At 46.2% G+C, this 137504-nt stretch overlaps 18 protein-coding genes and 1 pseudogene across 26 annotated transcripts in view; 10 read left to right on the top strand and 9 right to left on the bottom strand.

Annotated features, from left to right (window-relative positions):
• LOC101769233 (zinc finger protein BRUTUS) overlaps window positions 1-3175 on the top strand; it is an 11371-nt gene extending 8196 nt beyond the window's left edge. Inside the window, exons 10-14 of the mRNA XM_004969544.3 lie at window positions 36-173; window positions 1351-1585; window positions 1685-1744; window positions 2595-2666; window positions 2750-3175. Of these exons, the coding sequence (XP_004969601.1) occupies window positions 36-173; window positions 1351-1585; window positions 1685-1744; window positions 2595-2666; window positions 2750-2884 (640 nt within the window). The 3' untranslated portion in view covers window positions 2885-3175. The remainder of the gene's footprint in view (window positions 1-35; window positions 174-1350; window positions 1586-1684; window positions 1745-2594; window positions 2667-2749) is intronic.
• Window positions 3176-7604: 4429 nt separating this feature from the next.
• Window positions 7605-9374, bottom strand: LOC101768815 (formin-like protein 5). Its single transcript, XM_004969543.3, has 2 exons — window positions 8280-9374; window positions 7605-8003 (listed from the first exon to the last, which is right to left on the bottom strand). The coding sequence occupies exons 1-2, from the start codon at window positions 8937-8939 to the stop codon at window positions 7938-7940; spliced, it is 726 nt and encodes a 241-aa protein (XP_004969600.1). The 5' UTR covers window positions 8940-9374; the 3' UTR covers window positions 7605-7937.
• Window positions 9375-23762: 14388 nt separating this feature from the next.
• On the top strand, window positions 23763-25021 carry LOC101768152 (dual specificity protein phosphatase 8). The gene is made up of 3 exons (XM_004969542.3): window positions 23763-24435; window positions 24527-24586; window positions 24694-25021. Exons 1-3 carry the CDS (start codon window positions 23866-23868, stop codon window positions 24697-24699), a joined length of 636 nt encoding a protein of 211 aa, XP_004969599.1. The 5' UTR covers window positions 23763-23865; the 3' UTR covers window positions 24700-25021.
• Window positions 25022-29432: 4411 nt separating this feature from the next.
• On the bottom strand, window positions 29433-34500 carry LOC101764630 (annotated as a pseudogene).
• Window positions 34501-37892: 3392 nt separating this feature from the next.
• Window positions 37893-43262, top strand: LOC101767342 (zinc transporter 5). The gene is made up of 11 exons (XM_004969539.1): window positions 37893-38049; window positions 39518-39710; window positions 39798-39883; window positions 40374-40458; window positions 41094-41172; window positions 41289-41416; window positions 41533-41619; window positions 41714-41826; window positions 42181-42311; window positions 42520-42648; window positions 42892-43262. The coding sequence occupies exons 1-10, from the start codon at window positions 37967-37969 to the stop codon at window positions 42630-42632; spliced, it is 1098 nt and encodes a 365-aa protein (XP_004969596.1). The 5' UTR covers window positions 37893-37966; the 3' UTR covers window positions 42633-42648; window positions 42892-43262.
• A 4474-nt stretch (window positions 43263-47736) lies between these two features.
• Window positions 47737-50415, top strand: LOC101767741 (60S ribosomal protein L13-2). Its single transcript, XM_004969540.4, has 5 exons — window positions 47737-47864; window positions 48592-48725; window positions 49272-49405; window positions 49743-49901; window positions 49999-50415. The coding sequence occupies exons 2-5, from the start codon at window positions 48617-48619 to the stop codon at window positions 50221-50223; spliced, it is 627 nt and encodes a 208-aa protein (XP_004969597.1). The 5' UTR covers window positions 47737-47864; window positions 48592-48616; the 3' UTR covers window positions 50224-50415.
• Window positions 50416-57712: 7297 nt separating this feature from the next.
• Window positions 57713-59615, bottom strand: LOC101764222 (adenylate isopentenyltransferase). Its single transcript, XM_022826595.1, has one exon. It carries the CDS (start codon window positions 59189-59191, stop codon window positions 58091-58093), a length of 1101 nt encoding a protein of 366 aa, XP_022682330.1. The 5' UTR covers window positions 59192-59615; the 3' UTR covers window positions 57713-58090.
• An 11400-nt stretch (window positions 59616-71015) lies between these two features.
• On the top strand, window positions 71016-74615 carry LOC101766943 (caffeoylshikimate esterase). The gene is made up of 8 exons (XM_004969538.3): window positions 71016-71437; window positions 71987-72016; window positions 72395-72524; window positions 72610-72756; window positions 72848-72978; window positions 73510-73647; window positions 73923-74021; window positions 74176-74615. Exons 1-8 carry the CDS (start codon window positions 71183-71185, stop codon window positions 74383-74385), a joined length of 1140 nt encoding a protein of 379 aa, XP_004969595.1. The 5' UTR covers window positions 71016-71182; the 3' UTR covers window positions 74386-74615.
• Window positions 74616-75346: 731 nt separating this feature from the next.
• Window positions 75347-78473, top strand: LOC101766524 (IST1-like protein). Its single transcript, XM_004969537.2, has 6 exons — window positions 75347-75490; window positions 76222-76354; window positions 76434-76537; window positions 76650-76821; window positions 76928-77068; window positions 77799-78473. Exons 1-6 carry the CDS (start codon window positions 75441-75443, stop codon window positions 78153-78155), a joined length of 957 nt encoding a protein of 318 aa, XP_004969594.1. The 5' UTR covers window positions 75347-75440; the 3' UTR covers window positions 78156-78473.
• A 168-nt stretch (window positions 78474-78641) lies between these two features.
• On the top strand, window positions 78642-82089 carry LOC101766114 (probable ATP-dependent RNA helicase DDX46). The gene is made up of 6 exons (XM_004969536.3): window positions 78642-79308; window positions 79415-79466; window positions 80178-80276; window positions 81305-81369; window positions 81476-81646; window positions 81728-82089. The coding sequence occupies exons 1-6, from the start codon at window positions 78730-78732 to the stop codon at window positions 81794-81796; spliced, it is 1035 nt and encodes a 344-aa protein (XP_004969593.1). The 5' UTR covers window positions 78642-78729; the 3' UTR covers window positions 81797-82089.
• A 290-nt stretch (window positions 82090-82379) lies between these two features.
• On the bottom strand, window positions 82380-85321 carry LOC101765699 (60S ribosomal protein L13-2). The gene is made up of 5 exons (XM_004969535.2): window positions 85243-85321; window positions 84118-84251; window positions 83429-83562; window positions 82933-83091; window positions 82380-82835 (listed from the first exon to the last, which is right to left on the bottom strand). The coding sequence occupies exons 2-5, from the start codon at window positions 84224-84226 to the stop codon at window positions 82611-82613; spliced, it is 627 nt and encodes a 208-aa protein (XP_004969592.1). The 5' UTR covers window positions 84227-84251; window positions 85243-85321; the 3' UTR covers window positions 82380-82610.
• A 1085-nt stretch (window positions 85322-86406) lies between these two features.
• LOC101765162 (methionyl-tRNA formyltransferase) lies at window positions 86407-90499 on the bottom strand. The gene is made up of 10 exons (XM_004969534.1): window positions 90338-90499; window positions 90058-90255; window positions 89869-89971; window positions 89105-89175; window positions 88921-89025; window positions 88308-88341; window positions 87958-88058; window positions 87181-87240; window positions 86927-87124; window positions 86407-86808 (listed from the first exon to the last, which is right to left on the bottom strand). Exons 1-10 carry the CDS (start codon window positions 90455-90457, stop codon window positions 86716-86718), a joined length of 1083 nt encoding a protein of 360 aa, XP_004969591.1. The 5' UTR covers window positions 90458-90499; the 3' UTR covers window positions 86407-86715.
• Window positions 90500-91076: 577 nt separating this feature from the next.
• LOC101764757 (acidic endochitinase) lies at window positions 91077-92295 on the top strand. The gene has a single exon (XM_004969533.2). The coding sequence runs from the start codon at window positions 91208-91210 to the stop codon at window positions 92123-92125; it is 918 nt and encodes a 305-aa protein (XP_004969590.1). The 5' UTR covers window positions 91077-91207; the 3' UTR covers window positions 92126-92295.
• Window positions 92296-92758: 463 nt separating this feature from the next.
• On the bottom strand, window positions 92759-98536 carry LOC101762729. 7 transcript variants are annotated; one of them, XM_012846423.3, is made up of 6 exons: window positions 97975-98534; window positions 97833-97882; window positions 94501-95941; window positions 94235-94296; window positions 93676-93850; window positions 92759-93597 (listed from the first exon to the last, which is right to left on the bottom strand). In XM_012846423.3, exons 3-6 carry the CDS (start codon window positions 95882-95884, stop codon window positions 93116-93118), a joined length of 2103 nt encoding a protein of 700 aa, XP_012701877.1. In that variant the 5' UTR covers window positions 95885-95941; window positions 97833-97882; window positions 97975-98534; the 3' UTR covers window positions 92759-93115. The 7 variants fall into 7 exon arrangements, with proteins under 7 accessions (XP_012701877.1, XP_022682631.1, XP_004969584.1 ...); XM_022826896.1 differs by having other exon boundaries at window positions 92759-93850; window positions 97546-97882; XM_004969527.4 differs by having other exon boundaries at window positions 92759-93850; window positions 97730-97882.
• Window positions 98537-105341: 6805 nt separating this feature from the next.
• LOC101762321 (guanine nucleotide-binding protein subunit beta-like protein A) lies at window positions 105342-107433 on the bottom strand. Its single transcript, XM_004969525.3, has 2 exons — window positions 106462-107433; window positions 105342-105707 (listed from the first exon to the last, which is right to left on the bottom strand). The coding sequence occupies exons 1-2, from the start codon at window positions 107350-107352 to the stop codon at window positions 105594-105596; spliced, it is 1005 nt and encodes a 334-aa protein (XP_004969582.1). The 5' UTR covers window positions 107353-107433; the 3' UTR covers window positions 105342-105593.
• A 3637-nt stretch (window positions 107434-111070) lies between these two features.
• LOC101761640 lies at window positions 111071-114211 on the top strand. The gene is made up of 8 exons (XM_004969524.4): window positions 111071-111402; window positions 111631-111975; window positions 112713-112784; window positions 113008-113075; window positions 113182-113317; window positions 113404-113484; window positions 113588-113680; window positions 113758-114211. Exons 2-8 carry the CDS (start codon window positions 111712-111714, stop codon window positions 113845-113847), a joined length of 804 nt encoding a protein of 267 aa, XP_004969581.1. The 5' UTR covers window positions 111071-111402; window positions 111631-111711; the 3' UTR covers window positions 113848-114211.
• Window positions 114212-114323: 112 nt separating this feature from the next.
• Window positions 114324-117369, bottom strand: LOC101763420 (ribosomal RNA small subunit methyltransferase nep-1; the record flags this gene model as incomplete). Its single annotated transcript, XM_022827091.1, is given in 9 exon segments — window positions 114324-114572; window positions 115173-115230; window positions 115323-115403; window positions 115475-115585; window positions 115678-115822; window positions 116142-116194; window positions 116197-116214; window positions 116217-116229; window positions 117091-117369. Coding segments are annotated over 8 exon segments (744 nt in total), but the record flags the coding sequence as incomplete, so codon positions are not given.
• A 479-nt stretch (window positions 117370-117848) lies between these two features.
• LOC101760572 lies at window positions 117849-128059 on the top strand. Of its 3 annotated transcripts, XM_022827090.1 has the most exons (19): window positions 117849-117999; window positions 119157-119285; window positions 119874-120023; window positions 120132-120248; window positions 120319-120403; window positions 121060-121168; window positions 121256-121323; window positions 121445-121570; window positions 121662-122346; window positions 122464-122761; window positions 123202-123405; window positions 123501-123561; window positions 123775-123888; window positions 124106-124219; window positions 124291-124380; window positions 126058-126401; window positions 126600-126669; window positions 126877-126995; window positions 127792-128059. In XM_022827090.1, the coding sequence occupies exons 2-16, from the start codon at window positions 119179-119181 to the stop codon at window positions 126094-126096; spliced, it is 2367 nt and encodes a 788-aa protein (XP_022682825.1). In that variant the 5' UTR covers window positions 117849-117999; window positions 119157-119178; the 3' UTR covers window positions 126097-126401; window positions 126600-126669; window positions 126877-126995; window positions 127792-128059. The 3 variants fall into 3 exon arrangements, with proteins under 3 accessions (XP_022682825.1, XP_022682823.1, XP_022682824.1); XM_022827088.1 differs by having other exon boundaries at window positions 121662-122761; XM_022827089.1 differs by lacking the exon at window positions 126058-126401 and having other exon boundaries at window positions 121662-122761.
• Window positions 128060-129220: 1161 nt separating this feature from the next.
• LOC101760168 (EEF1A lysine methyltransferase 2) lies at window positions 129221-135035 on the bottom strand. Its single transcript, XM_004969519.2, has 7 exons — window positions 134613-135035; window positions 132983-133111; window positions 132431-132619; window positions 131378-131474; window positions 130312-130415; window positions 129884-129935; window positions 129221-129747 (listed from the first exon to the last, which is right to left on the bottom strand). The coding sequence occupies exons 1-7, from the start codon at window positions 134891-134893 to the stop codon at window positions 129538-129540; spliced, it is 1062 nt and encodes a 353-aa protein (XP_004969576.1). The 5' UTR covers window positions 134894-135035; the 3' UTR covers window positions 129221-129537.
• Window positions 135036-137504: the final 2469 nt, after the last annotated feature.

Below are 137504 nucleotides of genomic sequence, written 5' to 3'. Positions count from 1 at the left end.
GAGTATAATAAACCAACACTATTTGATATTTCTAGGAAAGCAACACAGGAGATGATGTGCATGGTATGCCTGAAGATTCAACCTGTTGGTCCAATCTGCCAAACCCCGTCTTGCAATGGGCTATCCATGGCAAAGTATTACTGTAACATCTGCAAATTTTTCGATGATGAAAGGTAATATTCCTTAACATGATTGAAACAAGGCATTGGCACTGACCAACAGATGTTCTACTCGTTTGTTAACAAAAAATTGTACCAGTATGGTTTTCTTATTTGTTTTTGACATGTGTAATCTATATGGATTTGTTGAAATATGATTCGTCAATATAACAAGATGTGTCTTTAGACATATTTGCATCCAATCCAAATCTGGAAAAACAACAATGTTGACCATTGCCAGATCTGGAACCTATCAAGTTTGTTATTGCCATTTTATGTTGGTAATTGGAGCTCTGGAAATTTATTCTATTCGTGATCTGCTGCACGGTAATGTAGTATTTTTACTTAGTAATTAGTTAGTAGCAAATCCTAATGACATCTGACAAATACTGAAGTCACTTCTAATATCTACATGAGATAATGATATAGCATGCTATCATTATATATTACATCTGCATTCAGGAACAATCTGACCATAGTAAAGTTCTTTAGCATCTTAATGTAAGGGCCATATTTAGTACAAACCACTTAAGTTCATTGAAGGAAGTAATAGAAGGAAGATCCCAAGAGTGAGGTGTAGACGTGTAGTCTGTGGAGTGTCCTACACTCCTACTCTACCTAGGTTTGAAAATTCTTAGGGTTAAAATGTTAAATTATTAGTGTTATGAGAAAGAAGATACCAAGGAAGTATGGGATGGATTTGTTGTTACTGTTGTCTTTGCTGTTTTCTTTTTGTTACAAGTCTAAGAAACATTTCTCTGTTAGCCTAGTAGTCTTGGGTGGTCTACCTTTGTGATTCCTTGAGAGGCTTGTCTGATACCCAAACCAAGGTGTGTCACAGCCTTGCAGACCACACCTAACTATTGTCTTGGACAATATTTCCCTCATAATTTTTGTTTATGTTTATTTGGTTCATACAATTAATGGCAAATGAAAATTCTCTTTGGATCATACAACACTACTTCGTCGGTTTTTAAAATGTGTGGATGTTATTTTCTTGTTCTACTTTCTCCAATTTGGGTTCACTATTCATTGTCCAATGCCATCAAACAAGTTGGAACCTGTTAACTTTCTAAGTAGCTGCATTTTTCTTCTCATCCGTTTGTTATCTTCTACCTCATATTTCAAAATAAACATCTGGATTTGGAAATAAGCAGTATGGCTCTATTAATATCTTGATGATGTTTTCCAGGACCGTTTACCACTGCCCGTTTTGTAATTTGTGCCGTCTTGGGAAAGGTCTCGGTGTCGATTTCTTCCATTGCATGAAATGCAATTGCTGTCTTGGAATGAAATTAGCTGAGCACAAATGTCGGGAAAAAGGGCTAGAGACAAATTGTCCAATCTGCTGCGATTTCCTTTTTACTTCAAGTGCTGCAGTCAGGGCCCTCCCTTGTGGCCACTTCATGCATTCAGCTTGCTTTCAGGTATGCCATATGCTACATTTAGTTGGACCATGACTGCAATTTTGTGATGTATTCTCTGGCTGTCAGCAATGATTTTTAACAAATTAATTGTCAATCCAGGCATACACTTGTAGCCACTACACTTGTCCTATCTGCTGCAAATCCTTGGGAGATATGGCGGTAAGCTACATCACTCTTACGATGCTGTAGCTATTTTGTGTTTACCCTTATTGGAGTGTATCTCTCTGTGTTCCATGCTTAGACTTTTTTTGATTTCTTACATTTCTGAAAAGAATTTACTTTTGTGCGTTAGGGGCTTAGGGCATTTTGTTGAACTGTTAAGTGCCTTTTAGTAGTGTCAATATTAGTAGCGAAGGAGCTGTGCCTTTTATTTATTGGTAATACAATCAAATGCCCCTTCATTTATGCTGTATGAGCATTTTCTACTGATCCTCCTATTCCTGACTCCTGTGGGTGATATTACTTATGCTCTCAATGTTATGCTTGTTACAAGGTTGCCAGTGTCTATTTTCAGGATACGCTATTGAACAGTTTGCTCTTGAATTGCAGACTTCCTCTGACTGAATATATTCTCGTTGGTGTACGAACATTGTATTCCATATTTGGAAGATCTAGTGTTTAATTATGAACAGTGATCTTTATAATAGTTGATATTATATGAGAAAACATACTGAAACCACTAGTTCCTTTCTGTAAAAAAAAACACATCACACCAGTTCATGTTTGACTTGTGTGCGACAAACTTGGCAATTGATTCAAAATCTGCCTCTTGAGTAGCATCAATTATTGTTGTGTTTCTTAGTCTTTTCTTGAACTTAGGAAACCAAGAATGCAGAAGGAATATATCATGGATGTCCTGTTGCATGAATTCCGATATTAAAATCTTTTCACGCAGTCTTTTAATATATCTTAAATATCCTGAGGATAATGGTTGAGTCGATTGTCTAGATTTTGGAATGTGCTAATGATCATACCGAGTTAGCTTCATAATTCAGTTCCTGTGCAACAGGTGTACTTTGGGATGCTTGATGCGTTGTTGGCTGCTGAAGAGCTTCCTGAGGAATACCGTGATCGGTGTCAGGTAGTGCAGTTTTCTTTCCCCTTTGTTTTTCATTGTTTCTACCAGTAGAGTATTTATTTATTTTTCATGCATGTCTTGTCCAGGATATACTTTGTAACGACTGTGAGAAGAAAGGGAGATGTCGATTCCATTGGCTGTACCACAAATGCAGCTCATGTGGTTCGTACAATACCCGCGTTATCAAGACTGACACAGCAGATTGCTCTACACCAAACTAGTGGGAGGGGTTATTTTTTTTCTCTCCTCTTTTGTAAATATTGTCTAGCGAGATGAAAAAGAAGAAAAATCGTGTAGGGACCTACCATATTTTCATTGCGTAGTTATTTCAGTTTTGTAAGTGTAGCTCGCAATTCCCTAGGTCTAGTCGTCTAGAGCGATACAAAAAATGGACGGTTCTGCATAGAGGGAAAGCATAATTTGAGAAAATTGACTCATTCAAAAAAGGGGAGAGAAAAACAGGTGCACCTGGCTAACATGTTATACAACTGATATCCTTTTTTAGATAGGTATAGGATTGCCCTACTGATTTCTGAAATTTATGGTTAGGATTGCTCTTCTGATTCCTGAAATTTATAGTTGAGAACAAAAAGGTGGCCCGGAAACAAAATTCTATGCAAAGAGAAGGAATCTGATCCGTACTGTGAAAAGTCACTCCCTGAGGCCGATCTGCCGGCGGTATCAGGCCTCGGTGTCGCATCACGGGATGCTGAATCCTGACTGGTGATCGCCGTGACTCCGGTATTCGTCAATCGGCTGATGCCAACGAGGATCAGCGTCGCATATAAACGGTCTCAGCAGGCAACGCCTGATCTGGAATATTCTCATTAGCTGGAGTAGACTCATCGATGTTTTTCTTAAGAAAACCTGACTCATCAATGGCTTGCTAGATAGGTAGGATTGCTCTACTGATTCCTGAAATTCATAGTTTAGAACAAAAAGGTGGCCCGGAGACAAAATTCTACGCGAACAGAATAAATCTGATCCGTAGTGTGAAAAATCACTCCTGGAGGCCGATCTGCCGGCGGCATCAGCCCTCGGTGTCGCATCACAGGATGCTGAATCCTGACCGGTGATCGCCGTGACTCCGGTACTCGTCAATCGGCTGAGGCCAACGAGGATCAGCGTCGCATATAAACGATCGCAGCAGGCAACGCCTGATCTGGAATATTCTCATTAGCTGGAGGAGACTCATCAATGTTTTTCTTAAGAAAACCTGACTCATCAATGGCTTGCTACAGCTCCCTGGCCCAAAAACTTACCCACAATAGTTTTTCCATAGGTTAAGATCACTGCACTGTACGCACAAAAAAACATTACCTTTAACCAAAAAAAAAAAACGCGCGCGCTCTACGTGAAGCAAAGCAAGTGTTTGTGGCTGGCTAACGCCTCGCGCTCCCATGCTGTCGGAGCGCGGACATGGTGGATGAGGGATCCCTGTCGTGGCCACAGGGCGGTAGACCTCCGCCACCCGGTGTTCTATTCTGATTGCCTGGACGCGACAGTCGTTGCTTGGCTGCAAATACTTAACCAAGAAATAAACTGGAGGACAAACTTGCAGCAACGCGTAATTAAATTTTGACCCAACCAACCGTGAGTACAATATCTAGAGCTCCGATGCGCGATCCCATCTGTTGATCGATAGGGAAAGGAGGCCTCGCTAACCTCCTTAGGTTAAGTTGACTTGACCAGAGTTCAATTTATTTCTTGCCCTATCAGGCCTTCTTCCCGACTACTTGTGTTCCCTTACTTTGAAACGGTTATTGTCCTATTGACTTGACTCACAAGTATGTCCTTGTGACCTACTCCGTCCCAAATTACTATTTGTTTTGCCTTTTCTAGATACATAGCTTTAGATATACATCTAGAAAAGCTATGTATTTAGAAAAAGCAAAATGAATAGTAATTTGGGACGAATGGAGTTTTATAAAAAAAAAGAGTAATGTCCTTGTGATTCGTACATACTCGAGAGAGGGAAGTGGATGAATGGCAAAACTCAGCCTTCAAATAAACGCCAAGGAAGGAAGAAAGATCGTACTTGCTTGTTCATAGACTATAGTCATCAGCCATGACTTCAATGTGGCGTGGCCGATGTTGTATGTTGCACAGCAAAACTTACAATACTTGCTCAAAACGTTAGCCTTAGTTTTTATACACCGTTCTAAAAAAAGCCTGGTTTGGTTTCGATCACCTGTTATGTCGCGCATGCCAATGGCAGCCATTGTTACCGCCGTTAGGCCCTCTCCAACGCTTGGCTTAGAGATAGCAGAAATAATATTTTAGTTTGTGAATAGTTCACGCTAGCTCTTCTCCTGGCGCCTATCTCGCACGGCCACCATGTCCTGTGCTAAATGGAACGTCACACAGATGCGAACGCGCGTGTCACCGCACGTGCCTTCTTGTCCAAAAAAAGAAAGGTGCCGAGTGACTGCACCGGACCGAGTAACATTTCAAGCAGACATGTGCTAGGGGTCGGGGTGGAGAATGGAGAGTGCAACATAAGCAGGCTCTCTCTATAGCTTCAGGGTATGGCAAAGCAGACATCCTGACCTCTTCAGAGAGCGTCAGCCAGAGATTAAGAGTTGCGCGCCTTTGAATCACACACGGCGGCGTAACAGAGGTAAGGGTTTTGGTTTCATTAACTTTTGGGTATATGCACGTCATCTGCCCAGCTCAAAAGGCAAATCCAATGTGCTTGTGGTGCTTGTGGTTATGTATAGCTGCTAGGTTATCTAATTTGATGGCACCGAGCGAATCAAAGCAAACGTGATGATGTTGATCTTCTTGCTTGGCCGGTTACATATTAGAACGTCAATGAACTTCAACAGATTAAATTCTTAAGTTTCTAATCCTCGGTACATCTTACACGGGCACAAAGGCAACTATGCTATGAACTCATGGGCTCTTAGCACTTCTTTACTAATTTCCTCTGGCGTGCCATGGTGCAGTCAGTTTGTTCTCAGTATCTACAAAAAATGAACGTGGGAAAGGATGCATGGGTGCTTGTTTCCTTTCAACTTACTCTAGCATCCTCTTCTTCCTTGTTATTTTGTGTTCTCCATGTGGTGTTTTAGGAAAGGGCGGGGGCTTAAGCCCCCTCCATCCTACGTTGGATCCGCCATGGATCCATGGTATTCACCAAATGTAAAAAGGTTGGATATGATACCTTAGAGTCCGTCCCCCTTTGAAACCGTTTGATTATTCCCCGAAACGATTTTAATAGCGGTTTAAGCCTACATGAAGCCACATCATCACCTGTCATAGGGCCACGTGGAATCATCAATCTAAGGTTTGGGGGAGCAGACAAGGATGTGAGGGGACATGGAGAGCTTGCTTCTGCTAGGGGGAATGCGAACGTGTGCGAGTAAAAGAGAAACTGCAAAAAGACCCCGGCCCAATGATTAGATAGGTATTAGTTCAGTAGACTAAGGGCTCAAATGACAATAATTTGTAACGGAAGTTGAAGACAGGGGTAGATAAGGCATAGAAGTTGAAGTTGATAGCGATGAAGGAATTAGAACTTAATGGCAAATAGACACCAAACTTCCAATGACATACAAGAAATTTGTTTTCTAAATTGGATCTTGTTGATGGTTGAGGGTGAAATTTAAGTTTTTCTCCAAATATTTCTATCAAAAAATAGCTATACAAATATTCTTTTCGAAGAGAGATTTCAAATACTTTTCATGCTACTCTATACAAATATCAATTAACAAACGAATGACAACCGGGCAGCGGCCTCCGTGCTTGCCAAGATGCCGCTCCTCCGCTCCTTCAATCTCTTCTCCCGTAGCAGCGATTGGCGGCGGTCATCAACAAGGTTGAAGTGTGGTCGTGTGGATCCACCTCGTCGGCGCGGTTGATGGAGAGCTGCGTCGTGGCCAGCGCCCCTCGAGTGGCCGTTGATGCGACGAAGATGTATAGAGATCAAATGGACTTTTCTTTCAAAGAAGAAAAACGAGAAGATTCCATGCTTCCGCAAGGCAATTCGCAAATGCGCGGGAGAGAGTGTCCTTTACATGTGGGCCTCCGTCTCCAAATCCGGCCCCACGAATGTAAGCGAGCGGCGGCCTGCCTGTCGCTGTAGCAGCCAGTACACGCCCCGGTGCTGCTGACGGGTGGGACCGGCCGCGACAACGCCGCGCCGTCGCTTTACGTGCGGCGCAACTGTACAGGCGGAGGCGGGGTCGCCTTTATTAATCGCATTCGTTACAGAAGATCCGGCGAGCGCACGGAACGGTAAAACCAACCGAACCCGAATTACAGTACTGCCCCTGCGTTGGGCTGGCACACCATCTCCGTCTCAATGGCAGCAGGGCGAGCGAGGAACGTCACGCGACGCTGACCAATCATTTTGGCTCGTGCTTCCACGGTGGCTGCCTGTACGTGTACTCTGGTGGTACTCCCCTACGCCATCAACCCGGACAACCCCACACATGCCGCGTCCGCATGAATTCGCTCGAGTTCGGGGCAGTACCAGGTACTTGACTTTATGGGATCTTAAATATAAATTAGCCCAGTATAATATCTACAGCAGCCACAAATCTCAGCATGGTTACTAGTAATAGCATCATCCATGGCCGAGCCGGGACGACGGTTCCGAAGGGATCGATCCATCTACAGTTGGGACGCACGCAACTTTCCACAATGATGATCATGTTCCATGATGGCTGCCCCACGTTAACCCCAACCCCAGCAGGTGGCAGGCCGGATCCAAGAATCCCCGAGCCGGCAGCCCAACCACCCCCCTCTCCCGATGAAAATCACGCCGCACCCCGACGAGAGCACAGCACAGACGTGAGACGCCGCTGCAAAGATCCAGCGCTCCTAAACCGGACAGGGAAAGAAGGCGATGGCAAGCACCATTCGTCCTGCGCAGATCACCAAGAAGCCATGCAAATTGAGAGAACGGACGCAGGCCGGAGAGCCAGAAACGCCGTAGAACCACCGCCTGACGACATCGATGGATAAGGATCTGGGAGTGGGTTACAAGCAAACGACCACGCGCGCGCGCGTACGCCCGTCATGTACACCCGAGAGCGAGAGATGGATCGACACACGCACTGCTTAGATTTTTAAGGGGAAACGGGAAAAAGGTTACAAGGGATGGGACATGGCGAGCGACCACAAGTACCTATCATCAACTCGATGAGACCTCTAGTTACAGAAAGATTATGCTCAATGCTTTTCTACTGACTCATGGCAAGGGTAGAATGGTGAAGACTGAAGAAGAACTAGCCGCCGGCCGGTCGCCGGAGCAGGTGGCGGCGGGTGCTACTCGTCGGGGACCTTGTAGGCGTCGGCGGTGATCTCGGTCAGCCACAGCCCCGGGAACAGCGACTGCACGGGACAATAAGCCAGTGTGAGTATTAGCTGGATGGATCGCCAGTGCTGTGCTCTTCCGCACAAGAATTCATTGTTTATTCAATCGGAAAAGGGAGTATTCTTATCATTGTAGAATAATAATATAGTTTGTGCTCGCTAAGCAGAGGCTAAAAGCAAGCGTATCGAGCGGATAAAATACCAGTTTATTTAACTATTTATTTATTTATATTTGTGCAAGAAAGATGATGAGGTGATTAGGGGAGGAAGGGCAGAACGGGGAATTGGCCTTACATCGAGCTGCCGCTGCACGACGCGCGGCCGCTTCCGGGGACGCCGCCGGGGCCGGGCACCGGTCAGTGCGTACACGTCCTCCTCCACCTCCTCGGCCGTCAGCGCCACCGCGAACGGCGCGCGCTCGTCGGCCGCGGGCCGCCGCGCCTTCTCCACCGCGGGCTCCCACGCGGGCGACGCGTCGAGGGCCGCTGCCGCCCCACGTGCCGTTTGCCGGCGGCACTTCCGGTCGCGCAGGTTCCACGGCCGGGCCGCTGGGGCCGCGGCCTCCTGCTGCTCAAGCGGTGGGAGGGGCGCTGCCGGGGGCTGAGGCTCGGGCTCGGGCTCCGGCGACGGCGACCGGTGCTGCGGCTTCGGTGGCGCCGGCGGCAGACGGAGGCGGTCGGCGGCGTCGCGGAGGTGGCCCATGAGCTTGGCCCGAAGATCTTCCAGCCGGCCGTCGCAGGGCGGCTCCTCCTCCACGGCGCCGGCGCCGACACGTCGGTGCGACGACGAGGAGCGACGCCGATCGCGCGCGCCGCCTCCCTCGGCAACCTCCGGGAGCGAAGGCACGCGGTGGGCGCGAGGCGGCGGCGGCGGAGGCGCCCCCCACGGCTTCATCAGGTGCCGCGACGGCGCCGCGGGCGGCGGCTTGGCCCTCGGATCCGCGGTCGCCGCCATGGTCTTCGCGGCCGTCCGCGCGCGCGGGCCGCGGCAGCCGGGGCAACGGCAAGGGGCCAAGCAGAGGCAGGGGCAGGGGCAGGGGCAGGCGAGGCCACACGGCGGGCGGCTGCGTCGCCGTCCAACGTCGAGGCGGCGGCGGCGGCACGCAACGAGGCGGGCCGAGGGAAGAGAGACGGTGGGGTGGGGTCGTCGTCTCTGCGTCGCAGCGTTTTGTTACGGGAGCAGGGCAGGGCAGGCAAACAAAGGCAGGCGGCACACGGCAGGCGTCGCGAGGGCCGTGAGGTGTGGGGTGGTGCGTGCGGACTGCGGAGGCCGGAGCCGGGGGGCAGTTCGGGCAATTCCGCGGGGCAGGACACGCGCGTCGGAGGCTCGGCCGCTTGGGCCGGGGCGACTCGAAAAGGGCGTGAGACCCGAGCTCCCCCCAGCGACTCCTCCTCCTCCAAGCAGAGCCGATCGACCGGCGGGGCCCCGCCGGCAGCGAGCGAGCGCACGAGAGCCAGTGCGCACGAGTCCGCGTGCCGGAGTAAACAAGCGCGGGGCCGGTGGTGGGTTCGTTCGGAATTTTCTCAGGTGGCGGCGGGCCCGGGATGTCAGCCGCGAAGCACGTGGACCGGGTCTTTCCTTCCGGCGACGCGGTGCGCCGCGCGCCGTGCGGCACACTGCCGGCTCTCACGGGCCCCGCCCGCGCAGCCACGGCGAGGCACACCCCCTCCCCCTGTGGCCTACCGCCCTAGCACAGGCGGGCAGGCTACGGCGCAAGGCTTGTGCGGTGCGCGTCACACGTCGCCACCTCGTGTACTCACCGGCTCGCCGCCGCCGCCGCTGGCAAGCCCTGCACTCAGGAAAGCTCGACTTGAGCTGACAGGTGATACGAATGTTTGTATGGACGTCCACCGCGGCATGTCGATCGAAGGGTAAAGGTGGCCCCGTAATGTCGAATCAAAGCTGGTGATTAGGTTACGATTAGAGGGGGATAAGCAAGTGCGTGCATGCGGAGCGGCGCTGTCACGGTAGTGTAAAGTCTCAACCAACCTAGCGGTACGATTGATACTGTACGTAGGGCACACGCTTTGCTTCATCCCCGGCGATCAACAGTGGATAAGTGGAAGGTAACGCCACAGAAAGCACTTGCGGTAGAGGTTGCCTGTTCTGATGTGTACAGAGCGTTCCCTTGTAAATCTGCTTACTTTAATTTTAGACGATAGCGAATAGATGCCAACTGAGTGACCACAGGTGAGACGAACAGACAAATCTATAAGGACGAGAGAACGAATCCCCCTGTCTCAAAGATCGAAAAGGTACCGGTAAAAGATGCAAAATGTAAATGTCCACTAGAACAGTGCCCGACGTTGGCGCGCACAAATAACTCTCTATCTATTTCTATTTTGCAAAGTGGCAGTTAGTAAATTATCAGTTCGCATCTCTATCATTTTTTATATCTTTATTTATATTACTTGTGGGTTGGACGGCTATTGGTGGACGGCGAGGTGATTTAAGATTTCGTTAAAGGTAGAGGGTTTTCTTAGGAAATTGCGTGAGATAGGTCGGTGGACTGCGGGTTGTATTCCGACAAAGTATGAGATTTTTAAAAAAAATTGTGCGAGAGGCCTTGGATGACGGGTTCGATTCCGACGATGTTCGGGGTTTTTTGAAAGATTACTTGGGCTATCTATATCTAGACTGCAGGTTAGATTTTGACAAAGTTCGGGGTGTTTTTTGAAAAATCAGCATCCTTTATTCGACGATCTGAACCGTCCGCACTCGATCCGAAAATCTTTTATGGCGACGTGGATAGCCTCCCTAGCCTTGAGTGTGACCAGTTTAAATCATTAAAGATGTGTGAAACTCCTAGGCTTCAGCAAACTTGTGATCATAGGACACAGGACTACAGGAGGTAAGGTCCAGGAGGGCGCAGACACGTATTTGGTGAGCCCGGAGCGCTCCAGCCATAGAAGAGCATTCGCAGCGGTAATCTTATCCCTAACATCTTCTTTAGGGGAAAAATGAAAAAAAAAAGTACTCCAACAGTCCCCCAAACCTCCTCTAATTTTTTCGCGACGCGAAAATCTTCCCCCGCGTCGCGCAAATATGCAGGACTTTCCTCCGCCCCCAATCCACCCCCGAGCCTGCTTTCCCGCGCGTGATTCACCATTCCCACCAGCTCCCCTCCACTTCGTGACGCGCAAACCTTCGGCTTTCGGTGGCAGTGGTGGCGGCTTTCCACGGCGGGGGCTTTCGGTCACAGGAGGGAGGGGAGGGGCTTTACCTGATGGCCCCCGTCGCGACGGTGGCAAGGAGCGGTGTGATGGCCACGCCCTGCAGCGCGGGCTTCGGCGGCAGGGGCCATCCTCGCGGAGGCGGAGGCGGAGGCCGGGGGAGGACGCCGCTGCAGGGCGAGGGGCGGTGGCGATGGGGCAAGCGACGGGCGAGGGGCGGCAGCGCCGGCGGGGCGAGCGCCAGTAACCCTAGGAGACGCTGACGCCGTAACTTTCCCAACTTCCCATGGGCGGCGACGCATCTCGCCAGTCGCCATCTTCCCTGCGCCCCTACCTACTGCCCTCCACCGGCCACCGCGACAGCCAGTGCCGCCTGTCGGTAGCGTCGCCCTACGCCTCTACCTCCTGAAGTCCCGGTCTTCCCCGTTGGCGTAGGCACGCAGCAGAGCAGGTGGCGAGGGGCTTCTCTGGCCGGGAAAATAACTGAATAACGGCACCACCGACTGAGGAATCTTGCAACGTTCTCCCTCCGTCCAGAAATGATAGGCGTATTTGAACTAGGGAAAAGTCTTTCATAGTAGATTTTGACTCTTAATTTCTCTTATAATATAATGTCAATTGCTAAAAACTCAATGTCATCTCAAATTAAATTTAAGTACAAATATATTGATGCAAAATTTATATGCTAAATATGCTTATAATTTAACTAATTGTTGGTCAAAGTTTGTAAAGTTTGACTTTTGATTGATCAAAATACGCCTATCGTTTCTGGACGGAGGGCTCAGCTTCTCATTCCTCTTCTACTTGTTATGTTGTTCATGCTAGTACACATGCAGTATGTGAATATTAGCCATTTAGTCTATTTGATCTAGTAGCACTGCTTTCACTCTCGAGTGAAATGGATTTTGTTATCGAACTAGTACATCTTAGAATAACAGAAGGGTAGGAAACTAGGAATGTCATTATGTACTTCTTGCATTTCAATTAGTGCTTCTTTGTCTTGCAGATGCCGGAACCTGATGATTGCATTGAGGCCCAGTCAATGGACACTGAGACTTTGCATGACAATTCAATTGTGCCAATGGAGATTCATGGTACAGAGCCATAACAGTCGCAGAGCCAAGCTGCTCAAGTGGTCATTGATTCATGTTCATATGGTTTTGCTGTCACACTAAGCATCTCTGTCTCTGTGTTTTCTTCGCCTGCCCTGCAGGGTGGCTGGCTGGTTCAAGGTTTGGACTTTGGAGGCTTGTAGTCATGGAGATATTTTTATAAATGGGAGGCAGGAACAAGGATTATTTTTCAGTTGCGGTGTGTAAGTTGCAACTGGTACAGCTGCTGCTAGGTCGCGAGAGGGAGGGAGGTGACCGTGAGGGGGATTTGGGCAGCCTGCCCAATTACGATGATGTGGTCTGTTTTGAAATATTGGGAGCAAGTTATTAGTGATTTGTTGTGGGTTGATAAGTTTTTTGGGGAATTTTTTTAGCATAGTCCCTGGTACCTCAAAAAGAATTTTTTTAGAAACTCTTGGAATTGTGTGAGCCCGACAAATCTTTGCGCGCAGGATATGGTATACCCCTCGCCATCAACCTATCATCGGCGAGCAACTCCCCTACCAGTAGTCCTCGCTCGGATACGGAAGCCGCCTCCTTTTCAGCCGCGCACAGCTCAGAGCGCCCCTTTCTGCAAAGAACCCCATCAACCGATCGACGTCGTCGCGCCTGCATAACCACGATTAAACGCCGCCGCCGTCCCGCCGTCCTAACCTTACCCGCGGAACCGATCCTCTCCTTGCGCGCATATCGTCTCGTCGGGTTGTGCGCACGAGCCGCCCGGGGGAGCCAGAGCTATAGGAATAGGCAACAGGGGCATGAGGCCTCGCGTCGCAGCGTTGCACGGTTACGCCTTACGCGCCAACTGTTGATGTCTACGGCGCATGGCACGGAACACTGATGCGATCATACGAATGTTCGGATGGACGTACGTTTCAGGCCTCCACTTCCGGTCCAGCATCGCAGCGCAGTTCACGTTAGTGTGAAGTCTCAACCAACCGGTGGTGCGGTGCTGTAGCGCGCGGGTTTGCTTGTGCGGCCATCAACAGTGGGGGTCCAGTATGATGGCGCCACTGAAAATACACTTGCGTGACAGGGTCTCTGTCAGTTCCATATCGAGCACTGGCTGCAGGGTGCAGTGGTAGCATTTCATCGTAAACTTGTTTTACTCTTTCGATGGTACTGATGCATGATGCCGGCCAAGCGAGATCCTAGACCTTGTTTATTTCCCAAGTTGGGAGTTGCAAAATTGGCATTTTGCCATAAATACGATACTGTAGCGTTTCGTTTGTATTTGTGAATTATTGTCCAAATATTGACTAATTAGGCTCAAAAGATTCGTCTCGCAAAGTACAACAAAACTGTGCAATTAATTTTTAATTTCGTCTATATTTAGTACTCCATGCATGTACCGCAAGTTTGATGTGATAGGGAATCTTCTTTTTGCATAGTGTCAAAGTTGGGAGTTTGGAGGGAAGTAAACAAGAGCCTAAATTAAGCAGGAAAACAAAAAAGGTAATCGAGGACGAAGTTAACAAGATGGATCGCAGTTTTTGTCAGTCTGCACGGCACAGACCCCGGATATAGTGCGTCATCTCACAGCATTCTAGTATTCCACCCACGTCAACTGCTCGTGCGATGCGGTTTTCGTGGACGGAGACACCTGCGCGCCGTCGCCCGTCGAAGAGCTTGGCACAATTTCGCTGCCGCGATGCCATGCCACCGCCTCATGGGAGAGTCAGGATCCAGGAGCAGTGACCGCGTGTTCGGGTTCACCCACCGGCCACCGCCACCGGGCACGGTCTGCATCGGGAAAGCACGCGCGCGCGCAGCCGCGCACCACAGCTGGATTGCCACGCAGCGGGACACGTGATAGATGGTCGTCCATGGCCCGGAGCTGCCGCGGATCCGTCGGCAAACGTTCGGCTCCTCGGTCACAAGCGGGCCACCCACCCGTTGCCACTACCCTTTGGTGCACAGCGCAGCCGGAACCTTCACTGTAGTTCAGTCACGACATGCTTGACGTGATGAGCAACGCCAAAGGAGACGCCGGCGGCCGGCCACTCGTCGCGGGGAAACTTGCCCGCCCGCGGAGCCCAGGCCAGTTTGCTTCCATCCATATCATAACGCTCTTTGATGTGCACGTGTTCCGGTTTGCTCAGTGAGCAAGGGGGCTCGACATCATATCGTAGTAGGCGTCAGTTGAGTTCGCCAATTTTTGCCGGGCACCAGGAGTGCGACGGTGATTCCCAATTCCCCGGCCCATTTCTTTCAGGTCAGGCGCGCACAACGTTGTTTCAATCTCTATCTGGTAGAGTACAGGTACAGGCTACAACGCTTACTTGTAGTCCAAGGACCCAGAGCCGGCCCTGAGTACAGGCTAGAGCGATTACTTGTCGTCCAAGGACTTAGCTATGCTATTACATGTGTTCATTGATTCGTGTCCCCAAAATATCATATTCGTTGCACGTGCCCTAACTATGATTTAATTCGGTTCACTACCTGCGTTCCAAAGCGTAAATATCCAAATATCTACATGACTATGCACGGAGTAGACGCTACAATTGCTATCCGGAACGTTATCTTGTTGTGTACTGTCGGGTAACGAAAGCTCTCTCTTTTCCTATCCCTCGGCTTGCATTTTCAATTCTCAGCATTAGTTCTCATTGGAGTAGCAGAGAGGGAGCGTTTCTCATTGGAGTAGCAGAGAGGGAGCGTTTGGCAGACTGTATGTAGCGAGCTCTGCATCAGTTAGTGAAACATCTTTGACTTTTACCGTGTTTGTTAGCCTGGGCACCTCTCCCAGCCTGTCCCGCTAGATGCAAAAGAGCGCTCTCTCTCTGCACCGCATGGAACGGAAATTGGGTTCGTTCCACGCGATGCAGTCTCGCTTGGGCGGCATGTCAGAAGCTGGGGTCACCACTTGTGAGCAAGCCCTCTTCCCCAAACCTCTTTTTCCCAAGCTACTGCTTTTTCCTTGCCTGCACGCCGGTCATCACTGGCGACGAAGCTCATCCGCCGCCGCATGTCCATCACCACCAGCGACGAACCTCTATGGCCGCGCGCGCAACTTCAACTTGCTTCTCCTCTCCTTGTTCCCCAAGGCGCCTTCCCTTTCACCGCCGCATTAGTGGTACACCTCTGTCACCAACGTTGGTCATGGCCAAGCTTGCGCCAGCGCTCCTCCTATTTCCTGACGTTGTGGCGGCCTCAGCCCCGACCACATCGTCCACTGGGCTTCTTCTCATCCCGAACCGCCAAACGGAGGGAGCCCCAAGGCACCTTGCCGAGGAGGACTTCGAGCTGGGCTCCGCCTCGCCGGAGTTGCACCGCCGCTAGACACGCTCTCTACGGCTGCGGCTATATCAGCTATGGTGCGCAGGCCAGCCCCTACCACTCCGGCTGCTCCCGGCCTCCCGCATCACCCGCAGCAGCATCAGTAATCCTAGAAAGTTGAAGCCCGGGTTAAGGTTGGCGAAGGTGGCGGGGGTGAAGGTTGTGATGGACTAGAAGGCCGGAGCAGGTTTGGTGGCGGCGGCGTTGACCTGGAGAGCTTCAGAATCAGTTAGCAGAAGAGAAAATTGAATATGATGAGATAGGACACCGGCGGTTGGTTCGTGAAGGGCGGCCTCACAGCTCCCGCTTCCCCAGGCTCCTCCGGCATCGCTAGGCGGCGGCGTAGAGCGGAGCTGGCCTTCACACCGAGCAGAGCGGGCTGAGTGACGATGTGGCGGCGCCGGTGGGGATGCCGCTCATGTTAAGCAACCATCACTTGTGTTCGTCCCGGTAATTTTCACTAAGGCCTGTTTGGTTCGTTTCCATGAACTAAAGTAGTCCAGATTAAAGTGCTGTTTGGTTTATTAAATTAAAATGGACTAAAGTTATTAAATATTGTGGAAGAAAGATCCTTTTACTCTTCTCCCCGTGAGCCTGCTACCCTGTTCATGTTCTGACGTCATCCTGTTTCCTTCTTCCCCGTCATCCCAATCCTTCCAATCCGTCCACGGATCCAAAAATTGAACCTAGAGGAGGACAAATCAAGTAATATGCCCATGAACCTGAGAAGATCAGGTCCCCTGCAGGGCTCTTGCAGCTCGTGCTAGCCGTAATGGCGGGGACCTCCGAACCATTCTCACCTTCTCTTCTCTTCTTCAATCGCCACCGCCGCCGCCACCGGCGACGGCACGCCAACCCGACACTATGACGACTGCGTCCCCACTCCTCCTCCTCGATCCGGCACCTCCTGGCGCGCACGCGAGCCACGACAGCAGTGGCCTGGCGCTGGACTTCCTCACCGCCCACACCAAACAGGACCAATGCATCTAACAAGACAACGGCGGCGGATGCGGAGGCCGCAACGGAGAAGAAGGAGGCGCCGGGCCCATGGATGCGGAGGCCACGACGGAGAAGGAGGCGCCGGCTGAGGGGAAGGAGGAGAAGGGGACGGATGCTCAAGCCGCCACCGCGCCGGCTGAGGAGAGGAGAAGAAGGTGGAGGCGGCGCCGGCCGAGGAGAAGAAGGCAGCAGGAGGGAGATCGACTGCGGGAAGGAGGCCGGCGACAGGAGCGGCGGAGGGGGCCGGGCGGGAGGTGGCGGGAGGAAGGGCATTAAATGAGTGGCACGGGTGTCCCTAACACCTTTTAGTCCATTAGTCCAGTTTTATGGACTAAATAACTTTACAGGGTGTTTGGATACTAGGTGCTAAACTTTAGCAGTGTCACATCGGATGTTCAGATGCTAATTAGGAGGACTAAACATGAGCTAATTATAAAACTAATTGCAGAACCCCTATGCTAATTCACGAGACGAATCTATTAAGCCTAATTAATCCATCATTATCAAATGGTTACTGTAGCACCACATTCAGGTCGTTCGGCAGAGCTAGTTGTGGCTGTCGCTGCTGGCTTCAGCTGCCAGCGGCTGCAGCGCAGCTGCTAGCTGCTGCTTGCGGCTTCAGCTGATTGCAGCGGCCGACGAAGCCACTCCTGCTCCAAACTAGAGTTAGTCACTATTAACTGCAAACAAGCATCTATATTGTTTCCAAAATAATTTATCCACCAAATAATTAAGCAAGTCTCATTTGGCTATTCTTTTTTATAAAATCAAATTATTGTCAGTTGTGGGACTACAAATAATTCAGAAATTATTGAGAATAAAAAATATAAGGTTGTTATGGATAAAGAAAATAAATTGTTTTCCCTACGGATGCGCTGGGCAGTGGTAGCAGCTGCTCCTTAGGAATTTTCGATCTGTTTTCCCTACGGATGCGCTGCTACGTTTCAAAATTAAATTTGTAACGGTAAAAGGATGTACAACATTCAAATTTTGTCGCGCAAACATAACCAACACACTGGAGGGTACGAACGTACACAACAACTACTACAATTGGTTACATACAAATTACAACATTAACATACACATCATACACCCATCATCTACATCAACGAGATTCCTGTCGCAATCCAATCTCGTACACTGGCCATATCAGGAGTAGCATTTGCTGCCACCCATTCGAACACCCCATAGTCTGGAGCTCGCGCCATGTTCGAACCTGCAGTACTTGCATCGGCAAGGTCGAGCAAATAATTATGGAGTGCGAAGCAAGCAATAATAAGCTTCGTTTGCCGCTCTCGAGAATATAGTGGAACTTCCCGCAGAATGTGCCACCTGGATTTCAGCACGTCAAATGCGCGTTCGACCACATTGCGAAGACTGGAATGGTGAAAGTTGAATTTCTCCTCCAATGTGTCCGCCAACCTTCTGCTAAACTCCTGCAAATGGTACCTGGTATTTCGATACGGCCCCAGATACCCTTCTTGAACTGCGTAGCCCGAGTCGACCAAATAATATCGGCCTACAAATAATAAAAAATATTCAACATTAGTGCACCACATTTTGCAATTGCAGTTTCATGTGCGTAATTAGTCAAGTACCATACCTGCAGGTGGATGAGGGTAGTTCGGTGCCGCCATACAATCCCGCAACACCGACCATGTCGTGACAGGATTCTGCCTTCCCGCTCCTACATACATGAAGCGAATGTCCATATAGACTATAGCTAACACATTGAAGCTCGTCCACTCTTTTCTGTTAATAAAATCCAAACGGGACTCACGCCCGACCAGTCCTGGAACGTGTGTACCGTCTAGAGCACCTATGTACCCATCAAAGAATGGTGCATATTGGTTCAGCTTATGATTCACCTTAGAGTAAGCAGGATCCTTTGGAGCGATGACTGTCTGGATAAATGAAAACATTACATTTGCCACATGCGCCATCTTCCTACTAACTGTGTCCAAACTCCAGTCAAACCTTTCTCTAATTTGACGGCAAGCCTGTTGTGTCGCACACGCCCACACGAATATACCTAAAGCCTCAACAAATTCTACCCCATGCGATGTTTTCAATCCATGATTGGTAACCAACATGTCATGCAACTGAAGGAACGTGTCGGGATACATACGAAAATTATCGAAGCATTGCCGCCTGTCCCGCAGGTTCAGCTCAACCCATTGCCGTCCCGTCATGCGTGGCAGGTCAACTGGCGGGTTCCGCCCAGGACGCTGACTCCTGTGAACCTCCACATATGCGGCTGCAGCTCCTGCTAAACACTTTAGATCGAACACCGAGCTGCTGTCGCTGCCGGTGTCACTGTTTTGTTCCTCTGCACTACTCATACTTGATTGAACCTGTGCATGCACAATCGGAGGGGCATCAACAAACACACCTTACACATAGGTAGTTGCACCGAATTATACATATGCATTTGTTTCGAACCTGTCAAGTGCTAGTCAAGTTGCCTCTCCCCCTTCCTTGAGCTGCCGCAAAATTAAACCAATGCTCCTGCTACTGATGAGCGGAGGGCCACCAATGACCTACTGAACTACCTGTGCAAAAGGTTAATACAAGAGACATCAAAATTCCAAATAACTTCAAAGCAATCTGTTCTGACACAAGGTAAAAAAGTTCTAACACAAGTAGACAGATGTACTGAGATGACATTAAACTTGAAAGAAACGACAGTACACTTAAAAGAAAGTACTGATCCAAAAGCAACAAGTACACTTCACAGAAATTTAGTGACCAGGACATTTAACTTGAAATAAATTGCTGAGCATGGACGACATCAAACTTGAAAGGAATTTAACTAGCACTAAAACGAAATGTTCAACGAACAAGACATGTTACATAAGCTAACATTACTGTTCCGACACAAGTGCAAACATTATTTTTGAAACCCATCAGTACACATCACTATAATAAAACAAAGTCATACCACAATCACTTCTTGTTCAACATGTCCCAGTTGAATTGTATCCAGTTCATTCGGCCCTCTTTCGTTGTCATCTCCGTAAACGCCATCCGATACTCCTGGTTCTTAGTACATAAATAAAGAGCCTGGCAGTAAAGCGGAGACCCCTCCTGTAGACCATCTTCTACCAGGAGTTGCATACAACGGACCATTTCCCCCCGAGCACGGTTAGCACGTTGTTGGCTCCTTTTTGCCACACTGTCGGATAGCTCCCTGATGTACTGCTCCAAGTTGTCACTTCTTTTTTTCGTAGGACTGTCCACAGAGAATTCCCGGGCCGGCCTATTGGACATGGCACGAGCACTACTAGCAGGCAGGGGGTCCTGGTCCAAGTCCGCTGCATTGCCCTCAATCCCCACACTAGGTGTCGCCTCACGAATACCTCCTGCCGTCAGCAAGGTGCCCCTGTCTTGGGGTTCATGGCCAAACAACTCAAACAATTCGTCGAGGAAACGTGGAGGCTTAACAGAAGTCGGCTGGGAACTCGGCTAGGACCTCGGCGGGGCATCACCACCACTGGTGTCCTGCAATGTTCAAGCAACAGTAAATGATCAAGGCAAAAAACAGAAAAGTACAAATAAGATGCCGAGTAACTTATGGGCCTGTCATAGGACGTACCTCTTCATCCTCCTCCCAATAGGTGGCATCAGCAACAACACCACCAGTTTGTGTGTCGCGCCCTAAACCAGATTGCTTTTGCAAGGCCATCCAGCTCAGGAATGTTCTCCTCAGGTTGTTGAGCTTGTTTTGCAGCTGCTTGCTGCCCAAATGCAACCCAGTCTGTGCCCTGCAGCTTGAGTACACGTTCTTCCATCCCAACTTAGTGAGGCATCTGTTGCTCCAATTGAACTGGTTCTTCTGAGCAATGCACAAGTCCAGCAAAGTTTTCGTCGTGCCCTCATCCCAGCTGGCACGGTTATTCATCTGAGTACACAGGAGCTGCAATTATATTGCACCGAGATACGGATAACTAGGAGGCATACAACTAAACAATCTAAAATTACTGGATATGTTACTTGCCTTAGCAGTTGTCTTGGCGCATTTGTGGTGGAAATTGTACGGGCACACCGGTGGGGGAGAGCACGATGAAGTCAATGACGATACCAGTGTGGGCACCGTTGGTACTTCCTCGTGGTTGGCCTGCTAGTAGGCTTGTATCAGTCGCCTGGAAAGGTGAAAACCCAAAAACAGGCACAACAGGCACATCAATTCCATTGTTGACAAGTTTGGGACAGAAGCAGTTACACATACATTTCATGCTCATGGTCTCTAGTATGATCAAACATTTGGACCAATAAATTGCAATTCCCAAGGATTACCGGATCAAGAATATGGCTACCAATAAAATTCTGCCCAAATTACTGAAGATATTCATCCTAGTACAACCAACCAGTAAGAATTGACACATAACTAAAAATAGCACCCCATTTTTCTACTTAACCCATTGCCGTGTTGATTCTGTAGGAACATTAGCAGTCTGATTCTTCCAACAAATTGATAACAAAAGCCCAAAGTAAATAGAAATTTAGAGAAGTACATATCAGGATCATATTGCCAGGCTTCGTAATTCTTTCAAAAAGACAAGCATCACACTCAACAAAAGATGTTACCAATGTCACTGACCAACGCCAATTGTGCATCAAACTAGGAAGGAAACCGTGGCCTCATGCTTGACGCACCCCAAATCTGCACCAATTTGATGGGGGAGCACCATTACCTGCGAGAGAAGGGGACGGAGGGGGCGACGCGGTCGGAGAAATTGATTTCACTAGCTGAGCGCGGTGATCGACGGGAGCAACGGCGGCGTCGCGCGGCCAAGGGTGAGGGAGCGGGCGACGCGATGGCCCGTTGGCGGCAGAGAGCAGGCGCGAGCGAGGGAGCGGGTGAGCGGAGGGACCGGCGGCGGCGGATCCGGACCGAGCGACGGAGGGGGCGAGAAGCGAGACCGACGGCGGCGGCGCGCGGCTGAGCGCGAGGGAGCGGGCGACGCGACGGCCCACCGGCGGCGGAGAGCGCGCGCGAGCGAGGGAGCGGGTGAGCGGAAGCTGCGGTGGCGGCGGATCCGGAGCGAGCGCGAGCGACCGAGGGGGTGAGCTGCGGGACCGACGGCGGCGGCGCGCGGGCGACCGCGAGGGAGCGGGCGACGCGACTCAAAGCCGGCGGCGAAGAGCCGGCGCGAGCGAGGGAGGGGGTGAGCGGAGGGAGCGGCGGTGGCGGATCCGGAGTGAGCGCGACCGACGGCGGAGAGCGGGCGACAGCACTGGAGCGGGTGAGCGACGGAGTCGGCGAGCGGGCGGGATCTGGGACCTCCAGCGGCGGAGAGCGGGCGATAGCGTAGGCGCTGCCGAGCGGCGGGGTCGACGACGGCGGATCAGGGGCGAGAGCACGCGACGGAGGGGGCGAGAGGGAGGCGACTGGATAAGCACGGGAGCAGCTGGGCAGCGTCGGTGCGTTAAGCCGCTCGAACGACTTCCAGGACAGCCCTCCCAGCGGAAGCGCACCGAACGGCTGGGCTTTTCAGCCCAGCCGGAAAAAGCCCAACGGAAGTGCACCGAACGGGCTGATTGTCAAATCATGGACTAATTATGCTTAAATAGATTCGTCTCGCGAATTAGACTCCATCTGTGCAATTAGTTTTGTAATTAGTCTATGTTTAATACTCCTAATTAGCATCCAAATATCCGATGTGACAGGTGCTAAACTTTAGCACGGGATATCCAAACACCCCCTTAGTCCACTTTTAGGGGGTGTTTGGGAGGATGGGACTAAATTTTAGTCCCCGTCACATCGAATGTTTGGACACTAATTAGGAGTATTAAACCTAGACTAATTACAAAACTAATTACACAACCCCTAGGCTAAATCGCGAGACGAATCTATTAAGCCTAATTAGTCCATAATTTGACAATGTGGTGCTACAGTAACCATTCGCTAATGATGGATTAATTTGGCTTAATAGATTCATCTCGTGATTTAGCCTAGGAATTCTTCTATTAGCTTTATAATTAGCTCATATTTAGTCCTCCTAATTAGCATCCGAACATCCGATGTGATAGGGCTAAAGTTTAGCACCAGTCTCCCAAACACCCCCTTAGTCCAAGTGTTTGGCTATTTAGTCCAACTAAAATGTAGATTTTAATTCAAAATGGTTTTAGTCCATGGAACCAAACACCAACTTAAGGGGGCGTTTGGTTTTTCGAGCTAAAGTTTAGTCCGTGTCACATCGAATATTCGGAGGCTAATTAGGAGGACTAAATATAAGTTAATTATAAAACTAATTGCACATATAGAGGCTAAATGACGAGATGAATCTATTAAGCCTAATTAATCCATCATTAGCAAATGTTTACTGTAGCAACACATTGTCAAATCATGGACTAATTAGGCTTAATAGATTCGTCTCGCTGTTTAGTCTTAAATATTCGATATGACGGGGGCTAAAGTTTAGAGGGAGGAACCAAATACCCCTAAGTTTTGGGCAAGTAGCGACATCAAGCAAAACAAGTTTCCTGCATCGCGAATGAGTCAGTTGGTGGCTCAAGCAATGGCAGCAACCAGCCATGGTAGCATGTACTCTGCTCACTTGCTCAGCAGAGATGGAAGGGATTGGGGAAGAGACATATGGATGGTAACTCTACCTTATCCCGTATACAAGGTAAGCGCAACAATTTCTGCAGCCTACCAATCACAGTTACCAAACGTCGTCTCAAAAAAGATTCTACACCTACGTAGCCAGGTTTTGCAGATGCAGGCTCGTCGGAGACGGTACGAAAAAGTTTCATGCAAGCTGCCAAGCGGACGCAGAGAGTCTCTGAAAGAACCGCCCAACGACGCTGCTGGTCCCCCGGAACCCCGCTCGGTACGACCTGATGCTGATGGCGGCGGCTCGACCTGATGGCAACTTGAGAACCCGTGATGTCACTGCGCCCGTCGTCCGCTCCGCACCCGCACCCGCACCCGACGGGGGGCGGCGACGGGAACGAACGCGACGGCGCCCGTCCGGCGGCCCGCGCCCGTCCCAATCCCCCGCGCGCCACACCCCGAACCGAGGAAGCCCACCGCACACACACACCGGCCGCGCCGCGCCGCCGAACGCGAGGGCAAACCAAAACCTGAAGCCCGAATTACAAAGGGTTTTTCCAGAAATAGATGGATCCCGGGGGTCCGTACGGAAAAACGCCTCCCCTTTACCCGCTGTTTAAAAATCTGGCCCCTCTTTCCTTTTCTCTCCTCATCCGGGCCTTCCTCGCTTCCTTCCTTCCTTCCGCCCCCTTCCCTTCCTCCTGTCCATCTCCCTCTCCCACGCGCCCGCCCTGCCCCCTCCTCTCCTCTCCCACCCTCCCATGGTCTTCATGGCCGCCGTCGAGAACGACCACCACCGCGGCGTGAAATTCGCTCCTCCCCCGTCGAATTCCCTGGCTCACGCGGCGCGGCCGCCGCCGCAGCCGTCGTCGTCCCGCACGCGCCTCCACGACTTCTCCTTCCCGACCGTCAGCTGGGGCACGCACCGCCTGCTCCGCTGCTCCAAGAACGGGCCCGGCTCGTCGCCCCCGCCCTCGGCCCCGGATACCCCGTCCCCGGACAAGGAGAAGCTCCACCGCCCCGACGGCGGCGCGGGCGCGGGCGCGGGGGGCTCGCTGCAGCGCCGGCGCTCCTCCGCCCAGCGGCCGTGGAACCTCCGCACCCGCCGCTCCGCCACCGCCGCGCCGGCGCGTCCCGCGAGATCGGACGGCGCGGAAGAGGAGGCGGTGCTCGCGGAGCGCGCGCCTGCGCCGGCGGCGGAGGCCAAGAAGCGCGGGTTCTCCGTCGTGCTGTCCAAGGAGGAGATCGCGGAGGACTTCATGGCGATTCGTGGGTCGCGGCCCCCTCGCCGGCCCAAGAAGCGCCCGCGCACGGTGCAGCGGCAGCTCGACGTAAGGATCCCTATGCCTGTAGAATTGAAATATTTTGGCTCCCCCACTGAAGTCGGCGTCTCATGCGAATTTCCTTGTTTCGGGATTGCAGTTGCTGTACCCGGGATTGAGCCTCGCAGATGTGACGCCGGGCTCCTACAAGATCGAAGAGGTAAGGGCCTGCCCAATTTGTATTTTGTGGTGGTGTATTTCAGTGTTTAAGTCGTTTTCTTTGGTTTGGCTCTGAACTTCTGAAGGTGCAATTTTGTGTTCCTGCAGAGGTGATTGGGTGCTTTCTTGAAGCTTCGGATGGACGGAGTTTTCAGTTTCTCTCATCTTTTTCTGTTTTCTTCTGATGGCTAACATGTCTGTTTCATATGTGTTTCGTTCTGGGTGGATTAGAGGATGTTGAGGTGGAATTGCCTGTGATTATCTATCGGGCTGTGGTTGGCGAGGAGTAGGTTCAGCTTTTTCGCAATTTGGTTACTGGGCTTGTAGGATTGTCAATTGTATAAAGGATTACGATCCTTAGGTGGGGAAGTGTGTTGTCATGTACATGGTCTAATTTATGAAGCAATCTAGTTGTTAAATTACCCATTGTTCTTTTGATTTTGGGCCTGAGATGTGTGATGCTCTGGTGCATCTTTGGCTTCCCTTGCTGATGGTTTTTTCTTTTACTTGTTCAATTTGCTTAGTAAACATACATGAAAAGTTGAGATTCATAGGAAGTAGCTTCTTTGATTTTGAACCCAGCATTCCTAGGTTGTTCTTTGCATCGGATGTTTAAGCGAGGGTTATTTCTAATTTAAGAGCATGCATGATTGCTCAATGGTTCTGCTTCACAAGTCAAAAGTTGCGGAGTGATTGATTTCGCAAAGATAATTGCCTTTTAATCTTATATGTTTAATGTTTTTATATGATGATTGTTGTGGAGTACTGGTTTTGTAGATGTTGTCTGATATGGACCCCATATTTTATGCTTATCGCATTTGGAATTTTTATTCCGTTGTTCTGTTCAGGCTGTTGGTTTGTTGTATCACGCCATTTAGTACTTTAGTGCATAAGCAAGTCTGCATTTCGTTTTGGTTTTGAAAATGCAGAATTCTGTGGTCTGATCGCTTGTATAAAATGCTGCTTTATCTTGGGTTCATGGATGAAGCACCAAAATTATTGGCATGTCACAAAGGATGCAAAACATTTTACTGGGTACCTAACATTGCTTGCCAGCTACCATCAATGTTGATCACTGATAGGGAGGTTGTTGGTCCCGATTACTAGTCTTTATTCAAACAAATCAACATTTCATACCGGAATTCTTTTCCTCGTAATCTTGAAGTGCTTGAGGTTTTTAATTGACCAGTAGCTTCTAGCTGCTTGCCTTCCTGTAAAGTGGAGCTGGGCTGTTCCTGAGGTCGCTGCTGGCCTGGTGCTTGGACCAGCAGGCGAAGCCAAAGCTAATCTCTGTTTTCAGTCTACTGTCATATTGTCTTGTTGGGCAAGGCTCTCTATCCAGATGTTGGGCAACTCTCCTACGGTTCGCTACAATGCCAGCTATCCATACAATGCTCCCTCGGTTTTCAATTACAGTGCTTTTGTTTCGTTTAAATTACAATGCTTATCTATCATGAGCGTTCACAGGGCTGGAAAAGTACGCGCACGTGTTTTAGTGTTTACAGCGAAGAGTGTGTTTTTTTTATAGCAGAAAAACACTGTTGCGATCTAATTTTTGAGCCCTTCAGCTCTCCATAAAATGTGCGATTTGACAAGCAAGCAACATGAAGCAGACCCTACTCAGTTCGTTCTCATCAATTTGTTTTGACCCGGCTTTGGTGTATGGCAAACTACAGTTTCCGAGCGTCTGCCGTTGATCTTATTCCTCCTGGCTGCTGGGCGACGCCTTATGAGCGACCCACGGACAGCAGCACACTTGGAAGAATCGGAGGGTACTTTCAGGGTAACATGTCCACCGATCAGTCAAACAACGCGTTACAGTCACAGCCGGTGAAACGTGTAGCAAGGAAAAGTCACACGCAGACAGGCAAGAGTCGTGTTGTATTTGGTCAGCCTGCAGAGCGTGCACGTAGTACGTACCGAGGTGAGCTGATCAGCCGCTGCCGCTCGCGAGCATCCTCCAGCTCGCTGGAGCGTCCGCCTTCGTCGCTCCGCACGTCAGCTGCCGCTGCAACCGGCGTCCCGTGATCCTCCTACCCTGCTTCTGTTTCCGGTTCTCCAAACAGACTAGAAACTTGGCGCGGCGGTTGCCGCGCTTGACATGAGTTGGCCATTGTGATCTTGGGCCAGTGTACCTGAGTATCTCTCCTATTTTCCGTCTCTGTTTCCAACTGAAGAAGCTCAACACAGCTATTATCTTGGTTGGAGTTAACTGTTCCAAGTATTGGGGCCATTCTTAATTTCGTATACATGCTCTTTGGATTCAAGTTAGTGATCTGGTGAGCGGCAACTATTTGAAGGCGAGCACAGCAGAGGGAGGAGCATGATTACATGAATCTACAGCTTGGTAGACGGAGGAGCAGACGAGCAGTCGCACTTGATAGCCATCTTGCTGTTGGGGTTACGCACGCGCTCGCCGTCGTCCCCTTGGCACACCTCCACGCGTGCTGCTGCCGTCGTCCACTTTGCGCACAGCGGACACTGCCGCCGCTACCCCGTGCAGTCGCCCGCCGGGCGCGGGTGCTTCGCCGCTGAGGGCGACGATGAGGTAGCAAGCGCCGCTGCCTTCCCCACTGCCGCATCGGGCTCCCTGTGTGCACATGCTCGTGCTCCACCTTCTCGTCAAAGGCGCCGATGCTGCTTCACCCCACGCTCGGGGCGGGGCCCATGGACTCTAGGCTCGCTGTCATCGCCCTAGCAGGCGCGATTGCTCGCGACGGGCATTGCTGCTGCTGCCATATGTAGTCGCCTGCCGGGCGCGGCCACTTCACACCATTGCTGGCAACGACGAGGTAGGCAGCGCCATTGTCTTCCCCACCGCCACAGGGCCCCTGCGTGGAAGCGTTCGTGCTCCACTTTCTCGTCGCGGTGGCCGGTGCTGCTACACTCGCGCTCGAGGCGGACCCGTCGCATCCAGGCTCGCTGAATCTCCCCAGCAGGCGCGGCGGAGCTCGAGTGCGTGGCGCGGGGGAGAGAGAGGGGGCGAGGGGCCGTGCCGCCGCGTGGACCGGGAGAGACAAAGGTCGCGAAGACGCTAGCGGTAGAAGGGCTGGAACCGACGGCTGAGGAAAGCGATGCCTGAGATCCGACGGTGGATGTTTTCCGGGCGATGTGGCCCAATCACGTGCCCGATCTTCGATGCAGGATTCCTATAGAGATACTCTAAGTCATATATACAAAATACTCTTTTTCGATAAAAGAAATTTTATTAAATTCCAATATCGTTATAAGTTCTCATTTTTACATAGCATAATGCACACGACAGATACTCGTGTCGATGACAGATCGAACAGCTCACGAACTGCCACTTTCGTGATGCTTCTACTTTTGAGACGTGGTGCATAGTAAAGCAAATGGCGTACATTTCCTAGCCTGCTACGTTGGGTTGGCATGTAGCACCTACGCCGGTACGCTAGGCAGCCGGGGACTGGAGGAAAGCTTGCATTAGTACAGGAAAGTCGCCTCACCGAGATGTGATTTACTAATTTGTGATAATTGTCGCCTGTTGATCATGATTCATGAGTTTTTTTTTCAAGAAATGATTCATGAGTTCCTGACAACTATAGGCCAGATAGAAGCAAGCACAACGATTTACATATAAGCGTTGATTATTGAGAGACAACCAATTCTACCCTACAAGAATAAGCATCGGCTTTTGACACACATCTCGCATTTTTATTTTGAGAAATATAGTACCAATTTTTTTTTCAAAAACTTTAGAATCAAAGTGATAAACTCAATAACATGGATAGACATACATCATAAATTGAGTGCATGCCTCCTTTTACTGGGCCTTCGCATACTCAGCAAAATAAGACTAATTCAAAAAATCTGAAATTTAGGGGGAGGGGGCATGTGCCCTGATTGGACCCTTCTTGAGTCCACACTTGTCAATAACATTATGAAGGCGTATGCAAACTGTATACTTTTGAAACCTAGGAAAGCATCAATTCTGAATCACCCAATGACTGGGACCTTATTCAGCTATTAACCAATAGTTGCAATAAAAATCAGATTTGTATAGATGAATGATGCCATGACAAGATCACTGCATAGCTTTGGCGAAGCCCTACCCAGCTTGCAGCAGTTACCTCGCTACCCCTCCTACCACCGCCGTCACCATTGTCGCCCTTGGCTAAATCCGTCCTACCAACCATCCTTCACCACCTCGGCTAGTGTCATAGCCACTGCCTTTCCGTGGTTGCCGCAGACCATCAGTTCGGCACGTCTCCTAATGATCTTCCTTCTAAGCACTCAACCCTAGTCTTGAGACCGCAACCCTACCTCGTTGGAGTTGAGAGGAAAGGCAGTGAGAGGCTCAAATTGCTCAACATGATAGGATTAACAAAAAATAGTTGATGAGAAAGAAAATACGTGGTGGTTGAAAAAAACCCGACTCGGAGGAAGGGAGTTGGAAAAGACTCGTATCATAAAGAGTTCCTCATGGAGATGTAGGATTCGTCTTGGGTGAATCTGAACTTCGGTGAAACAAATTCTTGTATCTCCTCGCTATTTTGCTCTTCTTTGCATTTATTGTTAAACTTGTGAATTTGGTTGACCTACTCTAGTGTTTATGTTTGTGAAGTGCAGGAACTTTGTGACTCTGCTAAGAAACATCCTCTGAGCTTATACTGCAAGTGTTGTTTGATCTCTAGCTCAATTACATCACATAGCTTTGGAGGTCATCTCTGCCTGAACCAAAACCGGAGGTTTCAATTTTGGAAACCGGAAGTTTGGTTTCTGGCAGAGAGTTGTTTTGATTCATTGCATTAAGTGTAATTTCATGTTACGCCTATGCATCCCCCTCTAGGCGACATCAATGTTCTTTCATTCTTCTGCCGCATACCCTAGTGACGCTTGTTCATCCTTTCCAAGCGAAGCTTTTTGTAGGGCCCTAGATTCCTTCATCTCATCCGTCACCTTGACAACTTTGAATGAGCGCTTCTCGCCATGGGTGATAGGCATGTACTTGCCCTAAACCTGGGTGGCTGTAGCAAGTTCCTTAGGGGTGGAATCACCAGCCTGCCAAGGGGAAATTTGTAAGACGTCTTTGACACAACAGAACAAATCATCGTGAATTGAACAAACAAAGAGGAAAGGCTTCCTCACCTTGACCTTGCGAGCACGTCTTGGGAAGATCACAAGCTTGGCCATGTAGGTTCTTGCGGCGGTGATCCACTGAAATGCAAATGGTTGGGGCAAGCTTCTTGGGAATACCAGCTGCCTGAAGTCACTTCAAGAGGTCAAAGTTAATGAGAATAGGTATAGGTATACAACACAAAAGAGCTGCACAAATGAGCAATAGTGTTTACCTTCGGTTCTTCAAGGGTGAGGCCCCTCCTGGCCCTAGACTTCATGTTGTACTTTGTGTGACTAGCACTGAATAATAGGGCGAAGAGGTCCAACAATGGGGTGTGGGAACATCTTTACAACCTTCTTTTACAGAAAAGCATACTGAAGGCAAATAATGAAACATGTCTCATGCGCAACTACAATGGACTAGGTAAAATTCATGCAGTATGCAAATTTATGCACATGAAGACAAGTAAATATTGTTTCAGAAACTCAATAGCCACATAACAACAAGTAAATATTGTTTCAGAAACTCAATAGCCACGGAAAGGAAACTAGTCTCAATAAATAATTATCTGGCCTAACTAGCAAAACTATGTGAATACAATCTTGAAGAACTGCACCAATAAGAAACAAGACATGTACACGATCTATCAATTGTGGGTCTCAGATAATATTTGTATGTATTATACATGTACCATTCAGTTCTAGGAATTTATATATGTTTAAAACTGGTGTTCTCACAGGCCAGCTAAACATAGCCACACAGCACAAGCCACAAAACCTGAGTCCATACCTTATGTGAGCCATATACATAAGAATCCAAATCTGAGTCTCTTGAACCATCAACTCCATCTCAAGTGTGAAAAATATTGCCATTCCTGCAGGATAAGTTAAAATCGGAAGTTTCGGTTTTTGAAACCGGAGGTTCCGGTTTTCAACGGGAATATTCTATGGGCCTGTGATTTACCCCTTCTCTTTCCCATTCATCCCTATCCATCCAGCCCGACCACTTACTGTTAGGAAGGTTGTGTGATTTTTGCTAGATCTTATAAGTTGGGTAGTAGAGAAGAGCCATTTGTGAGCATTAGAAGAGCACTCATATGCTAGAACACTGGTTCGCCTTATCAAGTTTCAAGTGAAGCATTTTTTACTCTTGGAGGTGTGCCTCCTAGATGGCTAGGCGTCACTCGGATGCTCCCAAGTGTTGACGCCTTTTATTGATACACTTTTACCCCTGTTTATCTTTAATAATGACATGAATTTAATACCTAAAATATTGATCACACCTAATAAACTAGTCATTTTCACATGTGCAACGTATTTTGGAGGATATTCTGTTTTTGCGGGAAATTGGACCTAAAAGATATTTTTGGATAAAATTCTGAACGACCAACGAACCTGTCAAAGATGAACGCCAGCGGGTTCAGAAAGAGCCTAGGACAATCAGCCTGATGAAAGTCCAAGCCGATCGCCAGGGGTCTTCTAACCTCCGTTGACGCTCATTTTTGGTAAGCACTCCTCCAAGATTACTTAAGTATGTGAAAAGTTTGTGAACATATAATAAGAATCACTTCAGAATCAAAGAGTAATCAAAGAAGATCAAGTGGAGATTTGGAAAGTTATTAAAGATCAATCTTATCTCGAAGCTATCAATGTGCTAGGCCCACATGCAAGAGAAAAGAAAACTCCAGAGCACCTGAGGGGACTTGGGAATGAAGCAGGATGCGAGGTGCCAAAAGGAAGGCCCAGGCCGATCGGCTTGGACCCTCCTAGGTTGATTGGCCTGGGGTTTCCTTCGTCCTCTCACCTTCCAATTTTTACCACGCGCTCTCCAGACTATAAATACCCCGAAAAACCACTGAGACCCATATCCAAGACGATGTACTCAATGTGAAGCAGCAGAAAAGCAGAAGGAGCTTGAGGGACACCACTTCGGAGAGCCGAGGACTGTGCAGTTGTTGGAAGTTAGCGTAGCTGAACCTCTACCGACGTGATCACCCTGCGAGGAAGATCACGCTGGAGTTCTGGAGCTAGGAGTCATCAGGATCAAGGTAGGATCCCGGTGGTGATCTTGTGATGTACAATCATTCATGGTGAAGTAATAGATATGTTCATGTTCTTAGCGATATAAATATCTCCTTCGATGGTTTTATGTTTTATCGGGTTTGCTTGCTTTTCAATCTATGAATCAATGATAGATTGCTTATGGTGTTCTTGTGGTCATGGTGATCGGATTTGCATGCCTGATCTACTGATGAATATAACATATTTTTTTGATCAGGTCCTTAACCTGTTTGCGCTGGTAGAGGTGATCGTGACAGGATCTTTCTTGTGTAAGGTAGGGGTTTCGGGATCCGAACCGGAGGTGTGGATTTAAAGATGGTTTTTACTAGGATCATATATGTGTTGCTTTGCTATACATGCTTGGAATTACAACATATGCATAGTTTAGGTTTGTAACACTTGCTATTTTAGCCATCAAAAGTGATTCTGAAGAAATAGAAGCAAATCATGAAGAAAAGGAGAAGAAATTGGCTAAAAATCAAATTCGGGTCAAATTTGACCGAAATTTGAATTTTGAATTCACAATTCAGAAAAATTTGTCAAAAATATGGAATGAAGGGATAAGAGTGTTTAGAACTTGGAGATCAAGATTGGGGACAAGATCTGGTCCTAAATATCTCAAGAAAACAAAAGAAAGAAATCAAAACTGAAAATGTACTGTTCCTTACCCGACAATAGAAAATTCAGAAAACAGCACAAGAGTCCATTTTGGAAATTAATTTCTGCCGAATTTTCCGAATAAGTGGACCAAGGCAACTGTACAGTGATGAAGAATGGACTCTGGGCCAGCATATTAGGGTGTTGTTGATCATGAACCACCAAGGGAACCAATTTAAGTTGAGGCCTAAAGTTGGCACTCTGCCATTTTCGGTTAAGACCACTGAATCGGCGATTTCTCTAAGTCTGAAAACCGTGACAATTAGCCATCTTTGGAGCTGAATTCAGAAAAAGGGAGTGTAAAGGGTATGGGTGTTCATGGGCAAAATGGAATTCCTGATGGTTGTAGAGTGTAATTGGTTTGTAGTTGGACTAAAAGGAAGGGATTTGGACCACTGAAATTATTTACAAAGTCGGGTAAATGACCCTACTCAAAGGACTGACGAACTGAATGAAGTGTCAAAGGAGATTCAGTTAACTGAAAGGAGAAATTCAAAATTCCCAACAATTGGATGTTTATCTCGGGCAAGAGTTTAAATATGAAATGTAGAGCTCGAGTTTATCTACAACTTTGCTTAAGCAACTTGTGGACCATCGGATGCAATTTTGATTGTGGCTCAGCTCTGAATTTTTAGGCGTCAGAAACAAAAGAAGGGGGGTGATAGAGCCGAGCTCGACGTGTCGCCGCCGGCGTTTCCGGTCGACCGCTAGCACAGCAGCTACGCCACCTCCTTGCCACGCGAGTCCATAGCTAGGCCACGGTGTCGACCATGCACACAGTGAAAACTTCGAATAACTACCGCCCCCGCCGCCGTGCTTACTGTGTGTTCTTTTTACCGCCGCCGCCCTCTCTGTCACACCACCGCCGCCGAGCAAATTCCCCCACCACACCACAGCTCCTGTCGATTCCTTCCATCCACACCTCCACACACACCCTTCCGACAACCCTAGCAGCTTGTTGCCCAGCCTCTCCGTCGACATGTCTTAAACCGTCGTCGTTTCCATCCGCCGTCGCCGCACCTCCTGCTCACGGTGAGCACCCCCTTGCTGTCGCTGTTGTTCCTTGTGGTCAGTTTTAGGTAGGCGTCTAGGGTGCTAGGAAGCTGTAGAGGTAGTTGTCGGGGTAGGCCGAGCTATCGTCGTGCTTAGCCACGACCGGCCGTAGGCGCCGCCGCCCGCCGCCGTGGAGGGAGTGGCTCCGGCCACCTCCCGGGGAGCTACCGCCGCGCACGGGTGCGCTAGTGCATGGGGATGCTTCCCCGGCCTAGCCCCGTCGCCGGTGGGGCGCCGGCCGGCGAGCCGCAGCGCCCCCTGTTGCGCTCGGGTTTTGGCGGGAGGAGGAAGAAGGCTCTGGTGCTGTGGGCCCGCGCGTCAAGGAGGAGAGGAGAGGGAGGAGGCAGGCCGGGCGATGGCCTAAGTGGATCGAGGGTCCAATCGGCCCAAGTGCCGGTGCGGGGAAGGGCCGTTGGAGGGAGAAAAGCCGGAGGCCCAAGTGGTCCAGCAGGCCGGCTTCGCGGAAGAGGAGGAAAAGGAGAGATAGGCCATTGGGCCGGTGCCGGTCTGAGAAAAGGAAAAGAAAAAGAAAATCGGCCCAGGGAGCCCAATAGAGGAGGGGGTAGGCCGGCGGGTAAGGTGAATAGAAATAGGAGGTGGGTCCGAGCCGTGGGCCCAGCGTAAGAGAGAAGGGGTAGAGTAAGGGCGCGTGAGAAAAGTAGGCCGGGGAGTTTTCCGGGAAAAATTTAGATTTCCTTTGTAGAATAAATAGATTAAATCCGAATTCTACCATTTAAATCATAGAAATTTCTAGGGGTGTCCAAAATTAGTGAAACCAATTTTATTAGGCTTATTTTATTTTCCTTTATGCATTAAAATTTTTATACCCTAGGAAAAATAATAATAATTTGGGTGTTTATTTAATACCTTTCTTTTAAGGTATTTAAATAAATACTTAATCTTTATTAAATGCATAAAATATGGAATAACATTTTCATAATCACAAATTATTGTTAACTCATAAGAAATTAGGTTTCAAGATTAGAAAATAATTATAATGTCTTGTAAAAATAAAAGAAAAAGCCCTAGGTAAGGTTAGTTAAGGAAATAAAATTGTTGGGCTAATCTTTTCGGGTTTTTGTGTGTTGGCTTGCAACTTTATCATGATAAATTGTATAGTCTTTGTTGGCTTGCAACTTTATCATGAAGAAAAGTTGTATAGTCTTGTATTCAAAAAAATTGCATTCCTAACCCCTGCATATGCTTTGTCATAGACACCGAAGCACCGGAAGGGGATTTCTCGGAATTTTCAGAAGGATCTCTGGAATTCGAAGAGATCATTGAATTGGTTCCCTACGAGGCCAATCCTTCAGACAGTGCTAACTTTTTTCTAGAACAAGGCAAGCCCCGGTGCATTATACCTACTTATTTTGGAGTCGATATTTCATATGTCCAATTATCAGTTATTTGCTATATGACTGCACTAAGTCTAGGAGTTGCTTGAAACCCATTCTAGTGCATTATCGTACCTTGTTTTAAGGACATCTTTGCCACTTGTTCAACAGCTAGTAAGTAACTCAAGTCTAGAAATGCTTAGTTGCCTAAGTAATCGATCTACCGAAACTTAATGTCAAATGTTGGGTCATACATGTTACTTATGAAAAAATAACTTGGAAGTTAAAAAGCGGACAGAAGCTAAGGATGTAGTTCTGTCTTCTAGATTAATTTGGTTAAGGCCCGATTCGTTGTCTTAACCTTTGGTCAAGTGAAAGACATCTGATCACTTACTGGGTATGGGACCAGTAAAGCACAGTAGGTTAGTAAACCCTCTGATCGGGAATACTTCGTACCCGCGCTTGACGTGCTGAAGATTGGCAGGGGCGTAGTCTGAAACTCACATGGTGATCAAGCCAGACGTGGGGTCCCATGTGAGGGTGCGTCCCTGGGTCCGGGTAGTCTTATTCCCAATCATTGGATTTGCTAATCGAAAATTCGTTACGTACGACCTGGACAGTCGTATATAACTGGTGATCAGGGTACTCTCCTGCAGGATGTAATTTGATCCGGATCGCCGCAATTCTCGGTTATGAATGCACTTGATCACTGTTGAGCATCGTAGCATAAATTCATGAATGCTATATCTTTCCATTAATATTTTGGTGTATGACTTAATACCTTGTTGTTTGCAATTAATCTTTTATCATCATCTAGAATGGTTAGGTAATAACTTAATTGAAATAAAAGATAAAGCTAAGGACACTCTTATAGTAAGCTCTTTTAGCAAAGAGTGTGTCAACCAGTACACCTAAAAGCTATCATGTAGTTCCAAGAAAAGCTATTATATTGGTTAGTCGGGTAAGCCTTGCTGAGTACCTCGTACTCAGGGTTATCCCTTGTGGCTATTTCAGAGGCACCGCAGGAATCCACCGAGGAGGAAGCCCCGAAAAACTAGGGTATTGTTATGAGTCTCACAATACCCTTAGAAGAAATCTTAAATGCTCATCTCCCACCTGAATCATTTATGTTTGAATCCTAGAACCTCTGTCTAACCTGCATTGTTAAGTTTATTTCAAACTATGTCTTGTAATAACTCGTACCTCGTGTATGTATGTAAAAATGTAATATTTGTTGATGCTTTCCCATCGCGGAAACAATCCTGGTGTATGGCTATGAGACGTAACGTGGATCATTCGAGGAGTCCAAGGGACACTCGACGGACGACCGGACTTATACTGATTTAAGTGCGTTTCGGATAATTGTTGCATCGGCAGCGATTAGGCGCATTTAAACCAGTTTAAGTTGGACGGTTCCGCCACAAGGTTGCTCTAGATTGGTTGCCTCTGCTCTATCTGTTATCTGTTTGTACATGCTTAGTAGATTGGATCTCAATCACTCATCAACACCAAGTTAATACTAACAATACTAGTTGCTATAAGTTTCACGGATTGATAAACCTTGGTGGAATACTCTGAGGGAAGAGTTACAACTGATCTGTGCGCTTGCGGTTCACAATTTGGCATGCTAACTGTCGTCAATACCAAGGTGTGGTGAGCCACGGGATAGTTTGTGCAGGTCGAGCTTCGCCTTCGAAAGGGAAGAAGCTAACTAGTGAAGTGGTTGAAAAAGACCCGACTCGGTGGAAGGGAGTTGGAAAAGACTCATATCCTAAAGAGTTCTGCAACAGTGACTCTGCTAAGAAACATCCTCTAAGCTTCTATTGAGTGTTGTTTGATGTCTAGCTTAGTTACATCACATAGCTTTGGGGTCATCTCTTCCCAAACCAAAACCGGAGCAAGCTCTTGGGAATAACAGCTCCCTAGTTATCTGTTAGCTTATCCAATTTTGAACTCGTGCAAGACAAACATAAACCATAGCTTATCCAATTTTGAACTCATGCAAGACAAACATAAACCACAGCTTTCGACCTAAGCTAATTGCATAAATAAACAACAATATTTTTGCAGTTAAAGTGATATATGTTAGCCGATAGCAAGGTGTATATGATGATTTCTTCAAGCTCAAGATTTGCCGATTTAGTCTCTTTAAGGTGTTTATAGAGGTAGAGTGTACGTGCGTGTATACGAACGTTCACATTTGTACCATATTAAAAAAACACAAGTTTAACACAAACCATTTGCAAACATGTAATCATTGAACTTATTCCCGAAGACATGCCTTTTCGAAAAAAATAATCAACTTTTGTTAAGCAAATTATAAGCTTTTATTCTAACTTTGACATAAATTTACATCTTAAACGCAAAATCACTTGGGTTGCTGCCCTTTCTTCAGCTGAGATCATTGGGTCAGTAAATAACCTTATTTATGCGCAAGGAAAAGGTTGTGGCCTTGCGGGTTTTCAGCCATTATCACTTACAGAAGCCTTATGTGATTTAGGATACATTTGAATTTGTATTTTTGTAAATTATTTATTTTGCATGTTAGAGATCGTTTGGAAAAGTTTATTTTAAAATGACTTCGCTGCTGAAGTCAAAACCAGTTAAGAAAAAAATAGTTTCATTTAACTTCTAGTTTATTTTGTGCCGCTTTTACGAAACGAATACTACCTCTTCCCGATGCTAGGATATTGATTTGTCGTAGTTAGGGATGAAAACAGTCGGGATGGATCCCAAACCGACCGTTTTTGTTTTCTACATTATGATTTCGTTTTCGACTGTTCCTGTTTTTAGCAAAATATAAAAATTGTCATATTCAACTAATTTTAATATCATTCTACACCATTTTTGTAGTAGTTGATTTTTATAAATGTGAAAAAATTCTAACCATCCCGCTTTCGTTTTCTACGTTAGGATTTTGTTTTCGACCGTTTTCATGCATAGTCGTAATGGCGACCGGCGAGGGAACAATTTTGAAAGCAAGCAGCCGAGTCTCGCACACGGCACACCGTAATGGCGCTATCCCATCTGGAAAGCGGAATCTGTGTCCCATCACGTGCGGCGCAGTGAACGCGTGGTCTCTCACGTGCCGTCGCCGTGACCCCAAAGCGAACTTCACATCTCGAGACCATCAGCAGACCGACCTGAACCGGCGAGTCGGACCAAGCACCAGCACCTAGGGAAGCGACTCCGGCGAGATGATGTCGCCGAAGCCCTCCGCCTCCGCCTCGGCGGACGGCGGCGGGGGCGCCTCCAGCTCTCGCTCGACCCCGACGGCGAGGTGAGGGTCCCCCCTCATACCTACCCCATTCCTCTAACCACTCCCCCCTGACACGGACGTGGGACGGCGCGAGATCTCGTAGTTGGATCAGCGTTATGCATCGTTTTTTTCCGTTCCCTTTTGAAGCTTAATTCGTGTGGTAACTCTCATAACGCTGCGTTGCTCAGCGGTTTTTAGTCCCGGTGTAAATTTGATTATAGAGCGCAAAATCAGTGGCAACCTGGCGATGGCTGTTTAAGTTCCAGCTTGCTATTTCTCATACTTTTGACAGCTCAGTTCTGTTTGATTCCTTCGGTCTCTCAAGATGTCTGGGATGTGCTACTTTGCTCCAAAAGGAATAGGATTATCCGTTTTACTTTTAAGTTCTAGTTTCGGCACTACTGCCCTGCTATTTCTAGTTCCAATGGTGCTTCGGTAATGCTAAGACTCTGACGTCCAGAATCTTAAAAAAATTGGACGCCTCGCTGTATGTTTCAATCGATGTTGCAACTATTGTTTCCGCATGTTTCACAGTGAATGTTGCATGAAACATAGTGTTCATGTTGCGGCAAGAATTTTCTATCCCGGAGTCGAACGATGTAGTCATTTTTTCGCATATTTTTCAATGTTGCAACTATAAGTTTTCGATGTTGCAAATGTTTTGTTTCAATGTTGCAATGGAGCGTCCGATGGGAAAATTCCCATCGGATGTCCAGGCGCTAGCAGTGCCGATGGTGCTTTATCTAACTAATATGTACTTCAATGTAGATATTTAGATAGTATATCCAGATGTAGAGAAAATGTTAATGTATCATTTAGTGAGGAAAGTAAATTGATTCATAAAAGGATATAATAGCAATACTCCACACCTTAATAAATTAATCGGTTATAAGGACTCAGAATGCACTGTGTAGTTATCAGGATCTAGCTTAAGAGGAATTATATCCCACTCTGTATGAGAGCGCAGATCACTGACACTAAGATTGTCAGTGAACATGCTATAGGTTATAGTCTCAGCTAATAATATAAATGTTATGTTAAGTTAGCTGCTCAATCTATTATTGACTTTCTGGCAATATGGTACTTGCAATTTAGCATTTACTCTTAACCGTCCAACATATTAGCTGGTCATCACAATGTTTCTGAAGTTCTGATTATTGCTATCAGTTTCAAGCACCTTGTGGTTATCCATGTCCTATATGGAGCATTGACCTCCTAGATGCGGACTTATTATGTTGTTATTAATCCATGTCGATATAGTTTTATTTCTTTTAGTTCTTTTGATATGAGAGCAATATAAGAGAGGTGAGCTATAGCAAGATGCGCTCTTGACTTGTATTTCTTTTTCTTCTCAGATGTATCAAAGCTCAATTTCCCTTGCTATCACATTCACATTAAAAAATATTTAAGCTTGCCTTACGAAACATATGTGAAACCAACCAGTGCCTACTTTTCTGTTGACAAAACTGTCGTTGTTTTCTTTTTGTAGGTCAACGCCATTGCAAGTAATTCATATCTTGGGAAACTTCATGAGAATTTGGTCTGTTTACTCCTTATATAGCTACCTATCCAACAGTGGGGATTCAATAGTTGGCTTTATCTTCAGTTGTCTTGTACCCACTTCAGTCATATTCTTGGTCTTACAGAAGCCTTGGAAGGGCCGGCCTTTGCCCAACTCACAGGTTAAATTATACTTTCATTTCTTGAGATATTTCACCCGCTATTAGATGGCCATTTTCTTCTATTCATTCCTACGCATATTATTTCAGGTTGTTCCTACAGTTGTCAATGGAGGAATCCTGGCATTATACTTTGTATTATGGGGTAAAGGACTTCTTGCTTGTGGCCCATTAGTGTAAGTATACTGTTCTTTCAGCAACATGAATTTTCACATACTTGTGTGATCCGTGGCGTGTTGCAAGTATGCCAAGGAATACTAGATTACTAGTCCAAACCTCATCCTAAGTTATACATACAAAGTTTAAACCTTGCTGCGAGCTAATGGCTCATCTCAAAACGAATTGCACTTTATGGATATCTATATGGCTGCACAATTTCTCTGGCATCCCTAGACATTGATCTAATGAATGATTGCCATTGTGACTGGAGATGCTGACATAAAATTTGCACGACTGCATTTAGAGGGTGGCTTGTGCTTACTCTCCTATGGGCGTGCAATCTGTTTCTGAACATTAATTGCAAAACAACATTCATATCATCGTTACCTACAGATCACTTGCATATTTTTCTCTGCTTTGAGCATCCTAATTGTGTTAGTAAAAAAGCACTTGCCAGCACTTCTGTCTAAACTGCATTTTACTCTGTCCTCTGTCTATTGAGTCTAGTGCTCTGCTGGCGGAGTATGCAGGTGCTGTTCTTGGAGTCCTCTCTGCTGCATTATATGGAAGGAAAGTTAATATCTGGAAAAAGGCAAGTTGCTTATTTTAAAAATGGAATTTGTTATATATGTGATATTTCAATTTCTATGTTATATGTTTTTCTATAATTTTTTGGGCAACAGGCATAAGGAATTATTGCTCACATGTGTCACTCTAATCTTAAACATTGTCTAATCACTGTTTTTCATAGTCCATTTGATATCGATCTGTGCTTTTTCTCAGTAAAAGATGTAGATAGGTGAGATAGTATTGGGCACATGCACTGGTAAAGGTATTGGGCCATTGTACAATAAATGTGGATATGGGCACATGCTTCTTATGATCCCATTCCTAAAAGTTTAACATAGTTTAGAATTGTGGTTGATCTAATGGGCATTAAGAAAAATAAGTGTGCATACATCGCACATGATCACAGACATGACCATTGACCAGGGGAATCGGCATATTTTTCAGCAAGGTCAGCAGTCTGAAATCTCATTAACTAAACTATGATACCTGGACAAATATAAGGAATTCTTGTTTATGATCCTGCTGCATGTTAATTGTCAACTCTTCAATTTGCTCTGCATTCAGCGGACTTTATCGAAACAAACTCTGTACTTTGAAGTAGAAACTGCTAAATTTCCTAGGCAATGATACTAATATCTGTTTCCCCTGGATTTGTAGATTGGTGGGCTTGCTGCTATGTTGGTAGCATACTATCTCTTATCAAATGGGTGGTCTACAAGAACACATTCACCACTATGTATCCTACTACAGACATATGTTTCTGAACATAACTCTGCATTTTTTGGCAGTTTAAGTATCTCTACCTATGATGGATTCATGTGAACCATTTTGGGAGACCTTGACTTCATACAGATAGCTTTGGAAGTGAACCACTGGAGAAGGCAACACAAACTATTGGAATGAAAGAAATGGTGGTGCCAATTACTGCTGGCATTTTATCTGCTTTAAGGAGAGTATTAGCTCGGCGTGTTTCTCTCAAGGTACTCAGCCTTCTGTAATATTCTAGCTGTCATAAATGAAACCCTTCAAGGTACTATCAATGCACCATTGTTTTCTTCACAGAATTGACAATCACCATCGTTCTATGCTTCTACAGAATCAACTTAAAAGGAGACTTCATGCTATAACTATTGCTTCTGCAACTTGTTTTCTTTTTCCATTTGCGATGTGGGATACAATCCTAGTGAGTACATACCGTTTACGCTTGATTTTTGTGGTTGAGAAGATTTGCATCTCATTACTTTGATTCATATTGATTGTTATTTTCTTGATTGCAGGGCTCAGCATCTGACAGCATAGTTAAACTACAACTACCAAGTTGGGCATACTTGAGTACTGTTGTGTTTGGGATGGTGCTCATATTCTATGTTGACAATGTTGCTGAGGAAAAGTAAGATATTTTCTCGAACGGAAAGTGTATTTTGAGTTAACTTTAAAATTTTCTTATGGTGTTGTAGGTCAGTTTGTCAAGCGAACCATTATTGTTTTGTTGTCATCGGTCTGAGCCAGATCTTCAGTAGATTATAGATTTGAAGTTATTTATTCCTCAAATATCTTCAAGTGTAACAATAGAAGCAATTACTTTTCTTTTCTTGGATGCTTCTTGAAGTATCTTTTATCAACCTTTGTGCTAATCATAAGACATGAATTGCCATCCTTTAGTTAATTGGCCCTTTTGCTTCACGGTTAGACCCTCACTCCATGTTTGTAACGTGTTTACTTGGTTGTTATTCCTACCTGACAGGTTGCATCTGGTCTTCTCATCTCCAAGGCACTTAATGGTTTCAACAGGCTGCATTATTGTTTTGGAGATATTGTACAAAATGGATTTCTCCCTTTTCGGGTTTCTGGTCTGCTCTGTCATTTTGGGATTTGGTGAGTTTTGAGACCTCATTCGCTGTATCCATGAAAGAATTCTAAAATTACTCTCAGCTGTACTGCTATGCTAGTTATAAAACCTTTTTTCTTTCATGTCCTGAATATTTCATATCTGTAAGTGACTAAGTCGTAGCCACCCCACCAAAACAAAATCATAACCTTGTAATGGTTCTTTCAGTACAATGACCAATGGTATCCTTTTTAGGTATTTTTGAAGCAACCTCATTGGAGCGCTCAAAGAAAAGTCCTTTAGAGGCACATGAACTGTCGAATGGGGTGTTCCACAATCAGTTGCCAATTTCAGAGCTTCCAAGTTGAAGGATATATGACCTTGGTGAGATGCATTGAAAACTTAATCTGTGTGTTTAGTTGAGCGTGAATTTGAAACTACTTATCCGTTAAGGTTGAGGTTGCGGTGCACATTGATATTTGATCAGATGTATCTATTGTGGAAAGAATCTCTAGAAAAGGTCTTTGAATGTTGTGAACAGGTCAACAGTCTTTGCATGTTCTAACAAGTTTATATAGTCACTCGACCAACAGGATTAACCCCCTTTTTCTTATTCTTGTACCACAGTTACAACATGGTGAAAGACTGCGGTTGCACACCTCAGATTCATGGTTTCAATTCTTTGTCCGGAGGTTTGAACCAGAGAAAGCATGGATGACTTTGACCTGCTAATGTCCCTGTCCTCGTGACGTTCCATTCATGTTGCCCAACTGCATCCTGTAACCCCCTTGTAGATGCGTATCCATATTCCTCTTGCAGGTATTGCAATTTTCACAGTACCCTGTCTCCCTGGGTGAGTGTTTGTAGTGCGAAATTATGTTTCTCTCTTGGAGATGCAGATTTTAGCTGTGACCGAGGTGTGCCTTTCTTTTTTGGAGACACTTTAACATTTAGTCCATCCATGAAATGATTAACATGCTGACTCGTTTTACCTGTAATGGTACTGCTGCAGACTGCACTCGCGCGTGTCAATCCGTGTGCAAACTCTACGGGACAGATTGAGGCGTAGCTCTCCCGTTTTAGCGGTAGGACACGCATCTCTCCAAAATAATTTTAAAAGATTGTTAATCTTACTTCTAATATCTTTTTTAGAAGGAAAATGGAAAAAAAGAACTTCAACGGTTCTCTTAAACCTTCCCTAATTTTTTCATGACGCTAAAAATTAGCCTGCTACCGTGTATATTTTAGTGTCCATATTTCTCCCCCAATTCTGCCCCGCACACTCGTAGCTGTCTTTCTCTTTCTTCGCGGTCTCGCCGGACGCGTCCTTCTGGTAGCCATGCTGCCGTACGCCGCCTGCTGGTCGTAGGCGTATGTCTGCACGGCGACGGCAGCACCGCCGTAGCGAGCACCACCATGGCCCCTGTCGTTTTCCCCGCAAGCCTCCTGCTTGTAGCCTTGCTTCTTCACGCCGGCGGCGGCGGCGCCGCAGTGGGAACTGTACCCACCATCGGCCTCGCCATACTTCTCCTGCTTGTAGCCGTGGTTCTTCACGCCGGCTGCGGCACCCTCGCACGTCGTATATGCCTCCTCCTTGTAGGATGATTGCTTCTGCACGGCGCTGCCACCATGGTAGCCGCTGTACGACCCTTGGTCCTGCTGCACGAACACCTCCTTCTTCTCCTTGTAGGCCGCCTGCTTCTGCATGCCCCCGGCGCCGGCGCCGCCGCAGCCGGGCTTGTCGTTGACGCTCATGCAGTTGATCTCCGTGATGGCAGATCCTAATGGGTCCAATACGATGACATGGTCTATTTTAAATTATTGGAGGGTGATTTTTAACGATCTGCTGTGAGTTGATATATTTTATAGCCCCCAGTACCTCATTTTAGGGAAGAAGTTTTTGAGGAACTCTTAGAGTTGCTCTGAATGGAAAACTTGTTGCCTCTCAAAAAAAAGAGCAGCAAACTTGAACTTTATATTACATCCCTCTATTTTAGACTAGAGAACCCCCATTTTGGCCTTGTGGATGGGCCAGATCCCAGTCCAGACTCAGCTCATGCAAGACTACTACAAAGTCACAGCTCAAAAAAAGATCTCTTGCGGGCCAAACATAGCCCGTAGCTGTCTGTACTCTCTCGGGAAACCTATCCAGCTTCAGGAAGCCCGGAAGCTACGTGGCTTCCGGTGTTTCGAGAGTCGTATGATCTCTTCCTCCTCCTCTCACTGCCATTCACTCTGGGTGGGACTGCTTCTACCGCCGCCGCTCGCGAGCGCTCGCCGGAGGGGTAGGAGGTGGGGAGCAGCCAGCGGTGAGGTCATCACCGGCCGGGGTGGTAGGGAGGCGGCAGCGGGGTTAGAATTCGAGGTTGTTGGGATGGGGGCTCTAATGGCCGGCGGTCATAGAAGAAGAGGGCGGGGGCGGCGCGGAGGCCTGGCGGTGGTGGTGGTTCAGCCGGTGGCGGAAGGCGAGGCGGTGCTCAGGGCAGGACCTCCGGTGGGCGGGGCTGGCGGCAGGGGGGCAGAAAAAAGGCCGGATTAGGAAGGACGGGGTCGATGGCTGGCGGTAGGTGGTAGGGGGATATTTAATTATTTGCCATCCTTAGATTGGACACTCCTTCAGATGCCAATTTTAGAATGGCACATACATATTTGCCACCGGAGAGAAATTTTACCAATAGATTTGCCATTTTTGCTGATGTGTCGAGCCACATCCGCGCGCTTGGGTGGATTGAGCATGGCAAATGACCATTATACCCCTGCATTTCTTCTCCAAGCGTCGGTGCTTTTCCTCTCTTCCTCCCTCTCTATCTCTGATCGGTGGGACCCACCCTCTTCTTCCACCTCCAGCCATGGTTCCTCGGCTCGCCATTCCGGGTGGTGGCCGTCGGTCGGCGGCGAGGGCGCGCTGCGGCTGCTCGCCGCCGCAATGGAGGCGCCCAGGAAGGGAGGGGAGGGGGAGCCAGAGGAGGCCAAGAGGCGGTGCCACGAGTTCGTGATGCGGAAGAAGGGGAGGAAGGAGAGCAAGGCGCGCCGCGAGGCATTCGTGGACCTGTGCTGCTCTGCCACCGTCGTGCTCATCTGCCTCGTTGCCGTCACGCTCCGGTGATCGACGCATGCCGAGTCGGGTCGGGACGCGGCGCGTGGGAAGCAGAAGGATAAGGCTAGGGGCATGGAAGTCATTTCGCGTGGCGGTTCCAGCGTGGAGGGGTCATTTGGCATACCGCGTCGGAGAAAATGGCAAATGTGTTGGTAAAACTTCTCTCCGGTGGCAAATATGTAGGTGACATTCTAAAACTGGCATCTAAAGGAGTGCCCATTCTAAGGATGGCAAATAATTAAATATCGGAGCGGCGCGGCTGCGACCTAGCCGCCGGCCAAGACGGAGAACGAGGGGACGGAGGTGACGGTGCATCGGGGAAGAAGCAGGGGAAGAAGGCGGGAGTGGCTGGTGGGCCTTAAGCCATAACTCTTATTTAGTTTACACAAGTCAGATAGGAGTCCTCGTACTTTCCCATCCTAAACTTCACTTTGGTTTTTGGACTTTTTAATGGGCATCGCGAGCCTCATTTTTTTCGAGCCGTCAAAATAAGGGCCGCACGCTGGCCCTAAATGAGTGTTAGGTCGAGCTTGGCCCGTTGGGGTCAGGCTGGAATTCTTTTGCTCAGGTCTAAGTCTGGATCAAGCTCTATGAAAGAATATATAAGGATTTTTTTCAAACAAACATGCCTATGAATATACCTCGTAGGTATGAATGTTTACACATACCCTATCTATGAACAACTCTGAGTGGTTAGCACATCTTGAAATATAAGAATCACCACGGGTATATGAGCGGCATGCATAAATAGGTTCTAGGAACTTAACCAACTAATCCATTCTTGATTTGTAATAAACAATTATTTTGTAAAGAACAAATGCGGCCTTGGGACGTGCCTTCCTCCTTATTTATTGACACTTTCACGATCTCTTAGGGTCTGTTTGGTTTTTGGAACCATGTGGGTTGGGTTGGAGTGACCCACTTTTCTGGGTTGGAACCAACCCATCTCTTGTTTGATTGGAGGGATGGGTTGAACCCAATTTTTTGTTTGGTTGAGCTGGTTGAGTAGGTTGGGATGGATATCTGTTTAACACCGTTAGTTGTGGACCCCACCTGTCAATCGTGGGGCCCACCTGTCAACCCCCCTCTCTCTCTTTTTTTCCCAACCTTCCATCTTCTTCCCCGCAAGTCCTTCCCCACCGAGGGGAGCTCGCGCCGGCGGTCCGCCCCCCTGCGCCGCCTCATCCCCGCCACCGGAGGTCCTCCTCCCCCACCGAGCTCGCTCGGCCGCGACGGGGCTTGAGCTCGCCCGGCGCACCTCCCCGTCACGTCGGCATCAGGCGGGCGGAGGGCGGCGCTGGCGTCGGGCGGGCGGAGGGCGGCGCGAGTGGAGGGCGGCGGCGGAGGGCGGCGACGGAGGACGGCACCGGCGACGGGCGGGCGGAGGGCGCCGTCAGGGTACGCGGCCGGACGAGCGCGAGAAGAAACGGACGTGGACGCCGTTCAAGTGGGTCGGGGTGATTCCTTGTTTTTTGAGGAATCGGATGAACCCGGATCTACGAGGAATATTCCTCTACTGGGTTGGATCTAACCCCCACCCTCTCCAACCAAACATGGGTTGAAGTGGGTCGGCTCTAACCCAACCCATTTCGACCCCAGAACCAAACACTACCTTAACGTACCATATACAATTTTTTCTCTTTCCATGCTTTACGTTTCCTCCCTTGTCCGGTCCCTCGATCTTTTCCTTTTTAGTTTTCGATAATGCTATATAACATACGTTCAAAATTAAAAAAAATCGAACGCTCCAACATATATTGCAATTATTATTTCTGTATGTTTCACAGTGAATGTCGCATGAAATGTGATTTTCATGTTGTGACGAGAATTTTTTATCATAGAATTAAATGATTTTTACATATTATTTTTCATGTTGCAAACAGCATTTGATACAAAATTTCTCATCGAACCTCTGGCCTTCTAGCGCCGTTTAGTTTTTACCTTCTCGTTCCTCCTGACACCGCCGCTTCCACCCATCGGCCAAGCCGCACCGCGCGGGGAGCTTTGCTCCGGCCCCGCCACTCGATCAGGCAGCGCGCGCGCCGCATCCGCGCCGACGCCGCTCGTCCAGGTCGCGCGCGCATCGCATCTGCGCCGCCGCCGCCACCCGTCTCAGCTCGCCGTCCTTCCTCGCCGCAGCGGGCCAGCGCGAGTTCGAAGAGGCGGCGAGCGCCCAGCGGCAGGCTGCAGCAGGCCAGCAACCACCCCTCCTCCAACCGCCCATCCTGATGTTTTTTTTTTTTGAGGGGGGCAGCCCCGTGAGCCAGCGTCGCGTCGAGTTATTATTGGGCCAAACGATTTAGGCCCACTCTCCCTCAGCCAGCCCACAATTTCTGTGACAGGAACGCGGCGAGATCTCGGCCGTCCAATTTAGGTCTCGCGGCGCCCCCCGCCAATATAAGCACCCAACCCTAGCCCCCAAACACCTTCCTCCACTTCACACTCGTCCGCCTCCTCTCCTTCCGCCGTCGCCGTCGCCGTCGCCGCCGCGCCTCCTCTACAGGTACGGTCACTCGCTCGCCGCCTCCTTTTCCCCCTCAGCTTCGTTTCTTTCCCTCTTCGTTATCCATTCCTCATCTTTCCCCACGCCGCCGCAGTCCATCCTCGCGAGTCTTGAACTGGCCGTTCGCTGCTGCTGACTTGCCTCCGCCTCTAGCCAAGCGATGCTGCTGGCCGCCTCCGCCGATGCTGGCGTGCTGCTGCTGCCTGCTGCCCCTTCTCGCCGCGCCGCATTGAATCCGCATCCCATGCTGCACGCTCCTGCAGCTCCTCCCCTGTCAACCCAAGCCCGCGCGGCCGCGGCTGAGGTGTGGATGGCGGGCGGCGTGCCAGCTCTAGCCGTGGAACAACCGCCGGCAAGCCTCCAACCTTCATGTACGAGGCGATCTTGGGTGGCAATTTCGGGTGTGATTTCCATCAAGTTGGTGGGCAGTTTGGTCTTAGCTGGCGTGGGTAAGGGAGAGCAGCCGGAGGGAGCCATATTGTTGGGCCAAACGATTTAGGCCCACTTTCCCTCAGCCAGCCCATGCGCGGGCGGATCTTGCTGCGCGGTGGCTCCGTATTCTTGTTTGACTCGTTACCTGTAGGTTGTGGGATGCGTGCGTGGTGTTGTGATTCGCTTGAGATTCTGCTGCGATGCTAATGAGGATGGAGCTATGGTGCCTCGTTGGTTTCTGTTCCCGTTTGGTGTCCGGCTTTGCTGATGGCGTGGTTGTTGCGTTGGTGTGCAGGTAAGCAGCAGAGGAAGGGGGCGAAATGGTGAAGCACAACAACGTTATCCCCAACGGGCACTTCAAGAAGCACTGGCAGAACTATGTCAAGACATGGTTCAACCAGCCCGCCCGCAAGCAGAGGCGCCGCATCGGTGAGCTCATCGTCTTCTCCCCTAACTTCATGCTTGGATACAATGTCCCATGTTTGCTGCAGCGACAACTTTGAACTGTTATGTACAACTAATGGGTGATCAACTAGGATTTAGTTGCAAATCAGAAGCTGTGGTCTCCTAATAACTTGGCCTGCACTCTGCAGTAGTCTCGTTGTCATTGATAATGCATCGCTGTACAAATTGAGGGAGGGTCAAAGTGTTCAAGCCTATTATTTGGTGTCCTTCTTGATGCACTTGAAATCCTGATTGTATAGCTATCCATTCTACAAATTGGACGCCACAAGATGTTAATAGAGTCTGATCTGCATGTAAATAATACACATTTGAGCTGTAATATGAGTTACTTGTGTTGTTGCTGTATTACTCTTCTGCTATTAATGCATCAAAAATAGAAATTCCTTGCTTTACTTGATATTAATATTGTCATGAAGATTCGCTCCATCAATTATGTTATGCATCATTTTTCCTTAGTGTTTCTCATACTTGCTGACTTTCTAATTTGATCCTGCTATGTTCTGTATGCAGCTCGCCAAAAGAAGGCTGTGAAGATATTCCCACGCCCAACTGCTGGCCCTCTTCGCCCCATTGTGCAATGCCAGACTCTCAAGTACAACATGAAGTCAAGGGCTGGGAGAGGCTTTACCCTTGAGGAGCTGAAGGTGATATATTGCTCCATTGTTGTCCTCCCCCTGTGTTAATCTTGAGTCATGTTGCTTTCTCAATATCCTAGTTTGTGTATACTGCTGGTGTTTGTGCTTGCTGCTCTGTTGAGTCTGATATGTTTTCATTTGCATCATGGCAAGCCTACTATGTTTGCAAAGTTTTAAGCCAGTAGCTTGTATTTTTTTGCTTCATTTTCCATTTGTAATGGTGATTGAAATTTGTTGCGTGATAGGTGTAAGTTTTTCATCTGTTATCCTTGTCATCCATGTTGAGCCACTCTTTTCATCCATGTATTACGCTACAGCCTTCATCTTGTCTATCTGTTTATTTCAGGCTGCGGGCATTCCGAAGAAACTTGCTCCGACCATTGGCATTTCTGTGGATCACCGTCGCAAGAACAAATCACTCGAGGGACTGCAGGCTAATGTCCAGAGGCTTAAGACGTACAAGGCCAAGCTGGTTATCTTCCCAAGGCGTGCTCGCAAGGTCAAGGTATGGCCATTTTTCTTTTCCTGAATGTGTCATCTCTTCAAAACATTGTCCCAGTTTCTTTCAGCCTCTAATCCTTGGTCACCTACCTTCATTGCAGGCTGGTGACTCAACTCCGGAGGAGCTTGCCACTGCCACCCAGGTCCAGGGTGACTACATGCCTATTACTCGTGGTGAGAAGCGCTCAGTTGAGGTTGTAAAGGTTACCGATGAGATGAAGACGTTTGCAGCCTATGGCAAGCTCCGCCTTGAGCGGATGAACAAGAAGCACCTTGGTGCCCGCCAGAAGAAGGCTGCTGAGGCGGAGAAGGAAGAGAAGAAGTGAAGTGACCGGATATAGTACCTTGTTTGTTACATTCCAGTCTTGTAGTGGGTGCTAATGCCAAGGGCTTTTTCTAAGTTTTGTTTTAGTGCGAAAATAGAGACCAGCTGAACGGTTTGGTGTCCTCGTACTGTTTGATACCTGTTACTCAATTTCTCTATTATATATGTCCTCGTACGGTAATTCGGAGCCTTACGCCTCATGATGCCCATTTGGTTTGAATTGTTTTTTTTTTGCATTTGTGTTCGTGAAAATGTAATTCCTTCTGACGAGACTGCTAGTTTGTGCCAACTGAGGGGATTTTCGGCAAGGCTCCTGCTGTGGCTTCTGAAGCCCTATGTACCTTCTGCTGGTGCTCTACTGGGTGCTGGAGGAGTACGCAGGTGCTGTTCTTGGAGTTCTCTCTGCTGCTTTATATGGAAGGAAAGTTAATATCTGGAAAAAGGCAAGTTTCTTATTTTAAATTAGAATTTGTTATGTATGTGATATTTCAATTTATATGTTATATGTATTTCTATAATATTTTTGGGCGACGGGCATAAGGGATTATTGCTCATATGTGGCACTCTAACCTTAAGCATTGTCTAGTCACTGTTTTCCATAGTCCATTTGATATTGATCTATGCTTTTTCTCAGTAAAAAAATGTAGATAAGTGAGATAGTATTGGGCACATGTACCGGTAAAGGTATTGGGCCATTGTACAATAAATAAATGTGGATATGGGCACATGCTTCTTATGATCTCATCCTTAAAAGTTGAACGAAGTTTGATCTAATGAGCATTAAGAAAAATAAGTGTGCAGACAGCTCACATGAGCATAGACACATGACCATTGACCAGGGGAATTGGCATATGTTTCAGCAAGGTCACCAGTCTGAAATCTCATTAAATAAACTATGGTACCTGGACAAATATAAGGAATTCATGTGTATGATCCTGCTGCATGTTAATTGTAACTCTTCAATTTGCCCTGCATTCAGCGGATTTTATTGAAACAAACTCTAGTACTGCTAAATTTCCTAGGCGATGATACTAATATCTGTTTCCCCTGAAACAAACTCTAGTACTGCTATGTTGGTAGCATACTATCTCTTATCAAATGGGTGGTCTACAAGAACACATTCACCACTATGTATCCTACTACAGACATGTTTCTGAACATAACTCCGCATTTTTGGCAATTAAGTATCTCTACCTATAATGGACTCATGTAAACCATTTTGGGAGACCTTGACTTCATACGGATAGCTTTGGAAGTGAACCACTGGAGAAGGCAACACAAACTATTGGAATGAAAGAAATGGTGGTGCCAATTACTGCTGAAATTTTATCTGCTTTAAGGAGAGTATTAGCTCGGCGTGTTTCTCTCAAGGTACTCTCAGCTTCTGTAATCCTCTAGCTGTCATAAATAAAACCCTTCAAGGTACTCTCAATGCACCATCTTTCTATTCTTCTACAGAATCAACTTAAGCTGTCATAAATAAAACCCTTCAAGGTACTCTCAATGCACCATCTTTCTATTCTTCTACAGAATCAACTTAAAAGGCGACTTCATGCTATAATAACTATCACTTCTGCAACTTGTTTTTTTTTCCCATTTGCGATGTGGGATACAATACTAGTGAGTACATTCCGTTAACGCTCTGATTTCTGTGGTTGAGACACTGAAACATGTAGTCCATCCATGAAATGATTAAAATGCTGACTCGTTTTACCTGTAATGGAACTGCTGCAGACTGCACTCGCGCGTGTCAATCGGTGTGCTAACTCGACGCGACAGATTGTGTGGCACCTGTAGGCCTAATTTTTTATGCGTAGATGTTCGCCACGCATCTCTGATCTCTCTCCAACGCAGCAAGGACCAATGACTAGTCAAACTTGAAACTCCATACATAGTATATTACCTCCCTGTATTTTTACTTTTTTACATTGGTGGACCCCCATTTTCCTCATGCAAGACTAACTAGGCCGGCGATGCCTCCAGCCAGGTTTACAAAGTCACAGCCCAAAAAACAGATCTCCTGCGGGCCAACAACATTGCCCACATAGCGGATTAGCGGTCGCGCACTAAACTTCACTCGAGTTTTTCGGACCTTCTTAATCGACGACATATCGTTTACGTGCAGGATGCCTATGATCCACTGTCCACACGCATCGTATTCGTAGACGCGGATTGCCTTGCTTCGCCGCCAGTAACTCTCTCAGTTACTCCAATCACACCACGTACGCTTGCAAACACAGACCACAACACAAACGCCCTCCCTCGCCGTCAGTAGAGTGGCGGCAGACACCCCAATAGTCGTCCGACCCCTGCTCGTTATCGCCCATCACCAAGCAAGTCCGATCTACCCCGCTCCCACCGCGTTCTCCCACGTCAAACGCAAGCGGCCTCGCCGAGCCGGAGCAGATCAGGTCGGCTGCCTGTCGGCACACACGACCTGGCGCCCCGCACGCGGCGGCCCGGGGCGCGGCTTATAGCAGAGGACGGGACGGGGTGGGCGGCCTTCGCTTGGCGCGGAAGAGTAACGCGCGAAAGCGTGCGTGAACCGCTGCTCCACGTCTGTGTGGGTCTGAAGTCTGAACTGAAGCGAGCGAACGCGCTACGTCTCCCCAGGCCCAGGGCGAGGAGAACTAACCGTGTTCTCCTGGCCGCACGCCACGAGGAGGCTCCCGCGCGGTCGCCGTGCTAGCTTCCTGGCTCCCCGCCATGCGCGCAGCGCGCGCGGCGGGTCATGCCTGCCTGCCGTCGTACGTCGTCGTCAGGTCGGCTTCACGACGCGCGGTTTCCGGCCCGGATGCAGACGGGCGAGGCCCAGGACCAGGAGGGATATAACGATAGTGAAACGAAACATTTACTGCTGGCCAAGTGATCAGCAAATTAAGCCCGCGTCATGGGAGCAAGTTTGTCGCCCATGTCTTGCTTGCAACCATACAACTCCATGTTTGAATGCTTGAGTGTGTTTCACCCTCAGGACGTAGGTCAGGGCTTCAACTTTCAACGCGCTACTCTGCATTCGTGTCGGGATATTTTGGCCATGCAATGGCCCATCGATGAACTAGGTAGCTAGCTAGGGTGTGTGCTCAGCACTAACGACCCATGATCTTTGCTACCACATACTTGAAGACCACGCTAAAGAAAGGAACTGTAGTGCAAGGTTGCTTGTTCTTTCAAATTAAAGACCACGCTGCAGTATATGCCCACCACTACTGATCTGGTGCTACACTTGCAAAAGACGACCAAAATGCCACTTTCGGTCCTCACATCCAACTCATCAAAGACCAGCAATGATCTTTCCGGTCCTCAGTTCGGTGAACATCACAAGTCAGAAAACCGAGGTCGGCTGAGAGAGAGGAGTCTTCCCCACCGACGGCGACGAAACGACGCACCAGAATCATCAAAAGGAAAAAGGCTACGCGGCCGATCGGTGGTTTCCCTACGAGTAGGTAGTGACCGCAAAGGAACCGCCACGCCCCCTCTCGCGCCCATCTCCGGTCGCCGTCGTCGCGCTTGCGCAGGAGAACCGCGCGCGTGCCTTCGGCCTCCCGACTCCCGCCGGCCGGTCGCCGTCGTGGCTCCAAGCTAGTCCGCGCGCTGGCCACCCACCACACGGCACCACCATTCCATCTCCACATGCTCCTCCGCCGGTCACATCGCTCTGAATCCAGGGCTCGATTGTCGCGGTTAACCGCTCGATCGCGGTCTTTTTACTGGCCTTGCAAGGTAAGAATACGGCGATATGGATGGATGTGGACGTGATGGTCGGCAGCCGAGTACCGAGTACGGATGGATCTCAGGTAACTGTCGGCGTGGCTTAGCTAACTAGCTAGCTCGTCGCAGCAGCAATGTGAGACCGGAGAAATGTAGCAACGCTAGCTCGTCGTCGTCGTTGCCGCGGGTAACGGCGCGGCCTCTCGGCATCACAAGGGACGACAGTTAGCGCAGCGTGTCGACTGTGTCTGCGTGTCGAGCTCACCGGCGACGATAGAGAGGCGTTGCTATACTACTAGGTCATGCCGCCATGGTATGGGTGATCAGTCAGGTTTAAGGTATCACCGCATCAGTGACTAGATTGAGCACCAACCGTGCTGCCGTCATTTGGATATGGAAGATTCTCAAGAAGTGTAGTGTAGGAGCCACTTTGCTGCCTTTTCGGAGAACGTTGTTGAGGAGTATTTCGCAGAGAGTTCACATGGACACAGCGTGAGCTCTCAATCGATCCCTCCTCGATCGGGACAGGAGAGTGTGGGCTAAGGCTAAAGTCAACTGTGAACCTCTATTACTGTAAAAGCAAAGGGAAACTCGATCTAAATTAAACTGTTTCTCAGTTGGAACAGATTCATCATATTCTTCATGGACAGAGAATTGAAGAAGATGAGCGGAAGGATAACTCTTCCTGATCTAATTAGGATTGCACATGGCAGTACGTGCAGGCATTTTTAGTACTACTAGTATTTTGTCCCGGTCAACATTGCAAATTGCACACTGCAAAACCCAGGATAGATTATACTACATTATTGCCCGTCAGTTTCTGTAGGGCAAAGAGGGAACGACGGCAAGATATCCTACTCTATTCCAGAACGCATGCGAAGTTCAGTTCCGAGACGTACACTACCATCGGTACTATATGAACATACTCTTACAAAAGACCAGGCTGGATCAAAATTCTTTAGTGCCCCGAAGCTGAAAAGGCAGCACGAACACATCATTGATCTACCGAGGGAGAAGCATCTGGGCACCAAGTACGCCCAGCTAGTGGAGCAGCTAACCGCATCTCCTGTCTGAATGCGTACACGGCACACGGGAGGCAGAGCTGAATTCCTGTCCAGCCGAGGCGGAGCAAAGCAAAGGCGAGGAACACGCCTTGAGTTCCCCTGATCGATCGATCCGCTCTCCATGCATGCACCTGAGGCGCTCTGCAGAGGCGCGCAAGTGGGGATTAAATCTAGCGGGGGCGAAGCGAATCGGAGATCATGCGCAACGCAAATTGACAATTCGGAGTGGACTTTTTCGGGGGTGCGGATTGTTTACACGCCGTATCCAGGACGAACTCGTGGGAACGGCGACCGCGAGCGCGAGGCAGGAATGTGTTGGCCCAAGCAAAGAAGGATCCAAAGATCAGGAGGAGCAGTGCTGCTAGTTATTCGTTTTGTGGCTGCGTTGACCCTGCATAAACAAGAATGCAGGTTTCAGCTCGAATCTAGCCAGAGCGATGGGGTCCTAGCAGGGGGGACGAGGACGAGCTGGGCGTTGGCGCAAGTGGTTTTAAGTCGTTAGTGAGGGTCCGTCCGAGGGACAATCAGACAGGGGGTAGGGGCCATGGTTGAGTTGGGGGAGAACAGGTGAACGACGGCGAGCAGTTGTATATTGCCACGATGCCGGGGGCCGGCGCTGCCTCCGGCCTCGTACATGCACGGACGGGACACGCGCAGCTGGAGAGGCCTCCCCTCGAGCGCCAAAAACAAGCCTTGGTTCTTGGTTTGGCCCCTCGAATGATGGCCTCTGCCGCGAGACCAGCAACCGCAACAACTACCAAGGCCGGGGGTGCGTGCGGGTACGGTGCGGCTCATCTCCTCTCCTCTCCTCCTCTCGTCCTCAGCATAAAGAAATGCGGCTGCCCATCATTGTTCATGTGGCCGCTTTCAGGGTCAGGTCAGGGGCTCAGGGCTCAGGGCTCAGGGCTAGTCTCTGCATCCTTTTGCGTGCCGCCCTGTTCGGGTTCAGCAGCTTCTGGTCAAGCGTGCGTGCGCTCGCAGCGTAGGGTAGCTGCGTAGGAGTACTTCTTGCACAGCATTCTCACATTCCCCCGTGTCGTATTATAGCATGTACTAGCTTGTAGAGTACTAGTAGTATAGCTGTTCGTACGTGCAGGCCATGCCGTTGTTTGGACCCAAAAGGAAGCTTCTTTTCAGAAGCTTTGTTTGGGATGCCTTTTTGTCAGTACTCCTAGAGTACCATACCTAGGATTAGTAGAGCTTCTAGTCACGATTTTAGGAGCCCCTTCTATGTCCGGGCGAGGGTAAGCAAAGCCAGCACCCAGCATCAAGCAATGGTGGTGGCAGGCCGGCATGCCTGCACGCTGATGACAGGAGCAGGGTAGCAGCCGAGTAGGCATCTGAAATGGCATCCTATCCCGGCCATATTTTATGAGTTGCACACACAGGTGTTAGTTGTTGCGTTAGTAAACATGAGAGGCACAGCTTGGCTGCCTCCCGCTCCAGGGAATAATTCTAGCCGGAATATGGTGACACATCCAAATCAAAGCGCGGGCGCGACCTCATCCAGGCAAGCGCGCATGTGACCGGAGAAGAAGAAGAACAGCTACAGCTAGTACTCCCTCCGTATCGATTTAGATGTTGTCTCCGGTACAAATCAAAACGAATCGAAATAGTTGTCGCTGGTAGTAAGGGAAAGCTATTTTTCCTTTTTCCCTGGAGTCTGACGCCTCCTCCCCTTGACCCCTCCGTCGTCATCCTTGCCTCTTCCTTCAGCCTTTGCCTCAGCTATTAGCCCACGCAATGCGGACTTCACTTAGATCCGTGCAGCACCTGGAGGTCACAAAAGCAGCCGCTGCCCTCCTCCCAAACTCACCTGCGCATCTTGGGATCCATGTTGCCCCACGCGACGCCCCACCTGGTTGCGGCGGTGGAGGGAGGCTTATGCCCTACAGAGAAGTGTGAGGTGGTAGAGGAGTTCGGGGCGGCGGAGTGGGATGCCACCATCGTGTTTGGGAGGAGCTGAGGAGCAGTGGCGCGTTCGGGAGGGAGGAGCGGTGGCCTTGGCGAGTTGGCGTGAACAGATAGAAGGCCAAAAGGATAAAATCACCGTTTTCTTAGTTTTATTAAACTGGTCGGAAATGACATCTAAATTGATATGGAGGGAGTAGTTTCCACAGCTTACGATTGCTGCCTGCTCTGACGAAGCTACAAAGGATTAATACGTGAGTAACAATAACAACCCAGGTGAGGCTACGGGAGAAGAATATTTTGGAGGACGATCGGATTGGTGGCAGCGATGCATAGCGAAGCAGGCAGGACAAGGTTTTCGCGCAAGTGGGAGGCACAAACAGAAATACTGCTCGCAACAACAACTTCTGGCCGGCCGGCAGCCAAAAACGCCAGCAACGCCGCATGTATTGCCACATTTGACTGTTGCAAACGCAACTCTGTGATCTATCGTTTTTCCATCAAATCTTTTTTGTGATCTATCAGCTCGATCGGCCCGTATCGTATGATAGTGGTGGAGCCGCACGAATCGGCGAGAGGGAACTAGCAGAGCAAAAGAGATGAAGCCGTTTGTTTCTTCTTTGTTTAGCGAGGAGGGCGCGCGCACAAACACACGTCTGGAGTCTGGCCAACTGACTTCCAAGCTGGCACAGCGCAACCACAACACCAGCTCACGCGTCCAGCACAATCCCCTCCCCCCTAATCACGCATTAAGCATGGGTTTGCCGCCTAATCAGCCCCGCACGCACAAGCTGGAAGGAAAAAACGTATTCCAAAATTTGAAACCGACTAGATTACGCTGCTGCTGTGTACAAGTGCTGCTGTCTCGCTACTAGACAAAAAAAAAGGGATGGAACCGGAAAAGGAAGAGAGAGATTGCTATGCCTCAGAGAATTCACAGGCCCGGCAAAAACTGAGCTGCTGGCCAGGGCAGGGCAGTTGCTTCCGGTGGTCTTCTCGTCTCGCTTCTGTTTCTGATGATGCTCTCGCTGTGCGGCGCGGCGCCACCAGCCGCTACGGCCCCACCGACCGGTGCCCGGTGGCCGCCGGGCCTCTCCAAAATTCGGCGGCCTGGCCTATCACAAAATTTTTGAACCCGGAGGAGAGGACGCTCGGCTCCCGGCCTTTTGACGCGTCCCGGCCGAGTCACCCCACCATGCCACGGCATTGCCTCCGCGCCAGCGGCCATCTCTGCTGCTCCTGGTGGCGGTGGCTGTCGAGGAACTGGCGCATGGCGGCGAACCCGGGCCCGCGCACGTCGCGCTCCCACGCGGCGACCTCGGCGGCGCGGTCAGCGCCGGCCAGGCGCGCGAGGACCGTGGGCGTCGCGTCCAGGCGCCGAACGGGCCAGCCCCAGGCTCCGGCCATGCGCCGGATCTTGCGCGCCTGCGCCGCCGCCAGCACCCGCGTGTTGGCCTTGATCTCGTCGATCGCGGCGGCGAGGCTCTTGCGGCCCGCGAAGTGGTCGCCCAGCTCCGGCACGCCGATGGCCTTGCCCAGCCCGGGCGCGTGGGCGGCGCGCTCCGCGGGGGACGTCGACGCGAAGTACTCCCGGAGCTCCTCCACCATGCCCTCGCGCACCATGTCGTCCACGCGCCGGTCCAGGTAGTCGTCAAGCACGGGGCCGTCCACGTCCACCCAGAGGAGGCAGCACGGGAACCGCAGCGCCGGCCGGTACCAGTCGGCGGCCGCGAACGGGTCACTGGGCGCCGCGTCGGGGCGGTCGGCGAGGAGCGCGTGGATGAGGGAGTTGGACCCGCCCGCCACCACGGGCACACGCCCGCGCGCCGCGACGGACGCCGCGGCCTCCGCCGCGAGCGCGCGGTACGACGTCGCCGGCAGCTCGCCCGCGTCGGCGCGGACCGCGCCCAGGAGGTGGTGCGGGACGCCGCGGCGGTCGGCGAGGGGCACCTTGTTGGTGGTGACGTCGAGGCCCGCGTAGAGCTGTATCTTGTCGGCGTTCACGACCTCGCCGCCCAGGGCCACAGCCGCGTCGATGGACAGCTTGGTCTTGCCCGTGCCCGTGGCGCCGACGATCACCACCAGCCTCGTCGTGGCGGGCTCCAGCGCCGCCTTGCCGCTGCTGGAGCAGCAGCACCCGCCGTCGCCTCCCCTTCCCCTGTCCTCCATTCTGACGCTGCTGCTGGGCCGCCGCGGGCGCTTCCGTGGCCCGTCGCCAGCGACCGCCGCGGCCGCCATGGGTGAGCGGACGACGGTGCCGATCCTGGCGACGAGGCCCCCGCTCATATAGCCGCCGCCGACGCCGAGCGCCCGAGCCCGAATCCCGCGCGGCAGCACTCGCTAGTGAGTCGCGTTATATACGCGGCGCGAGGCGAAGCGGGGAGGCGGGGCTCACTTAGACTTGGTGGCTAGGCTAGGCTCGCTATAACCAACAAGTGTTCGTCGTTTATTAGTAGTAGTCGTCGTAGAGGAAGCTGCCGCAGTTAGCAGTAGAGTACTGGGCACAGCAGTGGTTTGTTGCGGGGTGAGGCCGAGGCTGATCTGAGTGAATGCCACGGCATTCAATTCACGCGCGAGCTGCTTGCTTAGGAGCCGGGCCTGCTGCAGCCTGCAGCCTTGCACGCCTGGTCTTTCTTCTGCGCCTGCCTGTTTTTGCCTTGTGCCGGGCGCCTGTTCCGGCGCTGTCTGTCCCTCGTCTCGCCTCTCCTGGCCTCTGGCGCTATGGACGCGGGCTGTCGAACACTATCATTGGCAATTCGCAGGGGCGGGGGGCAAGGCGAGCCAGGGCGATGCATGCTTGGTCGATGGCGCAGGCGGAGGCGATATATATGTACTCCCCGGCGCAGATGCTTCTGGGAGGCACAGAGAGATTGAGACTGTTGTCACCGGCACCGCAGGCAGGTGCCTTCGGATTAACGCATAAGCCATCGTCTGAAGCTGATGCCTGATGGCAACCATGCGACGATGCGACGGGGTCTATCGGGATGCGCGCGTCCATCCGCCCGCCCGGCTCTGCTCCAGTGCTCCTCCTTCCATTCCTTCCTTGCCCTGTTCCTGCGCGCCCCCGAGAGCTGATCGCGGCAGGGAATAAGAATGCGGGCGCCGGGCGGGCAGTGGCACGGGCAGCAAAGGGCCTCGGCTCGCGCAACGGTGCAAGCTTAGAATAAGCTCCGCGTGCCTCGCGGAACAGAGCGCCCGCGGCCCGGCCGCCGGCCGGTGGCCGGTGGGGGAGCGCGCGGTGCCCCCGCACGCGTCTCGATCGCTAGCTCGCACCGGCGCCGCCGGGGTCCAGTGCGCGCCCCCACCCGTTCCCCACCCCCACAGGCATACATACGATGGGCAGTTGTGCACACAGTACAGGTCTGAGCCTGCTGCCTGCCCGTGCCGGAGCCTGAGCGGGTGTCATTACGAGCGAGCGACACGGCAGGGCCTCCAGCAGCAGCAGCATTTCCTTGGATGTCATTGCGAGCATTTCCTCGACTGCTCAGCGGCGGCATCCATGCCGACATGCCGTACATGCCTGCTTGGAAGAAAACGGGCCCGGGCCCCGTGGTTATTTCCCCTTCTGTTTGGTACGATACGACCAATCTGGGTCCGTCAATGTCAGTGCCTGCTCCAGCCTACCCGATCCAGCAGTAAAAACCTGCGCCGACCTGCAGCCTGCAGGGCTTTACGTGCACACAGTTGCCACTTGCCACGCTGGGGGCGGCACAGAACGGTCCGTGACCGTACGCGACCCTGGCTCTTATTGGTAGCAACTAGCTGTGTTTGGATCTATACATTAATTTTTAATTCAAATCAATTGAATGTTTAGATACTAATTAGAAGAATTAAATATGAATTAATTATAAAACTAATTGCATAAACTAATTACATTGGATGTTCGGAGACAACAATGTCACCAGTTGAAGTGTGCGTAAACCTGACAAGGTTATTACGTAATTATACTTTATATGAGGGGAGCCTACAATCTTGTTGTCGCAACTAAATTTGAGATCAATTGGAGACAACACAATGGGTTACATTTTTCCCCGTATATTCTCCTCCTACAGATAGGGCAAACAAGGGAGAAAGTTTTTTGATCACTTATTCCGCTCACCATTTTTGATTGGTTTTCTTGATGCAAATAGATTTAATCTAATAATTTCTTTTATATTGAGTCATGGGCTTGTTTGACGTATGAAAAATGTCCTCTATTGAAATGAAATGCTCCCGAATTTCCTAAAACAAAAGGAAAATATTTTCCACTGTCCTACGGTAAGAACAAGAAGATAGATTTATATCTTAATTAAGCCTTACTACCTAAGATATGACCAATAAACTGTTGGCTACACTCCGACATGTTTTTTTTAACGCAGTGCGGACATTTACTTTGGCATGGTTTGCCAGAGAGACACGGCAATGTGTTTGAAACAAAGAAAAAAAACACCCCCGCAAAAGTATATATAGGTGATGAGGATCATGGCCGAACACCTGATGTACGCTCGGCAGTGTGCTTCGGCCTGCGGCTGCACGACCTGGTCTCAAGCCCCCTGCCTTTCGGCAACGACGTTCCTTTCCGTGTCTGCTGAGCATACCACCGTTCGTTTGCTCCCCCATCCCTCTGTGTCCTCTTGCCATCATGCCCACCGTCTTTTTGTTTCTGTGCACGAGATAATCTCCTCAGTGCAACGAAAGGGACGCGTGTTCGTAACGCGATCTGTGAGCATGAACTTGGGAGAAGCTTGCCCCATGCAAACAGCCCAGGGTCCTGCGTTCGCGGGGTAGCCGCCCAGCTTGCAACGCGTTTCGGTTTCGGTTTCGGTAGGGCACGTACGAGAGAACGGATTCTCCTGTCAAATGAAAACGAGCCTCCTGCTCTCCAATCCAATGTGCTGCAACCTGCAGGTCTCCCGTACGTGCCCGTGTTTCCGTGCCGCCGTCGTCGCTGTTTGCTGGGGTCTGGGGGCAAGGGCGCGCGCAGACGCAGCGCTCTTGTTCTGGCTGCCGCCTACCGCAGGCAGGGGCGGGCGGCAGCAGGCCAGCAGGCTAGCTGCTGCCTGATCACTGGCGCGCTGAGCTGAGGATGCTCTCCTCATTTTTCTCGTGGCTTCTGCGTCGTTAGGATGGTCCGGTCAGGTGCCACTAGTATTACTCCTACTCAGCTCAATATTCATTTATGGGACGGACTTGCTCAGCCCCGCGATGCCACTGGCCACTGCCTAGTGGTTTCTGCACAAGCTCGACGGCAGCAGTTTTGCCATTCTCAGCGCTAGGGAAAATGGGCGACGGAAAGGTCCCTGGTCTGATACTGTACTGTGTAAAAGGTCTCTGGACTTTTGGGAGGACAGTGTTGGTTTTTTTATTTGTAGCTACCAACATTTATTTCATATCATATATTATGGTCAATATATATTCATCTCAACGTGGAATTATTTATTGATGCGAGTGACAAGGGAATTATTGATGCGGAATCTAACTCCTCAAGTTGTACTCGAGGTGCCGAGGACGTTTGTGCTGGAATACAGTAGAGGAACAAGTTGAGATCGACTCTACTGGACTGTTTATTATGTACGTACATGTATGACCCGGGTACAACGCGACGAAAGAGCTGGGTTTGTTTTGCAAGATCGGCTCTGCATGCTGTTAGCCCACATGATCAGATTGGAATTGATCTCATATATACAACTGATCATGGCACATGACTCACATATGTGTGCTAGGGACTAATATATTTTAGACTCATTAAACTGACCTGTGATCGTGGTTGGTGACATGGTTTAGGAGTCACACGGATTTCTCCGGAACACAGATGGAATATTTGTTACATCTGGAAGTGGAGTATATAAATAGGTCCCTACCCTGTAGCCTCATTATGCATTGTGAGCGGCATCACGGATAAGGTAGAGGAATAGAGGGTAGACCGCATAGCTTACAATTTCCTACTGACAGCACTTATCTTTTAGTGATGGGTTCTCTGTGACTGTAGTATTAACTTCGGGGTGGATCGTCCGTCCATACAAAACTAATAAGCAGTTTGCTTTAGGACGTCCGTTTTTATAGCGATGTCTCTATTTATATATATATATATATATATATATATATATATATATATATATATATATATCCTTTAAGTACAGTCATGTTGAAGTGTTATTATATTCAAGCAAACTTGCCTCAGAATTTCCTTTCATATTATTACCATGGGACTGTACAGACTCAATAAAAAGGGCCTTTTTTTTTCGACTAGAAAAGGGGCCTAAATTGGAGTAGCATGTAGGGGATATAGTGGACATTTCTCCATCTTGCATGCAAGTTCTTCTTATTATTTCAGGTCCATCTTGCATGCAAGTTGCACGCACGTTTTTTTGCGGGTAAAGTTGCACACACGTTGATTCCCACATATTGAGGTTCATTGTCTGGGGGGTCTAGCATGCATTGCTTGCCATCCAAGACTGCTGTGTTCTTGTTCAGTTGCAGGGTTCTCGGCATTATTATGGCCTAGCCGAATATTGATATCTAACCATAGATTTGCTCGACCTTTATTTTTCTCCATATTCAATCTGCAGTAACCCTAGGTACATTGGTTTCTCATTGCATATGCACCGGTCCTGACTCCAAACGTACCATGAATCCATGATATACTAGCTAGATTTCTTCGAGAATCGGGTCTGTCATAGACCCAGCCTGCTTTCTAAGCAAATGCTTTTTTCAAGAGGACCATGGAGCAAATCAAAGAAATCCATTTAGTTTATCAACCTGCTACACAGGAAACGAGCAAAATAATCTACCGAGTCCACACTAACCTCAGCTGAGAAGCAACTGAAGAAAATATGCATTAAGCATCAGCTGAATTTGTTTAAAATATTTAGTATGGTATTTGACCGTCATGTTTAAAATTAAACATAAGTCTTCATAAGCAATCATTATATATGAGTGTAGTCCTCCATTAAGAAAATAATTAAGGGATCCTCCGCCTTACCATGAGTAGCAAAATGCTCTATCTTTGCCTTTTATTTTCTTTGTTCAACCAAATTTCTATGACTATATTTAATTAAAATTAATCATTACTTCGTAAAGTGAACATGTACTTCTTTGACTTCAAAAGAAACTCATTGCAACTATTGCAAACAGTATTTTATTTTATAAAAAAGGCCAATTGAAGCAAACCTCTCTTTTTTTTGCGAAAAGACAAAGTATACCGATTTTCTTGAATGATTCCTCGATTTATTCTTATTTCCTGTTTTAGAGTTAAAATATTATTCTTCTTCGATGTTATAATGAATTAATACTTTTATGTGAAACATTTAATATGGATGTTATATATATAACACGAACATATATAAAATCAACATGTGCAAGGAGCCCGGGAGAAAATAAAATGGGGACCAAATATAACAAATACTACTTCATGCACTTGCAGAAAAAGGAGGGTCATATGCGGAGAACCTGAATGCATTTCAGGAAACCTTTTCTAGAGACATATTGCAAGTGGAGGAGAATGAGGATACCTAGCCGTGCATGCATCTATGGCCCGGAATTTCGTACTCTACCTTTTGTCAACTCACATGGCATATCTTGCTATTTGGAGAATAATTGAAAATGAACAAATGGTCAAAGTGCATTTGACCACACATGGGGGATTGGAGATCAGGTAAAGAAATATGAAGTCAAGGAGATGAAGTTGGGATATAGGCGGTTGGTCGTCTCTGGGCCGCCGCTCATTCTAGTTCTCTTGGTTTACATACAAACACATAAAAAGACATCACCTTTTAGTTAATCAGTAAAAAATAAAGTTGCAAATGAGTGTTATGGGCGAAAAAAATTTAGGAAATGCATATCAAATAGAAAAAAAGAAATAGAGGAGTAAAATGAAGTACACAACCAGAATAATTTAGTAATATGAAACAAAGAAAGCATAGATCCATCGAGCATATTAAGATTCAGAATGAGAAGAGACAGGCATAAAGAGCTCTATCCTTCCCCTCCATGATAAAAAATGCGATTTGATGGGGAAGAATTAGGAATATGGTTATGACTGCAACTATACTAGGTGTAGCTAGCTTGGGAGGTTTGGAAGCCAGAGTTCTAGGATTGGTTGAGGCGACCTTTTGCTACCAAAAGTTGATCCATCAGGGCATAATGGAACCCCATTTGCACGAAAAGTACCATCTCTTTTTCGCTACCATGCATTGGTGTATCAAGTACCCGACCACTACGACAGAATCTCTTATCAACGCGCCTTAGGCTTGTTATTACCTCTGTTGGTAGTGAGTTACGTGTGGTTGCCACACTCACGTAGTGAGCATCCACAATCTGTTGGGAAAAAAGGTGCACATCTTTTCGCTGTTCAAAATCCTGGAAATTTTTTATCAGATGAAAGATTAGATAGAAGAACACAGCCTGTTACTCTTCAAGTTTGGAAAAAGGACCCTTTTATTTTGAGGTTGACTATTAAGTTCACGTTTATTCTTGTTTGTTATCTGGATCGATGGATATATTCATGAAACTTATACTGCATGATATGCTTGCATGGGTTATTGGTTTTCCTTTCTGTCCAAAAAATAGTATATAGCATATATGCATTTATGACATTGTTTGGTCCATTTTTTTTGCGGATATGTTTGGTCCATGTCCATATCAAAATAGTCTGTGTCAACTTGTTTCATCTCGTAGGAGATTTGTATTTAGGAGATGCGCAAATGCTCTTGCAAAAACTTAAAAGTGACACTACTTCTCTTGTCGTATTAGCCTCCGAAGATATATGCCTTGCCAAGCCACACGCGTAAAGGTGGGTTTTTTTTCTCTGTAACACAGAAAAGATTTAAAGGTGCACAGTACACAAACTTTACCTTTTTAAAGGCCGGGTCTCAAGGATACAAAGGGGGGAAAAAACTTGTCTAGATTTTATCTCTGTTATTCACTAGGAGACGTAAATGAGATGAGCAATGATTTGCAAGACTGCGCGCAAAGATGCGATCATAGCCATTTGGCTTTGTTTCTCCCAGGGATTTCTTTGTCCACAAATTGAAATGGTCCGGTCCGTACCACAAGTACGTGCAAATGCATGCAAGCTGTTGGAGTACGTTGGGATTCAAAGGCTAGTTTAATTGGACAGATTATCTGATTGCCAATCATGCTGCAAGCTTTCACCTTTCTTTCGCCGAGTGATTCCCTCGACATTGCACTGTGAGTGTGAGGCCTTTAATCTGAATTCCGATCCCTCTCCGCAGTGTTTTGTGGTGTGTCCGCGGAATACGTACCATCCGGACATTGTGCGTCGCTCTCTGGAATCATATGCCACCACATTAGCCCTCATCGTTCATCCCTCCATCCAGATGATGCGCCGGTGCATGTCAGTTTGATGTGCGACCTTACAAGCACGCACTTTTTTAGCATATATATAACAGATGAACGAATAAATACTAGGAGCCACATCAATTCCGCCTCCACTTCTACCAACTTTGTGTGAGCTCTTAGAGCGAGCAATGGATAGATAGTTCAAAATTTTTACTTTTTCTTGACAGGCATGCAATTTTTTTTCCCCAATGCATATAGCTGTATCATCCTCTAATACAATGGAAGCCCTGATCACTTCTTCATTGACATATGTTTGGTACCAAGAAATGAAATATGTCTAGGTGAAGTTTTTAACGTGTTGATGCACCACAAAAAAACAAATTTACAAATTACAACTATAGTCCATCAGGAAATGCCTAAAAGGCTAAAACCCTCCAGCACGAAAAGCTGGCCATCACGGTGATGGTGACCCGTCTTAATTGCTGGCTGAGTGTTTCACCAAATTAAATATGCCATGATGATCAAATACCAACGCAAGTACTATTCTACTATGGGCATGCATCAAGGGTGATAATTTGTTAGGATGACGACTACCACAAGCATAAGCATGCTAATCAATTCAATTAACATGTTTCGACGATGACGATGGATAAATCAAATAAATAAGTAAAGTAATTTGGAAAATTACTATTTAAGGTCATGCATGCATGGTTGAGTCAATTGCTACACTAGTAGCTTTCAGCGAGACAGAATGATAGAGCTGTGACGGCTTCAGTAAGGTATACTATGTGTCTTCAGATACTTTAATTAAGATGATGAGCATGTACTGAAGTAACTATATATTTTCACTCTAGTGATCGGATCAATCACCCTCTACATATATTTTCCTTTGTGGCTGATAGCATCCAGGTCTGCTGTCCTGGTTTGCTTGGCTCTTTTTTAATTTATTTTTCTCTATAATTTTGTCTATCATCAATCTTACTTCAAATTAACAATTGAAGCGAGTGAGGGATCGATCGGAGAACTGAACTGATGAAGCTGATCGTATATGCCGAGTTCCGCATCCCTTCTAACAAGAGAACGCATTAGATGATATCACCTAGTGTAGTCTTGTCATTTTGTGATCAGTGATGTATTTGCTACTAGTTGTTTAGGAGATGAGCTCATATCGTTATTGCGTAGCTAGCTAGAAGTCTAGAAGCACTCGACGGTTGCCATATGCACTTGTATATATAGAAAAAGAAACCAAACTATCAGATCAGCAAGAACTTGGAATTAATTTAACAATTCAATGAACGTTTAAATTACAAAATGGACCAACATATAGTCTACTTCCTAATCTCTAATTGAAATATGGTAAGTCCCCAGTTTCTTTCAAGATTTGTCTTGGGTGAGTTCAAATATATATCATGGCCGACCATTTAATTTACATATTCTGAGAAATTAATTTACCATGCGCGAAGAAGGCACGAGAAATGCATGAATTACAAGGAAAAGACAAAAGAAACATTCCGAGTGATATAATAACTAAAACTCCCAATAAAAAGGGAAAATAACGTGGAACACAGAAGGGCATAAGAATTCCCTAGCTAGGTGACATGAGGTCCTTTTTATTAATCTATTCTTATTCTGTACCCTTTAAAGGAATCGCTATTTAGCCAATCTTATCATATGTGTGTACTCCTATCTCATCATTTTGGTCCCGGGCACCGCTTAAAATTGTGATCCGTCGAGCCACAGTCGATGTTTTTCATGCAGTTAATTTCCGCACTGGAAATTGCTTTGGAAATAAAAGTTCCGGGATGACGTGGCTGCCGTAGTTTTCTTTAAAAAAAAACTTTTCCTCTTGAGTTAATTATTACCTTCATTCAGTCACAGGACGACGCTTCAGACCATGAAAACAATCTATTTTCTTAGCTTATTTTCTTTGTCTGGAACGTTATACATTATTGACTGGTGATAGTATCTAAAATACTACTCTCACATAGCAGATGGTCACATCAGAGCACCATAAACTAATTAGCATGCATTTTTCAGATCCTGTAGTGCTAGCTTTGCTCTCACATAGCAGTTGGTCACATCAAGCAACATAAATTAACGAAAACTTATACTTCCTTCGTTCCAAATTATAAGTCATTCTAACTTTTCTGGAGAGTCAGAACATATCAAGTTTGACCAAATATATATAATACAGTACTAACATTCATGATATCAAATAAGTACCATTAGTTTCTTCATTAAATATATTTTCATAGTATATCTATTTGGTACCATAAATCTTTTTTATCATCTTTATAATTTTGATCAAATATAAAATAATGACTTACAATTTGAAACGGAGGAAGTATATAACGTATATGCTGACGGGCGCCGATCGTTGGAGAGCTTGATCTGTTCGTACAGCACAACAAATTCAGCAGCGCCGAGCTCGCCGTCGTCATCTGGCGATGCGTTGGCCGGTTTCCCGGCTCGCGAAGGTGACGCTGGGAAGTGCGGACAGGGACGCGCTGGCTTTTTAATCTGTCAGCTCGATCAGCCTAGCTATATGAGCTGAGCTGAGCATCATACGACGCGGCGTGGTTGCGTGAACATAGTACGTAGTACGAGGGTGGCCCGGTTGGAGTCTTGGAGAGATGATCACCAGAGACGATGTCAATTACGTAGTTGTAAGCGCCACCACCAGCTCGCGAGCGTGTCTTTTTTTCGTAGCTGTTATCGGTCGCTCCCAGCCGGGCCCCCACTTTCCGGTCTTCAAGCTCAACACCTCATCGATCGTGCCATTTTCGTCTTCTCCGGCAGAAAGTTAACACTGCCATGCAATGCATGGTGAAGTCCACCTACCAAAGGGAGGAGCTACGCATGCTTTCTGCGGCCGCGCAGCTTAGTCCAGCAAGTATACGACGGCTCCGTTTGGTTCTTTAGGAGCTCCTAAAATTTTTATCACATCGAATATTTAGATACCAATTAGAAGTATTAAATATAAACTAATTACAAAATCAATTGCACAGATGGAGGCTAATTTGCGAGACGAATCTATTAAGCCTAATTAGTCCATGATTTGACAATGTGGTGCTACCGTAAATATGTGCTAATGATGGATTAATTAGGCTTAATAGATTCATCTCGGGAATTAGCCTCCATCTGTGTAATTAGTTTTATAATTAGCTCATGTTTAGTCCTCCTAATTAACCTTCAAATATTCGATGTGATGTGAATTTTAATCCGGATCCAAACATCCCGTACAAACGGTAGATAAATTACATGAGTTTCTCAACCATATATAAATTGATTAAGCAACGTTGATTAGTCCCCGGTTAGATTCGCTCCTTTTCACCTGCCGCTGCCTGTTAGACGGCCGCCGATCTCATGTCCGTTTTGTCGAGTTGATTGAGAGGAGATCGATTAAGAACAAAAGCGAACATTCGCATCAATCGTTGCCAAATGGCCAATTGTTTAGCAACACGCGCCGCTAGAAAACGAACGGATCAGGTGAGGATGTGCGGGCACGTTGAGCCGCGCTACTCAAGCTAGCAGCACAGCAAACACAGACAAACGCTGCATATTTCATCAGAGGGTTTGTATTGTGCCTTCATCGGCACCTGTCAACAAGTTGCGCATACTGACGAGGTTTTATTTTTCGGACTACAGCGAACACACTTATTAAAAATGTATTTCCCCTGTTCTTAAATATATTAGGGTTTTGAACGAGCTAGTACACGTGACAACAGCACACCCTGCAGAAAAGAGGGCTCCTATCTAGCTTCCGTATGGCGGATAGAGAGGATGGTTTAGAGACCTATTAAACCCACAACCGTCTCCATCTTTCCCACCGCTTCCTCTTCTTCCCTAGACTGCACCGCCCCCCTATATGTGATCGTTCCATCCCCTGTGACTACCAACCAAACACATCAAAAAAGGATGACTCTGTCCCGACCTGTCCCTCCATCCAAACACACCCTTAGAGACCCATTAAGCCCACAACCGCCTCCATCTTCCCTACCGCTTCCTTTTCTTCCCCAGACTCCACCGCCCGCCCCTTCTCCAACCCACCCGGTGGCGCTCCTCCTCACCCTCACCGCTGGCCCCTTCCACCGAATAGCCACCTTCTTCTTCCCTAGGCTTCCCCTCCCCGCCGCCACCTCCACCTAATCCAACGCTCCTCCTCACCCCGCCACCAGCCACTGCCCACCGGATGGCCACCCACCTAGGTGGCAGTGCTCCCGCGCCACCTTGCCTCCGCAGCCAGCCAACCCACCACCTCCTCTAGCTCCCCTCCCCCTCCCCCACTGCCAACCTACTCTTCTAAGGCCGGTGGGCATTGGAGCCCTCGGCACTCCAAAACCCTAACCCTAAGGTCCCTCGACCTTGACCACCATTGCCCACCCCTTCGACCTCGAGCATCGGAGGAACGGCGGTGGCGGCGCGTGAGGACACGCAGAAGCTAGGGCGCACGGGGGAGGAGAGGAGATGGGACGGTCCATCTGATGTGCACTTAAACCACCGGAAGCCACATAAGATACTGGCTTCCGGAAGGCCGAATAGGATTGGCGTGCAGAGAATGGTAAGTCGAATGGACGAGCGAAATCCTTGTCCGATAGCCCACAGGGAGATTTGAGCAGACACCACGATGATGGGCTTTCTGTAGCTTAGCCCATCCCCATTTTAGACCAAACAAACAATCAGCTGCACGGCCCATTTTCTAGCCCAAACATGACGCACTTGCTGTTCTTGCTCAGTTTGCTCACAACTCACAAGTCGCACGGCGACGCGGAGGCGGAGGGGTCAAAGTCAAACAGGCCTCTCCGAGCCGGCGTCCCCACTCCCGAGCGGCGGAGCGGCCAACTCCCGGACAACGGGACAAGACAAGCACCCACGAGCCCACGACCTGCCCACTCCCACGGGCAACGCCACGCGAAAAATTCCCTCTCAAGCAGAGCGCCCCAGCACGTGCGCCTGCCACACCACCGATCAACAGGCCGGCCGAGCAGCGCGGCTCGCATGGCGGCGATCTCGCACCGGATCGCGGGGTCCGGCCCGCGCGGCGCCGCGGTGGCGCCGCCTCGCCCGGGGAGGCGCGCCGCCGTGATCGCGGCCGCCACGGCCAAGGGCGCGCAGCGCGCGCGGGCGCTGGAAGGCGCGAGCGACGAGCTGAGGGCCGCCGCGGCGCAGTGCCTGGACTGGGCCCCCGCGCGGCGCCGGGTGCGGGCCGCCTTCGCGCCCGTGCTCCCCAACCTCGACCACTGCCTCTTCAAGGTTCGTGTGCCCCGTCGCTCATCGCATGATTGGGTTTCCTACGCTGTAGCTGTAGCAAGAGGTCTCAAACTGTCAAAATTAGCACTCGGGAAATGGTCGAATTCGACGCTTGCCAGTTGCCACCTCATTAAAGGTGGCCAGGTGGTCGAGCAGAAATTACTCCTCAACTGGTAGGATTTGTTCTATTGATATGCGTTGATATGCGTATCTCTAGTTCCTGCGTGCCGCTGCAAGCACAACAAAATTAGCAGTATCGCAATGGAGGCAATAAGGATGACGTGTACGTGTGGGCAGCCCTGTTCTTCAATGTGCAATTTGCAGTATCCTCGTGCCATCTGAGAGAGATGGGTTCGATTGAAGTCTTCATATTGCCTCATCTAACTTAATCTGCTTTACCAATTAGTAAACATAAAATTTAACGGATGATATTGAAAACATAACCATCTGCACGAGTTTTTTAGTTCCGATCGGTAGCCTTGTAATACTGGATTCATACAATATCAGTTGGCCCGTTTTCTCACTTCCTCTATCATGCTTTTCATTTTGCAGATGGCTCCCAAGGAAATCCATATGGAAGAGGTAGGGACATGATGGAATTTCTGAATTGACCTTGCTTTCCATTTGGTTCAAGTAGTTGTGTAGTACCCTCGCAAATATGCAATACATGTAGCACAAGTACAATTTCTGCTGGAAAAGTTGGGATCATGACATCCATTAAATGGTAGATATTTTGAGTCACTGCACAAGCTCGTGATGTATTCAGCAAGCAGAACTTTACAGAGATAGGGAGTGACATGATGTTGCCATTGCCACATTAACTAATAACCCAAATTAATTTACTTGTAGACAGTTAGCCTTTGAGTGATACTAACAGATCAGCAGGAAGTTTAAATCCTGAAGTAACTGTTCAAGGGCTTCTTTCCTTGCTTTGGGTATTGATACTACTTGTTTCTGCAGAATTATGAGAAAAATTCAAAGGGAGTTGAAATATTCTGGAAGAGCTGGCTGCCAAGAGAGGGCACTGCCACAAAGGCTGCACTTTTCTTCTGCCATGGATATGGGGATACCTGCACTTTCTTTTTTGAAGGTGACATTACCCTGTTCTGTCATGTTTTACTTTGTGTTTAACATTCCTTTGCCTGCATGTCTATTAACAAGCTTGAAAATACCAGGGGTTGCTAAGAGGATTGCTGCTGCTGGATATGCAGTGTATGCTATGGATTACCCTGGTTTTGGCTTGTCATATGGTCTGCATGGCTACATTGCAAGCTTTGATGGAATGGTGGACCATGTCATTGAACAGTATGCACGAATAAGAGGTTTTATTGGCTTATCTTCTGTAGCCAATAGCAGATATATTATGTAATGATATATTATTTGCATCATGATATAGTGATTATTAATGTTCAGGCATGAAGGAAGTGTGTGAGCTGCCGCACTTTCTCTTGGGGCAGTCAATGGGAGGTGCAGTTGCCCTGAAAGTACACTTGAAGCAACAAAAAGAATGGGATGGCGTGCTTCTTGTTGCGCCTATGTGCAAGGTATTTCTCAAACTACTGAGTATACTAATCAAATCTGGTGATCACATAACTGCATTCTTTTGTTTGTACTAGTATAAGCTGCATAATTTCAAGTGTCCACTAGCACTCTGATCATGACTTGCACACAGATGTGGGTGACTGGCTGTGTAGTTCACAGTAGGTGGGGAAATAGTGCACTGTGAATGGGAAACAACTGAACAAGAAATGACTTCCCATTCACATGTTTGTCAAACAATTTTATTGCATGGGTACTAATAACTGCAAAGTCCATGCCAATTTTAATTTTAGTTGCAGTCGTAGCATATGTCCAGCTTTGCTGCAATATATCACAACTAATCTGTAGCATGCATGAAGAAATCACCTAAGTTTTATTTACTTATCTGTCATAAACAACTAGCGACTTGTATTGGGGTCTTTCTTTGAAGTATGTTGGCATGTTTTTCAAGCCCAAGGATATACGTACTTGATTTATTTTCTGTTCTCATTCTTGTTCAGTAACCTGTTTTCTGAGGCTGACTTCTTTTTGGCAAGATTTCAGAAGAGGTAACACCACCCGCACCAGTATTGAAGGCCCTGAACATATTGTCATGTCTTCTCCCTGAAGCGAAGTTATTTCCGCAGAAAGATATAGGAGATTTGGCATTTAGAGACCCAAGGAAAAGAAAAGTAGTAAGTTTCTTGCAGAGTCTCCTGTGCTTATATTCAACTTGGTTTGCTTGAAAGTAATGTATCATCTAGCATGTATCCTATTATCCATGTGAGATTTGTGGTTTGTCTCTCTTCTCTTGTTCAATATGGAACTCCACATTCTCGTACAATTTGCCTTGTTTGTCACAACCTTCTAGTAATAGTTTATGTTACCTCTAGAAAATGAATCAATAGTTCGATACAGCACTGCTGGTTGAAATATTTAAGATATTTACCTTGCTATTTTCATTTTTCAGGCTGAGTACAATGCCATCTCATATTCCGACCAAATGAGATTAAGAACAGCAGTTGAACTTCTGAAGGCTACAAAGGATATTGAATCACAGTTGGAGAAGGTAACTATCACTTGCACTTGTTTCTCATGGATTTGGATTTCTTGTTTTATATTGTTTAAACATGATCCAATGCAAGTCATGCAACCACTGCATTTCTACTCATTGTAGAAGTACCTAAAGAAAAACATTTCTGACACATTTGATATTTCTATAGATCTCCTCCCCATTGCTGATTCTTCATGGAGCCGCAGACATGGTAACAGATCCTCACGTAAGCAAATTTCTGTATGAGAAAGCTAGCACGAAAGACAAGACCCTGAAGCTCTATGAAGGTAGTTACCACTCAATCTTAGAGGGAGAGCCAGACGACCGGATTTCAACCGCAATTAACGACATCATTTCCTGGCTGGATTCACACTGTTGAATACCCTTGGCCTATGGGTCACATCCATTGTTGTTGATCTTTAGTTATTTCGGGCAGCATGGGACTCTCATGCTTTAAATTTTCGCATGGTGTGTAGAGATTCCGAGTTCAGTTCGTTGGGGGCTTGATATCATGATGCTGTTAACTGACTAAATATTTTTTTGTTAATTTTGAACACAGAATTGTATAATTTTTTTATTTGATGTCTTTCTTCTTTTGACCACAGTCAAGTTTCACATGCCAAGATCTAACCTAGGCTGCCAATTATATATTTTTTTTACCTGGTACTTGGTGCATGAATTCTACTGATAAGCCGGCTGGACTTATAAGTTGGCTGAAAAGTTGAAATTAAAAAGCTGAAACGGCTGATTTGTTGTAAGAGAAAAATACTATTCGGTGGCTGATATGCTTAGGTTTTCTCTGCATTTCAGAGACCACAACATAATACCCATTCTTATTTTTTAGGGAAGATAATCCATTGTACTGGGGTACAGAAGGTTATTCCCAGGCTTACTATTTATCATGAAAATATTTTGTCAAGTGCAAGTCTAAAGCTATATGTACGCCTATCCTCAAAGCTATCACAAAGAAGACACTTTCTTGAGTTACAAGTTGCAAGCGTTTGATGTTTTTCACTGTCTTATATTGTACTGTGTTTGTAAAATTGAATGTAACTATGATATTATGAAAGTGCATTGTAGGAGTATATGGTATTTTGTAAAATTGAAAGTTTGACCAAAAATATATTCATAAATTTGTGCTTTTCGTGGTCGAAGGGATTATAATTAAAAAATTTATGTTTCGTCGATGAAACTTATATTAAAAGTGTATCACAGAGGATACAACAACTAGACCTATTCATACCCTGAAGAAAACGCGGCTAACAGCCTAACACTGACTAAACTTTCCTAATGAAAATCTCCAACCGAAAAAACGAACAACGATAGGGGTATAACTGTAAAAATACATAAGAAGAGCTTGTCTTTCCCGTCGCCCCTACTCCCTTGAGCTGTTGACAACATCGGCAGGTGCATCCGTGGGCGAGGCCGCCGACGATGTCGTCCCTCAACTCGCTCTTCAACCGCTCCACCTTCGGCACCAAATGGTTAGCCTTCTCGTCCGGTTCCAATCACGAACCCCTGCCTTGGAGACAAATTTCCGGTTTCGGTTTCGGGGCGGATTTTATTTTTACCAGGGGCGGATTTTAAGATCACGAGTTTCAGCGTGCTTGCTCGGAGTTCTAGATTTAGATTCCTCACTAGAGTTGACTACTTGATTAAGATTCCATATGGTGATGCAAAAAAAAAACTAGCAGTACCAGCTGGATCTGAATGATGTCGAGTGCCTTTCTTTGCCCCCTCCCCTCCTTGAGTGCGAATTGCCATTCCTGAGAGCCGTATGTTAGAAGTTGATGAGCAGTTCCATGCATGTTATGTTGCTAAAGGTGTTACATGCTCTTAATCGGACACGTTGTTGGAGGACTGATAGTTAGCTTCATTTTTGGTAGCAAGGATGGCTGCTTATATCTGAAGATTATAGCCACCATGCCCTGATAAAAGTCGAAGTAGTATTGGGGCTGACGAAATTGTACTAGTAAGTACCCCGTGTGCATTAGTCTAGATGCTGCGACAACAGCTAAGGACTTCGCTTAAGTTGATTTGAGTTATCGCAGTACTCATTAATTATCAGCTATTACATGGCTATGTGCTTGCCCACAGTCAGTTAATCTTTTGTGGTCTCTCAGTGTTTTTCATTTACATGCATGGTGGGATTTGGAGAAATCAAATGCCATGTTATTTAAAACCTTAAAACTAATAGAATTTGTGCTTTGTGTAGCAAAACATGTCTGAATCTTGTCATTTCGAGGATCAAGCTGCTGCGCAATAGGAGGGAGTTGCAGCTGATAAATATGCGAAAAGAGATGGTTCAGTATCTTCAGACTGGACAGGAATCTATCGCAAGGATTCGAGTAAGTTGGAGTGGTAGCTTTCATAGTTCTCATTATTTGATTCTTTTTTGCGTTTTTCTAACCTGTTCTTAAATCATAGGTGGAGCACATTATACGGGAGCAAAATATATTGGCTGCCTATGAGATTGTCGAGCTTTTCTGTGAATTTGTTCTGGCACGTGTCCCTATTGTCGAGGTCCAAAAGTAGGTCCTACTCTATCTATGTGATTGAATTAAAATTGTAATGTCATGACTCGGGATTCTTTTTTTCCCTATCAGAACACTATTAACAGCTTCTAGTTTTACCATGGAGCAGGGAATGTCCCTTGGAACTGCGAGAAGCAATTTCTAGTATAATCTTTGCATCAGGAAGATGTTCAGACTTGCCTGAGCTAATGCATCTCCGTAATTTGTTTACCACCAAGTATGGTAAGGAGTTTGTTGCTGGTGCTATGGAATTGCGCCCTGACAGCGGTGTCAATCGCACTGTAAGTGGAACCTCCAACATGCGCTTCTTTTTTCGGACATCAGAATTGTATTCCTCACAAAGTGAGCATCTTTTACCTCGAAAAATATTGAATATCTTGTATATAGATAATTGAGAAGCTCTCGGTGAAGGCTCCGTCAGGTGAATCAAAGCTGAAAGTCCTGAAAGCCATTGCCCAAGAGTACAATGTTGAATGGGATTCATCTAATACTGAAGCAGAATTCAACAAGAAATATGAAGATCTACTGGTAGTGTTTGTTAACTCATTACTTATTCTCTGATTCATAGACATGAATGCATATGAGAGGTGTTTCATGTGACATCTTCAAACTTAGGTGTTTGCATTACTGCTTTCTATAATGAATGGAACTATAATGCTTAAACATCTACCATTTGATATTTCTGTGGTTGGGGTTAACGTCACTCATTTTCAGTTGAAGGAATTTAGTCAGATCTTTATGCTCATCCTGAGAAACCATTACTTTCCTCTTACACCTTTTTAAGTTCATGCAAGACACTGTTTTTTTTCCATCGTACATTCAGCTAGGAATCTTGGACTGCCAGTTGCGTACTCTGCATGTTTTGCCAGAATAGGTTTCTGTGTCCATCTTTCTATTTCAGTTTATAGTGTTTTCCCTCCTTTTTCGGCCTTGTGGCATTGGTCCAATCTTCTGTCCTTACCTCAATTATCTTGTTCCTATCACTATATTCATGCCCTTGGCTAGTTGGACTGATTTTGATTCTTACACATTGGCAATTGAAACATTGTCTTTTGTTGCTACAAAATTGTTGGCTGCTTACCAATTCATAAGCATGATGCACTTGATTAAGGAATATAGAAGAGACAACCAGAACTAACTTATTTCACGCCTCTGTATGCCTACAGTTAGCGTTGTTGAGAGCTAAATAATTCAGTTAAGTTTGATCAGGATACTCTAGAACTAAAAGTCACTCCATCTGTTCTGTGCTGGTATGCAGGATGGCTCAGCATCTTCAGTCCACCAGGTCCAGGCTCCTGTTATTGAAAGCTCTCTGGTTGCTTCGGCCTCCAGAGATAAGCCGCCAGTGTTGATTTCACCTGTCGAGGATGCAGGAAAACCCCATGTTCACGGGTCCCCAAGTTCACCAGCTGGGAGTGCAAGAGCGTACGCTGCCACTAAGTCAAATCCGTCAGCCCAGGAGCACCACTCCCCTGCCGAGGAGATATCTTGCAGCAGCCCAAGTTCGTCAGACGCCCTGGAAAAAGCTCGAGTGGCCATTGCTTCTGCCACCCGTGCATCTGCCGCGGCTCGTGCAGCAGCCGAACTTGCAAAGGTTAAAATTACAAGTCAGTGAGCGTCTTCAGTTTCAGCAAAGGCGAGTCAGGGAATGAATCTTACACAGTTTACGAATCTTGCAATTCATCAGGATTGACTGAATCATATCTCATGGAATAACTGTGTTACTGTATATCACCTTTGTGAGTGTGAGCACAACAAATTAGATAGTATGGCTTTCTGTCACCGTCTTCCTTTGCATATACTGAAAGAAAATGTTGTGGTTTCTGCTTAAGGGCTTGACTGGAATGCAAGAATGGCATGTATACTACTCATTCGCAGGATTGGGAAAAATCATGTGTTCTAAACGGGATTTATCATGGATTATGCTGTTTCAGTCACAACTGTTTTTAGAATCGAACTGATAGTACGTCATTTGTCTGAAATGCGAGAATGAGGCCGGAATGATTTTCCTTTATCTAATCTAAAAGATGAAATGTGAGAAGACACTGTAGCACAAAATGATGTGGATAAATCGTAATTGGTTGCGAATTCCCGACATCAGAAACTGAAAAGGCCCAATTGTCGAGTTCATCTTAACCCGGGCACCCAGCCCACTCACCGTCCGGCCTCCCACACCGCAAGCGGGAGCGATGGAGGAAGCGAAGGCGGCGGCGTACTACGACGAGCTCAACCGCAAGGGCGAGGGCGCCCGCCGCTTCAAGCAGGGGCTCGGCTTCTCCTCCTCCGATGCGGCCTCCTTCCCCTCCAAGCCCGCCGCCTCCTCCTCCTTCCTGTCCGGCTTCGTCCGCGCTGGCGCCGCCCCCGCCCCCGCCCAAGCCCAACCACCTAATCTCGCGAAACCGCCGCCGCCGCCTCCCGAGCGACCGTCCAGCACACGCCACCGCTCCCGCTCGCCGCCTCCGTCGCGTCCCAGGACCCGGTCAAGGTCCAGGTCCCCGTCTCGCTCGAGCCGGCGCCGATCGAGGTCGAGGTCCCGGTCGAGGGAGCGAAGACGCCGGTCCAGGTCTAGGGAGAGGGACCGCAGGGCGTCCCGGAGGCGCTCTAGGTCGCGGTCGAGGTCTCCTTCCCGACGGAGTGGCAGGAGCTCACACTCGCAAGGCCGGCGGGATCGGCGGCACGACGACGGCCGTGAGAACTCGAAGGGCCGCGGTGGTAGGGACGGCGGTAAAGTGGACTACCCGCGGCTCATTGAAGGATATGATAGAATGGTTGGTCGCGCCCTGCTCTTGCTGCTTGGTAAATTTGTATCTGCTGTACAATTGTGTTGTTAGCATCCTGTTGTTTCGAAATGATGAGAAGTTGATGCTCCTGCAGACTCCAGCTGAGAGAGTTAAAGCAAAGATGAAGCTTCAGCTCTCTGAGACATGTAAGGACCGCACTTAGTTCTTCCTTTTGTTATTATTTGCGCCTTATGAGCTTGGGTGCTGCCTTTTTCAACCAAAAGAAATTTTGCGGCTACTTGTTGGAATACAGTAATGTTTTGGTAGCGATAGTATAGGTTTTTTGAGTACGTGGTTCTGGAGTGTAGTGAAATGTTGGAAAGAGATTGTTGATAAGTTTAGGTAGTTTACTTTGCTATGCTAGCTTGATCAGCTGAAATTCATTGGGGTTAATTCTAAGCAGTGCAAGTTTTGGTTTGGATATATAGCTATGCTTTATATGATATAGCTCCGAAACTGAAAATTAACTCCTTTATACCCAAAGGAAATGCCAAATCCATTACAGATATGTCTAAGCAGTGGTGCTTATGTGCATTTCTGTTTGTTTATGTAGCTATGCCTCATGCTATAGCTCCGAGACTCAAAATTAACTCTTGTATACACAAGGAAAATGCAAAATCCATTATATATAAGTCTAAGCAGTATGGTGCTTATGTGCATTTCTGTTTGTCTATGTAGCTAAGCCTCATGATATAGCTTCCAAAACTCAAAATCAACTCTTGTATACAAAAACAAAATGCCATTGAAATGTTCATGGGCTTGCAATGTTTTATGTTGATCACACTCCATGATAGGTTTACAATCTTTTTTTGTGACATTTTCATTGTTCTTAAGATATTTTGCCCCAATGTTGGCAGCTGCAAAAGATTCCACTCTCGGAACTGCAACTGTGCGGTGGGAAAGATTTGAATTTAATAAGGATGCTCCACTTGATGAAGATAACGATGATGTTGAAGGTTAGTATTGAGGTGGTTGCAGTCTTGATTATTCCTTTTGTGGCTCTGCATGACATTGTTCATCAAATTATTATTCAGCTTGGTGTGGTATTATTTTTTACGCCCACATGGCATACTGATATTGTTTTTATATACCATATTTTTACAATCCTTAGAGTTATCAGATTCCCTCTAGAAAGCTAAGATATCTTAAACATAAGAGATGTTCTTTATAGATGGGGTGGTTTTCCCTTTATTTTTCAGTTTTTATGCACAATGAAGTAGCCCTTCTCTTTAATTTTGAGTGTGGATTTAGAATTCCCACTATCCCCATGTCAACTGACCACATCAGTTCAACCATTGCAAGAGTTATCAAACTTAGGCTCAATGCGAGAAAAACTTGCTTCTTACATCATTTCTGTCATAGAATTGCATATTTTGTTGGACTCTGGAGCTAAAGGTGTTGATTGCTCGAACCATAGCTCAGATCTTTAGATTGATGCAGGGAGTGTCTAATGTCTGACAGAACAGTCTGTTGAGCATAAAATACTTTGCTAGTTATATTATGTGCTCAGAAGGAGCATCTTAAGTTTGATACATGAGGGAGGCAATGTTGTTTGATTCAAAACTTGAATTAGCTGCCGAGTATTTTTTTTGAAGTGAAAAGTAGTAGATATATGCTCGAAAAAGCACAAGTGAGCAACTGAGCACCGGCATAGATTGCCATCCAAGGCCCATGTTTAGCTATTCATGGAAGCACTGTTCCCATTCAGATTCATGTGCCTCTATGTTGTATCAATGATAAAACGTTCAACAAAAACGCTCATATAAAGTGGTTTCCTCAACTAATTCAATTATTTGAACTTCTTGAACTGTTGAAAGTGGGATGCATCACGATCAACCTATTTGTGACTGTTGGTGGTATACTTGGTTGCTTAAGCATTTAAGAAGGTTTTAGTGTGGCAATATATGCAAATTATTTTTTGGCCATTCATGCAATCTGCCTTTAGTCTTGGTAACCCAAAATTTACCTTAATTTTTATTTGTAGTTGCTAATGATGATGCTTCACTGGTGAAGAATATTGGGAAGAGCTTCCGGCTTTCTGCTGTGGAGGTATACAGTCATACAGAGGAACAATGAGCTAAAATTCCATATTCTGCACTATTTCCATTGTTCCTAACTATATTTTCCCCCATTCGTTGCTCTTCACATACCATAGTCAAAGCATGAAGATAGAGTCAGGGACGCGCATGAGGAAGCTATATTTGGAGTACCTACAACTTCGTATGTTCATACTGAAGCTGCTGAGGATGAGCCTAAAGCCAATGATGAGGAGGAGAAAGCTGAAGATATAGAAGCTCAACCCAGCAGCTCCCTCATTAGCGACAAAGTAAAGACTATCAAGTTCGTTTCCCCTGCTTTTTGTTTATTTCCGTGCATTCCAAAGCCACTCATGAAACGATTTCTCTAGGTTCTGGCAATGCAAAAGGGTTCCTGGAGAGAATGGGCTCAGAAGTTGCGGCAGGATTCTAATACATGAAATTTTATCGTTGATGGCCTGCTCAAGTTCGACTTTGCTCGTGTGCAGCAGATTCTGAAGAATTGAAGCTGAGACTTTGTACCCGAATTTTGAACTCACCCCCGCACATTGTATGTATCTCCTGTGTAACGCACTAGCAGTCGATTGTATTCAGTGGTCCCTCCCCTTAGATAAGATTCACGCCTGTTTTTTAATCTCAAGTCAACGCGTTGACCACACTCTGGATAGGTCATAGGTGCAACCTGTGGCAATTACGACGTTAACCAAAAAGAACGTGTTTTTCGCTGCCTTCATGGCTTCATCCCTTGCACTTTCAAGATGCCTAATTATTCAACGTCTAGCTAGCTTATGGACCATTTGAACATGGTTATTAAGGAAGGCGCAGGTACACTGCTCCTCCAAACGTTACAAACGCCGATCGCAAAACTAGCCGTCTCGTCGGAAGGAATTACATTTTCACGAACACAAATGCAAACAAAAAAAATAGATTCCTACCAAATGGGCATCAAGAGGCGTAAGGCTCTGAATTACAAAAGGATGGTTTGAGGGCAATCCAAAACTTTCGACCAAACAGATCTGGTAGGCAACTAGGCGAGCAAACAGATTAAATCCTAAGCCATTCAGAAGCCAAGAGGGCAAGAATCTGATGTGAACATAATAGAGAAAACGAGTGACAGGTATCAAACAGTACGAGGACACCGAACCGTTCAGCTGGTCTCTATTTCCAGCACCAAAACAAAACTTTCAAGCCCTTGGCAGTAAGCACCCACTACAAGACTGGAATTTAACAAACAGGGTACTATATCCGGTCACTTCACTTCTTCTCTTCCTTCTCTGCCTCAGCAGCCTTCTTCTGGCGGGCACCAAGGTGCTTCTTGTTCATCCGCTCAAGGCGTAGCTTGCCATAGGCTGCGAATGTCTTCATCTCTTCGGTAACCTTCACAACCTCAACTGAGCGCTTCTCACCACGAGTAATAGGCATGTAGTCACCCTGGACCTGGGTGGCAGTGGCAAGCTCCTCCGGAGTTGAGTCACCAGCCTGCCATGAAGGTAGGTGACCAAGGATTAGAGGCTGAAAGAAATTTGGACAATGTTTTGAAGAGATGACACATTCAGGAAAAGAAAAGTGGCCATACCTTGACCTTGCGAGCACGCCTTGGGAAGATAACCAGCTTGGCCTTGTACGTCTTAAGCCTCTGGACATTAGCCTGCAGTCCCTCGAGTGATTTGTTCTTGCGACGGTGATCCACAGAAATGCCGATGGTCGGAGCAAGTTTCTTCGGAATGCCCGCAGCCTGAAATAAACAGATAGACAAGATGAAGGCTGTAGCATAATACATGGATGAAAAGAGTGGCTCAACATGGATGACAAGGATAACAGATGAAAAACTTACACCTATCACGCAACAAATTTCAATCACCATTACAAATGGAAAATGAAGCAAAAAAATACAAGCTACTGGTTTAAAACTTTGCAAACATAGTAGGCTTGCCATGATGCAGATGAAAACATATCAGACTCAACAGAGCAGCAAGCACAAACACCAGCAGTATACACAAACTAGGATATTGAGAAAGCAACATGACTCAAGATTAACACAGGGGGAGGACAACAATGGAGCAATATATCACCTTCAGCTCCTCAAGGGTAAAGCCTCTCCCAGCCCTTGACTTCATGTTGTACTTGAGAGTCTGGCATTGCACAATGGGGCGAAGAGGGCCAGCAGTTGGGCGTGGGAATATCTTCACAGCCTTCTTTTGGCGAGCTGCATACAGAACATAGCAGGATCAAATTAGAAAGTCAGTAAGTATGAGAAACACTAAGGAAAAATGATGCATAACATAATTGTTGGAACAAATCTTAATGACAACATTAATATCAAGTAAAGCAAAGAAATTTCTATTTTGATGCATTAATAGCAGAAGAGTAATACAGTTGCGGATAACTCATATTACAGCTCAAGCGTGTATTATTTACATGCAGATCAAACTCTATTAACATCTTGTGGCGTCCAATTTGTAGAATGGATAGCTATACAATCAGGAATTCAAGTGCATCAACAAGTTCACCAAATAAAAGGCTTGAACACTTTGACCCTACCCTCAATCTGTACAGCGATGCATTATCATTGACAACAAGACTACTGCAGAGTACAAGACACCACAGCTTCTGAATTGCAACTAAATCCTAATTATCACCCATTAGTTGTACATAGCACAGGAAGCAGCAAGACCCCGGTAACAATTCAAAGTTATCGCAGCAGCAAACAAGGAGACATTGTATCCAAGCATGAAGTTAAGGGAGGAGACGATGAGCTCACCGATGCGGCGCCTCTGCTTGCGGGCGGGCTGGTTGAACCATGTCTTGACATAGTTCTGCCAGTGCTTCTTGAAGTGCCCGTTGGGGATAACGTTGTTGTGCTTCACCATTTCGCCCCCTTCCTCTCCTGCTTACCTGCACACCAACGCAACAACAACGCCATCAGCAAAGCCGGACACCAACGGGAACAGAAACCAATGGGCACCATAGCTCCATCCTCATTAGCATCGTGGCAGAATCTCAAGCATATCGTAACACCACGCACTCATCCCACAACCTGTAGCTAACAAATCAACCAAGAATACGGAGCCGCCGCACAGCAAAATTGGGGTCAGTCTGAGATTTTGGGGGCCTAGGACGAAACTTTATGAAGGTACATCCAAAAGTAATATTCATATCTACAATAAAACACTTTATACATATTACATCAAAATTTTCTTCTAACAATGATGTGAAGTCATTAGTGATATTTTCTTATCAGGGAATCCTGGTTTTTCATCAAAACTTGCAGATTCTGTCAATCAATATTAGGCTGTTTCTCTTTTTTTTTGGTCACCGCTAGATGCATGTTTTTCTATATACATGATCACGCTATAAAGTTAAAACAACACAAAATGTTAACTGAAAACTAGCGCAAAGCTGCTTCAAAATAACTGAATAAACTACGGAAATCTTATCGATCCATTATCCAGAACTTGTAAATCCTTGTAATATACATCCTTAATTAAATGTCCAATCAATCAATTATCATTGGCCTCCTGTAATGAATGAGCACGTCGCCCGCCGCCATTAACCCGCCGGCGCGAGCGCGCGGCGCGCCATCCACGCCTCAGCCGCGGCCGCGCGCGCTTGGGTTTACAGGGGAGGAGCTGCAGGAGCGTGCAGCATGGGATGCGGATGCAGCGAGGCGCGGCGAGGCGGGGCAGCAGGCAGCAGCAGCACGCGAGCATCGGCGGAGGCAGCCCGCAGCAGCGCTTGGCTAGCGGCGGAGGCAAGCCAGCAGCAGCGAACGGCCAGTTCAAGACTCGCGAGGATGGACTGCGGCGGCGTGGGGAAAGAGGAATGGATAACGCGGGAAAGAAACGAAGCTGAGGGGAAAAGGGAGGCGGCGAGCGAGTGACCGTACCTGTAGAGGAGGCGCGACGGCTGCGGCGGCGGCGGAAGGAGCGGAGGCGGGCGAGTGCGAGGTGGAGGAAGGGGTTTGGGGGCTAGGGTTGGGTGCTTATATTGGCGTGGGGCGCCGGGAGACCTAGATTGGACGGCCGAGATCTCGCCGCGTTCCTGTCACAGAAATTGTGGGCTGGCTGAGGAAGAGTGGGCCTAAATCGTTTGGCCCAACAATAACTCGACGCGACGCTGCTCACGGGGCTGCCACATCAGGATGCGATCGGAGGAGGGCTGGCTGCTGCTGCTTGCCAGTTGCTAACCATGTTTTTAGCACCTCTAGGAACTTTTAGGTTAATAATATTTCATGAAACATGTGGCTAGCATGGTCTCTAAAGCCATAAGAGGTATTGAGTTGGAGCTAGGTACGTGCTAATGTATATTAAGTCTATCTCGTATTTATCAAATACGGGATAGATACAGGTCCATCCCGACTAAAAATGGGATCCCAAAAAATTGGACGGTATAAACCTTCTCCCGCTTCCCGTCCCGTTCTCGAATTTGTCCGTAAATACGAAAACGGGCGGGTTAAATATGGAAAACAGAACTGGACGGTACGGAAAATGGAACGGGACGGGATTTGTCCGTAAATACTGGTGCACGACTACTAAATTCAGTACCAATTGCCAAACGCACCGTTTCGTCAGTTCATTGTCTAGTCTTTTACTTTTCTCGGAAGACATTATCAGTTGATTGTCTAACTAATCGAACCAAAGCAAAAGCAGCATTACAAAATCCGGAGAAGAGCGATCAATGCAAGGATGCATGAGCCTATGAGGTATGCACGGAGATCTACAATATTTGCAGGATGTAGCAGGTTGCCATTTGGAGGCGTTAACTGAGCTGATAGCATCCTGTCTGAACCTGCGCGCAGCTGATCTCGTAGCGAGCGAGTGACTTTCGCATCTCCTTATCTGATTGTCGATCATCCATCGTATCCAACTCCCGCATCGCAGCAGATGCGTTATCTCTACTTCACAGCTGCAGAAGATAAGGATCATCTCACTTGTAGACATTTTTGCCAGGCAAGACCGCTCTTCAATTCAGTGGAACACGCCACGAGAAATAAGCAAGCACCTTCCCAGAATATACACTTACGGCACATCTAGCAACATCCACAAGAGAGTAAAGATAAATTATTGCCTCAGCACTTACGGAGACAATAATATTTTTTCTTTTTGTGTTCTTGTCCAAAATTCATGAGATGGTATTTGTTCACATCCTTCCTCTCAAGTTATCAAGCAAAATAAAACAAAAGTAGCATTAAATTGAGACCTCAAGTCATTTCTCAATCATAACAACACCTTGTGGGAATGTGGGTGCAGCTAGGATGACGTCAATGCCCCTGCAAAATTTTAGGGGGGCAAGCATGGAATATACCTCTTTGCGCATATGATAGCATCCAGGCATCGCCATGCGAATGCAGATATCCACTCTATGGTGATTTCAACAGCTTCTGACCACGCAAACCATTCCAAAAGTCCCGAGCCGTTGTTACTTTCTTTCCAGGGAGTTGAAGTTCCAACACCTAGTACACACAACACAAAATTAGATAAGCTGAGAGAAACACTGAGAGAAGACCACGAACCCACAACGAAACAGCTGAAAGGCAGAACTGCTATTTGTCAGCAAAACTGGACACAAACCTCGAGCCAGGTTGATCCACTGCAAGGAATCAGCAAGGAACTCCCGGAGAATAGTATCTCGTTTTCATCTCCGACCTTGTCACATGATGCCAAAACCTTTGTACTGATAACCTTAATCTCTAGCATATCGGGTTCACCATTTTGATTTATGAGTTGTAGCTTTGCACGAGTTCCAGGCCACCCTGAAAATGCCCGCACCTACCAGAGTTGGTTGGCAATAGCTTTGATGAGTACAATAGGAATTAGAAACTCACCTTGTTATGGAGCTCTTTAGCTTCTTGGTCAAATGATAACCATGACTCCTCAGAATTTAACTGGAAAACATAGGTCATTAAAGTAAATTAGTAAAACAGACCATCATGATAATTTAGTTAGGCTATATGTAAAGAACTATTTGAGTGCATTACCCTGCTGAGTTCTTAAGTGCTTGTAGATTAGAATTCCAAGTCTCAGTACTAGGTAGTACAACACATTCAGCAAGTACCTCTTATCTATTGGAAAGTGAGTATGACTAGAAAGAAAATTAACCAGAATGACCTAGCTGAATTTGTACAGCTATACAATGAACTGTAACACACTCAACAGTAGCTTCAGTGCAATGTAACTCTAGAAAGTTTGTATATCAGCTCTAGAACCACAAGTTCTATATATAAAAAAAGGGTGGAGCCCCCAGCCGTAAAATTACATTCTTATATATTCTAGTTGCACCATTTCCAGTTCATAAGTACAAAGAAACAAATAATTTTATATGTACAAGAAATTTAAGGAGGCCATCTAGAGTAGGCTATGAACTAAACTGCAGGCAGAAAGTAAGAAGCTCACTTAACTTGATCCTTTCTTTGTTGAACATGTTGAATCCAACCATATTATGTTTAGCACTGAGCATGATGCCAAGGCAATATAATGTTATTTTTTCCTGTAAATTTTAAGTGGGACTAATGCGAAGATTTTCTTCAGTTTCATATTAGAAGACTAAATTAAGTTGCATTATATGACAGCACACATTTAGGACTACTACTGCCAATGCTCACCTTGGGTGCCAACGTAGCTTTGGAGTCATCCTGTGGTTGTGCCGTTTCTTTAGCCGAACCATCAAGAATGGATGGTAGTTCATTAATCAATAGCTTGGATCCTATTGAATACAAGAATCAACATTACCAAGTTCGAAATACAAAATAAAGTGTTAAAAGCATCCATCCTGTTTGTTTGCAAAACTTAATCAAGTAATCATTAGACCCAGCTAAGAGTTAGGACAAAGAAGAGCAGCAAACATGCCATTAGGACAGGTAAGCTTCTAGAAGCTATACGTGGACCACTTTCATGAAAATGACCATGTAGAAATGTGACCTTTCATGGATTATGATTAATTTGTAACCTTTACCTATATCAAACAATATAGCAAGTAGCTCTGGTGCCTGCAGACAAAGAAAATGGCATAGTAAATAATCAATGGAGGATAATACCAACTTGATAAACAAACATCTGCTGCTTCACTTTTAGTTTTTTAGTGTGAACTAATCAAATTCTGCTTAGGAACTTGTCCTAGTAAATTGAACTAACAGCATACCCTGTTAGTCGAGCAGTGGAAAGTTTTAGCTCTCATCACTAATCAGATGTACAGTTGTACACCCCCATAAACATTAGAAATGAACAGTGATTATTGATAATGCATTAAATTCTTGATGTCTAACATCCAGTTTCAGTATGAAGCCAGATAATGAACAACCAAAGCATAATTTTGTGCAATCAAGTTATCCGTAATGGGGATGCTGGAACCCTTGGTCACTATTTAAAATTTCCCCGCTTAAGATTATGTGATCGGACAGCAACAGGGAGGCCTAAAATGACTGATTGGTACCATACCGTTCATGTAATTCATTTTTAATCATAATTCATATATCCATGCCCATGTAAAAAGAATTGCAGAATCTACTGTATAACTTTCAACTGTCAAGATGATCAATCAAACTAGCAAGACAGTGAATATAAACTACCTTAATGCACTCATCAACAGAAAACCTTTCACACGCAATCACTGGACCTGCATCCAATGCGCGAACAGTATATGCAAGGGAAACACCTGTTTCTTCAACACCATCCTACAGAAATAGTTGATATAAATAAAAGGTACCACATAGTTCCAGTGGCACTGAATTTTAACAAGGAGAGCAATTAAACCTGCAATGCCCTCTGCACAGGAGCTGCACCACGATATAGAGGCAACAAACTTGGGTGTATATTCACTGTACCTGAAATACACAGCAGATGATCAGGGCTTAGGGTTCCCAGAAGCATTTTACTACCTGAAACCCAACACGCTCCACTTGTTATCAACCAAATTAGCGTTTTAAAAATAGCTTGACTATGAACTGACTGGAAGTTGGCAGTATATTAGTTGGTTTGTGGTAACCAGAACAAAAATCAGATATATGGTGTGAATCATCATGCATGCATAAAGCCTGGTTCCTTTTTTTTGTTCTGTTAGACAGGCCCTTGATAGAACCCAGTAGCTATCTAGTTACCATTGAAAAGCAATAAGATAATTCGAGAAGTGGATCAGGATTCCATAGTGAAACCAATGGTAACATGCCATACCAATACAAGCCACATACGAATGCAATGTGTGTATATATGCCATGCCAATGTCACTTTTTCTTTAGTTTCAAGATCTGAAATACAATTATAGATGTTGCAAAATTAGTGTAAGTAACTGTCACGACCTGCATTTGCTTGTAGACATCAAGTAGTTGGTACTTAATTCTAACCTGCATTACGTGTTAACATTTTGCCAGAAACAGTGAACAGCAGGTCCTACTTCCTAGACAATTATGGTGGGCTCCTAGTGGACTACTTATGCTTGAACATGAGGCAATCCTTGCGCATTGTGCATCACTACATTCAAACATTAGAAGGCAAGGCAAAATTTAGACAGCCAGACGTACCGCATGGTGGGATATCAAGAAATTTCTGGGGAAGAATGTTCCCGTACGCAGCAGTTATGCAAACATCCGGTTTCACTTCCTTCAAGTCCGACAGAAAGGACTCCTGCATTGCATCAGAAATCACTATGAACCCAAACCCTCCATAGCCTTACAGGACCAATACTCAAGAATGGCGGCCAGGAAGGACACCTCCCGGGCCCGCTCTGGCGTGAAGATGAGTTCCTCCGGGAACCCGCGGTCGAGCGCAAGCTGCGCGACGGCCGACGGCATCAGCTTCCTCCCCCTGTTCTTGGCGGCCGGCGGCTGCGTCACGACGGCGGCTACCTGGAACCCGGACTCCGGGGAGCCCGACGCGGCCAGCAGCGTGTCCAGGACCGAGGCGGCCACCTGAGTTGCGAGCCGTGTTCAGTAATCAGACCACGGAAGCTGAGTACGAACCGAGAAGCTGAGATTGCGGGTGCGGTAATACCTGGGGCGAGCCCAAGAATACAAGGTTTTTCTTCCCGGCGCCGCTGCCTCCGCCCGGTGAGGCGGAGCTGGCGGCGCAGCTGAAGAAGCGGCGCAGCAGCGGTGGGGAGTACCGCGCCATGGTTTCCCTCGTGGGGGGTTGCTGGGATGGGGAAGACGGGATTTGAGGGTGGAACGGTGGTGGAAGGAAAAGGGTTTGGGGCCTTCTTTACCGGGTGCCTGACGGCCCGACAGGTCCCAGTCTCCTGGGCCATTCTTGGAGAATGGAAACTGCTCCGGCCCGTGGCGCACATAGAAGACGACGCAGAGGCGGCCGGGGGCCCAAGGCCGAATCCATCGTCCATTCTGCATGGTCGAGGCTGACGGCGACGAGCGCCACCGTCAGTCCGTCACACATGGTCGAGTGTGACACCGTTTGGCGAGGTCGATGGGTAGCGCTGAGCAGCGACGTGTGTGGTTAGACCTATGAGGCGACCTGATGTGCCGTGTGTGACACGGTTGACTTGGTTCACTGGCCTGTGCCCGGTGCAATCGCCAACTGAAAGCTCGAGCATGCCTCGCTGTTGTTGTTTTTTTTTTAAAAAAAAAGCTAGGATGCCTCGCTGTGAAGGTTAGTTAAGCATGTCTAGAGAGAGAGAGAAAGAGCGCCCACGCGCCCACGCCGACCTCATTTTTTCTTTCTTCCAAGAGAACATGTTTCTTCCAACAGTCCCCAGGATCACACGCGCGAAGTTGCTGCCGTGCCCAGTGCGCCCACCGCCCAGGCCATTGCAAGCAAGATGCAACGATAACCGTACACCCAGGCAAACTCTATATAAAGAGCCCAACTCACCAGTCTTGAACGTGTATACACATACCACACAGCATCCATATGGCTTCGTCAAGAATCCTTCGCTCTTCACCTCTCCTCGTCGCCGCGTCCATCTTGGTAGCCTTCACCGCCGTCTCCGGCGCCGGCCAGGTCGCCGTTTACTGGGGCCAGGGCGGCAGCGGCGGGGACGGCTCCCTCGCGGACACGTGCGCCACCGGGCTGTACAACTTCGTGAACATCGCCTTCATCAGCTCTTTCGGCAAAGGCAACGGCCAGCCCCCGGTCCTGAACCTCGCCAACCACTGCGACCCCGGCGCTGGGACCTGCGCCGTGTTCAGCTCCGAAATCAAGTCGTGCCAGGCGAGCGGCGTCAAGGTGCTCATCTCCCTCGGCGGCGCCACGGAGACTTACTCCCTCACCTCCGACGACGAGGCGCGCGGGCTCGCCGACTACCTGTGGGACAACTTCCTCGGGGGCAGCTCACCGTCCCGCCCGCTCGGCGACGCCGTGCTCAACGGCGTCGACTTCGACATCGAGAAGGGCGGCGTCGACCACTACGACGAGCTGGCCAGGGCCATCTCGTCCCGCTGCGGCGGCGCGTGCGTGCTCACGGCGGCGCCGCAGTGCCCGTACCCGGACTTGCACCTCGACGCGGCGATCAGGACGGGGCTCTTCAGCCACGTGTGGGTGCAGTTCTACAACAACGCGCGGTGCCAATACGCGTCGGGGGACGCGAGCAGCCTGGAGAGCACGTGGAAGCAGTGGACGGCCACCGTGCCGTCACCCGGGAATGTCTTCCTGGGGCTCCCGGCGGCGGAGAGCGCGGCGCCGAGCGGCGGGTACATCGACGCGGACACGCTGCGGTCGCAGGTGCTGCCGGCGGTGCAAGGCGCGGCCAACTACGGCGGGGTCATGCTGTGGGATCGCGCAAGAGACGCCGCCTCGGGTTACGGCAACAGCGTGCGCGGGAACGTTTGAACGCTTACCAAGTGAACTGCTAGTAGCCTGCTAGTATTAGTGATGGCACGAGCATGCATGCTCAGTTGCTTCTTCCTTTCTCCTTAAAATGATGTCATGCACGGCTACATATTCACTAGTCTCTATGCACAGATAAATGAACCCGATGCGGATCTATTTTGCCTTTCTCATTGTTCACTGTCTTCCTGCAATTGTCCTTTTCTTTTTTTTTGGACATGATATTGATAATAAAAATCATAAATAGTTTATACTTATGAGAGTCAATACACCTAATTCTTCATGTGTCGATGATCAAAGTTTTAAAAAAACAGCAAGAATCGTAAATAACCTATATTTATTACAATTGGCACTTTGTCAGGAATAGCTGTTAAGAAATAAAGACAAAGTATACAGCACTAAAAAAAGTGGAACATCTGAAGGCAGAGGACACTCAGCAAGATAGCCAGACAAGCATGAGAAAAAACAGTGACCTTACCCAAGATAATTGAGACTGGAATAAGAAGATACGATTATTTAATTTCTTTGCGATTTTCAGCAATATCCATTCAGAATTTGTTTTGCAATGTAATTGCACTGAATTTGGGCACGGAAACTAATATGAGGAAGCACTGAGATTAGAAAAGAACGGAGAAATTATTTCGATAAACTTGGATCTATTTTATCCAGGACCTTTCTGGTGCCACACTGCAATAATTGTGTTACAGATAAGTCACACTGGTGCTCTTCAACATTGTTCAAGGAAGGACAAAGGCGTCCTTACCTTATCCACTATTGTTACAATCTTGTTTTTCATGGAACACAAAAGAAAATTGACAAAATTTAACACATCATAAATATATTGGCGAGACATTATACTAGAAGAGACAAAACCTTGGGACAAAGAATAGGCTAGGCAATCACACGTTATAATTAGTTTATTAACGCATCTTTTTTACCTGCACGTATCTCACAGCTAGTGGACAGAACAAATATCAGCACACTTGTCAAATGTCACAGCCCTTGTGTCTTCCACACTACCGAAGGACCCCTTTTCTGAAGTTCGCACGGTCGCAGCTTGTTCATTGCTCGTCCCATCATCGCCATTGCAGCAATGCTTGGAAACTGACCTTCAAGATCATCAGGTGGCACATTAAACTTTGGTGTTTGCTTTTCAACATTTGAAGTGCCATGGTAAATAGGGGTGCCACCTTGGCACCATCTTCCTATCCAACTGTTAAGACTTTTTGCCGAAATAAGAGAGCCTTCTAGATTTTGTTGGTTAACCAATCTTCCATACCTTAGCTGGACCTCCTTCGCCTGGTTGATCATATCAACTTTTCCCATGTCAAAATTAAGCTCTTGACCAAAGATGGTACATGCTCCTCCATGTGGTGGACCATCTCCAATCTTTGATCTCTTGGAACAAGGCAAACGAGGATCCAAGACATCGTTTTGCAGACGTTTGAGCCACCTGTCGCTTGGCTCCAAACATACTGGTGACTCAATTAGAAGACTGGAAATTGGATTTCTCATTCTGCTTATCCGAAAAAGAACTAGATCTAGGTTCATACTCGATGTCTTCGATATGCTCCATTCTTGCTTATTAGTGCATGTTTCTTTAAGAGAAGACCTGTGATTTCCTGCAGTCACGTTGAGAGTTTCATTTCCTCCACTGCAGCTTGAAACTCCTCTGATAGATGAAGTTGCTATCTGCTCAGATTGTGCTGTGTTTGGACAGCCAAAGTCCTGTGGAAAAAAATTTAAGCTGCTAACAATCACAACGACAGTAAGAATTATAAGTTTGTAATATGAATTGACATTTTATGATCACGGGCTTCATGACGAATGTGGAATGAGTGGCAAGGTGTCAAGCATATAATAAGGTGAAGTTACTGTAGAAGACTCTCTGGGTTATGTTTTGCATACTGCACTTTCTCAATTTCAGTTTTTTTTGGGGGGTATTAGCTCTAGTATCATGATTTTCTATATGCATGATAGCACAAAGACTTGGTAAAGTTGCAGACACTAAAAAAGCTTGCGTGAAGGAAAAGAAAGCTCTATTTGCAGTTGTGTGTACTATTTGCATGAAGTTAAATAAAGTTTTATGATTCATGGTGTTTGAGCACTAACTCTTTTATGGTTGCAAACATGAGGCTGGTATAATACCTTCTGTGTTGACGTTGAAGCAAAGCCTGCAAAGAAGCCAGAAAAAAACATATCAATAAATTACAGTGAGTAAAAGCTTTAACAATTTTGTGTAGAGACTAGTTTCCTCTCAGTGGTATTATGAGGCACACCTTTCGGCACAAACAACAAAGTAAGTAGGTTTTTGCATTTTGCCATCCAGGTGTACCAGAAGAGCATGCTTTAAAATAGATTATCTCATAATAGCTCACCTGATGCATGATGCGTGTTACTGTACAAAGTATCAGTTTTAGTTGCGAACTGTTTCTGGGCTCCCAGTGAACAACAACCCATGTTACCACAAGATCTACCTGAAGATATGGGATCATTGAAATATGTAACGTGTGATTTGGAAGGTAGTGTTAGCATTTCAAATAAGCAGGGAGCCTTTGGCTTGCCATCTGTCAATATGTCCTTTGGTGGTTTCCTAGGAGCCAATGTTTCAACCTTGCTCTTCATTGCTAGTGTGCTTTCAATGTTACCAGGTAGGTTGTAGGATTTTGTCGACTTCATCGCAGAATTCACCCTGTGTGTATGCAGATTCTCATGTTCACTCTGTAATAGATTAGCAAATACCATACCACGATCACTAGTTCCCACATCACTCCCTTTACTGATGGTAGAAGCATTGACCGGTCGCATCTCACATTCTCTACCAAGCACTAGCCCATGATTTGCTACTTCCTCAAGATCTTGTTGCTTAGGGCATCCTCCTAATGCTCCTAATTGCATTTCCAGGAGTGTACCTTCAGCATTTTCATTCTCTTTTCTGCTTGCTGAGAACATGAAGTTCTCACTAGAACAACAAGGTGCTTCCTTTGAATTCACGACAAGATTGCTAGAACAGAGCTTGTCTGTCAATGAACATGATGAATTAGTCTCATTCTTGCTGCAAGAGCTTGACTCTTCAATTGATAAATGGCCTTTCAGTTTTTTCCCAGCCTGATCAAAATTGAGACCAATAAGTTTATCTTGGTGAGACAGGATGCCACCTGTAGATCTGCACTTACTCATATTCTCATCAGCTATTCGATGTGAGTGGAACTGATATTCCTTTGACGAAAATGCCATCACATTAGATGTACACATGTTTACCTTCAAATCTTTCTGCGGAGCAAAAGACTTATCAGATGAAATACCAAATGCAGTGCGTCTTGGGTTAAGTATACTGTCAATCTTCCTGTTGATTTCAAACATAGGGAAGTGATCCCACTCCATACTCAGATTGTCTGAGCTCAAAACCTTACGAGAATTCACAGATATATCTGAAAGCTTATGAAAAGAATATCTTTCTGATACCACTGTATTAGCAGCATATAAGTTCATATTTTTCTGCATCATGGAACTTTCAAAAGGTGTACCAACCCGATCAACATTCTTGCACTCAACTCCTTGGCAAACATTATGAGTTATGCCACAGGTCTTGGAACTAAACTGATGTGTATTCTCTGTAGATGCACCTGCATTGCTCACTCCCAACATCAGGCTTTCAGACACTCTAGCTTTGATGAGCTCAAAAGGTAAACCAAGATCACTTTGGCCCGACAGAATTTGAAACTCTTTCTCTCCAAATCTTTTGGCAGGACAATCTGACATGATTACAACTTTCAAGTGCGGTTAAGTTTCATGGATGGGCAGATTTGCTTGAATGTTCTGTCAAAATGGAAAGAATGGAGGTGTAGCTCAAATTAGAGACTTCACTGACAAAAGGAAGCAATACATTATTATTTATGCCAAGTGAAAAGGTATCTTGGACTTGGAAATTCAAAATAAAATAATAAATGCCTTTTGAGTAAATGGCTTTTTAAGTAGCTAGTGAGAATGGACTATGGCAAGACTTACTTACGAGAAAGTACACTTATATAACAAGGCCATCACTCAGGTGACTAAAAAATCAGGGGATTCCCAGAACTTCTTTTTGACTGCCATATGGCTAGGTTCATTTCGAACACCATTCAACCACCTTCTAGTGTATCTAATATGTTTGGTTTTTGACTCAAAGGATTTTCTTCTAAGCTTAAAATCCAAATTTTAGTGGGTGCAGCTGATCTGTGTTGCGCTATTTGGTTGAGTAAGGGGACTAACTGGATAAGAATTTCAGAAGTAGGTCGCTGCTATTTAAAGAGGAAGAGAGAGATGCTTTGAAGTTGGGTTACAGGAAGTTGGAGACTACCGTAATGGAACTCTTCAACAGATTTGGCTGGAAGTTTAGTAGCAGGATTGAAGCGTAGCTTTCTCTGCTCTTGTTGCTTGTTTGAAACATTTTCCATTATATGGTGTCTGATACTCTAAGTGCTACTTTGTTTGTAAAGTTTGGCTATATAGACATAGACTTATGTGTAAGTGCCGAGGCCGGAACACTTTTTGCTTTATCTAAAAAGGTGAAAAAGTAAAACCAAGAGTGACAGGCAGAGAGTTTTGCAAGAATCACAACTATTACTGGCACTAGAAATTTCAAAAAAAATTATAAAAAAAACAATATATCTAGTATATTTCGACCCTTACTATTTATATTTGAGATTATTTTAATCAAAAGATTTTTTGAAAAAATGTAACCTCAATGTTCTTTTCTTGTTTTATTCTAAAGAAAGACTCTTTGATGTGTTCATTTAGTTTTATCCCCTCGGTGAATGGTAAAATCACAAAATATTTTCATATCAAATAGTAAGTCAAAGACTATCTCCACTCTCCGGTTCGTTCTGTCATTTTTTACAAAAACTGTAAATGGCACTTTGCACAATATTAAACGGTTAAACCTACACGGCTACACCCAACCCAGCATCAAATTGTACTATCAGAAGTTGTAAAATAAAACAGCCATTACCAGCTTAGATGAATCCACAACGTATCACGATGAAACAAAACTAGAGCTCCAGAAAGTAAAAGTCATCAGCTTTAGTTCAACAAAACAAGCTGACGGCAATATTGCTAACAAAGTAGTATGCAACTTCATTAAAGGATTACACTTCAAAGAATTTATACATCAGTTAGTCAAAACAGAAAGGAGAAGGGTGTGGACGTGCCGTAATAGCCCTGAGAAGGCTCGCTTTGTTTTTTGAAGAAATATTTTCTTTTTGTACAAGGGCAACGGTATTCATCGTACTTAATTATGTTTACCAACCATGTACTAACAGTTAGCCATGAACGTGAAATTAGGAAGACTAGCACTAACTGCCGGTTGATTAGTTGTTAACAGCATTAAGATGGTAGGATCCCCATGATTCTTAGTAAACGGTTTGTGAAATTAATCTTCGTACGTTTACAAGGTTCTTGTTGCAGGCAAGGCTTTGCTGTCGAAGTGTGTTATGCAACCTCAACAAAGGACAGTGGCGAAACTTCTACATCCAAGCTACACGGCTGCAACTGCAACTAGTTGTGAAAAAAAAAAAGTAGATAACACTGTATAATTCGTCATTCGTGCATATTTATCCCAACAATTACTTGACAAAAGAGGTGCCTTAATACTCAGCAGAAATTCCAAAGCGCCAACCCAAGTGGACTAGAGGAGAATTCTTCATTTGCCATACGAAGCAGAAGTGCTTACAAAAGAAGAGACCATCTAGTGCCGTCCCAAGCGAAGTTGGCATGATAACGCTGCGGTTCGGAAAACAAGAGCCCAAAAATCAAGCAATCTACACATGAAAGCAGAACAAGAAACCACAGACAGAAGAGGAGACTTCAACTACCTCAGTGATCGCTGGCTCCTCCTCGCCAGGCGCAAGCAAGATTAGCCCACAAACGCCTCCGCCGCGAGAAACAGCAACCAGCCAAGGCTTAAAAGAGCCCGGCCCTTCCCCCGAGGAAGCAGCTACGCGGCGGCGGCGGCACCTGTCCTGTCGCCCACTTGCGCCACCTCTGCCAGGAAGGAATGGATCAAGTGCCGAGCAGCCCCACTGCTTTGCCGCCGGGCAACATCCCCGTCCCCATCCCGACGGCGGCCTCCGCATCCGCGGGAATCAAAAAACATGTGGGCTGGGGACGCTGCACGGGGGGTTCAGCGAATTTTCGCGCGGCCACGGGGAATCCCCCTCTTCCCCGGCCAGCAAAATGAGCCAATCCTGGCGCGCGCGGGGAAGGCGCGGCGGACAGTGAGCTGTGGCATATATGCGGCCGCGTCGCGTCGGCTGGCCTACGAGGCTAAAGGCCGCCATTAGCGGCGGACCAGGCGGCGCGGGGCGAGCGACTGGCGAAGGAGACGTCGGAGCAGCGGGGGGGTGGGCGACGTCGCGGAGTCTCTGCCAAGCGATGCAGGGTATAGATGACCAAATGGGCAGGTCCACCGGGCGGCCCGAAGTACGGCTTAAAAAACACGACGCTATCACGACCCGGCCCTATGGTAATAGTGCCGTAGTGTCGGATTTAGCGACTGGTAGTCCATTAGGGATTATTAGGTGGTAGATTTATAAGCAGAGGAGGACGTAACACCAAGAGCTTGTAACATAAGGGCACAAGGTTTAGATAGATTCAGACCTCCGAAGAGTAATACCCTGTATCCTGTGTTCCGATGGATTGTATTGCTAGTATGGGATGCGAAGAGTTGATGCACGTTGGGTTGAGATGAGTTGAGGTGCGTTGGAGTTGGATGTCAGGTACCTTGGGGAGCGTCCCTGGCCGCCTTATATAGATAGACAATTTAGGGATACTATCGGATAGGATCTAATCCTAGTCGGTTGTTACATGGAAAGCAATCTGATTCAGTTTACAACAAGTATCCTATGATATCCGAGCTGAATTGATTCGCCCAGCCTCTTGGTTTGTGCTCCACACGTCTTCATGCCTTGGCCCGCACGTCATGGTCGGGCGGGCTCACTTGTCAGGGCCGACTAGTATCTTGGTCGGTGGGGACCCGTGGGTACCTTTACCCCTCAAGCCCCCAAGCGATGTGGAGTTGAACAGGAACCTGACGAATGCGTAACTAAGCTTGTAATGTACTCGGCTGAAATTGCGGTGTTGTCATAGTCATGGAGAGGCTGCGCAGTGCTTAAAAAAGGAAGAAAAAAAAATTGAAGCTTCCACATGTGTATGACCAAATGCGCATGGCTATGCAACTGCCAAGCTCCGAGATGTCTAGCATCTGTAGATCGAAGGGAAGCATATGCACTCCATATGGAGTAGTCCCTGAGCATTGAAGCGATTAAAATAATCAGTCTAATGGTAAAAAATTTGATGTATTGTTTCCTTCGTAAAATGGATACAAATATAGCGCCTAGCTTCCGAGCGCGAGAACTAGCGGAGGTACACCGACCTAAAATAGGCGTCCAGCCCTCGAGCGCGAGGACTGGCGGAGCCAAGGAGGTACGCCGACCTGAAGTAGGCGCCCAGCTCCTGAGCCTGGGGCCGGACGAGCCGTGGAAGCACGTCAGGTTGCCCCTCCTCCCCCACCCAGCCTAGGTCGGCCGAACAACGGGTGGCATGCCGAGTCGTCTGTGGCGTCCAGTCCCCGAGCCTGGGAGCCGGACGATCCGCGGAAGCACGCCGAGTCACCTCTCGCCTCGAGCTAGAGAGGTCGGTCGGGCAACAGAGGCACGCTGAGTCATCTGTGGCGCCTAGCCCCCCGAACTTGGGAGCTGACCGAGCCACGTAAGCACGCGAAGTCACCTCCCATCCCGAGCCAGAGAGGTCGGCCGGGCAACAGCAGGCACGCCGAGTAGTTTCAGAGCTATAAAAGGATAATACAAAGATTATATAGCATAATGGAGCATTTAATAATTGAATAACTCGGAGTTTTATTCGGCGTATAAATAAATGCTTACGCGTTTTGCTCTTGTGGGCCATGTAATTTTCTCGAATAGTTAGCCTATTAAGTTTAAGCACCTAGTCTTGCTTAGCCAGCAATCTGCTGAGAGCGGATCTCAAGCTTGTAGATGGGGCATCACAACATGAGTCGAGGTTTAACGGATTAAAGCGTATGCTACCCAAGTACTTTAGCAACCATTAAGAGAGATGGACAAGCCGCAAAGCAGTCAAAGCTGTGCGAAAAAGCAGAAATGTGCACTTGGCACCTGTAGGGCGCAACCTCGACTGCCTGTTTAGTGGACGAACCAAGTTGTATGAGTAGTCGGGGCGCGACCAATATGATCGATGAAAGTCACGAAGATATGGGAAAAAGTCGAAATGTATGGAGATATACGGATATACAGAAGCCGTAAAATATTTAATTGAATATATAACTTAGCTTGATTCATGACCAATTCGAATAATGCACCAAGTCGACTAAAGGCCTTGATAAAGAAGACCGCCGTGGAGTGCGCCAAGAATGTTGTGGCACTTATGAAGACGCACTTCCCCTGGCTGTCCGTGGAACGCGTTGGAATGGGAGTTGCCGAGGATTTTGGTGCTGGTAACCTCTCAAAGTTGGCCGAGCAATATCGACAAGCCGCGAAAGACGTAGTTAAGGAACTAGACCTGTAATAAAAAAACTATAAAATATATCAATCTGTGCTGTGGGGTAAGAAAACTTGTTGATTAACTTATGTATAGGCAAACCTCCTTCCCTCCCTTGGTATGTTTGACAGGACACCGTGTGGCCTAGACTTGTAGCCACTAAGTGCCTAGCCTTGCCTGGCCAGCTCTCTGCTAAGAGCGGATCTCAAGCTTGTAGAGGGGTCAAACGCAAGGTTGTTTATGTTTCGCATGCTAGGACGCCGTCCACACGAGTTAGTCGCACAACCTATAGAGAGGTAGGAGAAAAGTTGGGACCCGGAGGTTGGCGCATAGCGGGGGAAGCCCTCGAGCGTAAAGGCGAGGGTGTGGTCTGTCGAACAGGTCGGACAGCCCCCGAGCGTGAAGGCGAGGGTGTGGTCTGTCGAACAGGTCGGACAGCCTCCAAGTGTGATTAAGAGCTCGGCTAAGAAAGTGAAAAGGTGAATCTCTGAGGTTTTATTTATTCAATATAAAAATGTAAAGATAGTACATAGCTTCTACGCCCTAAAGGTAGAAGCGTTGCAGGTGTTGGATGTTCGCCACAGTCCGAAAACTGGGTGGGTTCGGGTAGGTCGTCAGATTGGATATGGAAAGACTGCACGAGTTTTTTGAAAAACACGGCAGCGAGGGGTGTGGGGAGAGCCATACGCCGATCTTCCGGGGCGTAGTGCCGCCTCTGAGAGGTTGATGCACTCAGCAATGGTGTTGCTGATGCGATCGAGCCCCGCGATTAGATCGGAGGGCGTGGGTGGGCGGGTTGCTACGAGGATGCGCGGGATCCTCAGAGAGAGAGAGATCGCCAACCTGCTAGGCAAGCTGCGTGATGATCCTCGGGGTGAAGACATTGCTCCGTCGAAGCAGATCCGACGGATGTTGAGCTGGCAGTGGACGTTGAGTCAGCGAAGGAGGCGGTGGAGTCGGAGTCCACCGGCATGCTCCCGAAGCGAAGCTGGATCGAATTGGCGAGGAAGTCCTTCATCTTATTGGGGAAGATGACGCCGAAGCGGGATGCTATCAAGCTCGCTGGGGAGGATCTCACGATCACCCCTACCTAGCACGCCAACTGTCGGATTTAGTGACCGGCAGTCCACCAGGGGGTTACCCAGGTGGTAGATTTGTAGGCAGAGGAGATCGCAATACCAAAAGCTTGAATGGTAACACAAGGGCGCAAGGTTTAGACAGGTTCAGACCTCCGGAGGGTAATTACCTACGTCCTGTGTTTTAGTGGATGGTATTACTAATATGGGATGCGAAGAGTTGATATGCATTGGGTTGAGGTGAGTTGAGGTGCATTGGGGTTGGATGTCAGGTATTCTCGGGGGTGCCCCTAGCTGCCTTATATAGGCTGACGACCTAGGGTTACTAATCTAATCCTAGTCGATTGTTACATGGAAAGCAATTTGAGTCGATTTACAATAAGTATCCCGTGATATCCAGGCTGAATTGATTCGCCCGGCCTTCTAGCTTGTGCTCCATGCATCTTCGTACCTTGGCCTGCACGGCATGGTCATGCGGGCCCACTTGTCAGGGCCGACTAGTATCTTGGTCGGTGGGGACCCGTGGGTACCCTTATCCCTCACATAGTGTAGTGCTTGGGCCACCATACCGGCTCATAGTGCCGGTACAGACACAACACGATTCTTGACCAGGCACGGTGTGGCACGATTACCTCAACCCATAGTGCTGCGAAATAGATGTATATTACACTATTTGATGAAAGGTATATATCTCTATATGAATTTTATGATGGAATGGTTTAATTAATGTATGTCTATATGAATTTGTAATGAAATTAATGAAGTTTGAGTTGAATGAGCGGATGCATAGTGCTAGGATGGGCACGAGCACAATGGGCGGGCGAGCCTAGAGTGCCGGCACGACACTATGAAAATGGCATAGTGTGGTGTTTGAGCTGAAAGGTCGGCACGGCATCCGACAACAGTGCCTAATAGCGTAGTGGCTAATAATGCCATGTCAAATAGTGTCAGTGTCGAGTAGTATCGGACCACCCATTTGACCGTCTATAATGTACGGTGTGGACTGTGGAGGGTGTGGACCGTGGAGACGATTACCATTTACCAACGTGTTCTTTCTTTGGGTCAACGAGTCAACGGAAAATATCTCGGGGATCAGGCAGCACTACCCTTTTCGTGTGACTCAGCTTGGATTCAGTGCACCTGCACCTGCAGCCACGTCACCTTGGCTCTGTTTCGTACAGTATTTTCCCGTCCACGTCGACGAGGAGAGCAAGGATTCTAGTTCTATGGAAGCTCCTGTGGAGATTTGCACTGTCTGTCTGCCTATACGCTATAGGGAGGTAACTGAAGAACAGAAAGATACCAGCTCCGGACGCTTCTTGTTATTGCGGAATAGAATAAACAGTAGATCATGCATTCCTCACCTGCCAATATGTCTCCTTAATTTGGTGTTAACCCAAGAAATGGTGTGGATTAAAATGGCGACTCAACAATTTCAGGTCGCCTAAACAATGGGTATACATAGCCAACTGAACCAACGAGGAATCTGCGATCTTGATGATCACATTGGTATATCTGGGAGAGTGAGGCCAGCAATGGAGCGAGCGTGCATTGATACGGTTATCTGCATGATAGTAAACCTGACAACCTGTTATATTCACAAGGCGTGACCCTGTCAGGCCTCAAAAATGGCTCCGCCGTTGGAACTATGGGTTACGATGTAGATGCAGCTACTTTTGCACAATCAAATCGATTTGCGAATGGTAGTGATTAGAGACCAGAACAGCTTATTCCTAGCCGCTTGCAGGCATGGAGTTGAAGGAATCAGCTTGCGGAGGCAACATGCAGCTCGCTTTGCTGCGGACCACTCGTACAATCAAGCAGTTGTTGCTTCTGACTGCTTACCGGTGTTATTGAAAACTCCAATCATTCCACATAAAAACATCGACGGCAAACACGATTCGAGACCTCCAGCGCTGAGTTCCATTAGTAGGACCCAAAGCTCCCTCTCTCCTCGTTCAACAGCGCACCTCCTCCTATCTCTCCGGCTGAGTTCAAACTCCGGGGGTGTTTGGAAGGGGGCCTAAACTTTAGCCCCCTATTTTAGTCAAATTAGCCTCTTCTTCCAAACAGGAGGGTTAAAATAGAGGTGCTAAAATTTAGCCCTCCATAATCCATTAGCCCCTTCAAGGGGTGCTAAAATGGACTGAAGAGGCTAAAAGTGGTCCCCGATTGCCTTCTTTCCACCGGTGCCCCCCTCCCCGCACTCTCTCTCTCCCCACAAACTTCGCCCGGCCCCGCCTCCTCCGCCTCACCTCGCCAGCCCCGCCACCTCGGCTCCTCCTCTGGCGCCGCTTGCTTCGATGCCGCCGCCACGCGACTGCGGTTCCGGGGCAGCCGGCCGGATTCTCGCTCCCCATACTCGGTCTTGGAGCGTGACGCGAGGAAGTGGAGCTCGGCGGCGGCATCCGGGTCGGCGTCCGCGAGCTTGGTGACGGCGTCGCGGCGGCCACAGCGAGTACATCGGGCACCAGGAAGCCGCACTTCGCCAGCAGGAGCAGCGGAGGAGTTGGGGATGAGGAGCACGAAGAAGCTTCCGGCTGCAACACAAGAAGCTTGGGGGGCGGGGCGGCCGTGCCGTCGCCACCTTCGTCGCCGCGGCAGGCGTGGGGATGAGGGGGCTCTGGGGCAAAGGGTGGATGGTCCGCGAGGGCCGGCGTGGGCGATTTGGGTGATTGGTGGGTTTGATCGAGCAGAGACAGTAGGAGGAGGGAAATGAGGGCAGTCCGATCATTTTGCACTCTAGGTGCTAAAGTTTAGCCCTCCACCCAAACACCTCGAGGTGTTAAAATTTAGCCATCTATTTGAGGACGCTTAAGTTTAGCCCAGCCCTTTATCTACTCGTCCATTTCAAGCTCTGACACATAAACGTCGATGCTCACAGCGTCCACGGTTCGGTATTTTTCAACTACCATTTGATCACTGGAGTGGAGCTGGCCTCAGTAGCTACGGATCGATCTCGTGTTGGTGCGATTATCCAAGACATCAAGCAGGCAGCGCATGGGTCTACTACCGCTTTTTTATCTCCTGTTTCAGGGAGCTTGGAGCATGAAGCTCCGGGTGTAATCTGAGCTCCGTATATAACGTTAAGTTAATTGACCGCCGCTACTAAAACAAGATTTTGCAGCTATTTTCGTTGCTGCGAAATCTTGTTTGATATTTATTTTCATACCACGGCTATTTTTACAAAATAGCTAAAGATATATTCCCATCCAAGTTTGGGAGAAGAATCGAAGATTAATTCAGTTCTTATGCACCGCGCAAGCGATTAGGCGTATACGTGTTGCGGGGAAAAAGACTTAAAAGCCCGTTTGTGTCGACTTATAAGTGGTATATCGATGTAAATATGTGAAAATCCCAAACACGTGATTATTTTCCCTTACCAAGCCGCTTTAAAGATTTGAATATAAGAAGCAAAAAGCAAGAAAATCTTCGGTTAGATTATAATCTAAGCATGGCTGAGAGAAGCAAAGTCTTAGACACAAGGCAAAAAGATACTACTGCCCACACAACATACCAACAGAAAGCCTATACGAATCCAGCTACTGAAGAATTCCGCACAAAACAGGCAATCAAAATCATGAGCACACCAGTATCACCGGGTTGAATGCATCCTGTAGCACCATCTATTGCATGATTCAGGAAAATTGAGGCAAAAACCAAAACATGGTGCAAACCAAATCCTATTCCGCAGTACCCATGATCTCATGACTGAAGCTACTGACACAAAGAGTAAATTAAGCCGAAGTACTTGGGCAGATATTATGCCTTCAAACAGTCGAAAAGAAAAGCTAAAGATACCACAGCCATTTCCCAGGATAAGACTATCAAAACAGATTCATAATTTAGACCGAGTAGCTGAATCCAGAGATCTTAAAGATCCGGATGGTTCCATCTGTGTAACCGGCATAGAGGGTGCTTCCATCAGCGCTCCAGCTCAAGCTTGTGCAGTACAGAATCTGCATGGCAGCAACAATAATTGATTTCTAATGAGACGAGAATACTTCACCAAAGAGTAGAGTCAGTAACTGGTGCAAGTTTTTTTTACATATAGAGCATAAGATGAAAAACATGTTATACCAAAACTAACAGTAGTTAACAAATAATCTAAACAGGTGAGGTTTTCACATATAAATCAAAATACCTTCTCTCCACATGACAAATAAGACAGAATAGCATTGGCAAGGACACAGCAAGTAATCTTGTTTCTATATGCACAGTCCAATCAATCTAATAACATAGCATAATATACCAACCAACAGATAAGTGGCTCAACAGCATACCTTGCAAATCAACATTTACAGTTTAAGCTGCGCTAAGATACTGCAAACTGCAGTTTAAGCATGTACAGGATGTGTTCTCATGAAATTAATGCAAGCAGCAGCTTCAACCAAACAAACTAAATCATACAAACAAACCTTCAAATTGTGGTATGGTTCAATCAGTACAGCTAAAATAGAGAAAACATCAAACTACTAACTTACAAACTACAGTCCACAAAGACAATATAATTAGCATTCCAAACATGAGTAGCATAACAGACCTACGACTGAATGACCAATGATACATGAACTAAGCCATCTCAGATCGATAATAATCGTATGAACAATTGGAAATCAATCAATGACAGAAGATTTAAGACATCATCGCGACCTATCACTATAATGATCAGTAGCAACATCAGAAATGCAGATTGATGGTTGTGAGACTAACCTGGTTCTTGCCAGCGGAAACCTCAGGCCTAAGGTCCTGCACAATGTGCTTCGATTCAAGATCCCAGATCTTGATGGAGTCCTGTGTGGCTGCGCAGAGCCAGTAGCGGTTGGGCGAGAAGCAGAGCGAGTGGATGATGGAGCCCGCGTCCAACGCGTACAGCCTCTTGCCCTCAGTCAAGTCCCACAGCAGGGTAACATTGTCTTTCCCTCCGGAGGCGCACAGAGAGCCATCAGGGCTCACAGCAACGGCGTTGACGTAGCCGCCGTGACCTTGGAGATTGCTGCGGAGCTTGCAGTTGGTGAGGTTCCAGACCTTGACACTGCGGTCCCAGGAGCCGGATACGATCGTAGGCTGGATGGTGTTGGGCGAGAAGCGGACGCACGAGACCCAGCCGCTGTGGCCCTCGCTGGCGCCGTGGTCGCCGCCAATGGTGTACTTGCACTCGCCGAGTGTGTTCCACAGCTTGATGGTTTTGTCGCGGGATGCGGACACGATCTGGCGGTTGTCGATGGAGAAGGCGACGGAGAGGACGTCCTTCTCGTGGCCAACGAAGCGGCGGGTGGTGAGGCCCGTGGAGAGATCCCAGAGGCGGAGCTCGCCGTCCCAGGATCCCGAGAGCGCGAACTGGCCGTCGGAGCTGAGGACGACGTCCTGGACGAAGTGGGAGTGGCCGGTGAGGCGGCGGAATGGGACGCCGTAGTCGGCGGTGGTAGTGCCGTCCCCGGCGACGTGGACGGGGTTGGTCAGGTCCCAGACCAGCAACGACTTGTCGCGGGAGGACGAGACGATGAAGGGGGAGTTGTCGATGGGCGCGGCGATCGCCGTCACCACATCGTTGTGGCCGCGCATCACGCCGGCGAGCACCAGGGTCTCCTGCGCGCCGGCCATGGTTGCGAGGAGGGTTAGGGTTTGCCGGTGCTGCGAATGCGAGGAGGCGGCGGCGGCGCTGGGGAGATAGGAAGGAAGACGGGCGGGGAAGGAGGCGTGGTGTTTTATACTCGGGCGGCGTGGGTGTTAGGGTTTAGCCCTAGCAGGGCTGGGAAGTTCGGGGGAAAAATCACGGCCGTTGAATGTGCGAGGAACGGGGCTGATTTCCTAATGGGCTGCCATTGTAATGGACTTATTTATCAAAGCCCATCTCCACGTTCTTAAGACATGGGCCTAAATCCCAGAAAATCGTTTCGAGATATGGGCTTACTACACAGCTTATAGATCCACGACTTCCGTGAATGCACAAGCAATTCTTCAAGAAATTAGCAGGCCCTGTGTTTTCTTTGTTCTTGCTCCTTATTTCCAGGTTCCTGTACTGCATCATGTATGTGCACCTTTTGTTTTAATGGAAATCAACCCTTCTCAAAAAAATCGCTCGTCATCGAGACATATAATTTAGAACGAGGGGAGTAGAATCCAGAGTTTATAAGGCCATTCTAAATACTAATTTCATTTCACTCCTTCCAAAACTGCCACATCATCTCTAGCGTAATGAAATAATGAATGAAATAACTCGTACAATGTAAGATTTCATTTCACTGTTACATGCATGATGTTGAAGTGTTTGATTGGATAAAAGATAGGATGAAATGAAACTATAGCTTTCAATGGATGCGTAAAAGAGTTTTATTGTGTTGATAACCGTGTAAATATAGTTTCGTAGAGATGGAACTCATTTCTTCTCTCTTCATAACTCTAATACCATATCACCATATTTACTTACATGGCATGTTATTTATGGAGGATGAAATCCTTATTGAGACTGGACTAATAAACCTTTAGAGATTAGCACTCCACAAATCGAACTATCTTGATACCAACAAGGCCATTCAGCTTTCCGAATGCTACGATTATTTTGAACGTCAACTTTTTTTCATCATATTTTCTCTCTCATGTTCCGTCGAGCAATGCATCTTTAATATTTAGACCATCAGACGCCTACCACGAATGGCTCATCAATTATAAGCAGAGAAACAAAAGCCATCACCTACACACACACACATACTGAGAGTAAATGTCATATATTATATTATATATATATTATAAAACATGCTAGAAAGTTGGTCAGGAAATGTGCACCTTGTCATGTTCTTCAGAAAAAAGAAAATACAAATTGGATCTAAATTTTTGAAAGGAAACACGACATTTTGATCTGAATTTCTCTAGGGAAAGATGAAAGATGGCCCCGTGTCAGCATCAGTTCTTCGGGAATAACAAGGACAGAGCACTGGTCTCTGATTATCTGATAAATCGTGCGATATGGGCTCCATACTTCCATTCCACCTCCACTTAACCCAAACAGGAAATCTGGTGCGAATTGGAGGAGATGCAGAAACGGAAAGGAAATCCAGTAACATTGTTGCAGCCGGAGCAAGTCCAGCGATGCTGCGATGCCCGTGAAAGAGAGCTCCGTGAATCTCTACGGCCGATCAACGTCTGCGTCGAATAATGATCGTGCTGCCGTGGCAACAGCGGTTTTGGGCCAGGAGGGGGCACACATGTCGATCGTGCTTGGGTGGTGAATCACCACGGCCACGGTCCACGGATGGAAAGAGGCCAGGCCACACACGTACTCCATCCTCCCGTCCATGTCAGGGGATGCAAAGGTGTGCAGCGATGAGTGACGATGGCTGGAAGCGAAGCATCAGGCGGTGCAGTACAACGATGGAGAGCTCTAATCCAACCCCTCCAATTGTCACCTTCTGTCCTTCTCCACTTTGCTGCTGGTGGTGTCACCGTCACCGGAATCGAATGCGAATAGGAGGTTGGTTCGGGGATGAAGTCGCGATCGAGTGCCATGCGAAGTGAGTTGCAAGGTTAGCAAGATAAGGAGGTGTTTGATCCAAGTATTAATTTTTAGTTTGAGTCACATCGAATTTGATACCAATTAGAAGGACTAAACTTGAACTAATTATAAAAACTAATTGCATAAATGAGGGCTAATTCGTGAGATGAATCTATTAACCCAAATTAATTTATAATTAGCACATGTTTACTATAGCATCACATGGGCTAATCATGAACTAATTAGGCCTAATAGATTCGTCACGCGAATTAGCCCTCATTTATGCAATTAGTTTAATTATTAGACTATATTTAATATTACTAATTAGCGTGCAAACATCCGATATCACAGGACTAAAGTTTAGTCTGGAGTATCCAAACACCCCTGAGTGTGGATGCGTCCAAGCCCACCACCAAACCATGCTAATCCGAATTCGTGCGTCTATTTTCTTCCCAATTCAGAATAACACATCTTCTCTTGGTTTCATAAAAAAATATTTTCTCTTGAACTTACTGCGTTTTTTGTTTTCTTTTAAGAGGAAAAAAGGCACTAGCAGGATCCGAGGAAAAATAAGAGAAGATTTGGTTATCGAGTGAGTCCATAAATCAGAGTTCAGTTGAATAGTTACGCCATCTGCGTTTAGGACAAGAGGCATCATCGAGCCTTCAACATGTCCTTATGATCCAACAAGGTAAAATAGCCATCTTGGTCTTTCAACTTTGACCCTCGGTCGTCCCTCAACTTTCAGATTAACCAATCTAGTCCCTCAACTTTTATTTTCGGATCAAAGTCATCATTGTGCTAATGCAGTACTCCATGATGTATTGTTAAAAGTCTTTTTTACCTTGGCTCCTTCTTCCCCTCTTCAATTCCCGCCGGTACTGTGAGGCACTGCTAACTGCTAATTAAGCAGATGCTTAACGTGACAATTCTAATGATCCGTGACATGTAAATGTCGTCATTTTTTAGCCCTGTTCGATCAACAAAGGTATAATCCTGCGGCTAGAATTCTACTTCATCTTCTCACGATTCTTACTCCACGGCTGGAGAATTGATGTGGTTTTCTCCAATTTCGTTAGAAAGGTATAATCATAGGGGCATGAAAAATGTGATTTGTCCTTAAGCTAGAAGAACAGCAGGTGGTTACCTGCTTTTTTCTCTTTAAAGTATCGTTCTGCTGGTATTTGACGCGTGCTCCTCCAACATTTGTGTGATTACCGCTAAAAATATTCGTGTGACTAGGTAGTTTCATTTTCCTTTACTAAATTCTTGTTGCTTGTTTTGAGGGGAAGGAGCCAAGGGCTAAAAGGACTTGTAGCTTCAGTTTCATGCTAACATTGAGTAGCTTCAGTTTCATGCTAACATGAGTGCTAAATTAGTATAAGGATGATTTGAAAAAAAATAAAAGTTGAAGGACTAATTGACCAAACTTGTAGGGACCAAACTTAACCCTCGAAGAGATCGAGATGGCTATTTTGCCATCCAACAAATGCCTCTCCGTTTTACAAGTGTCTGGCTCATCTCATGCTCATGAATTTTCACTTGCGTCCTTGACCGCACATCTCCAATCCCCCTCGGGCCTGTTCTAGACTCCAACCCGTCGAATCTAACAACGCTGCGTCGGTGTCGCCATCCATCGATCGGTTACTACAGGTTATCGGAGGGGCCACCGTGCGCGAATCCTGAGGCAGCGTCGGAATCAGAGATTGTTTTCGGGAGCACGGAAGGGCCAAAATGACGAGAGGGACCAGTAGGATGCCGCCACCTAATCCAATCCCTTCCCTTGCTTCTCTCCCCAGATCACCCTGGGACCTGGGTTTTTGGGAATTCGGATATCCTAGTCCCGCCTCGCAAGCCGCCTCCTTGCCTTGTCGTCTCGTCGCCGTTGCCTCTCTGCTCAAGCTCAGCTGAGCCTCTGCTCCCTTCCTTGCTTCCCCTGTTCCTGCTCCCTTGCCTTCTCCGCGGCCTTTGCATCGCATCCTTGCCTTTCCTTCTTCCCCTCTCCGCGGAGAAAACCAGCAGGATCTTTGTGGCGGCCAGAGATCCCTATAACGCGTCTCGTGCCGTGAAAAACTCTCGCGTCGCGCTCGTTTTCTCTCTGCCTCGGCCAGTCGGCAGGGCTTCGGGCTTCCGCTCCCCTTTGCCGTTTGCCCAGGACGCAGGTAGCCTTTTTACACCCACCACCTCCATTCCTCCTTGTTCTCCCTTTCTTTCTACCATGAGCGGGAGAGTTCAGCGAAAAGGACGGTCAAAAGGAGACTCCTTTTCTGTTGTCTCGTGCCATGCTTGTGCTCCCGTGCTCGTAGATAACGCAAAGTTTTCCCCTGAATCGTATCCGAGATGGTGATTGGCGGAGTCTGTTCTGAACTCTGAAAGAAACTCTGTTTCAGCGTCCCAGCGATCGCCGCCGCATGCGGACCCCGGCTCTGTGTTGATCCGATACCCAGCGTCTCACTGGAAGCAGCTCGAGGATGGCGGATCACTTCGCGCTGATGACGGGCCGTCTGATCACGGAGTCGACGCTCCGGTCCGCCGTTCATGAGTCATCTGCCGACGCCGCCGTGCCTTCCACTTCGGACGGCTACGAGCACACCGACCCCTCCGTCGTTGCTGAAGACGTTCAGCTGTGCGTGGGCAAAGCCAAGAGCGGTGTCATGGTGGAGTGCAGGATCTGCCAAGAGGAAGGTGACGAGGCCTACATGGAGACCCCCTGCTCCTGCAAGGGCAGCTTGAAGGCAAGCTTCATTTCCTCTGCTTCTTCTTTTCGGTGTCCCCGTTTGATCCTTGGCTATCCCATGAAGTTTGCATCGAAATATGATTACAGCTCATACGACATTTACCTTTTCATTTTTTCCAAAAAGTAGATTTATTGTGAGATTTTTAATAACTTAGCAGGAGAGCTACCATATCATATAAGAAGAAGGGTGTCCGGGATTACAAGTGCGATATTACATAAATTAAATTGGTCTTGTTCTCGAAATAAATACTAAGCGAACTAAATTTACTGTGAGTAAGAGATTGCAGAGACGATTGCAAATAAGAAAAAAAATACACGCAATAAAATTAGGCTTGATTGATGCTGCCAATAATAACAAGCCAACAAGTTCAGAGCCTGTTTGGAATTCATTACTCCATAATCATGGAATATTGCACCCTTTGATGATATTTTCTTATATTCCAACAAATTGCTGGCTACATTAAATTTTCTTTTCATTTCTAACAAGATGCTACCGCGTAACAAAATTGCTATTATTCTAGAATGCAATCAGGGATTCTCTTGTGTTATCAGTTATCGACTTATCACAATCGAATTGGACCTCCCAATAGATGTCGGTATCGCCATCTGACTTCCACCGCAATCCAGACTAGACTAATTTCTTTCCATGCTATTTTTCCATCACCATGCGCAACAGATTTTTGTACTGCCCCATGAACGGAGGTCTTACTTGAATTAGTTTGTTGCTGGCTGCAGTACGCTCACCACAGATGCGTCCAGCGGTGGTGTAACGAGAAGGGAGACACCATATGTGAGATATGCTTGCAGGTGATGCTTTCCAAAACTTGCTTATCATAACCAACCATTCTCAACAGAATTACATGAAAAGAAGCAGCTGGATATATTTTAGCGCTTTTCTTTTCATACTAGTAATTCAGGTTTTCTTTTACTTAAGCTGAGGATGAGGGGAAAAAACACCATTGAGTCAACGGTGCTGAATGACAGGACATTGCAGTTGGCTGATTTGTTGTTTCTGCTCTTGATGCCACAGCAACTGACACCAAACTACACTGCTCCTTTGAAGTTGTTTCGGCATGGAAGGAACCTAATAAATTTCAGGTGCCACTCGATGCTCCTCTGCATGATAAAAATAAAATGGGCATTCATAGATCCAAAAACTGATCACAGAAGGGTCACCTCATAACTAAAGTTAATCTCATTATAGGAGAGCTGTAGAAAGACGAGAAAATCACGGTGCTAGTTATGGTCACACCTTGGATCAATCTGATGGTGCATCAAGCTTTGATTCTCAAAGTTCCAACCCAAAAAACGTCATATATTGCCGAGTATTTGCCGTTGCTGTAAGTGTTACAAAGCACAGATTTTCTACTTTGACATGAGTGTTCATTCTGCAGCCAACTGACACATTTTTTTAACACACCTGCAGTTGATGGCTTTGTTGGTTCTCCGTGACGCAATCTTCCTTATACTCCGCAGCCACAAAGTGTGCTCAATAGAGCTAATCACTGTAAGGCACTGGAATCTGATATCTCACTTTCTCCTTAACCCTAATTTATATGCAAACTGATTAACTAAAAATCTGAACTGTGCAAATTACGCTGCCGGTACAGCTGCTAATGTTCAGAACGGCTGGAATTGTCATACCTGTCTACATCATCTTGATATCAATTACCGCATTGCTTCATCGGTGTAATCAACGTCAGGTCTGTGGAATTCAGGAACATTTTGCATTCGAGTTCTAGCTTCTATATTCACAATGTGAACTTTCATGATAATGCAGGTTGTGCATGAGACGCCGGTTTCTGAACCTCGTGGAGCAGGGGGTTTGCAGCCAATGCCACCTCAACAGCATATCATCAACATCCGGTAGGAAGCTGCATGGTGATTCCAAGTCAGGCAGGGGCTCTGTAAATATATGAGAAATGTTTGAGGGGCTCTGTAAATATATGAGAGATGTTTGAGCTTCAGGCTTGTCACATAGGATTTGGAAGATACGAAATCATTGCGATTGACATGCAATGATTCATAGTAGTTTCTGTGCACAAAAGCAATTCTACGATACAGCCACTCAACTTCACAAGTCAGGAAGATGAAGTTGGCTTGGTGCCTGTAATGTGAAACAATTGTAGGAAAGTTGCATAAAAAATGTACATGCATTTGTGACAAAGATATAGGAAGACCGATTTGGTTCTGTGTGCGATTAGAGGCTTGATTGATGGCAGGATTCATTGCTAGTGCTTTCTTAATTATATTCAGATCAGAGGAAGACCACCTGGTAAAATTCATGCTCGTTTATGCTATTCAAACGAAGTTATCTCTAACCTTGAATCTATCAAACAAACAAACTAAAATGCATTTTCCTAAAATTCTGATAAAACTTGATTTAGGAAAATTGATGTGCAATTCTTGTGACCCAATGCTCATATGTTTACAGCTCGAGATTGAGGTACGGATAAAAAAGGCAATACATGTAGGTTGGAGAAAAACACAATGCTACTAGCCAGTACAAAGATGTTCTGTCTCAAAATTTCCATCCATCCGATGTTCCACTTCTGCTCCAGGGCGCTGCATATCCGATTCAAACAGCAGGCAGCACTGAGAGGGTAGTTGCAAACCGCATCAACAAGGAAAGTTGTCAATTTGGTTGAAAGGAAAACAGAGACAGAAAATGCAAGCATTACATTACTGCCTTTACAGCTACAAGCCTATAACACCAAAAAAGAAAAAAAATCAGAGAATGCATCTTGAGACAAGAGGCTAGAAAATAGCAGTTTGTCCAAGCTATGTAAGAATTGAAGCATGTAGTTGTGTGCATTTATTTGCCGGTTTTTGTTCTACAGAAAAGATGATAGAACCAGCAAAAATGGCTCATGCTCAAACTAGCCAGAAGTGGGATAATATCATTATATGAATTTATAAAACAAACTGGTCGTACTTCCAAGTTGCTACCAAGTTAAGGCTAGTTGCTGCTGAGTTGAAACTTTCTAAGAAAAAAAATCCTGGAATTAGAAAGTTTTTGACAAATCATCTGGATAGTAAAATTACAAGGCTGTGTGGACACCTATGACATAATCCTGCACACGTGCATGCGCAAGCGCAGAACTAATTAACACATATAGAATGTCACCCTGACCACTGAGTTGATCTTACTTCTCAGCATCGCTAGTTTTATTGTTTCAAGATATCACTACTTACTTTGGATGTAATCATCAGTGTATTCCTTGTCGATCTTTCCATGGGCCATGGCACCAACCTGGAACAATGTGCAGACAGCATGGGATCAGGCACAAAGATTGGGGGATTAAAACAGTTCAGCTTAATATCAATATCACAGCTTTTACTCACCACAAACAAGGGGTTCATCATCACTGGATTTGGCAACATAGTCAAATAAGTTGACTGACTTGTCAGCGCTAAATGAAAGGCCTTAGTAAAAAAACAATTAGCATATATACCTTATATGGAAACATGTTTTACTTAACAATATAAACTCTCACCAATTTTCCATGCACCAACAGGAAGATAGCGGGTAACAGGATTTTTAACAACATTAAGAAGCTTCTCGCGCTTCCCAACTGCTGTAATGCTCAGCTTTTGCAACAATTGTGCTGCAATATTAAATAGTTACCTGCACATCAGAACTGTCGAATAATACAAACACAAAAGGCAGACAAGGTATACAAGTTTATAAGTATCTTACACATTAAACCTCATAAGCGTTTAAATGTCCGTAGCATGCGGACATGAGGTTTGATTTCAAACAATATTCCCTTTTCAGTCCTCACATAAACAGCCTGTAACCTTCCAGCTTTTGTTAAAGGGCTGTCAAATATTGCCAGTAGAGCCTGCAAAATATTTGGAAGCAAATTCAAGGTACATTCCAACTTTTACAACATAGAAAGCGCCTCTCTGGAGCAACCTCACTCAGACAAATTAATCAGATGCTAAGAAGTTCCAAATTGTAGTAAATCCCCCAAAAGACAGGACATAGGGATGATCAAATGGAAAATGGGAATAGATAAGGCAACAAAGCAATGAAGTGCTTAATGATTTCATACAGAAGAATTGTCTGATTTACACTTACTTTGAAGCAAGGACTTGCTGATCAAACATAAAGGGGACAGCTTTAATCCATAGGCAGTAGTTTCAAGAAATTTACATCACCTGATGAATGATATCAGGCCTATAGTCAGCAGGATTGCGATTCTGCTTCCTTAATTAGCGTGATCATCTGAGTCAAGATTTGCATAGTCTGCACAGGATGGTAAAAGAAATTGTCAAATTACTTCCATATATGACAATAAGTTGTTTAGAAAGGAAGCTTTGTCAAAATTGCTATCCATGTATGACAATCAGTTGTTTAGAAAGAAAGCATCCAGATGTTATGCTTAGATTTTTCTTGTTCTTTTTTTGTTCAAATAAAGCAGAAGCTGTGGATCTTTACACAATCAGGAAATCAGGAAAGCTGGAATAAGCTTTTTACATGATTGAAGCAAACAATCAATCGCACAAAGTCTACACCTCTACACTAGTGAACGGTAAAGTTTAATTAACATTGGTATTCTATAAAATGGCCAAGCGATGATCTTTTTGCTGTGGAAAGAATTGCATTAGCTATAGCCAAAAACCGACGACGATGAGCATACTATGATACAAACACTGCGAACACAAGAAAATATCAAAATGATTAATTGGTCCTGTGCAAAAAATGATAAAACACCTAAAAGTCAAGAAACCAACACCTCAAATGGGATTCTCTTCAGTTCAGCTATAAAATCGTAAGACAGTAAGCATTCTTAATATAAGGCACAAACTTAATCCACTAACATTTTAACATCCTTGATTACTTTCATGCAGTTCCACACGATTGCGCAGGTGTCAAAGCTATTTTCTTTTCTCACAACAAGCCAAAATTACTCTATACTTTTCCCCTTTCCCTACTAATAACAGTACTAGAAATGCTTGAGCAAACCAATTAATCGAATAAATCCCCTAATCTAAGCAAAAGATGGAACCCGAGCGGTACATAATCATCCAGCGGAGATAACACGAGTTCGCTGTGGAACAGCACAAGGAAACAGAGCAATTTTCTTGCTAAGCCTAACCACTGTACCTTGCCGACTTTGCCGACCTCGAGGCAGGCCCTCTCGAGCACGAAGATGGCGCCGGGCCGCCGCCTGCCCTCCACCGGCCTGGGCACAACCGGGAGGCCCTCCGCCGCCTCTTCATCCTTCCCCTTGTCCTCGCCGGCAGGCTCTTCCAGCGGCGGCAGCTCCTCAGCCTCTTCGGCGGGCGGCGCGGCGTCCGAGGCCGCCGCCTCGTGGAGCTTGCGCCCCTTCACCGCGGCCGCCCCATTATCAGATCGAGCTATACTAAGCGCGTGTTCACTATTTTTTTATGCGTTTTATTTAGGAATTTTTTTTTCTAGCTTCGGTGCAATTGTATTTTTACCCTTATTTTTCTAACTTTGTGATTTTACTCTCGACTATCCACAAATTATTGTGATTTTGCCCTTATCTTTAGTATTTGCCTATATTTAATCGTTGATTAGGGATAAAATCATATAGCTTGTAAATAGTCGAGAGCAAATTTACAAAATAAAAAAAACTAAAGTAAAATCATAATTACACTTCAAAATAGGAGCAAGAACACAGCCCCTAGTTATCAAGGGCTGTCAAGCTCAGCGAAGCCGAGTTGGAGCCTTCGGGAGCTTCGTCCGGGCCGAGTTCGAGCAGCTCGAAGGAAATCTTAGGCTCGCTCGAGCCCGGCTCAAGTCATATCGAGCTCGAGCCTGTCCCGTGTGGTCTCGCTCGAGCTCGGCTCGTTGACAGCCCAGCCCTTGCTGCCGGGCGAGTGGGCGTTCACCCCTCGTCTCTACCTTGCCCCCGCGCCACCCCCACCCCCACCGCGTCCACCTCTCTTTTCTCCTGGTCTTCCTTTCGGGGCGGCGACGACTGGGCGAGCGGCGGCGCCCTTCGCCACGTCTTCGCCGGGCCCTTTGCCGCCGACGAGCACCCACCAGGTATGCCCGCCCCTTCTCTTCCCTTCCTGCTGTGCGGAACGGAGCATCCGAAACCCTAATGTAAGCTATCTGTAATCGGATCTGACCCAGTTACATTATATACCTGTATTTATAAGCCTCTGACTTCGATTTTTATGCAAAAAATCATCGGATGTACATGTGTACACCCATATCCTATGCTGGGTCTGCCCCTGCTACCTGTATTCCCCCGATAGAAATAGAAATGGTAAAGTAGAGCGCGGCGTGCTACAATCCATTCAAGCCTTCCTTTGTTTCGTTCCTTCATCTTCGTGGTTGTCTCGGCATTCCCCTTATCAAGCTCCGTTCATTTGCTGATTGGTTCTCAACCCCTTTGGTCTTGACGATTTGCTGCTGAGCTACTTATCTTATGCGTTATGCCTGATTTACCTACCATTTTTGGGAGGTGAACACTGAATCTATGTTTCCTCATGGCAAACTCATGCTGCACGTCTTTGCGACTTGATTTATTTGACATGTCCAATCCAAGAAGAAAATGGTTTGGGTGTTTTTCCCTTCACAGAGTTCCTTGCTGTTTTATGCTAGCACTATAGAGATTGAATGTGTTGCTGAAAATCTGTTGGCAATTCCACTCATCCATTGGAATGAATGTGGGAAATAAACTTGATGACCAGATTATATCATGATATATTTGGACAGTTATAGATTCAAGAACATCTAGTAGTGTGAATAAAACAGTTCAAGAGGATACAATTAGATTGTCCAGATGCATTCAAGGCATGCTAAAGTATAGAAATGAGATCTGCACACTGCAATTTGTTAATACACCAATACGACAAAAAGTTATGATAGGTTAACATATGTACTTGATGTCATATGATGCTGTAAGGTGCAGTACCAACGATGTCTTACACTCCTGGTGTACCAGTGAGTACCGACTGGTAGCATAAGGGTAGGTCCAATAGGGTATGTATCACTACTACTATATCAGTAATTTGTGGAACTACACAACTTTACCATGTCCTACATTTTCCATTATTTGGTTATAATTCTGTCTAATTAATTGCTGTAGTATGGAAACTTCTAGTGTCCATTTAACTTTTATCAGCATATAGTCTCAGAAAAAAAGAATTTGTTCTGATCACAGATTTCATCATTTGCTGGCCAAATTATTTTAGGTCAATATATCAAAGACTTGGAATGGCTGAAAATTGGTTAGAACACGAAAAGCATACTTCTACAGCAGCACCATCTTCTGGTTTGGTTTCTAGACGTCAAATTCCATCGCCCAGAAGATCAAGGCAACGGTAAATGATTGTATAAATACTTCATTCCACCATTGTTGGCTTCATTGTCACTTCAAAGTTCAACTTACTTTTTATTTCCAGAATAACGCATTTTTCTATAATAAAGAACTTTTCTATAAGAAGTCAGAACAATATTTTAGATAAGCTGTTTATTCCAGAAAATACTCCTTTTTGAGGAAAATCCAGAAAAAAAACTTGAAGGCTAATGTGGTATAACCTGGATTTAGGCTGCTCTGGAGTAGCCATGACAGATTAATCAATGCCATTAATGCCACTGTAATTGGTGTCCAATTTTGGAGCTAGTGTGATGGCCTATGCAGCTAACTTTTCCTTAACAATTTCTAAGTTTTTACGCACCTTGTATGTCAAAGGGAAGCGTGGTGTTTGCACCTGCTAACACAATTACTTCTGTTATGAGACTCTGCTGTATTGGACATCTATTATTTTGGAAGTTTACTAAGTTGAGTGTTAACACAATTATTACAAACCATTTCCAGAATGTCACTAAAACAGTTATTTCTAGCTGTATCATTTGAAATATGTTCATTTGTTAACATTAACTTTTGCCTTTTTTTTTGTTGTTATCAGGAACATCTTTCATTTATTAACTCAACGAGAAGTCTCCCCTCGAACAAAACACCAAGCTAGAAGGATATGGAATAATTCTCCAATATGTGATCCTGATTTAATTGAATTAAGATTTGCAGATGCAGATGCTAAACATGGCATTTTTTCTTGGTAAGGAAAGCTTGTTTTCATCATAATGGTATTCAAGAACTGTTCATCATATATTGACTGTTGAGTCACATGTGAGTTAGTTCACATCTCCCGTTTCACTCTGTACAGGGCAGAATCGCAGTCCCTGCATCGCTGGTCTGCCAAGTATTGCCCTCTTTTGCCACCTCCTCGGTCAACCATTGCAGCTGCTTTCAGTCCAGATGGGAAAACACTTGTATCCACGCAGTAAGCTTATTGACTCACTGAATAACAAACTAAATTGAAAGGCGTGCCAACTAACTCTATGTTTTTTTAGTGGTGATCATACGGTTAAAATAATTGACTGCCATACTGGGAAATGCTTGAAGGTTTTGAGTGGACATCGACGCACTCCTTGGGTGGTATGTATCATACTGGCATATTTTTTTCTATTGTAATTAGGGCCTGTTTGGCTATATGGTGTTAAAGTTTAACACCCGTCACATCGGATGTTTGGATGCTAATTAGGAGCATTAAATATAGACTAGTTACAAAACTAATTGCACAGATGGAGTGTAATTCGCGAGACGAATCTATTAAGCCTAATTAGTCCATGATTTGACAATGTGGTGCTACAGTAACCATTTGCTAATGATGGATTAATTAGGCTTAATAGATTCGTCTCGCGAATTAGCACAGGGTTCTGCAATTAGTTTTATAATTAGCTCATGTTTAGTTCTCCTAATTAGCATCCGAACATCCGATGTGACACTGTTAAAGTTTAGCATCTCGTATCCAAACACCCCCTTAGTTTAGCATCATGTGCTCCGAGCTATTGCAAAGAAAGGAACCTATTAATAATGTGCTTGTTGTTTTTTCAACAATAATTTTGGCTAGAGCATCAATTTATCATTTCTTTGTCCATGTTATATGGTTGTTGCTTGGTGACAACCTTGCTAGTTGACAGCATTTGTAGATTTCTTTTTACATTACAAGAAGCTATTGGATATTTTTTTTTGCAGCTTTGTTTATCACGTCCCATTATTCTCCAGAAATTTAAGCTGCTAATGTATTGCAGGTCAGGTACCATCCGTTATATTCTGATATCCTGGCTAGTGGAAGTTTGGATCATGAAGTTCGTCTATGGGATGCTAATACCTCAGACTGTATTGGATCACAAGACTTCCGTAATATCTCTCAACAAATTCCTTGCATTCTATATGTAAGCAATTTTGGAACAACATTGTAACTTATTTTTGATATTCCCCTGGCAGATCGGCCAATTGCGTCCATTGCATTTCATGCAAGAGGGGAGATTCTGGCAGTTGCATCAGGTCACAAAGTGAGACTTGTAGTGTCGACCTTGAAAAACAAAAGAAAAAGTTTTTCTGTACTGTTTCTATAGATGGTTGTTAATATATTGTATACTAATGCTCAAATCAATTTGTATGTTGCTGTGTCAGTTGTACATATGGAACTATAATAAGCGAGATGAGTCTTCTGTCCCAGCCATCATCCTAAAAACCCGCCGTTCATTGAGAGCTGTGCATTTTCACCCGCATGGGGCTCCATATCTTCTAACGGCAGAGGTAGAGATATAGAATGCCCTGGGCTCTGCACTTATGCTTTCCCTTAAGTGTTTCATGTTTGCTGCAAACTTACACATAGCTTTGGTTTCAGGTTAATAATATCGAGTCTGCAGACTCACCGCTGACTCTTTCAACATCCTCTGGCTATTCAAATTATCCTTCGGCCCTGTTTGTGACAAACACTAATTCTAGATTCTGTCCACATCTTGAGTCCAACGTGCCGTCACCTTGCTTACTGTTGCCTGCATACCTCAGAGATGATGGAATTTTACATGTGCTTGGCAATGACAGTAGTTCAACCAGTGCGCAACAGAGATCATCGTTGGTTCAAGTTGCTACATTAGATACTGAAAATCAACAGCCTGACCAGTTTGCTACCCTTATGGATGTATGTCCTGGAGAGCCAACTGCATCAAATGACATGGTGGATGTAGTCCCTGTGCCTGCTTCAAATGGAATTGAAATGCATGGTGCTGATGGGCAGTCCAACTCAAGATTGCAGGGCAGCAGCTCTATCAGTAATTTTGAGAGGTTCGGTGCTAGAGATGATTTGCATGTGTCTTCCCCGAGCAACACTGAGCCAATTCCATCAACAGCTGGGCTGTCAGGATCCGATGCCCGCCGTGCTATGCCACTGAATATGCTCATCACTGGTGGATTAGATGTTCAAATGCTCCTAAGAAATGTAGAAAGTGGACAACCGAATCTCTTTGGTAACTCACGTAACTGGGAGTTGCCATTTTTGCAGGGTTTTTTGATGGCCCAAAACCATACAGGTTTGCATCCTGCACTTGTGAACAATAATGTCCTTGAAGACCTATCTATTGATGGTACTGCAGGGACTAATAACTTAACTAGAGAATCACCGCACATGCATAACTTTGGACGTCCAGGTGCTTCATCATCAATTCCCATTACTGCTGGCAGTTCTAGAGGATCAAATCGACGTTATGCCTCACGCTCTGTACCTGGTGTTGGGAGTTCACTCCTAGGTCCTCAAATTGATGAAGCTGAGGTTCATGCTGCTTCACTGGGTGTTGGTTCAGAAATCACTGCGCCGATGTTTACTCCCGGTACTGAATTGCCTTGTACAGTGAAGCTCAGAATATGGCGGCACAATATCAAGGAACCATGCCGTTCTTTAGAACCGGAGGCATGCCGCTTGACGATTTCTCATGCAGTTCTTTGCAGGTGCTTTGATGTGATTTCATTTCTTCTTCGTGATACTTCCTCCATTTTTAAATATGACATTTAGGACAAGCTAATTAGTTCATTTTGAGCTAAAAAGTTATTTCTATTGCTAATATTAATATACTTTGATTTGGTAATATTGCTAATATAACTAATCATAGCCAGCACAAGTATGGATAATTTACCCTGAATCGTTTTCAAACTGATTGCTAATATTAATATACCTTGATTTGGTAATATTGCTAATATAACTAATATTAGCCACCACAAGTATGGATAATTTACCATAAATCGTTTTCGAACTGGTATGTAACTAATCGTAGCCAGCACAAGCTCCACCTCAAACAGATTGTTCAATTGCTTATGTGTCTCGTCATATATGAATTATACCTTTATATTTGTTGCATCTTGAGCTTACTCTGAAGTTATTAATTCTACAGTGAAATGGGTGCCCATTTTTCTCCATGTGGACGATTTCTGGTAGCCTGTGTTGCATGTTTGCTGCCTCAAACAGAAGGTGACCGTGGTAGCCAATTGCCTGTGCCGTATGATTCTGCAGGGGCTGGATCATCACCAACTCGCCACCCACTTCCCTCTCACCGAGTTATCTATGAGCTTCGGGTGTATTCGCTTGAGGAGGCGACGTAATTTTTCTCTTGATTGTCCTTTTACTATTTTTTATATACCAGGTTACTGTTTTGAATGGTCCATGTATCTTGAAACTGGTAATACCTTGCAGATTTGGGGATATTCTTGCTTCCAGAGCCATAAGGGCAGCACATTGCTTAACTTCCATTCAGGTTGTTTTTATTTCTATTTGTTTGTGTTTGTGTGCATTTTTCTATGTCAATAGCTACTTTTTACCTTGCTTTGTAACCTGTAACTCGTGTGTGGGACTCACTCTACCAGATTTTTTGTTGTTCACAGCATTTAAGACCTGAGCCCGATGAACTTGATCTTACAGTTCTGTAGTTCTCATCATTGAATTGGATCCTGTTTCTCTTTTGTTGCAGTTCTCACCTACATCCGAACACATACTTTTGGCATATGGTCGTCGTCATGGCTCTCTCCTCAGGAGCATAGTCATGGAAGGAGACAATGGGATTCCTGTATATACTATCTTGGAGGTAGGTACAACGATCATATTGAGATTTCCAAATCATAGTTTGATTGGTAACTGCTATATCATGTTAATTGTTTTGTGGTGATGGTGGCGATGCTGGTTTTGCAGTTAAATGATACTTTCTGATACTTGGAAGTCGAAACAATTTTTAGCTAATATTTCTCATTCGTTGCAGCATATAAACTAATATATCAATCCCCTTTTTACATCTATTGCTTCAGGTATATAGAGTTTCAGATATGGAGCTTGTAAGGGTGCTTCCTAGTGCTGAAGATGAAGTCAATGTTGCATGTTTTCATCCTTCACCAGGAGGTGGTCTTGTTTATGGGACTAAGGTGGGTATAGAATTAGTTCAGTAACCAAAGATATTGTGGATTACTAATGCTTTCATTGTGGTGAACTATAGGAAGGGAAGCTCAGGATCCTCCAGCACAATGGTGCAGACACGACAACCATGGGGATGGGTTGCTTTGTTGAGGAAAATATGCTTGAGGCAGTGAGTTTTTTCCCTGCTTTTATTTATTGTCATTTACTTGCATCATTGCATGAATAAAGGAAAAGGTCCCTTTACTTCCCTAAACTATTGCCATATCAACCCTCCCCCAGACTGGTTTTGCTTAGCGGTTTTGATGATGTGGACAGTTGTTTTGCCATGTGGTCCATGTCACCCTTCTTCGGACATGTCCCTCCCCTTGTCACTTTGTTAGGGTATTCTTCCCCACTTCTTTTCCCTTCAGATGAAATCATCCTGGGTGATGCCAAACTGGATGACGCCATGAGACAGAGCCGCATATTAATTGATTTTATGCCCACTATGCTATATAAAGTCCTGCATGAGCTGGAGCTTTGCATGTTCATAGCAGCGGTGATGTTGTGCCTACTACTGTTGCTGCTGCACATGAGTCAAACGGTAAAGCACTCGATGCCGGCAATGTGAAACAGATAGCAAGTACCCACCATCTGAATGCAAACCGTTCCGAACTAGCTGTATGGTTGTGTGCGCAGACAGCAATTACCCACTCCCCTGAAGATCCAATCCTCACTTCTGAGTCCTGACGCGGTCATACCACTGCTGAAGGCTCTCCTGATGCCTCTCCTTGGCGTACCTCACAGTTGCTAGTTGCTACAGCCTGTGCGTGCTGCATGGCCATGTTGGGCACATTGTGGATCCTTTCCACGTTCATGCTTCTTGATCGTAGTGGTTACTTACAATATCATTAAGGGGTGATCCCCGCTTTCTCTTAACCCTGTATTAGTTGGATGTGATCATAACTAAAACATGATTGCTATGGTCATCCAGCTTGCTTCATGAGGTTGGCTTGGATTATGAAACAAGAAATAAAAATGCAAACGAAAGTTATAGGGCGTGTTTTATTAAGTGTGTCCAACTGTGCTCATTGGTCAAAGTGCCTCTAGCCTTACATGTTTCCTTGGAAATGGGATATGTTCTTGCATGGCAATAAGAACCTTACACTAGTGTCTTCAAGCCAACCGTGAGATTTATCAAGGTCTAACTGCTCTTGGCAAGCCAAGCAAAGTCTAGATACAACTACTCTTGCTGCAGTCTTGGGTTTATTATCCACAGTTCCACACCTTCCTAGGATGATGATAAGAGCTGTAATGAGAGGGGTTGACCAAAATTGATACGGGAGGACATTACGAAAATAACCATGAAGCGGATCATATCCCAACCCTCCTTTCATTATTCCACCTTGAGCCTAGTGTAGTTGGGGAAATGCCATTGGTTAGCAGCACATAAAAACTAGCCATTCACATGCAAGAACCATGAGCTAGTAATTCAATTTCTTCTACTACTACCGTTATTACCAGTTCCAGTACTATATTTCTTTTTTTCTTGTACTTCTCTCTGGGTTTCATCTCTAGCCCGCCTCTGCTTAGGGGTTGTGACTAATAGCTTTGCTGCTGTAGTTATATAACTATGAAAATTTCTCTGTTTTTGCTTACCTTGTTCAGTTTTAAGGGTTAATTGGATTGGTGCCACTGCAATACCCAAGTTTGAAGATCTGCCATGGATTTTCAAAAAAGAAAAATATCTGCCATTACGATTCGTTTAATTAGAGTCATGCCATAACAATTCTTTCTCTATCTTAGATCTGCAAGTTCTATTCCTCCTCTGCCCTTTTCCAAGTGTTTTTGTTCCAAACAAGTGCAGATTGCGGAGCCCACGTCCACCAGTGCCCCTCCTGCATAACGTGAGCAGGCTTGTAGCCTATTTTACCTGAGCAGTTTTTCTGTAAAACTGGCTGGTTGAACCCAGTTCCAATGGTTCAGTGGTGGTTCGATTGCATATCGGTCTTTTACACGGACCGTACCGGCAGAGGCTCTGGTTCCCTGTTTTACCGGTCGGACTATCTGGTCCAGTCCTAATGATTGTAATCTGTGGGGGAATAAAGGTATGCATTGAAGACAGCATGGACACTTTTGTCCGTACGGAAATACCGGAGCCTTCATGTGGGGCCAAAAGCGTCAAAGGCATACAAAATGGCCATATCTCAGGTAGAGAAATAATTGTAATGGCATGGCTCCAATTAGATGAATTGTAATGGCAGATGTCCAAACTCGGTTATTTGCAATGACACCGATCCACTTAACCCCAATTTTAGTTGCCAGGGATGCATTTAGGCATGTTAATATTAGCTTGTATAAACATGATATGAGAGGAGGTGATATGTTTCTTCTGTTCTCTGTTTTCAGATTCAGAGGTATGCATTGGAAGGCTGAATGAATATTGATCGCATCATGTGCTTTTATGCTTACTTCCATGGTAATTACTGAAACCTATTTTTTAATATATACTATCCTTTGTGCTGTGAAAGCTGCATTGTTGTTCCTCAAATATTGTTTTGTTGGATCTATCATTAGCTGTTTATCATTTTTGTTGGCAATGAAGTTCAATGATTTCTATAAGTGAAACTTATGGTGCGAAGAACTTGGCTGTTGATCTGAAAGCATTGATTGGTTGCCACTACAGGAAGTTTTCTCAGCAGGTTTCATCTCTGTGATTCCGTCCAAGGGAAAGCGTTAGGTCCATCTCCAACTAGATTATGACAGATAATTCTCAATGAGTTTGTTCGAGTGCCTTGGGGATTGGTATGTAACTGTTTGCACTCTATGATTAACTAATATACCTGGTATGGATATTAAATATTATTTTATTTGCTTCTAGCTACAAGGAATCTGGTTTCTTAAGCCGTATGGGTATAAATTACTATAATCAAAGTAATTGATGCCGTAGGAAACATTGGCAGCTGGTTGTCTTATCTTTCATTGAACCATTAGCAAATTTGGAGTGCCTCTGGAACCTTTGAGCACCCCTGTATGCCTTGTTGTTTTCAATAAAATGTACTATGGCTTCAATGTCAGGCGGTTTGCATGGCACAACAACATATTGTAATAGTTTTTTCCCTAAAAATATTCCTGTCACTTGCTGGTTGAGTCCTGGGTTCTAATGGACCGTTGAGGAAGTATTCCTCTGGCTACTCTTTGGGCAAAAAACTGGTTTCAACTCGGGGTGATGGTTATATACCAGCATTTAAAATTTTTGAGCAATCCTTGCGTTCTATTTTGCTTGGTCACAGAACCTTATTATTTACACATATGCCTGTATACACGAATCATGTACAAATGGATATGGTCATCACAATATCTTAGTGTGCACTTCTTAGTTGTAGATGTTTGGTTCTCCCAATGCTTCTTTAACCTGGAAAAATGTTTGCCATCATGATTTTTTCTGCATTTATTGCATTGTCTGAACCCTAAAGTTATACTTGGACATTCAGCACCATCCAGGGAAAAAAACTCTGTAAAATGAATCGTCATTGCCTCCAGAGAAAAAATATTTGCTGAAGAACGATTCTTACACCTCGCCATTTGCAACTTGATTCAGGTCTGTGCAGAGGCGGTAGGAGATGTGTAAATTTACATGGCCATCGGCGTAGCTGCCATCACGGTGCTGTAATTATACCTTTGTACATGTATCCTACAGTCAGCTTAACTCAATTGCTGTTGTATTTCAGAAAAAATGACGGTGCTGATCCTTTTAATGTGAAAGTGTTTTTTTTTGTTGTATACTTTGCCTGTCCTTACAGGCACTCAAACGATGCAAGGTGAAATTACATTGGCAAAGCTGCTGAGTTGTTTGGGTTTGTTTTTTCTTTCTCGCCCCTTGTTACACGTGGAAACTGTTTAATCTGCTAAATTTTGTTCTCGTATGGGAGTGAGTGTAATGACTCGGAACGTTTGGAGTTACCGTTTTAACTGTATTTTCCATGAAATACCACCTTAGAAGCGATGTCACTTGAGAAAGCTGTTTTCGTGAGATTTCTACAAGGAGTGGTCATGAAATATCATGTGATGCTATCGTTCAAGCATTTCTTTTTCCTTCCAGTGGAAATGACCTTACTGATTGCGCGCTGCAAAATCGGACGCTGTAGCGATCCATGTACTCTCCTGCCCGTCGTCTAGGTTTGCTCCCCGGTAGAATACGATCATGAGCATTTTCACTAATATTTTCTGGTAACACTATTTTCAGCAGTGTGTTCTACACCTTCTGAAGCTCTTGTTTGCAGTCAACCGAGGGAGTGGTGTGTCGATTGTTTGTTCGTGATACCCCATTTTAGGATCTTGAGCTGTCTGTCAGGATATGCAGCCTCATCCACTGGTTGTGTTTTACAATGGCAAGATCATTTGTTTTCAATTCTTCATGCATACTACAGATCTAGAGCATTTTAAGGATTGAACTTTGCTGACACCTGACAAGTCCCACAGTCGCGTGTTCATCCTCGTTTCTCGGGGAACTTTGTTGACAATTGGGACTCGGCGTCTTCCCTTCTCGGCTTCACACGGCCACCTCGCCCGGTGATGGCTGGCTCATCCCGGCGTTGCTCCTGTTCGGGCCGCTGCAATGCATGCCCGGTTCCTGCAGACGAAGCACGCCGTCGTTCCGGCCGGACTTCCGGTGATGCTGAGCTCAGGCGCCGCCAGCCTGGCCCACTCGGCCGTCTGCTGGCTGCTGGTGCGCACGCTCGGCCGACGGCGTCTTTTTTTAAAAAAAAACAAAAATCCCGACGGCGTCAACAAACTGTCCTTCCTTCCTGGCGCTCTACGTCAGGCTATCGCCGTCCTGCAAGAACACGTCTGCGAAGGCACGAGTCCTGCCTGTTCGCCGTCCTGCAAGAACATGTCTGCGAAGGCGCGAGTCCTCCTGCCTGTTTGCCTAAACATATTTTGCAATGCGGGCATTGATTCGCCATCGGCTCTCTGTTATGGTCAGGTTCCAATTGCATGAACGACCGCTGTTGGAAAGTCGAAACCTCTTATACCAAAATAACTCATGGATTAAACAACTCTGTATTCAGGATGACCGAACATTACTAGAAGTTCACGGTACATTGACAATACAGCAGTGCCTCTCAAGTTCGTTTACAATCGCACAAAAATGGTTCGGGAAGTTCTCTTACTATCCTGACGATCAAAGAAACAACCCATCTAGGCTGGGCCACCCGTAAAAGTGGCAACCGTGGAAGCCCTTCTAACTTGAACTGTTTCTTGATACAGTGAGAAGAGTCCCACAGGTGAAGTAAAGAACTTCCTTCTGGAGCCAACCTGGTATTATGTGTGCATCAGTTCTCAGTCACATCCGTTGAAAGGCCACGGTGCACACTTGAGACCCCTCAACACCCCCAAACATTATGGTGGGGTATGTTCCGACATGATCTATGTAACGGAATATCTGGGACACAGCTGCACCTTCATCCATGTTCTCCTTTCCAAATTTCCTCCTGCTGAACTCTTCTACTTCTTGCAGAAGCTCATCCTTTGTGTGGTTGCATGATGTTATGACCTGAAGAGATATACAACAAGAAAGTTTCATGCCAATTTACAAATAATGCGGGTACAAGCATTAGGAAAAAAAATCCGACCCTGGAGGATGGAGTCATAAGATTTAGTTTAAAAAATTTGTAGGAGAAAGTACTGACCACAATGCCACCAGGCTCAACCAGGTTTGATACAGATTCCCAATACTTTATTCTGAATAAAGGACATATGGAGAGAAATGTTAAACCAGTGAAGTAGATTGCTGAACTGTTTGCTTCAAAGATAAAATTATTTTTAATTATACGCAAAAGGTCCAACAAGCTAATCCTCATCAAACTACAAAGCCAACTGAAAGTCAAAGAAGACCATACAACCTAAAGGCTACATTGCTACAGCCATTCACTATAGCAGGATGGCTTGTCAAGACTTGCACACTGAATAGTCTCATCAGAACTAATCTGTCTAGTTATTCTAGTACTACCAACATCAACAACTAAGTCCTTGTTCGGTTTAGCGGGATTGAAGAGGATTGGAGGGAATTGAGGGGGATTAAATCCATTACAAGTCTTAATTCAGGTCACAGTTGTACCTTTTCGCACGACCATCTGGATGCAATCCAATGGCATCCAAAGTCCCTTTGTCTGTAATAATTTTGAATTTCCTATCTAACTTTGTCTCTAGTATATCATCAACCTGACAAGAAAACAAAAATACAAGGGATTACAGATATGAAAGCACCACATCAAGAAAACATTAACAGCAAATCATTTGAAAAATTTCAAGTATCCGTGAACCCCAAAGTATGATAGATAAAATAATTCAAATAGAAATGAAATTAATATTATTGAAATGACAGCTGCTCCAAGCCTATGAAGCATTAGTAGTACTCAACTGCATTTAACTGGTAGTGCAAGTCAATTTCTGTGAAATTATCGAAATGATAGCTATTTTAGATTAATGGAGAGTATATGGAGCAGAGGAAATTTTAGCGAATGCAAAATCAGATATCATTACAAGTTAATGTTTCAGTTAACATCCAAGTGGCTATTCTAGATTGTTGATTTCTACAGTATGTTGACTCATTTCATTGTAATTTTTTTTATGGGGAACTACGGCAAACGGTGCTGTCACGCTGCCCTGAACCATTTCATAACCCCCCCCCCCCACCCCCCCACCAACAGAAACTGCACTTTTTGTTTGATATTCCCACAACAAACGAAAGGTCCCGATAATGTGACAATCACCATTACTGGATATCCTAAATACTGCAATTAATGAATAAAATAATCCTTAGTGATTTACATTGCTTTACTTTCAGATACATTAGCAAACTTAAGTGATAAATCCAATTCAAATACCGCAACTATATAGATTCCCATTAACATGATAAGCCTCATAAAGATTGCTATGCAACCTTGCCCCTTGGTGCTATTTGGCATTATATAATCCTAGAGTAAATTACACAAGAGGTGTACAACAACTTGCAGGGGTGCAAATGTCATGGCAGTCCTGCATACAAGTTGTTTTACCTGTAATGCATTTTACTCATAATCCTAAGTCCCAAATGATACCCATAACAACAAAGAATGGAATTGCAAAGAAAAAAGCACAATTGGACAAGAAAGGTACAGTTCAATCTGAACATGTATACTAACCAAAAATTTTATTGAAGTGAAACCATCACGAGTGCTAAGGTTTCTTGCAAGTTCAATGGCTCCTTCACTGTAATCAGTTCCTGTTAAATCTGTAAACCTGGAAAAATAGCCAATGCCATTTGGTCACAATCATACAACCTTCAGAAGAAGAATTATGGAGTACAGTGCTACAGTGGCTCTTTAAACAGGCTGTATCAACTTTTTTGGACACATCAACTATCTGCAATCTCCATTTAGATCCATAATGGAAATACTTTACCACAACTCGCAAACAACCAATACAAAACTAGATTCCCACAATATAGCACAGGACAGCAACACGAAACTGGCTGTACATTACAAGTTGTTAGTTCAAAGACAGAAGTTCCAAAACAAAATTGTAATATGCCTATCATAGATGATGACCCCAAACTCCAAGATTATCTCATGCAAGTGCCAACAACAAACCTAGTTGAGTGTGATTGCACATTATCTTACATCAAACATCACTCAGAATACCCCAATAAAATTCCAAGTTATGCACAAATCATTTAAGCTGATTAATCACTTGAATAAACTAGCATATGGCTGTCACTTTGCAGCGTGTTGCTTGAATGATATTCTTTTTCCTCTCAGCACTTGTAGACTATTTATAGTTTCCAAAGAATGCCACTGGAAGGTACCTTTCGATTAAATGATGTTTTTCTATGAAAACATGCATATAGTTTCAGAAGGAGGCTACGATAAGGTATCTTCCAATGAAAGGATGTTCTAAAAAAAGTCTCTAACATTTTCGCTAACATCCAACATTTCAACTAAAAAGTGCTTAATGAGAGTCTCTCTTGGGTAGTTAAGGTATGGTTAATATTAAGTATTTCTTTCAGTCATTTTTAAAATAAACAAGGACTAAGTGACATCACTTTTTAGCATAAAGAACTTTATAAACAAGATTACTTATGAATTATACAGTTACTTAAAGAGATATTCAGCAGACCAAGATCCTGTTTCATTCATCGACAAATACATTATTATAGGGGAGCTGATTAAACATCATTAAGAGAAAATCGATAGTACCCCTGCTTAGCAAGTGCTTGCAAAAGAAGGCCATTCCCAGTTCCAACATCAAGCACAGGGTAGTTGGAGAATAATTTTTCATCGACTTCACTTTTGATGCTGTCATGACCAGATGGAATCCCGCCTTGGATAATGTTACACAAACTTTTTGTCCAAACAGCAACTGTATCCATTACATCTGCACCAAACCTACAAACAGGAGGTTCTGCTCACAACCTAAAATAAAAAAAACCCTCTAGTTTCACAGTATTATAGGGAAAATTGCAACAGGAAGCTTAAAAAAACAATGAATCATCATTTCCTATAAACAAAGAATCACCTTTAATAACTAAGTGAAGGATATAATATTTTAGCCATGTGAATTCTGAGTTCGGTGTACACAAATGTGAAGTACACCAAAAGAACTTCTTTGAGCAAATGAAACAGTAGATAATATAATAGCATGAAATTAATTAGCATAAGCAACGTGGCCAATGAACACAAAATGTGCCACTGGTTTTACTTAATGTGAAGATTTTGATAGTTGATATCAAAAAGGTGGGATGTGGTCACCATATTTCTCCAGCATGCCCATGTTCCTGAAAATTCGCAAGATCTTCTGAATAAGAAGCATCCCAATAGCTTTGGAGACCCAGCACTGATCCTTCAACATCACCAGGATCTTGATCGTCCTTATCAGAACTGCCTCATACAAGGACAATTTAGAAGACATTAAAAAGGGTAATAATTGTTTATCTATGTAAATACATGTCAAAAACATTCAAGGATACAAATAAACAGGAAACAGCTGGGTTGCCATCTGTACCTGGTAGCAGGAGGCAGATCGAGGAGGTTCATCTGACCTCTAACAAGAGATTCTAAACTACAGGTTTCGAGGTTCTGGAGAATTGGGTGTATTCTATTAAAGAGACTAGACGTATGCCACTTCCATTAGGTGTGGTGGAGTGGCAGTGTGGCACACCTCTGCCTCTTGGTCTCGCTCCTCCTTGCGACAATAGATGTCAAGTTGCCAATCTTAGAAGAGGATCACGCTCCAGGGAAACAAACATGGTCTTACTAAATTCGTAGTCTGGTGGTCAAAGGAAAGATATGCTTATGCCTAGTTTCTTTTTTCATTTGTTATTTGGCAGAAATCATGGATAAGAAACAATTGGGTTTGCAATCCATATCTCTTCCAGTATTTATTCCAACGGTGATGGGTCCATGTGACTCCCAAATATCACTGACCATACGGAAAACTCTTCTTTCAGGGCAAAAACTCTGTTTGGATTTTTATTTATAGAAAAAAAATAGATTAGTCGCACTTAAAAGGTAGTTCTAAGGCCCCGTTTGGATCCTCCCAGCTTATTATGCACTTCAATAGCTGGGGGATCCAGCTTGTAGCTTTATATAAGCTGGGTGGTTGGATAGTTGAAAACTGAACTAGGCTATAAGCTGGGATGTTGTAATGTGATTGATTTATACATTGCTGTTAATGTCACCTAAGTAGGGAGATGAAACTTGTGTAAGACATGGAGGGTAGCTCTGTTATCTTTTGGTACTTGTTGATGCTGGTCAGATCGGCAGCCCTGTGTTGTTATGTGCTGTAGGCTGGCTAGCACTGCTGCTGTGATTGACACAGAGGTAGTTTACATGTGGTCATGAACTTGATTGAATTGTGTTGCTCTTACGTAATGAAATTTCGGGTTCGTCCATTGTAAAAAATAAAATTAAAAATTTTAAAAAAGCTGGGCTTGTTTGGGTCAGCTAGCTTTCTATTAGCTCTAACTGATTTGAATGGGGCCTGAGTTACTCACAAAAAAGCCAAAAGTTAGTTTTATTTGGCACTTATGAACTCAAAAGGATCGATAAACACGGAATAATAAGTAACTGCACATAAAATTTGACATGCATCTGGTCTTCGGATGACAGTAATAGGAAAGTAACCAAAAAGGCATCCATCGCACTCAAAAATCCTAAACATAATCAGCAAGCTGGAATTAATTTTAAAAAGAAGTGCACAAAGCAAAAGGTGCTGACAGCTGCCACAATACTACAATAGACCATAACCCCGGACAGCAGTTCAAACTCTACAATAACAAGCATTATCGGGTCCCCAGCAATTCACTAGATCTAAATTTTGAGTTCGATAGCGTGCAGTTCGCGCCCGAATGAGACAATTCGGACAGAAACGGTATAGTACCAGTAATCGGAGGCGGCGGAGGGGAAGTTAGCGGAGGCCGCGGCAGCGGCGAGCACCTCGGCGGCGTCGGCGTAGCGCTGGTCGTCGTCGAGCGTGCTCCCGTACTCGCTCCGCACGGACCACGAGTCGGCCGCCACGGACCGCTCGTCGTCCGACGCCATTTCCAGGCCCCCGCTGCCGCCGCCAGCACCGGCGAGCGCGACGGAGGGCGGGAGCTGGGGGCGGGGCGGCGTGCCAACGGGCATCTCGGGCTCCTCGGGCGTCAGCCTTATTCCAGCCATGGCGGATCGGGTATCCGTGCGGGAGATCGCGACGAGGGCGGGGGCAGGGCGCGGCGGACGCTGGGATTTGGGAAGGGGGCTCGGACCGGAGGCCGCTTCGACTTTTTTTGCCAACTGCGCGGTGGCAATCCGTAATTGCTGATGGAGATGGAGTTTCCTTGTCGGGTCTGTGTGCCCCCCGAACTCACACGTCACTGCACGCAAGACGCGTACAGGGATGTGACTAAAGTTTAATCCGTGCACGTTGAATATTCGAAGGTTAATTAGAAGGACTAAATATGTAATTATAAACTAATTGCACAGGTGAAGGCTAATCGACGAGACGAATCTATTAAACCTAATTAATTTATCATTAGTAAATAGTTACTATAGCAGCACATTGTCAAATCATGGACTATTTAGACTTAACAGATTCGTCTCGCTATTTAGCCTCCATCTGTGCAATGGATTTTGTAAATAGTCTATGTTTAATACTCCTAATTAGTATCTAAATATTCGATGTGACGGGACTAAACTTTAGGGGGTGGGAACCCCCTAAATCGGTAAAATGGGTCAGAATCAGTGGAGGGAAAAAAACTTAAAAATAAGTAAGGAGAATTGCAAATAAAATACTCTTGTATATATTTTTAAATTTCTTACACGAATATTAAAACAGCCTACCATTTAATTAACTATTTTCTTAAATATTTTTCATTTGGGTCCTGAATGGGCCAGTTCTATCCAAGCCGAGCCTATGCCCACCCACTATCCTCATCCGCATGCTGATCCGCATTCACCGCTCGTTCTTTCCCCAATTAGGGGTGGGCATGATACGTGAAGCTCGTATCCGAGAAACATGAACGCAGTTTACCTGAAACTCGACACCTGAATTTCCCTCTCGGCTTTGAAGCCAAGACACCCAAATTGGATGTTGCACATTTGTATGGTTTCTAGATAATTTTCTCAAAGGCTTGTTTTGGTGTGCATTTAAAAATATTTGGATTTCGGATCCTCACATCTTGGTTTGTTACAATGACCGTGGTTATGTATTGTTGGTTGTGCCTCACATTTTTGTAGTAAATTATATTATACTTTCTCCGTTCCAAAAAGAATGATGTTTTGATATTCAAATTTTGTGCCGAAAAAGAATGACGTTATAGGATTTAAATCTTATGCATGATAATTTTGTGCGTTGATCTCATGCATGCATAATTAAATTGAAACATGTTTTCTCCATTTTCTATATGCAAACTGAACTAACTAAGGGTACATGCGTCTTTTTCGTTCACCCCTAATCTATCTGGAAAAATCTTAGAAAGTCATTCTTTTTGGGACGGAAGGAGTATGCTCCTATATCAATTCTCTCAAAATCTTGATCAAAATCTTCATCAAATCTCTCTTGGGTTCATCTCTGTGTCGACTGAGCTGCAGAATATTGGCTGAGCCACAAGGTCGGCCAGAAAAGCCTCTTTGAGTAAAACCCGATTGAGCTTGAAGAAATCTCAGCTGAGCATCAAGGTAGGTCGGAAAAGGGTCTCTAGATGTTTTTGGAATATATCTCGACCGAGCTTGGGCAAATCTTGGCAGAGCCTCAACTTGGGCCGATTTTCAAGTTCCAGATATGTATACTCTCATCCAGCCCCTTCTCTCCTAGTCCTCAAATATTATCCTCTCAGCCCAACTCCTCTTTTTCTCATATGCACCCCATTCACCTGTGTGCCTCTCTCGCCGTCCCTCGTGCCATCTCCCATTCGTCCCTTGTCCCTATGTCTTCTCGTGCAACTAGGCGGTAGGATGGAGGCCATGGTCCTACGGGCGGCGCTCCAGCCGACAGCCCATTGACCGACGGTGGGGGTGACATTGGTGATCGGTGACCTCAACCTCAAGCTTGTCTTCCTCCTTGCTCCACTTCCTCCTTGCTCCACTTGAGGGGGAAATTCTCCTTCTTGGTGGGGTTCTTCCTCAAGGTCATCTACTCCAGTTGAATCGAGATTTTGAATCTCTTTTGCATGGTAACTATTCTTCAAGGTATACCCAATCTTCCCATGACTCGATCTACTTTTTTAAGGCAGTAGAGTCAAATCCCTCTTGTAGAACACTTCCTAGCATCACTCTACTTGGATCTACAAGGGTTTGCAATTTCATTGGATATTTTCTTTGGATTTACTCAACCTCACATCCTAGGTTTCCTAAGCTCGGCTGAACCGAGCTATCTCAGCTCAGCCGGCCCAGTGCTTTGACTTATCACCTTGCTCTTGCACGTGACCTTTCTTTTATGTCCAATCATGTTCCTATCTTGTAGCGTCATGGATCGTGAACGTCACCTCGCAATGTACACTATGAGGAAACAAGTGATGTTGGCTACAAAAAGTGATAAAGAGAAGATAGTGCCGTGCAAGTGACAACTCCTTAGAAACCCAAGCATCAACCAATTCGCAAAATTGCTCATTCTTAGTCCATGGGTGCGAGTTCTTTAGCTATGGGATCATCACCCGCTCTTCACCCTAGTGTGGCAGGAGGTGGACGCAAGGCAGATACCAAGAGGAAGGTTCGGTATGTTAATGAAGATGATCTTGATTCTCTTTCTGCGGATGCTGAGTCTATTGATCCTCTTCAAATCCATCCTGTTGAG

This window comes from Setaria italica, chromosome V (genome assembly GCF_000263155.2).
Source record: "Setaria italica strain Yugu1 chromosome V, Setaria_italica_v2.0, whole genome shotgun sequence".
Taxonomy (NCBI): Eukaryota; Viridiplantae; Streptophyta; class Magnoliopsida; order Poales; family Poaceae; genus Setaria; species Setaria italica.
This window is presented reverse-complemented; position numbering and strand designations above follow the sequence as displayed.

Coding starts and splice junctions, on each gene's coding strand:
- LOC101760168 (XM_004969519.2), bottom strand. CDS start 134,893: ATGGCTGGAATAAGGCTGACGCCCGAGGAGCCCGAGATGCCCGTTGGC. Junction 130,416..131,377: donor TCACTTCAATAAAATTTTTG/GTTAGTATACAT, acceptor TTTTCTTGTCAG/GTTGATGATATACTAGAGAC. Junction 129,748..129,883: donor TTGAGCCTGGTGGCATTGTG/GTCAGTACTTTC, acceptor ATATCTCTTCAG/GTCATAACATCATGCAACCA.
- LOC101768152 (XM_004969542.3), top strand. CDS start 23,866: ATGGTCTTCATGGCCGCCGTCGAGAACGACCACCACCGCGGCGTGAAA. Junction 24,436..24,526: donor CGGTGCAGCGGCAGCTCGAC/GTAAGGATCCCT, acceptor TCGGGATTGCAG/TTGCTGTACCCGGGATTGAG.
- LOC101764757 (XM_004969533.2), top strand. CDS start 91,208: ATGGCTTCGTCAAGAATCCTTCGCTCTTCACCTCTCCTCGTCGCCGCG.
- LOC101760572 (XM_022827088.1), top strand. CDS start 119,179: ATGGCTGAAAATTGGTTAGAACACGAAAAGCATACTTCTACAGCAGCA. Junction 120,404..121,059: donor ATCGACGCACTCCTTGGGTG/GTATGTATCATA, acceptor AATGTATTGCAG/GTCAGGTACCATCCGTTATA. Junction 123,406..123,500: donor TATTCGCTTGAGGAGGCGAC/GTAATTTTTCTC, acceptor AATACCTTGCAG/ATTTGGGGATATTCTTGCTT.
- LOC101767342 (XM_004969539.1), top strand. CDS start 37,967: ATGATGTCGCCGAAGCCCTCCGCCTCCGCCTCGGCGGACGGCGGCGGG. Junction 39,884..40,373: donor CTTGCTTGTGGCCCATTAGT/GTAAGTATACTG, acceptor TATTGAGTCTAG/TGCTCTGCTGGCGGAGTATG. Junction 41,173..41,288: donor AAGAACACATTCACCACTAT/GTATCCTACTAC, acceptor GACTTCATACAG/ATAGCTTTGGAAGTGAACCA.
- LOC101762321 (XM_004969525.3), bottom strand. CDS start 107,352: ATGGCCGGCGCGCAGGAGACCCTGGTGCTCGCCGGCGTGATGCGCGGC. Junction 105,708..106,461: donor TTTCCGCTGGCAAGAACCAG/GTTAGTCTCACA, acceptor GCTGCCATGCAG/ATTCTGTACTGCACAAGCTT.
- LOC101762729 (XM_022826896.1), bottom strand. CDS start 95,884: ATGTCAGATTGTCCTGCCAAAAGATTTGGAGAGAAAGAGTTTCAAATT. Junction 94,297..94,500: donor TAACACGCATCATGCATCAG/GTGAGCTATTAT, acceptor GCTTCTTTGCAG/GCTTTGCTTCAACGTCAACA. Junction 93,851..94,234: donor ATGTTTGCAACCATAAAAGA/GTTAGTGCTCAA, acceptor TTTTTTCCACAG/GACTTTGGCTGTCCAAACAC.
- LOC101766114 (XM_004969536.3), top strand. CDS start 78,730: ATGGAGGAAGCGAAGGCGGCGGCGTACTACGACGAGCTCAACCGCAAG. Junction 79,309..79,414: donor TTGAAGGATATGATAGAATG/GTTGGTCGCGCC, acceptor ATGCTCCTGCAG/ACTCCAGCTGAGAGAGTTAA. Junction 80,277..81,304: donor AGATAACGATGATGTTGAAG/GTTAGTATTGAG, acceptor TTTTATTTGTAG/TTGCTAATGATGATGCTTCA.
- LOC101766524 (XM_004969537.2), top strand. CDS start 75,441: ATGTCGTCCCTCAACTCGCTCTTCAACCGCTCCACCTTCGGCACCAAA. Junction 76,355..76,433: donor AATCTATCGCAAGGATTCGA/GTAAGTTGGAGT, acceptor CTTAAATCATAG/GTGGAGCACATTATACGGGA. Junction 76,822..76,927: donor ACAGCGGTGTCAATCGCACT/GTAAGTGGAACC, acceptor TCTTGTATATAG/ATAATTGAGAAGCTCTCGGT.
- LOC101766943 (XM_004969538.3), top strand. CDS start 71,183: ATGGCGGCGATCTCGCACCGGATCGCGGGGTCCGGCCCGCGCGGCGCC. Junction 71,438..71,986: donor TCGACCACTGCCTCTTCAAG/GTTCGTGTGCCC, acceptor TTCATTTTGCAG/ATGGCTCCCAAGGAAATCCA. Junction 72,979..73,509: donor TTGTTGCGCCTATGTGCAAG/GTATTTCTCAAA, acceptor CTTTTTGGCAAG/ATTTCAGAAGAGGTAACACC.
- LOC101768815 (XM_004969543.3), bottom strand. CDS start 8,939: ATGGCGGCGACCGCGGATCCGAGGGCCAAGCCGCCGCCCGCGGCGCCG. Junction 8,004..8,279: donor TCGTGCAGCGGCAGCTCGAT/GTAAGGCCAATT, acceptor TGTCCCGTGCAG/TCGCTGTTCCCGGGGCTGTG.
- LOC101765699 (XM_004969535.2), bottom strand. CDS start 84,226: ATGGTGAAGCACAACAACGTTATCCCCAACGGGCACTTCAAGAAGCAC. Junction 83,563..84,117: donor CAAGCAGAGGCGCCGCATCG/GTGAGCTCATCG, acceptor TTCTGTATGCAG/CTCGCCAAAAGAAGGCTGTG. Junction 83,092..83,428: donor TTACCCTTGAGGAGCTGAAG/GTGATATATTGC, acceptor TGTTTATTTCAG/GCTGCGGGCATTCCGAAGAA.
- LOC101767741 (XM_004969540.4), top strand. CDS start 48,617: ATGGTGAAGCACAACAACGTTATCCCCAACGGGCACTTCAAGAAGCAC. Junction 48,726..49,271: donor CAAGCAGAGGCGCCGCATCG/GTGAGCTCATCG, acceptor TTCTGTATGCAG/CTCGCCAAAAGAAGGCTGTG. Junction 49,406..49,742: donor TTACCCTTGAGGAGCTGAAG/GTGATATATTGC, acceptor TGTTTATTTCAG/GCTGCGGGCATTCCGAAGAA.
- LOC101761640 (XM_004969524.4), top strand. CDS start 111,712: ATGGCGGATCACTTCGCGCTGATGACGGGCCGTCTGATCACGGAGTCG. Junction 113,076..113,181: donor AGGAACCTAATAAATTTCAG/GTGCCACTCGAT, acceptor ATCTCATTATAG/GAGAGCTGTAGAAAGACGAG. Junction 113,485..113,587: donor GCTCAATAGAGCTAATCACT/GTAAGGCACTGG, acceptor CTGCCGGTACAG/CTGCTAATGTTCAGAACGGC.
- LOC101764222 (XM_022826595.1), bottom strand. CDS start 59,191: ATGAGCGGGGGCCTCGTCGCCAGGATCGGCACCGTCGTCCGCTCACCC.
- LOC101765162 (XM_004969534.1), bottom strand. CDS start 90,457: ATGGCGCGGTACTCCCCACCGCTGCTGCGCCGCTTCTTCAGCTGCGCC. Junction 89,972..90,057: donor CGCCAGAGCGGGCCCGGGAG/GTGTCCTTCCTG, acceptor GATGCAATGCAG/GAGTCCTTTCTGTCGGACTT. Junction 86,809..86,926: donor GTGGATCAACCTGGCTCGAG/GTTTGTGTCCAG, acceptor TGTGTGTACTAG/GTGTTGGAACTTCAACTCCC.